Source organism: Leucoraja erinacea, unplaced genomic scaffold, assembly GCF_028641065.1.
Source record: "Leucoraja erinacea ecotype New England unplaced genomic scaffold, Leri_hhj_1 Leri_53S, whole genome shotgun sequence".
In the NCBI taxonomy this organism is placed as follows: Eukaryota; Metazoa; Chordata; class Chondrichthyes; order Rajiformes; family Rajidae; genus Leucoraja; species Leucoraja erinaceus.
In genome coordinates, this window is record NW_026576443.1 from 553,144 (window position 1) to 697,322 (window position 144,179).

General features: G+C 47.7%; 2 protein-coding genes across 3 annotated transcripts; both read right to left on the reverse strand.

The window, feature by feature from the left end:
* Nucleotides 1-16,313: 16,313 nt before the first annotated feature.
* Nucleotides 16,314-79,968, reverse strand: aup1 (AUP1 lipid droplet regulating VLDL assembly factor). Of its 2 annotated transcripts, XM_055630818.1 has the most exons (12): nt 79,783-79,968; nt 73,992-74,129; nt 57,698-57,848; nt 53,155-53,342; nt 47,949-48,021; nt 42,470-42,543; nt 39,873-39,939; nt 38,759-38,864; nt 33,115-33,273; nt 19,388-19,563; nt 17,767-17,858; nt 16,314-16,746 (listed from the first exon to the last, which is right to left on the reverse strand). In XM_055630818.1, the coding sequence occupies exons 1-12, from the start codon at nt 79,824-79,826 to the stop codon at nt 16,683-16,685; spliced, it is 1,332 nt and encodes a 443-aa protein (XP_055486793.1). In that variant the 5' UTR covers nt 79,827-79,968; the 3' UTR covers nt 16,314-16,682. The 2 variants fall into 2 exon arrangements, with proteins under 2 accessions (XP_055486793.1, XP_055486794.1); XM_055630819.1 differs by lacking the exon at nt 33,115-33,273.
* Nucleotides 79,969-85,248: 5,280 nt separating this feature from the next.
* mrps26 (mitochondrial ribosomal protein S26) lies at nt 85,249-93,134 on the reverse strand. The gene is made up of 4 exons (XM_055630817.1): nt 92,230-93,134; nt 89,014-89,160; nt 87,720-87,843; nt 85,249-85,427 (listed from the first exon to the last, which is right to left on the reverse strand). The coding sequence occupies exons 1-4, from the start codon at nt 92,430-92,432 to the stop codon at nt 85,296-85,298; spliced, it is 606 nt and encodes a 201-aa protein (XP_055486792.1). The 5' UTR covers nt 92,433-93,134; the 3' UTR covers nt 85,249-85,295.
* Between the last annotated feature and the right edge of the window lie 51,045 nt (nt 93,135-144,179).

Below are 144,179 nucleotides of genomic sequence, written 5' to 3' on the forward strand. Positions count from 1 at the left end.
AGCAAGCGTTGTCTGCCGAGGGCGCTCAGCATCGCCAAGGACTGCTCTCACCCCAACCATGGACTGTTTACCCTCCTACCATCCGGGAGGCACTACAGGTCTCTCCGTTGCCGAACCAGCAGGTCGAGGAACAGCTTCTTCCCGGCGACTGTCACTCTACTCAACAACGTACCTCGGTGACTGCCAATCACCACCCCCCCCTCCCGGACACTTATTATTATTTATTCAAATCATTTGCTATGTCGCTCTTCCAGGGAGATGCTAAATGCATTTCGTTGTCTCTGTACTGTACACTGCCAATGACAATTAAAATTGAATTGAATCTGAATCTGAATTCCTTCTCTCCAGAGATGCTGCCTGGCCCGCTGAGTTACTCCAGCTTTGTGTGTCTGTCTTCGGTTTAAACCAGCATCTGCAGTTCCTTCCTCCACTGTGACTTTTTTTGTACATACAGTACATATTTGTGCACAAGTATGCAAAGAGGGGCCACGTACAGAGTGCCGACAAAGTTATGAAAGCCCTCTTGCACTGCGAGTCAGTCCCCTCGGTGGAGCAGACGCGATCACAGCTGGCCGCGCGGGAGGGGTGTCTGAAGAAACTCTTTCACTCAATGCTACAAACCCTATTGGAGTTAATGGCTCTATCGAGCCAAACGAGGGAATCAAATCACAAGCTGGTAAGGAGAAGCGAGCAGAGCTAATCATTGTTGGCTGATTCAATTTGGCAGCGAAGAGGACCAGCTAATGGGTTGAGAATGATCTCAAGGAATACAGAGGACACAAAAAAAAGCCCAATTCATTTTCTGGTGGAGAGCGATTTTTCCGAGCACAGCTAATGGAGTGCAGTTTCATTAGAAGCCCCCGTCTCTTGTCCATTCATCAGACAATGGATGGAAACAGCTCACGTGAGGCAGACCAGTCGATCCTTAAGAATCAATTAGAGTCATAGAGTCTTACAGCCTGGAAACAGGCCCTTCGGCCCAACCTGCCCACCCTAACCCACAGGTCCTTCTGCAGTTGTACAGAGCCCTAGTGAGACCACACCGGGAGTATTGTGTGCAGTTTTGGTCCCCTAATTTGAGGAAGGACATTCTTGCTATTGAGGTAGGCTTACAAGGTTAATTCCCGGGATGGCGGGACTGTCACATCTGCTGAGAGAATGGAGCAGCTGGGCTTGTACACTCTGGAGTTTAGAAGGATGAGAGGGGATCTCATTGAAACATATAAGATTGTTAAGGGGTAGAGGCAGGAAACATGTTCCCGATGTTTAGGGGGAGTCCAGAACCAGGGGCCACAGTTTAAGAATAAGGAGTAAGCCATTTAGAACGGAGACGAGGAAACACTTTTTCTCACAGAGAGTGGTGAGTCTGTGGAATTCTCTGCCTCAGAGGGCGGTGGATGCAGGTTCTCTGGATACCTTCAAGAGAGAACTAGATAGGGCTCTTAAAGATAGCGGAATCAGGGGATATGGGGAGAAGGCAGGAATGGGGTACTGATTGGGGATGATCAGCCATGATCACATTGAATGGCGGTGCTGGCTCGAAGGGCTGAATGGCCTACTCCTGCACCTATTGTCTATTGACCAGTCGATCTTGAATTAGAGAATGAATTAGAGTCATTGTGTCTTACAGCATGGAAAACAGGCCCTTCGGCCCAACTTGCCCACACTGACCCACATAGAAACATAGAAACATAGAAATTAGGTGCAGGAGTAGGCCATTCGGCCCTTCGAGCCTGCACCGCCATTCAATATGATCATGGCTGATCATCCAACTCAGGTCCCATCTACACAGGGCGGCACGGTGGGCTCTAGTGGTAACGCTACTGCCACTCAGCGCCGGTGACCCGAGTTTGATCCCGACTACGGGTGCTGTCTGTGCGGAGTTTGTACGTTCTCCCCGTGACCTGCGCTGGTTTTCTCCCAGATCTTCGGTTTCCTCCGACACTCCAAAGACGTACAGGTTTGTAGGTTAATTGGCTTGGTATGAAATGTTAATTGCCCCTAGTGTGTGTAGGATGGTGTTAATATGCGGATTCCACACTGTATCTCAAAACTAAATGAATTAGAGTCATAGAGTGGAAACGGGCCCTTTGACCCAACTTGCCCACACCAGCCAACATGTCCCACCTGCCTACATGTGGTCCACATCACCCAGTACGCCCCCCTCGATGATGACTGACCATGGGTGATGCATCGTGGTCGGATGCAAGCCTGGGCGATCGATGTCATATGGAGGACAGACAGGCTGTTGCCCATGCAGCACGTCCCCCCCTCTCCACGTCGCTGATCGATCCAAAGGAACAGCAGGGCCGTTACAGTTTGGCACCAGCGCCATCGCAGGAGCTGCCAGAGCGAGGTTGTAGACAACGACAAACTGCCTTAGGGGCTCCGACTCCGGATTGTCTTGAGGTTTACTCCTGGAGCCTTTTCCATGACTGGATATTCAATTCAATTCAATTCAATTCAACTTTAATGTCATCGCACAAATACAAGTATCAGTACAACGAAATGCAGTTTTGCGTCAGTCCGTAGTAGTTGTACATAAAGAGAAAAAAAAAAAAAAAAAAAAAACAAGAAAAAAATAGAAAGAGAGAAGATACAGAATAATCAGGAAATACAGAATGATTAAACAAAGGGGGACGGAGGGACCAGAGAAATCTATCGTCGGGACTCCGTTCAGCAATGTGATTGTGTTGTTATAGAAGCTTTCCCTCATCCTGCTGGTACGTGACCTGAGGCTCCTGTACCGCCTCCCTGATGGGAGGAGGGCAAACAGTCCATGGTTGGGGTGTGAGGGGTCTTTGATGATCTTCCCAGCCCGTCTCAGACACCGTTTTCGGTGGAGGGCATCCATGGCAGGGAGCGGAGCACCGATGATGTGCTGCGCGGTTTTCACCACCCGTTGTAGTGCTTTCCTGTCCGCAGCAGTGCATGGATGGCCACAAGGCAGTGGAGGTTTTAAATCAGAGTTTCCCCTCTCCTAGACGGACTGCCTTCCCAGGCTGACGAGCCCCATCTGCCCGAGATATCACGCTAAACCAATCCTATCACTCTAAACCTGTCCTATCCATGTACCTGTCTAAATGTTTCTGAAACATTGTGATAGTCCCAGCCTCAACTACCTCCTCTGGCAGCTCGTTCCATGCACCCGCCAACCTTTGTGTGGAAAAAGTCACCCCTCGGGTTCCTATTAAATCTCCCCCCCCCCCCACACCTACCCCGCACTTCAAACCTTTGTCCTCTGTTTATAGAAACATAGAAAATAGGTGCAGGAGTAGGCCATTTGGCCCTTCGAGCCTGCACCGCCATTCAATAAGAACATGGCTGATCATCCAACTCAGTATCCTGTACCCGCCTTCTCTCCATACCCCCTGATCCCTTTAGCCACAAGGGCCACATCTAACTCCCTCTTAAATATAGCCAATGAACTGTGGCCTCAACTACCTTCTGTGGCAGAGAATTCCACAGATTCACCACTCTCTGTGTGAATTTTATTTTCTCATCTCGGTCCTAAAAGACTTCCCCCTTATCCTTAAACTGTGACCCCTAGTTCTGGACTTCCCCATCATCGGGAACAATCTTCCTGCATCTAGCCTGCCCAACCCCTTAAGAATTTTGTAAGTTTCTATACGATCCCCCCTCAATCTTCTAAATTCTAGCGAGTACAAGCCGAGTCTATCCAGTCTTTCTTCATATGAAAGTACTGCCATCCCTGGAATCAGTCTGGTGAATCTTCTCTGTGGCAAGAATGTCTTTCCTCAGATTAGGAGACCAAAACTGTGCACAATACTCCAGGTGTGGTCTCACCAATACCCTGTGCAACTGCAGTAGAACCTCCCTGCTCCTATACTCAAATCCTTTTGCTATGAATGCTAACATACCATTCGCTTTCTTCACTGCCTGCTGCACCTGCATGCCTACTTTCAACTGCATTGCCCGCCACCCCCCTATCAGTCTGAAGAAGTGTTTTGGCCCGAAACGTTGCCTATTTCCATCGCTCCATAGATGCTGCTGCACCCGCCGAGTTTCTCCAGCTTTTTTGCATGCCTACTTTCAATGACTGGTGTACCATGACACCCAGGTCTCGTTGAATCTCTCCTTTTCCTTTATCGGTTCCCCTACTCTGGGATAGTCTGTGCGTTTGCCAAATCTATTCCGCTCATGATTTTTTGCACATCTGTAAGATCACCCCTTTGTCCTCCTCCACTCAAAGGATTTGAGTCCCAGCCTGCTCAACCTCTCCCTGTTGCCCCGTACCATTAAGTCCTGCCATCCCTAATTCTTAAGGGGTTGGACAGGCTAGATGCAGGAAGATTGTTTCCGATGTTGGGGAAGTCCAGGACAAGGGGTCACAGCTTAAGGATAAGGGGGAAATCCTTTAAAACCCAGATGAGGAGACTTTTTTGATCACAGTTGAGATTGTGGTCCAAGAGAGGTCTCTGGAACTCTCTGCCACAGAGGGTAGAAGAGGCCACGTTCATTGGTCCATGCCTATTTCAAGAGGGTACCATGACAGAGGTCTGTGGCCCTCTGTGGCCAAGGGGATCCCCTACTCTGGGATGGAGTGAAGGCCAGGTATTCGGGATACTGAATTTTTTGATCATCCATAAGATCACCCCTTGGCGGTCCTCCACTCGAAGGATTTGAATGGCCCACTCCTGCTCCTAATTCTCTATGTTTCTATGTTTCATATGTCCTGGCAACATCCTCATACAAGCAACATAAACGACTGCTTGATCCTTTCTTAAACATTGTTAAGACCTACAGGCTTACAATTTCTGAATCCAGTCCGCATAAACCTACCTGATCTCCCGGTGGCGAAACCCCCTCACATTCCCACACTGACATTTCTGTTCTGGGCCTCCTCCACTGTCAGAGAGAGGCCCAGCAAAACTTGGAGGAACAACACCTCATAGAATCATAGATTAATACAGTGTGGAAACAGGCCCTTCGGCCCAACTCGCCCATACCGGCCAACAATGTCCCAGCTACACCAGTCCCACCTGTCTGCGCTTGGTCCATATCCCTCCAAACCTGTCCTATCCATGTACCTGTCCAACTGTTTCTTAAACGATGGGATAGTCTCAGCCTCAACTACCTCCTCTGGCAGCTCGTTCCATACACCCACCACCCTCTGTGTGGAAAAGTTACCTGTCGGATTCACTTGACCATGAACCTGTGTCCTCTGGTCCTCGATTCCCCTACTCTGGGCAAGAGACTCTGTGCATCTACCCGATCTATTCCTCTCATGATTTTATACACCTCTATAAGATCACCCCTCATCCTCCAGCGCTCCATGGAATAGAGACCCAGCCTACTCAACCTCTCCCTACAGCTCACACCCTCTAGTCCTGGCAACATATTTCACTTGTGCAGCTTACACCCCAGCGGTATGAACATTGACTTCTCCAGCTTCAAGTAACCCTTGCTTTCCCTCTCTCTCCATCCCCTCCCCCATTCTAGTTCTCATTGGACCCGGTTAAATATTACTGAGCGTATGCCTTATGGGCGTGTCCCACTTAGGTGATTTTTCAGCAGACTGCCGGTGACTGTCAAGTTGCCAGCACTCGCCTGAAAAACCGGCAACTGGAACGGCGACTGGACACGCACGCAAGCACACACACGCACGCACGCACACACGCACGCACACACGCGTGCACACACACACGCACACGCGCACGCACACACACGCACACGCACATGCGCACACACACGCACGCACACACACGCACACGCGCACACACACACTACAGGATTAGCGATTATCTCCATGGCGACCAACATGTTGAAAAATTTGCCGCGACCATGCTGAGGCCGCGACTCGTTCCCAGAATGCGGGAACTCCTCGCGACCATGAAGGAGACTCACCAGAGACCACCAGCGACCGTGTGGCGATCATGTGGCAAGCGCAGTCTCCCGCACGCGCCTAAAAAGTCGCCTAAATGGGACAGACCCATTAATGTCACCTTCCTCCCAGCTAACAATGAACCATTCTACATTCTACATTTCCTTGATCATCGGCCCCTTTGATCAGTTTTCACACCTTACCCTTTCATATCTCTGTGTCTCCCTCACCTCTGACCCACATTCTGAAGAAGAGTCTCAATTCGAAACGTCGCCCATTCCTTCTCTCCAGAGTTGCTGCCTGTCCTGCTGAGCTGCCCCCGTATTTTGTGTCTATCTTCGGTGTAATCTGCAGTTCTTTCCTGCATGTTCTATGTTCAAGAAGGAACTGCAGATGCTGGAAAATCAAAGGCAGACAAAAATGCTGGAGAAACTCAGCGGGCGCGGCAGCATCTGTGTTTTAGACAATAGACAATAGACAATAGGTGCAAGAGGAGGCCATTTGGCCCTTCGAGCCAGCACCGCCATTCACTGTAAGTGAATGAAACTGGAGACCCGACATTCCTGCACTGGAGACCCGACCTTTTCTCGTCGGGTTTCCGTTGTCGTTGGGGCCGCAACGAGGAGCGGCCTCCAACAGGAAGAAGCCGGGGACTCTGGTGCTACGACTCACCGTCGCCGTCGCGGGGCTGGCTGAGTCCGGAGCGGGTGGAGCGGTGGAGGAGCGCTGCTGCTGCTGCTGCTGCTGCTGCTGCTACCGGAGAGTCGGAGGCTCCAACGGCAGGTCTGTGGACGGCGGCACCGGGAGCCCGCGGGTCACTGGAGGGAGACCGCTTTTCAGGGCTCTCGCAACGGCGACTTCCCCCGCCCGAGTTGCGGGGTTGAAGAGCTCCTGGAGCGGGGCCTAACATCACTGCCCCGCGCGGCTTGGAATGGCCGCGGGACTCTGCGAGCGCACGCCGGGGGCTCTAACAGCAAGACCCGGTGTGTGACCTCGCACCACCCGGCGTGGCTTTAATGGCCGTGGGACAATCGCCATCGCCAGCCAGGGGCTTTGACTTTGACTCTGACATCGGGGGGGGGGAGAGTGCAGTGGAGAGATAAGTTTATTAGGCCTTCCATCACAGCGATGTGATGGATGTTTATGTAAATTATGTTGTGTCTTTGGTCTATGTGTTTGTAATGTATGGCTGCAGAAACGGCATTTCGTTTGGACCTCAAGGGGTCCAAATGACAATTAAATGTATCTTGTATCTTGTATCTTGTGATCATGGCTGATCATCCCCAATCAGTACCCCGTTCCTGCCTTCTCCCCATAATCCCCTGACTCCGCTATTTTTAAGAGCCCTATCTAGCTCTCTCTTGAAAGCATTCAGAGAACCGGCCTCCACCACCCTCTGAGGCAGAGAATTTCACAGACTCACCACTCTCTGTGAGAAAAAGTGTTTCCTCGTCTCCGTTCTAAATGGTTTACCCTTTATTCTTAAACTGTGTGGCCCCTGGTTCTGGACTCCCCCAACATCGGGAAGGGTTTTGGCCCAAAACGTTGCCTATTTCCTTCGCTCCATAGATGCTGCTGCACCCGCTGAGTTTCTCCAGCATTTTTGTGTACCTTCGATTTTGCAGCATCTGCAGTTCCTTTCCTAAACACATCGGGAACATGTTTCCTGCCTCTAGTGTGTCCAAGCCCTTAACAATCCCAAACAACGCCCAAGGTTTGGGCAACAAGCCCAAACAAAGATGCTATAGATGCTGCCGCACCCGCTGTTTCTCCAGCATTTTTGTCTACGCTATGTTCTATGGTTAGAATACTCTGTGCATTCAAAGGAAAATAAAAGCAGATAAACGTGGGAATATCACAATGGGAGCAGAAGAGACCAGAGCTGGCAATATAATTACAAACAGCGTCTCCCCCCTGGTTATTGGGCTCGAGTCATGCCACAGATGACAATTATCAGTGTCACAGGGCATAAAACACTCTCTCATGTTCAGCTTTTAATATAATCAACGTTTAGACCAATGCATTACCACTGCAGCTGAGCTATTGCAGATCAAATCTACACCAGCTACTGCAGACACTTTGCAATCTGCTACAGGCCTTTAGTTTATAGGCACAAAATACTGGAGTAACTCAGCGGGGCAGGCAGCATCACTGGATAGAAGGAATGGGTGAAAGGACTGCAGAAAGTAGTAAACACTGCCCAGTCCATCATCGGCTCTGACCTTCCTTCCATCGAGGGGATTTATCGCAGTCGCTGCCTCAAAAAGGCTGGCAGTATCATCAAGGACCCACACCATCCTGGCCACACACTCATCTCCCTGCTACCTTCAGGTAGAAGGTACAGGAGCCTGAAGACTGCAACGTCCAGGTTCAGGAATAGCTACTTCCCCACAGCCATCAGGCTATTAAACCTGGCTCGGACAAAACTCTGATCATTAATAACCCATTATCTGTTATTTGCACTTGATCAGTTTATTTATTCATGTGGGTATATATTTATACAATGGTATATGGACACACTGATCTGTTCTGTAGTCAATGCCTACTATGTTCTGTTGTGCTGAAGCAAAGCAAGAATTTCATTGTCCTATCAGGGACACGTGACAATAAACTCACTTGAACTTGAACGGGTGACGTCTCGGGTCGAGACCCTTCTTCAGACCGAGAGTCAGGGGAGAGGGAGACACAGAGATAAGGAAGGGTAAGGTGTGAAAACAAGAGATCAAAGGAGATTTTAAAAATCAGGAAAATGTAGAATGGGTCATTGTTTAGCATGGGGAAGTATAGAGATAAAATTCAATCGGGGGGGGCTGATTAATCAGGGGGTCGGAGAATTAGGAAAGGGGTGGGATGGAGAGAGAGGGAAAGCAAGGGCTACTTGAAGTTAGACAAATCAATATTCATACCACTGCCCAAGCAGAATATCAGGTGCTGTTCCTCCAATTTGCGCTGGGCCTCACTCTGACAGTGGAGGAGGCCCAGGACAGAAAGGTCAGTGTGGGAATGGGAGGGGGAGTTAAAGTGTTTAGCAACCGGCAGATCATAGAAGAGCTCCTCGCCGCAGTCTCCTGGGTATTCCGCAGCTCCGCTCTTGCTCCCCCTCCCCCCATTCATAACAGAGAATGAGTCCCCCTTGTCCTCACCTTCCACCCCATCAGCCGTCGCATACAACACATAATCCTCCGACATTTTCGCCACCTCCAACGGGATCCCACCACTGGCCACATCGTCCCATCTCCACCCCTTTCTGCTTTCCGCAGAGACCGTTCCCTCCGCAACTCCCTGGTCAACTCGTCCCTTCCCACCCAAACCACCCCCTCCCCAGGTACTTTCCCCCCGCAACCGCAGGAGATGCAACACCTGTCCCTATACCTCCCCCCCCCCCCCTTCGACTCCGTCCAAGGACCCCGACAGTCTTTCCAGGTGAGGTGGAGGTTCACTTGCACCTCCTCCAACCTCATCTACTGTATCCGTTGCACCAGGTGTAGACTCCTATATATCAGCAAGACCAAGCGCAGGCTCGGCGATCGTTTCGCTGAACACCTCTGCTCAGTCACCCTAAACCTACCTGATCTCCCGGTTGCTGAACACTTTAACTCCCCCTCCCATTCCCACACCGACCTCTCTGTCCTGGGCCTCCTCCACTGTCAGAGTGAGGCCCAGTACAAATTGGAGGAACAGCACCTCATATTTCGCTTGGGCAGCTTACACCCCAGTGGTATGAACATTGACTTCTCTAACTTCAAGTAGCCCTTGCTTTCCCTCTCTCTCCATCCCCTCCCCCTTCATAGTTCTCCAACCAGTATGACTACAGGACTATTAGGGTTACATAAGCAAATCCAGGGTAGCCCGAGAGTGGAGTTGCTGCCTTTCAGCGCCAGAGACCCGGGTTCGATCCCGACTATGGGTGCTGTCTGTACGGAGTTTGTACGTTCTCCCTGGGACCTGTGTGGGTCCTCCCACAGTCCAAAGACATACAGGTTTGTAGGTTAATTGGCTTTGGTAAAATTGTAAATGGCTCGAAGTGTGCAGCATAATGTTAGTGTGCGGGAGTGGTCACTCAAGGGCCAGTTTCGGCGCTGTATCTCTAAAACCTAAAGACCTGCTGGTGTATATATATGCCGTTGCAATAGCAATAGAAACATAGAAATTAGGTGCAGGAGTAGGCCATTCGGCCCTTCGAGCCTGCACCGCCATTCAATATGATCATGGCTGATCATCCAACTCAGTATCCCGTACCTGCCTTCTCTCCATACCCCCTGATCCCCTTAGCCACAAGGGCCACATCTAACTCCCTCTTAAATATAGCCAATGAACTGGCCTCAACTACTACCCTCTGTGGCAGAGAGTTCCAGAGATTCACCACTCTCTGTGAAAAAAGTTCTCCTCATCTCGGTTTTAAAGGATTTCCCCCTTATCCTTAAGCTGTGACCCCTTGTCCTGGACTTCCCCAACATCGGGAACAATCTTCCTGCATCTAGCCCGTCCAACCCCTTAAGAATTTTGTAAGTTTCTATAAGATCCCCCCTCAATCTCCTAAATTCTAGAGAGTATAAACCAAGTCTATCCAGTCTTTCTTCATAAGACAGTCCTGACATCCCAGGAATCAGTCTGGTGAACCGTCTCTGCACTCCCTCTATGGCAATAAAGAACCCTCATCCCAGTTACAAAGCATCTTGATGTTGTCTTAATCTCCAATTATTACAGATCCCCTCCCTTCCCTGATCGTCACTTCACTTTGTCTGTGTTCTCTTAAGGGCGACGTGGCTGGCTGTCGATCAAACATTGTAGAAGTGCAATTAAATACAGTGTGATCTAAGGAGTTGGTGGTGGACTTTAGGAGGAGGAACGCCCCTGTCCTCTGTCTCCATCAATGGTGTGGATGTGCAGTTTACCAGGGAGTACAAATACCTGGGAGCAGTGGCGGACTGGCCAGGGTGTCAGCTTGCCCGATGGCAAGTGGGCCCCTGATGAAGCGATGGCAAGTGGGCCCCTGTTAAATGATAGCATTGTAGTTGTGGGTGGGCCCCCTTTGTCTCCTGGCAACCAATATTTTTAGACCCAGTCCGCCACTTCCTGGGAGTGTAGCTGGACAGTAGACCGGACTGGTCCAGGAACGCTGAGGCCCTGTACAAGAAGGGACAGGGCCGCCTGTACTTTTTTGAGAAGGCTCCACTCCTTCAACTTCTGCAGTGAGATGCTGCAGATGTTCTACTAGTCGGTTGTAGGTAGCGCCATCGTCTTCGCTGCCGTGTGCCGGGGCAGCAGGGCGAAGGTCACGGACGCCAACAGCATCAACAAACTCATCAGGAAGGCCGGCTGCATCCTGGGGGCGGAGTTGGAGTTGGAGTTGGATTCACGGGAGGTTGGTCTTGGAGGGGAGGATGCTCCTCAAACTGCGGAGCATTCTGGACAATACAGCTCACCCCCTCCATGACACACTGGTCAACCTGAGGAGCACCTTCAGCAACAGACTGGTTCCACCAAGATGCAGCACAGAACGCCACAGGAGATCCTTCTTCCCTGTGGCTATCTAACTGTACAACTCCACCCCCCCCCCCCCCCCCCCCCCCCCCCCAATCTTTGCAAATCCCCAATCCAAGAGTGGTGAATCTCTGGAACTCTCTGCCACAGAGGGTAGTTGAGGCCAGTTCATTGGCTATATTTAAGAGGGATACTGAGTTGGGGATCAGGGGGTATGGAGAGAAGGCAGGTACGGGATACTGAGTTGGATGATCAGCCACGATCATATTGAATGGCGGTGCAGGCTCGAAGGGCCGAATGGCCTACTCCTGCACCTAATTTCTATGTTTCTATGTTTCTATGTTTCAACTCGTCATTCATGTTGAACTTCTTATGACTGTTGGCACGTCAATGGTATGAATGAAGTCCTATTGTATCTGCAGACATGGTAAATGGGGCTCGTCATTAAATACACCTCAACCGATACTTTCCCAGCAACACAATCAGTGTTTAGTGAACACAGGGAGGATAGAAAAGTCGCGACCTGAATAGGTCATCGTCTATCCATGTTCTGCGGAGATGCTGCCTGGCCAGCTGAGCTACTCCAGCACATTGTGTTGTACAGGGCTCTGGTGAGGCCACATCTGGAGTATTGTGTACAGTTTTGGTCTCCTAATTTGAGGAAGGACATCCTTGTGATTGAGGCAGTGCAGCGTAGGTTCACGAGATTGATCCCTGGGATGGCGGGACTGTCACATGAGGAAAGATTGAAAAGACTAGGCTTGTATTCACTGGAGTTTAGAAGGATGAGGGGAGATCTTAAAGAAACATATAAAATTATAAAAAGACTGGACAAGCTAGATGCAGGAAAAATGTTCCCAATGTTGGGCGAGTCCAGAACCAGGGGCCAAAGTCTTAGAATTAAAGGGGAGGTCATTTAACACTGAGGTGAGAAAAAACTTTTTCACCCAGAGTTGTGAATGTGTGGAATTCCCTGCCACAGAGGGCAGTGGAGGCCATGTCACTGGATGGATTTAAGAGAGAGTTAGATAGAGCTCTAGGGGCTAGTGGAGTCAAGGGATATGGGGAGAAGGCAGGCACGGGGTATTGATTGGGGACGATCAGCCATGATCGCAATGAATGGCGGTGCTGGCTCGAAGGGCCGAATGGCCTCCTCCTGCACTTATTTTCTATGTTTCTATGTGTCGATCTTTGATCATGTTGGCTTTGATTGTATTTTAATAAGTGGGAAATCCTTTAGGAGTGGTGAATCTCTGGAACTCTCTGCCACAGAAGGTAGTTGAGGCCAATTTACAATTTTACCAAGCCAATTCATCTACAAACCTGCACGTCTTTGGAGTGTGGGAGGAAACAGGAGATCAGGCTAGATGCAGGAAGATTGTTCCCGATGTTGGGGAAGTCCAGAACAAGGGGTCACAGTTTTAGGATCAGCGGGAAGTCTTTTAAGACCGAGATAGGAAAAGAATTTTTCACACAGAGAGTGGTGAATCTGTGGAATTCTCGGCCACAGAAGGTAGTTGAGGCCAGTTCATTGGCTATATTTAAGAGGGAGTTAGATGTGGCCCTTGTGGCTAAAGGGATCAGGGGGTATGGAGAGAAGGCAGGTACAGGATACTGAGTTGGATGATCAGCCATGATCATATTGAATGGCGGTGCAGGCTCGAAGGGCCGAATGGCCTACTCCTGCACCTATTTTCTATGTTTCTATGTTTCTATGTATTAACCGCCAATTCATACTATGACAAAAAAAATCTAAAGACAGAGTATGCAAGAATTTGTGCGCACTTCCACCACCAATTTTCCGGCAACTGGTGGTTAGGCCCCTTCTTTAATTCTAGGCCGGGTAAGGCAGCCGATGTCGGCCTCTTCGGGACTTCCGCAGCCGATGGAATTTGCCCCCTGCAGCCGGGGCTCTGGAACTCTGGCCTGGCCGGAGCCGGCAGACCCATTCCCATGGACAATAGGTGCAGGAGTAGGCCATTCGGCCCTTCGAGCCAGCACCGCCATTCAATGTGATCATCCACAATCAGTACCCCGTTCCTGCCTTCTCCCCATATCCCCTGACTCCGCTATCTTTAAGAGCCCTATCTAGCTCTCTCTTGAAAGCACCCAGAGAACCTGCCTCTACCGCCCTCTGAGGCAGAGAATTCCACAGATTCACCACTCTCTGTGAGAAAAAATGTTTCCTCGCCTCTGTTCTAAATGGCTTACCCTTTATCCTTAAACTGTGGCCCCTGGTTCTGGACTCCTCCAACATCGGGAACATGTTTCCTGCCTCTAGTGTGTCCAAACCCTTAATAATCTTATGTTTCAATAAGATGCCCTCTCATCCTTCTAAATTCCAGAGTGTACAAGCCCAGCTGCTCCATTCTCTCAGCATGTGAAAGTCCTGTCATCCCGGGAATTAGCCTTGTAAACCTACGCTGCACTCCCTCAATAGCAAGAATGTCCTTCCTCAAATTAGGGGACCAAAACTGCACACAATACTCCAGGTCTCACTAGGGCCCTATACAACTGCAGAAGGACCTCTTTGCTCCTATACTCAACTTCTCTTGTTATGAAAGCCAACATGCCATTTGCTTTCTTCACTGCCTGCTGTACCTGCATGCTTACTTTCAGTGACCAATGTACAAGGACCCCCAGATCCCGTTGTACTTCCCCTTTTCCCAACTGACACCATTCAGATAATAATCAGCCTTCCTGTTTTTGCCACCAAAGTGGATAACCTCATATTTATCCGACTTCCGAGGCCGACATTGCGGGCCGGTATCTCGGCCCCTCGGTGTTGGACTACTCTTGGAGGCCGTGATCTCTGTTGGTCCGGCAAAACGGATGATCCAGAAAGGCTCGGGAACCAAGGAACTGCCGGAAAATCGGCAGCGGACCTGTATTGCTGGGATGGGATGTAATGCTGAGGCTCTAAAAGGCGTTGGTCAGACCCCATTTGGAGTATCGTGAGCAATTTTGGACCCCGTATCTGAGGAAGGGTGTGCTGGTGTTGGGGAGGGTCCAGAGGAGTTACACGAGAATGATCCCAGGAATGAGTAGGTCAACCTATGATGATGCACTCGCTGGAGTTTAGAAGGATGAGGGGGCACCTCATTTGAAACTTACCGAATAGTGAAAGGCTCGGATAAAGTGGATGTGGAGATGAGTCCACTAGTGGGAGAGTCTAGGACTAGAGGACATAGTCTCAGAATAAAAGGACAGTCAGAGGGAGTTGAATCTATGGAATTCGTTGCCACAGAAGACTGTGGATTCCAAGTCAATGGATATTTATATGGAAGACTTACAAAATTCTTAAGGGGTTGGACAGGCTAGATGCAGGAAGATTTTTACCCGATGTTGGGGAAGTCCAGAACTAGGGGGTCACAGTTTAAGGATAAGAAGGAAGTCTTTTAGGACCAAGATGAGAAAAACATTTTTCACACAGAGAGTGGTGTATCTGTGGAATTCTCTACCACAGAAGGTAGTTGAGGCCAGTTCATTGGCTATATTTAAGAGGGAGTTAGATGTGGCCCTTGTGGCTAAAGGTATCAGGGGGTATGGAGAGAAGGCAGGGATGGGATAATGAGTTGGATGATCAGCCATGATCATATTGAATGGCGGTGCTGGCTCGAAGGGCCGAATGGCCTACTCCTGCACCTATTGTCTATGTTTCCAAGTCATTGGATATTTTTAATGCGGAGATTGACAGATTCCTGATCCGTGCGGGTGTCAGGGGTAATGGGGAGAAGGCAGGAGAATGGGGTTAGGAGGGACAGATAGATCAGCCATGATTGAATGGTGGAATAGACTTGAAGGGCCTAATTCTGCTCCTATCACATAAACATTACTGAAAATTAACACTAGAAGATCATAACAATTAACTCTAGAAGAATAAGAGGTAAGCCATTTAGAACCTTTTCACATAGAGTGGTGAGTCGGTGGAATTCTCTGCCTCAAGAGAATTCCAGACTCTGGACATCCGGTTCTCTGGATACTTTCAAGAGAGCTCGATAGGGTTCTTGAAGATAGCAGAGTCAAGGGATAAGGGGAGAAGGCAGGAACGGGGTACTGATTGGGGATGATCAGCCATGATCACAGTGAATGGCGGTGCTGGTTCCAAGGGTCGAATGGCCTACTCCTGCACCTATTGTCTATTGTCTTAGGGTGGTGGAGGCTGGTTCTCTGGATGTTTTCAAGAGAGAGTTAGATAGAGCTTTTAAAGTCAGCAGGGTCAAGGGATATGGGGAGAAGCCAGGAACGGGGTACTGATTGTGGATGAGCAGCCATGATAACATTGAATGGCGGTGCTGGCTCGAGGGGGCGAATGTCCTACTCCTGCACCTATCGTGTATTCTCATAAGATCATAAGAGGTAGGAGTAGAATTGAGCCATTCGGCCCATCAAGTCCCCTCCGCCAATCAACCATGGCTGATCATTTTAAGATACTGTTATTTGTTTTTAAATCTCTGAATGGGCTCGCCCCGCCTTACCTCTTTGAGCTGCTCCACCCATACGCTCCTGCCTGGTCCCTCAGGTCAGCTGGTCAGCTGCTCCTGGAGGTACCGAGGTCTAATCGGAAGCTCAGAGGGGATAGAGCCTTCTTTGTTGCTGCTCCGGCACTCTGGAACACCCTGCCGTTGCACATCAGACAGGCCCCCTCACTGTCCATCTTCAAATCCAGTGTTAAAACACATTTGTACTCCCTGGCTTTTGACCATGCCTGAGGCTTTGCTTCTGTTTTTATTGTTTTTAATGTTTCTTTATTTTACATGTCTTTTCCTACTATTTCTTTTGATTGTTATTATTGGCGTGTATTAACTTTTTTTGTCAGTGATTAGTGATGTACAGCACTTTGTTGCAACTATGATTGTTTTTAAAGTGCTCTATAAATTAAATTATTATTATTATTATTATTATTATTATCAATCCTGCCTTTTCCCCATAACCTCTGACAATCCGTATTAGTCAGCGTAGGAACTAAGAAATAGTCAGGAGATCAGTTGTAAGCTCTTTATAAAGACTCAAAAAATACAGGGACACCGCCATTTTCCCAGTAGTATCCAGTACAGGAACATGCATGATTGTCATGCAGAATGCTCTGCAGAACTCCTCCCTTCCTCTCCCACCCCGCTCCCCACCCCCCCTCACTAATTGATTATTGAAAAGACTGCCCATAAAACATCTTAAAAATCAGACCCATATTATCGAAGGGAAAGTTTTTCAAAAACAAAAAAAAAAAAAAAGAACAACAATCCCCCCAAAAAAAGGCAAAAGGGGGAAAAAAAAAAGAAAGAAAGAAAATGTTGATTGATGTGCCGTCTCTGTGGAGAGTAGCTGGGCCTGGTCTCAGGTTCCGCGGTGGGTGTCAATGCTCCTGGTCCAGGCTCTCTTTGCTCTCTGTTGGCAGACCGTGTTTATCGATGTATCGCCTGTGATGGACGGGGAGAAGATGGTCAGAGATTACACTAGCGTGCACTGGCTGGGACTGTCCCAACTGCCTTGTGATTGAGGCAGTGCAGCGTAGATTGATCCCTGGGATGGTGGAACTGTCATTGAAGACAGATTGAAGACTAGGCTTGTATTCACTAGAGTTTAGAAGGATGAGAGGAAGGGGGGCATCTTATGGAAACATATAAAATTATAAAAGGTACACAAAATTGCTGGAGAAACTCAGCGGGTGCAGCAGCATCTATGGAGTGAAGAAAATCTTATGGAAACATATAAAATTAAAGGTACACAAAATTGCTGGAGAAACTCAGCGGGTGCAGCAGCATCTATGGAGCGAAGAAAATAGGCGACGTCGCCTATTTTCTTCGCTCCATAGATGCTGCTGCACCCGCTGAGTTTCTCCAGCAATTTTGTGTATCTTCGATCTTCCAGCATCTGCAGTTCCTTCTTAAAATTATAAAAGGACTGGACAAGCTAGATGCAGGAAAAATGTTCCCAATGTTGGGCGAGTCCAGAACCAGGGGCCACAGTCTTAGAATAAATGGGAGGTCATTTAAGACTGAGGTGAGAAAACACCTTTCACCCAGAGTTGTGAATTTGTGGAATTCCCTGCCACCGAGGGCAGTGGAGGCCAAGTCACTAGATGGATTTAAGAGAGAGTTAGATAGAGCTCTAGGGGCTAGTGGAGTCAAGGGATATGGGGAGAAGGCAGGCACGGGTTATTGATAGGGGACGATCAGACATGATCACAATGAATGGCGGTGCTGGCTCGAAGGGCTGAATGGCCTCCTCCTGCACCTATGTCTCTATGTTTAAGAAACAGCAATGGGCCTGGTCCCATGTGCGACTTTTTTGGCGACTGCCGGCACCCGTCATAGGCCGTTGCAGGTCGGCGACCAGAAGCTTTTTCCGCAGGGCATCCAAGGTTAGTTTGCGAGATGTGCAGCTCACCTCCGCTATATGAGGTACAGCATTAAAATGAACCAGTATATGGTACTTACCTCTTTGCATAAGCATATAGGGCGTCTTTTCTATCTTGCAGGGAGAGATGTCGGTCAACTGGCGATTTCTCAAACGTCATTTTGGAAACGGTCTTTATAAGAGAACAAAAATTAGATTAAAAATGCCATTTGGCCTATCATGTATCTACTGCCCCGTGAAATTTGGCTCTGACTATAGTACCCAGAGATCTATCCATCACCAAATAAATTGTCTACAAAGATAGGCACAAAATGCTGGAGTAACCCAGCGGGTCAGGCAGCATCTCCGGAGAAAAGTAATAGGCGACGATTCGGGTTGAGACCCTTCTTTGGTGTGTGCCAGGGACAGGGGAAACTAGAGGTATGGGAAGGTACAGAACCTGCATGACTCAAGAAAGGTGGAGCCCACAATGGTCCATTGTTGGCTGGGGACGAGGGGATGACGAAGGAATACAAACAGTGGAATCAGCAAGAGAACTAGGATGGGGGAGGGATAGAGTGAGAGAGGGGGAATGTACGGGTTACTTGAAATTAGAGAAATCAACGTTCATGCCACTGGGGTGGAAGCTGCCTAAGCGAAATATGAGGTGGTGTTCCTCCAATTTACGCTGGGCCTCACTCTGACAGTGGAGGAGGCCCAGGACAGAAAGGCCAGTGTGGGAATGGGAGTTAAATGGGAGAATGTGCAGCGTAGGTTTACAAGGTTAATTCCCAGGATGCCGGGACTGTCATATGCTGAGAGAATGGAGCAGCTGGGCTTGTGCACTCTGGAGTTTAGAAGGATGAGAGGGTTGCAGGAAAAATGTTCCCAATGTTGGGCGAATCCAGAACCAGGGGCCACAGTCTTAGAATAAAGGGGAGCTCATTTAAGACTGAGGTGAGAACAAACTTTTTCACCCAGAGAGTTGCGAATTTGTGCAATTCCCTGCCACAGAGGGCAGTGGAGGCCAAGTCACTGGATGGATTTAAGAGAGTTAGATAGAGCTCTAGGGGCTAGTGGAGTCCATATAACCATATAACAATTACAGCACGGAAACAGGCCATCTCGGCCCTACAAGTCCATGCCGAACAAATTTTTTTCCCCTTAGTCCCACCTGCCTGCACTCGTACCATAACCCTCCATTCCCTTCTCATCCATATGCCTATCCAATTTATTTTTAAATGATACCAATGAACCTGCCTCCACCACTTCCACTGGGAGCTCATTCCACACCGCCACCACTCTCTGGGTAAAGAAGTTCCCCCTCATATTACCCCTAAACTTCTGTCCCTTAATTCTGAAGTCGTGTCCTCTTGTTTGAATCTTCCCTATTCTCAAAGGGAAAAGCTTGTCCACATCAACTCTGTCTATCCCTCTCATCATTTTAAAGACCTCTATCAGGTCCCCCCTTAACCTTCTGCGCTCCAGAGAATAAAGACCTAACTTATTCAACCTATCTCGGTAACTTAGTTGTTGAGTCAAGGGATATGGAGAGAAGGCAGGCACGGGTTATTGATAGGGGACGATCAGCCATGATCACAGTGAATGGTGGTGCTGGCTCGATGGGCCGAATAGCCTCCTCCTGCACCTATTTTCTATGTCTATGTCTATGATTCCTAACTCTGTGTAAAAATGGGACGGACACCGCCCCCTGGCGTTTACCTTGGGTGCGGGCGCGGCCTTTGGCACCTTCGGAGCGGCGGCGAGGTTGTGAGGCACGGCGTGAGGCGTGTTCGACAAGGAGCAGCTGGAAGGGCTGGCAGACACCTCCTCGGGAGAAAACTCTACTCGTCCCTCCAGCAGGTTGGTGATGGTGGTGTCCACGCACTTTGTACTCACTGAGGGATAGAGAGGTCAAGCAAAGTCAACGGACAGGGTCATGGATGGTGATACATAGAAACATAGAAAATAGGTGCAGGTGGAGGCCATTCTGCCCTTCGAGCCAGCACCGCCATTCATTGTGATCATGGCTGATCGTCCCCTATCAATAACCCGTGCCTGCCTTCTCCCCATATCCCTTGACTCCACTAGCCCCTAGAGCTCTATCTAACTCTCTCTTAAATCCATCCAGTGACTTGGCCTCCACTGCCCTCTGTGGCAGGGAATTCCATAAATTCACAACTCTCTGGGTGGAAAAGTTTTTTCTCACCTCAGTCTTAAATGGCCTCCCCTTTATTCTAAGACTAAGATTGGGAACATTTTTCCTGCATCTAGCTTGTCCAGTCCTTTTATAATTTTAAGAAGGAACTGCAGATGCTGGAAGATCGAAGGTACACAAAATTGCTGGAGAAACTCAAGGGGTGCAGCAGCATCTATGGAGTGAAGAAAATAGGCGACGTTCCTGCATCTAGATTGTCCAGTCCTTTTATAATTGTATATGTTTCTATAAGATGCCCCCTCATCCTTCTAAACTACAGTGAATACAAGCCTAGTCTTTTCAATCTTACCTCATATGACAGTCCCGCCATCCCAGGGATCAATCTCGTGAACCTACGCTGCACTGCCTCAATCACAAGGATGTCCTTCCTCAAATTAGGAGACCAACACTGTACTGAATGGCGGAGGAGACTTGATGGGCCGTATGGCCTAATTTTACTCCTATTCCTTATGGCATTAAGGGGATGGGCGGGGTAAGTTTCCTAGGGTGGTGAGTGCCTGGAACTCTCGAACGTTTACAGGTGTACAGTAGAGAGCATATAGACCGGTTGCATCATGGCCTGGTTCAGCAACAGGAACCGCCAGGAACAAAGATCGCAAAAAACTGGTGAACACTGCCCGGTCCATCATGGGTTCTGACTTCCCCACCGTCGAAGGGATCTACAGGAGTCATGCCTCAAAAAGGCAGCCAGCATCATCAGAGACCCACACCACCCCTGCCATCAGGAAGAAGATACAGGAACCTGAAAACTGTAATGTCCAGTTCAGGAACAGCTTCTTCCCCACAGCCATTAGGCTATTGAAATCTACAACCTCCAAATAAGCTCTGAACTCCATAGACGTGGGGACATTATTTTGACTTAACACTATTATTCCTTCGTTTATTTGTCTGTGTGTGTGTATATATATATATATATATATACACACACACACACACACACACACACACAAATACATACACATATATATATATGTCACGTGTACCGAGGTACAGCGTAGACAATACATGATTACAATTGATCCATTTACAGTATAGACACATGATAAGAGGATAATGTTTAGAAACATAGACAATAAGTGCAGGAGTAGGCCATTCGGCCCTTCGAGACTGCACCGCCATTCAATATGATCATGGCTGATCATCCAACTCAGTATCCTGTACCTCCCTTCTCTCCATACCCCCTGATCCCTTTAGCCACAAGGGCCACATCTAACTCCCTCTTAAATATAGCCAATGAACTGGCCTCAACTACCTTCTGCAGCAGAGAATTCCAGAGATTCACCACTCTCTGTGTGAAAAATGTTTTCCTCATCTCGGTCCTAAAAGATTTCCCCCTTATCCTTAAACTGTGTGACCCCTTGTTCTGGGCTTCCCCAACATCGGGAACAATCTTCCTGCATCTAGCCTGCACAACCCCTTAAGAATTTTGTAAGTTTCTATAAGATCCCCCCCAAACCTTCTAAATTCTAGCGAGTACAAACCGAGTCTATCCAGTCTTTCTTCATATGAAAGTCCTGACATCCCAGGAATCAGTCTGGTGAACCTTCTCTGTACTCCCTCTATGGCTAGAATGTCTTTCCTCAGATTAGGAGACCAAAACTGTACGCAATACTCCAGGTGTGGTCTCACCAAGACCCTGTACAACTGCAGTAGAACCTCCCTGCTCCTATACTCAAATCCTTTTGCTGTGAATGCTAACATACCATTTGCCTTCTTCACTGCCTGCTGCACCTGCATGCCTACTTTTAATGACTGGTGTACCATGACACCCAGGTCTCGTTGCATCTCCTCCTTTCCTAATCGGCCACCATTCAGATAATAATCTACTTTCCTGTTTTTGCCACCAAAGTGGATAACCTCACATTTATCCACATTATACTGCATCTGCTATGCATTTGCCCACTCACCCAGCCTATCCAAGTCACCTTGCAGCCTCCTAGCATCCTCCTCACAGCTAAGACTGCCCTCTAGCTTCGTGTCATCAGCAAACTTGGAGATGTTGCATTCAATTCCCTCGTCCAAATCATTAATATATATTGTAAATAGCTGGGGTCCCATAACTGAGCCTTGCGGTACCCCACTAGTCACTGCCTGCCATTGTGAAAAGGACCTGTTTACTCCTACTCTTTGCTTCCTGTCTGCCAACCAGTTCTCTATCCACATCAATACTGAACCCCCAATACCGTGTGCTCTAAGTTTGTATACTAATCTCTTATGTGGGACCTTGTCGAAAGCCTTCTGAAAGTCCAGATATAACACATCCACTGGTTCTCCCTTATCCACTCTACTAGTTACATCCTCGAAAAATTCTATAAGATTCGTCAGACATGATTTACCTTTCGTAAATCCATGCTGACTTTGTCCATTGATTTCACCACTTTCGAAATGTGCTGCTACCCCACCTGTAATAACTGATTCTAGCAGTTTCCCCACTACCGATGTTAGACTAACTGGTCTGTAATTCCCCGTTTTCTCTCTCCCTCCCTTTTTAAAAAAAGGTGTTACATTAGCTACCCTCCAATCCTCAGGAACTACTACAGAATCTAAAGAGTTTAGTACAAGGCAAAGCCAGGATAGCCCGAGGTAGATAGTAGTTCAGGACTGCTCTCTGGCTGTGGTAGGATGATTTGGTTGCCCGATAACAGCTGGGAAGATGATCACTGATGATCAGTCCGAAGAAGGGCCTCGACCCAAAACGTCACCCGTTCCTTCTCTGCAGAGATGCTGCCTGTCCCGCTGAGTTACTCCAGCATTTTGTGTCTACCTTCAATTTAAAACCAGCATCTGCAGTTCCTTCCTACATGATCAGCCATGATAGAAACATAGAAAATAGGTACAGGAGCAGGCCATTCAGCCCTTCATATTGAATGGCGGTGCAGGCTCGAAGTGCCGAATGGCCTACTCCTGCACCTAATTTCTATGTTTCTATGTTTACACTGGGAATGGAGGGATATGGGCAAAGTGCAGGCGAACAAGAGTTGGTCTTGGCATCATGCTTGGCCCGTACATTGTTGGCTGAAGGGCGTGTTCTTGTGTTGTTGGGTGTTGTCTGCTGTTCTTTGTAAAAATTCCCCATCAATGGTTTATCTTTAAAACGCCCGCCCAATTTCCAAATAAAAAGCAAGCAAGTTCATCCAGCACCTTTCACAAATATTCACCCTAACATGCCAAAGCACTGCACAACCTATGACATACTTGAAGTAAAGTCTCCGTGGCAATGAATCAACTATTTCAGACACAAGTCTCTACAAGCAATGGCACTTAATTCACTGAAAGGCTGGGCAGAACAGAGTTATACAGCACAGTAGCAGGCCCTTCGGCCCAGCATGTCCATGCCAACCAAGATGCCCCATCTACACTAGTCCTACCTGACTGAGGGGTACCGATCTGAAATGTTGCCTGCCCTTTCCCTCCACAGATGCTACCTGACCTGCTAATCAATCCTGACCTGCTCCTCCTCTCCAGCCAATCTAGCTCATGCATTCTGGTCTTGCCCCAAACTTGGTAACTACTGGGCAGTTTAAAACCATCAGTGAAGTCCTTGGGATGACAGTGGGACCTTGCCCGCTTGGTGCTGTATTTAGTGTAGCAGATAAAACCTTGGGTTTAAACACAACCCAGTCTGATATCATTACAGTTACATCACTTTTGGCCCAGAGGAGAATCTTGCTGGTCGTGAAATCTACCACTCCTCCATCTGCTGCTGCTGCTTGGCTGGAAGACGTGATGTTTTTTTTTTAAGGCTAGAAAAGATTAAATTCACATTGAGGGGGTCTGTGAAAAAGTTTTATTTGAATTGGGAACCCTTTTTATCATACTTTGAGGGTCTAAAGGAACTACCTGTTAACTAAGGGCACTTGACAGTAAGTGGGGTGCGGCCTTTATTCTGTTTTGTTACTTTATTATTGTTAAAATGTGCATTTGTATTTGTGTTATATTTGGATTGTGAAAACATTAGCTGCCAAGGCGCGTTTAGGGAGGGTGGGTTAGGGTTATTTTGTTATTATTATTTATAAAAAACAAAATGGAGGGAAATGTAATGCCATACGTCAGATGTACTGTAATTTTTTTTCCCTCCAATAAAAATAAATTAAATATAAAATCCAGCACTTTGTTTTCCCAGTTAACATCTCACATGAAAGGTAACTTTGCAACTTAGATAGTCACACAGTGTGGGAAATAAGCCCTTCGGCCCAACTTGCCCCATTTACTCTCGTCCCACCTGCCATATCCCTCTAATCCTGTCCCATCCAAGTGCTTGTCTAAATATCTCTTAAACACGATGATAAAGTCAATGGGTATTTTTAAAGTGCAGATTGACCGATTCTTGATTAGTACAGGTGTCTGGGTTTATGGGGAGAAGAGTGGGGTTGAGAGGAAAAGATAGATCAGCCATGATTAAATGGCGGAGTAAACATGATGGGCCAAATGACTCAATTCTGCCCCTAGAACTTACGATCGCCCTGCCTCAATTACCTCCTGCAGCAGCTCATTGCATATATCCACCACCCTTTTTGTAAAAAAGTTACCCCTCAGGTTCCTCTTAATTCTTCCCCCCCCCCCCACCTTAAATCACCTTACTAGATCAAGTCCATGATCTTCCAATCTACCTCACAAAATCTGGCACTTTTTAAAAAATCTGCACTTTCCATTATCGTAACAGGGCACTGATGGGCTTGTCCCACTTGGCAATCTTTTAGGCAACTGCCGGTGACTGTCATAGTCGCAGCAGGTCGCCGAAAAACCGGCGACAACCTCCGACAGCACCTACGTCAGGAGAAGTCAAGCTACGCTCATTGACATCAAAACCACTGTCGCCGAAGATTTTTCGACGCGTTGACGCTATGAATTTACCAGAAAGACACGACTGAGGAGGCCACTCCCGGCGACCACTGGTGAACATGTGGCGACAAACTAGTCGCCTGTAGTAGCCAAAAATATTCCCCAAGTGGGACAGGCCCAGAAGTGTACCTGCGATCAAGAGATAAAATGTCCTGCAGTACCATACTAAAGGAGAATGAGGGCGCTCTTCCCCAAGTCCTGGACGATACTGAGTCTCAACAATAATAGATCATTACAATTGAGTCTGAAGATGGGTGTCGACCTGAAACGTCGCTCGTTCCTTCTCTGCAGAGATGCTGCCTGTCCCACTGAGTATTTTGTGTCTAACTTTGGTTTAAACCAGCATCTGCAGTTCCTTCCTACACAATAATAGATGAAAAGCTGCTTATCTGCCCACTGATTGAACAATGCAGGCCTGTTCACTCTAGTTCCAAATGATCACACTTTGTCACCCGGTCCTTACACACAAGGGGCAATAAACAGTGGCCAATTAACTTAGAAACAGTCAGGTTTGGCAGGTATGTGGACAGGACAGGTTTGGAGGGATATGGACCAAACGCAGGCAAGTGTAGATGGGACATGGTTGGCCGGTGTGGGTAAGTTGGACCAAAGGGCCTGGTTCCACGCCGTATCACTCTATGAATGATCGAGTGGGACAAGTCCTTGATTATCTTTGTTGCTTTTCTGAGGTAGCGCCAAGTGTAGATGGAGTCAAAGGTGGGAAGTCTGGTCCATACGCCTATGATCCCAAGTCCAACCAGCTTAAGCGCAAAAGTCACAGTCAGAGGGAGAACGTGCAAACTCCACATGGACAGCACCCTAGTTCTCGTTTATTGTCAGGTGTACCGAGGTACAGTGAAAAGCTTTTTGTTGCGTGCTATCCAGTAGGCGGAAAGACAACACATGATTACAATCGAGCCGTCCACAGTGTAGATACATGATAAAGGGAATAACGTTTAGTGCAAGGTAAAGTCCAATTACAGATAGTCCGAGGACCTCCAATGAGGTAGGTGGGAGGTCAGAACCGCAGTCTAGTTGGCGATAGGATTCAGTTGAAGGTAGACAAAAAATGCCAGAGAAACTCAGTGGGTGAGGCAGCATCTATGGAGAGAAGGAGCTGGCGACGTTTCGGATCGAGACCTTCCCTATATTGATAGGATTCAGTTGTCTGATAACGGCTGCTTACCTCGTCCCCTTGATTCAAGGACCCAAGCAGTCGTTCCAGGTGCAACAGAGGTTCACCTGCACCTCCTCCAACCTCATCTATTGCATCCGCTGCTCTAGATGTCAGCTGATCTACATCGGTGAGACCAAGCGCAGGCTTGGCGATCATTTCGCCGAACACCTCCGCTCGGTTCACATTAACCAACCTGATCTCCCCGTGGCTCAGCACTTCAACTCCCCCTCCCATTCCGAATCCAACCTTTCTGTCCTGGGCCTCCCCCATGACCAGAGTGAGCACCACCAGAAACTGGAGGAGCAGCACCTCATATTCCGCTTGGGCAGTCTGCACCCTAGTGGCATAAACATTGACTTCTCCAGTTTCCTGTAGCCCTTGCTGTCTCCTCCCCTTCCCAGCTCTCCCTCAGCCCTCTGGCTCCTCCTCTTCCTTTCTCCTTCCTTCTTCCCGCCCCCCCCCCACCCCACCCCACGTCAGTCTGAAGAAGGATAAAGGGGAATCCTTTAAAACCGAGATGAGAGAACTTTTTTCACACAGGAGTGGTGAATCTTCGGCCCGAAACGGCTTGCCCAGATTCCCTTGTGGCTAAGGGGATCAGGGGGTATGGAGAGAAGGCAGGTACGGGATACTGAGTTGGATGATCAGCCATGATCATATTGAATGGCGGTGCAGGCTGCCGCACCCTCCTGCACCTAATTTCTATGTCCACCGGCCCGACGTTTTCCCTGTCCATAGATGCTGGGAAGAACCCGCTGACCTTTTTGTCTAACAGTGGGAAGAAACTGACCTGTGTGTGTGTGTGTGTGTTTTCACACTTCTATACCTTTTGCCTGATGGGGGGAGAGGGAGTGACCGGGGTGAGACTGGTCCTTGACTGTGCTGGTGCCCAAGGTTAGAATCAAGACGGAGTCTCTGGCGCCCGTGAGGCAGCTGCACTACCAGCTCCGCCGTTCTGCCTCCCACTGCAGTACTGCCATTTGTGTGAACCTGCTGCGTCTCTGCCATGCATTCCACCAACACTTGATTGAGAGCGGCCGCATGTCTCAGCAAACCGAACCTCATTCAATGCCTTCGAAATTCCAGCTCCCCATTAAATAAAATGGACTTGCTTTTTTTTTTTTTTAATTCCTCTCAGTCATTTAAAATCAGCCACTGGGCTAGAGAGTAAATGAAAATCAACTACATGAACCATTTTTAATTAGAAACTTCTGCATATATATTTGCACATGTTTGCTCCAAGGACAATGACCCATTTTTCTCAGGGTATTCAAGCAAATCCTCATAGTCATAACGTGTGGAAACAGGCCCTTCAGCCCAACTTTCCCACACCGACCAACATGTCCCATCTACACTAGTCCCACTTGACTGTGTTTGGCCCATATCCCTCTAAAAGCCCTGTCCCACGGTACGAGTTCATTCCAAGACTTCTCCCGAGTTTGCCCCGATTCGAACTCGGAGATTTACAGTAATGGCCGCTCGTCTCGACTCCCCCAACATCATATGCTGAGAGAATGGAGCGGCTGGGCTTGTATACTTTGGAGTTTAGAAGGATGAGAGGCTATCTTATGGAAACATATAAGATCATTAAGAGTTTGGACACGCTAGAGGCAGGAAACATGTTCCCGATGTTGGGGGAGTCCAGAACCAGGGGCCACAGTTCAAGAATAAGGGGTAAGCCATTTAGAACGGAGACGAGGTAACACTTTTTCACACACAGGGTTGTGAGTCTGTGGAATTCTCTGCCTCAGAGGGCGGTGGAGGCCGGTGCTCTGGATACTTTCAAGAGAGAGCTAGATAGGGCTCTTAAAGATAGTGGAGTCAGGGGATATGGTGAGAAGGCAGGAACGGGGTACTGATTGGGGATGATCAGCCATGATCACATTGAATGGCGGTGCTGGCTCAAAGGGCCGAATGGCCTACTCCTGCACCTGTTGTCTATTGTCTAATAAAACGCTCTTTTGACTCTGGCTTGACTCTAATGCGAGACTGTATCACTGTTGTCCACACCGTACACAGAGCAAGCTTGGTGCTAAAGTGCCCTCCAGTGGCAGACGCTGGCCATTAATTAAATAAATGTTCACTTTCAAAATGTAGGACTGGGGAAGGAATTGAAGGACAACTGTTGGCACTTATGGGGCAAAGAAGGTTTACGAGGATGTTGAGCTATGAGGGCCTGAGCTATAGGGAGAGGTTGAGCAGGATGGGACTCTATTCCTTGGAGTGCAGGAGGATGAGGGGTGATCTAGTCAATGGATATTTTTAAGGCAGAGATGGATACATTCTTGATTAGTATGAGTTTCAAAGGTTATGGGGAGAAGGCAGGAGAATGGGGTTATGATCTTATAGAGGTGTACGAAATCACGAGAGGAATAGATCAGGTCGAGAGGCACAGAGTCTCTTGCACAGAGTAGGGGAATCAAGAACCAGAAGACATAGATTTAAGGTGAGGTGGCCAAGATTCAAGAAGAACCTTGTCCCTCTTGTGAAGACAAGTTTAGGTCCCTTACAGATACAGACAGGTGAATTTATAATGAGAAACACCGAAATGGCAGAACAGTTAAACAAATACTTTGGTTCTATCTTCACTGAGGAAGACACAAACAATCTCCCAGAAATGCTAGGGGACCAAGGATCTTGAGGGAGGGAGGAACTGAAGGGAATCCACAATAGTCAGGAAACGGTGTTAGATAAACTGTTGGGACTGAAGGCAGATAAAATCCCCAGGGCCTGATGGACTGCATCCCAGAGTATTCAAGGTGGCCCTAGAAATTGTGGATCATTTTCCAAAGTTCTCTCGACTCTGGATTAGTTCCTGTGGACTGGAGGGTAGCCAATGTAACCCCAATTTTTAAGAAAGGAGGGGGAGCGAAAACAGGGAATTATAGACCAGTTAGCCTTACATTGGTAATGGAAAAGATGCTGGAGTCGATGGTAAAGATGTTATAGCAGCGCATTTGGAAAGCAGTGACAGGATCGATCAAAGTCAGTATGGATTTATGAAGGAGAAATCATGCTTGACTAATCTTCTGGAATTTTTTGAGGATGTAGCAAGTAGAATGGATAAGGGAGAGCCAGTGGATGTGGTGTATCTGGATTTTCAAAAAGCCTTTGACAAGGTCCCACACAAGAGCTTAATGTGAAAAATTAGAGCACATGGTATTGGGGGTAGAGTGCTGACATGGATAGAGAACTGATTGGCAGACAGGAAGCAAAGAGTAAGAATTAACGGGTCTTTTTCAGAATGGCAGGCAGTGACTAGTGGGGTGCCGCAAGGCTCGGTGCTGGGACCCCGGTTATTTACAATGTATATTAACGATTTAGACGAGGGAATTAAATGTGACATCTCCAAGTTTGCAGATGGCACAAAACTGGGTGGCAGAGTGAGCCGCGATGAGGATGCTATGAGGCTGCAGGGTGACTTGGATAGGCTGGGTGAGTGGGCACATGCATGGCAGATGCAGTTTAATGTGGATAAATGTGAAGCTATCCACTTTGGTGGCCGGAAGAGGAAGGCAGATTATTACCTGAATGGTGTCAGATTACGAAAAGGGGAGGTGCAATGGGACCTGGGTGTGCTTGTACATCAGTCACTGAAAGTAAGCATTCGGCTCGAAGGGCCGAATGGCCTCTTCCTGCGCCTATTTTCTATGTTTCTATGCACAGCAGGCTGTGAAGAAAGCTAATGGCATGTTGGCCTTCATTGCAAGAGGATTTGTGTTTAGGAGCAAGGAGGTCCTACTGCAGTTGTACAGGGCCCTGGTGAGACCACACCTGGAGTATTGTGTGCAATTTTGGTTACCTAATTTGAGGAAGGACATTATTGCTATTGAGGGAGTGCAGCGTAGGTTTACCAGGTTAATTCCTGGGATGGCGGGACTGACATATGATGAAAGAATGGGTCGACTGGGCTTGTATTCACTGGAATTTAGGAGGATGTGAGGGGATTTTATAGAAACATATAAAATTCTTAAAGGATTGGACAGGCTGGATGCAGGAAAAATGTTCCTGACGTTGGGGGGAGTCCAGAACCAGGGGTCACAGTTTAAGAATAAGGGGAAGGCTATTTAAGACTGAGATGAGGAAAAACTTCTTCACCCAGAGAGTTGTGAATCTGTGGAATTCTCTGCCACAGAAGGCAGCGGAGGCCAATTCACTGGAGTTAGATGTAGCTCTTAGGGCTAAAGGAATCAAAGGATATGGGGAAAAAGCAGGAACGGGGTTCTGATTTGAGATGATCAGCCATGATCATATTAAATGGCTGTGCTGGCTCAAAGGGTCTAATGGGGGGTAAATCTTTCGTACAAAAGAGGGTGGGTGTATGGAAAGAGCTGCCGGAGGAGGTAGATGAGGCAGATACTATTGTGACGTTTAAGAAACAATTAGACAGGCCCATGAATGGGCCAGGTTAAGAGAGACATGGGCCAAATGCAGGCAGGTGGGACTAGTGTAGATGGGCATATTGGTCGATGTGGGCAAGTTGGGCCGAAGGGCCTGTTTCCACGCTGCATTACTCTATGCCTTCTGTATGGTGCTATTTAGTCCTGCCTCTCCTGGCTTTCTCAACCCGACCCCCACAATCAGTGTGACAAGTCCCGACAAGTGTGTGGAATTCTCTGCCTACGAGGGAGGTGGAGGCCGGTTCTCTGGATGCTTTCAAGAGAGAGCTAGATAGAGCTCTTAAAGATAGCGGAGTCAGGGGATATGGGGAGAAGGCAGGAACGGGGTACTGATTGGGGACGATCAGCCATGATCACATTGAATGGCGGTGCTGGCTCGAAGGGCCAAATGGCCTACTCCTGCGTCTATTGTCTATTGTGGCAGCATCTATGGAGAGAAGGAACAGGTGGCATTTCGGGTCGAGACCCTTCTCTCCATAGATGCTGCCTCACCCGCTCAGTTTCTCCAGCATTTTTGTCTACCTTCGATTTTTCCAGCATCGGCAGTTTTTTTTTTTTTTTTAAACACAGAAACGGCGGTCCTCAGCTACAATCTACCTCATTGGAGACCCTCGGACTATCTTTAATCAGACTTCACTGGGCTTTATCTTGTACTAAATGTTAATATACCCCTTATCATGTATCCGTACACGTATCTTGCATTAAATGGTGTACCCCTTTATCCGTACATTTGGATAGAGTGTGGGGGAGAGAGAAAGAATGTTGGGAGGGGTGGGGGTGACGGGTGAAAGAGAGAAAGCTGGGAGTGGCAGGACAAAATCTGGCGTGCAATAAACAGGTGGACGGGAGGGGGGTTCTGACAGGCAGGTGTTTGGAACAAAGGGCAGAGATTAAAGCAGAAGGTGAGCACCCGGAGAAAACCCACGTGGTCACGGGGAGTACATAGAAAATAGACACAAAATTGCTGGAGAAACTCAGCGGGTGCAGCAGCATCTATGGAGCGAAGGAAATAGGCGACGTTTCGGGCCGAAACGTCGCCTATTTCCTTCGCTCCATAGATGCTGCTGCGCCCGCTGAGTTTCTCCAGCAATTTTGTGTACCTTCGATCTTCCAGCATCTGCAGTTCCTTCTTGAACACATAGAAAATAGATGCAGGAGTAGGCCATTCAGCACCTCGAGCCTGCACCGTCATTCAATATGATCATGGCTGATCTCCAACACAGTATCCTGAACCTGCCTTCTCCCCATACCCCCTGATCCCTTCAGCCACATCTAACTCCCTCTTAAATATAGCCAATGAACTGGCCTCAACTACCTTCTGTGGCAGAGAATTCCAGAGATTCACCACTCTCTGTGTGAAAAATGTTTTTCTCATCTCAGTCCTAAAAGACTTTCCCCTTATCCTTAAACGGTGACCCCTTGTTCTAGACTTCCCCAACATCGGGAACAATCTTCCTGCATCTAGCCTGTCCAACCCCTTAAGAATTTTGTAAGTTTCTATAAGATATAACCATATAAAACCATATAACAATTACAGCACGGAAACAGGCCATCTCGGCCCTACAAGTCCATGCCGAACAAATTTTTTTCCCCTTAGTCCCACCTGCCTGCACTCGTACCATAACCCTCCATTCCCTTCTCATCCATATGCCTATCCAATTTATTTTTAAATGATACCAATGAACCTGCCTCCACCACTTCCACTGGGAGCTCATTCCACACACCGCCACCACTCTCTGCGTAAAGAAGTTCCCCCTCATATTACCCCTAAACTTCTGTCCCTTAATTCTGAAGTCATGTCCTCTTGTTTGAATCTTCCCTATTCTCAAAGGGAAAAGCTTGACCACATCAACTCTGTCTATCCCTCTCATCATTTTAAAGACCTCTATCAGGTCCCCCCTTAACCTTCTGCGCTCCAGAGAATAAAGACCTAACTTATTCAACCTATCTCTGTAACTTAGTTGTTGAAACCCAGGCAACATTCTAGTAAATCTCCTCTGTACTCTCTCTATTTTGTTGACATCCTTCCGATAATTGCGCGATCAAAATTGTACACCATACTCCAGATTTGGTCTCACCAATGCCTTGTACAATTTTAACTTTACATCCCAGCTTCTATACTCAATGCTCTGATTTATAAAGGCTAGCATACCAAAAGCTTTCTTTACCACCCTATCTATATGAGATTCCACCTTCAAGGAACTATGCACGGTTATACCCAGATCCCTCTGTTCAACTGTATTCTTCAATTCCCTACCATTTACCATGTACGTCCTATTTTGATTTGTCCTGCCAAGGTGTAGCACCTCACATTTATAAGATCCCCCCTCAATCTTCTAAACTCTAGCGAGTACAAGCCGAGTCTATCCAGTCTTTCTTCATATGAAAGTCCTGCCATCCCAGGAATCAGTCTGGTGAACCTTCTCTGTACTCCCTCTATGGCAAGAATGTCATTCCTCAGATTTGGAGACCAGAACTGTACGCAATACTCCAGATGTGGTCTCACCAAGACCCTGTACAACTGCAGTAGAACCTCCCTGCTCCTATACTCAAATCCCTTTGCTATGAAAGCTAACATACCATTCGCTCAATGAACACACAAACTCTGGACACACGTCCCGGGTCTCTGGCGATGTAAAGGGAGAAACTCTACGGATGCGCCACCGTGCCGCCCATCTGTGGAGGGCGGCGTTTCAGATCGGGTCTCTTTCTCCCTGTCCCTGCCGCCCAAACGTGCCGCGGGGGGTGCGAGCAAGCGAAAATAAAACAGAAATAAGACGATGAGAGGGAAAGGAGCAAGATGAAGTCCTACCTAAGTCCATTTTAATGACATTGATTGGGATGTGAGGCAGCACCTCTTTGACTTGCTTGGCCATCCCCGCGATGCGAATGTCCTCGGCCGACAGACTGCTAATGCTCAGTCCCGGAAGGAAAGTCCGAGGTCGGGCTCCCGAGGGCCGACTGCTCGTTCCTGCAACAAAGCTTCCAATGTTAATTCACCTCCCAGTTACTTGTAGAGTCATGCAGCGTGGAAACAGGCCCTTCGGCCCAACTCGCCCACACCGGCCAACATGTCCCATCTACACTAGACCCACCTGCCTGCATTTGGCTAGAGTCGCTCTAAACCCGTCCCATCCATGTACCTGTCTAAATATTTCATTAGTACCTGCCTCAACCACCTCCAGCGGAAGCTTGTTCCCCCCAACCTACCATCCTTTGCGTGAAAAAATTCACAAGGTGCAGTAGAATTAGGCCATTCGGCCCATCGAGTATACTCTGCCATTCAATCATGGCTGATCTCTGCCTCCTCATCCCATTCTCCCCACAGCCCTTGACACCCATTCTGATCAAGAATTTGTCTATCTCTGCCTTAAAAATATCCACTGACTTGGCCGCCACTGCCCTCTGTGGCAATGAGTTCCACAGATTAACTACCCTCTGCCTAAAGTTCTTCCTCCTCACTGCCTTTCAAAAAGAGCGCCCATTAATTTTGAGGCTGTGACCTCTGGTCCTAGACTCTCCCGCCAGCAGAAACATCCTCTCCAAATCCAAGTTATCGTTCAGGTTCCTATTAAATCTTTTCCCCTCTCACCTTAAACCTATGTCCGCTGGATCCCGATTCCCCTACTCTGGGCAAGAGATTGTGCATCTACCCGATCTACTCCTCTCATGATTTTGCACACCTCTACAAGATCATCAATGGGTGATCGATGGTCAGTGTGGACTCAGGAGGGCCAAAGAGCCCGTTTGCATGCTGTACCTCTAAACTAAATTAAAATAATTAATCACTGACAAGCCCTCCACAGAGGGCAGTGGAGGCCAAGTCACTGGATGGATTGAAGAGAGAGTTAGATAGAGCTCTAGGGGCTAGTGGAGTCAAGGGATATGGGGAGAAGGCAGCCACGGGTTATTGATAGGGGACGATCAGCCATGATCACAATGAATGGCGGTGCTGGCTTAAAGGGCCGAATGGCCTCCTCCTGCACCTATTTTCTATGTTTCTAAGGCATTATCGGAAGTTAAAGCAAATAGAATGAAACGTAATTGGAATGAAACGTAATTTTATAAAATTATAAAAGGACTGGACAAGCTAGATGCAGGAAAAATGTTCCCAATGTTGGGCGAGTCCAGAATCAGGGGCCACAGTCCTAGAATAAAGGGGAGGCCATTTGAGACTGAGGTGAGAAAAAACTTTTTCACCCAAAGTTGTGAATTTGTGGAATTCCCTGCCACAGAGGGCAGTGGAGGCCAAGTCACTGGATGGATTTAAGAGAGTTAGATAGAGCTCTAGGGGCTAGTGGAGTCATGGGATATGGGGAGAAGGCAGGCACGGGTTTTTGATTGGGGACGATCAGCCATGATCGCAAGGAATGGCGGTGCTGGCTCGAGGGGACGAATGGCCTCCTCCTGCACCCATTTTATATGTTTCTATGTTTCTAGAATGAAAACGTAATCGCCTTGGCTGGGACATTGAACCAGTGGCTAGTGAGATTATATAAGGACATGAGAACAGAAATATTCACCTCATTTAAAAATGAATTTGTGAAACAGAGGAGGATGACAAATCTCCAAGTTTCCTGATGGCAGTGCAAACAGTGTAGATGGAAACGTTAAACACAAGAGACATCAATAGATCAAAGTGGGCTGATCTGAGGTATTTGGATTTCAGTCTCGGAAAATATGGGGACAATTACTTTGGACCAAAAATGGATAGAACAGCAATTTTAAACAGCAAAAGGGTAGAGGCAGTGAAAGCCCAGTGGGATTCAGGATCCACAAACATTAATCTTTAATATGTCAGCAGCTGGTACCTAAACTAATCACAAAAGAGCTAATGGAATGCTGATCTTTACAAGATCTAGAGGATTGGAATACATGGGGATGGAAACTATGTTACATCAATGCGAGGTTATTGCCAGGACTTGAAAGCAGAGAGTTGCTGCTTTACAGCGCCAGAGACCCGGGTTCCATCCCGACTATGGGCGCTGCCTGTACAGAGTTTGTACCTCTCCCCACGACTGTGTGGGTTTTCTCCGGGTGCTCCGGTTTCTTCCCACACTCAAAAGACACGCAGGTTTGTAGGTTAATTGACTCCGGTGAATTTGTAAATTGTCTCTAGTGTATGGGATAGTGCCAGTGTACGGGGTCATCGCTGGTCGGCGCAGACTTCGGCCCACCGAGTCCGCACCGAGCAGCGATCCCCGCACATTAACACACTAGGGACAAGTCAATCAACCTACAAACCTGCACGTCTTTGGAGTGTGGGAGGAAAGCGAAGATCTCAGAGAAAACCCACGCAGGTCACGGGGAGAACGTACAAACTCCGTACAGACAGCACCCACAGACCGGTTGTAACCCAGGTCTGTGGCGCTTTAAGCGCTGTAAGACAGCAACTCTACCGTCTGCGCCACTCTTTGACTTAGGGGTATGACGTGCTCTATTAAGCCTCTCAGATCAAATGACAGGAATGAAGTTTGAAACATCTCGACGCGCCATGGGTGGTATCAATTTAGAAATCTCTTCCCACAAACGGCAAGCGATGTTGGGCCAGCTGTTAATTTTACATCTGAGATTGATAGGCTGTTATTAACCCAGGGTATTAAGGGATTTGGGACAAAGGAATGTAAAAGGAGAAGTCACGGTGATCAGTCATGACCTCAATTAGTAGAGGAACGCACTCAAGGGGTGAAATGACCCAGTATTGTTGCTCCCATGTCCTCAAAATAATTAACCTTTATTTGGGCTTCTCCTGTTGAGTGCTGCATGTTGATAGAAGTTACATTCGTCCTTGGATTTAAATTCAATGCTGAACAATTAACTTTGCAATTTAATATGATGAACAATTTGAGGTTTCTTATTTAGTAGTCCCCTAGCAAGAAACATAGGAAATAGGTGCAGGAGTAGGCCATTCGGCCCTTCGAGCCTGCACCGCCATTCAATATGATCATGGCTGATCATCCAACTCAGTATCCTGTACCTGCCTTCTCTCCATACCCCCTGATCCCTTTAGCCACAAGGGCCACATCTAACTCCCTCTTAAATATAGCCAATGAAATGGCCTCAACTACCTTCTGTGGCAGAGAATTCCAGAAAAGCATTGAAACATATAAGATTATTAAGGGTTTGGACAGGCTAGGGGCAGGAAACATGTTCCCGATGTTGGGGGAGTCCAGAACCAGGGGCCACAGTTTAAGAATAAGGGATAAGCCATTTAGAACGGAGACGAGGAACTTTTTCTCACAAGAGAGTTGTGAGTCTGTGGAATCCTCTACCTCAGAGGGTGGTGGAGGCCAGTTCTCTGGATACTTTCAAGAGAGAGCTAGATAGGGCTCTTAAACATAGCGGAGTCAGGAGATATGGGGAGAATGCAGGAACGGGGTACCGATTGTGGATGATCAGCCATGGCGGTGCTGGCTCGAAGGGCTGAACGGCCTACTCCTGCACCTATTGTCTATCATGTTATACAAGGCTTTGGTGAAGCCACACGAAGAGCAGTGTTCAGTTTTGCTTGCCATGTTATAGGAAAGATGTTGTCATGCTGGAAAGGGCACAGAGATAATGTACGAGGATGTTGCCAGGGCCTGAGCTGTCTGGAGAGGTTGAGCAGGTTTTGGCCCTATTCCTTGGAGCGCAGCAGGATGAGGGGCAATCTTATAGAGGTGGACAAAATCATGATAGGAATAGATCAAGTAAAGGCACAATCTTTGGCGCAGAGTAGGAGATTAAAGTAGCCTCAAAAAGGCTGGCAGTATCATCAAGGACCCACACCATCCTGGCCACACACTCGGAGCCTGAAGACTGCAACGTCCAGGTTCAGGAATAGCTACTTCCCCACAGCCATCAGGCTATTAAACTTGGCTCGAACAAAACTCTGAACATTAATAGCCCATTATCTGTTATTTGCACTTTATCAGTTTATTTATTCATGTGTGTATATATTTATATAATGATATATGGACACACTGATCTGTTTTGTATTCATGCCTACTATGTTCTGTGTGCTGAAGCAAAGGAAGAATTTCATTGTCCTATCAGGGACACATGACAATAAACTCACTTGAACTTGATTCTAGAACCAGAAGACATAGGTTTAGAGATGGGGGAAAGATTTAATAGGAATCTGAGGGGTAACTTCTTTACACAAAGACTAGTGGGTGTATGGCACAGGAGGTCGTTGAGAAGAAATTCAAGAAGCATGGATAGGAGAGGTTCGGAAGTATGGGTTTAGAGGGATAGACAATAGGTGCAGGAGTAGGCCATTTGAGCCATTCCCTGTCATCATGGCTGATCATCCACATTCAGTACCCGGTTCCTGCCTTCTCACCATATCCCCCAGACTCCGCTATCTTTAAGAGCTCTATCTAACCCTCTCTTGAAAGCATCCAGAGAATCGGCCTCCACTGCCTTCTGCGGCAGAGAATTCCATATTCACAACTCTCTGGGTGAAAAAGAAAAATCTCCGTTCTAAAAGGCCAACCCTTTATGCTCAAAGGGGCCAAACACACGCTGGTGGGACGAATGAAGATGTTGGCCGTTGTGAGGCTCTCTGAAGCGATTACATTAATTCCATATCCCTCTGTGCCTTACCTAATGACATTGGATGGGGCAAGTTGGGACTAAGTTTCAAACTCTAACTAAACTAAAGGTCTGTAGCAGACTGCAAAGTGTCTGAGCTGGTGTACATTTGACCTGCAGTAGCTCAGCAGCTGCGGTAATGCTTTGGTCTAAACACCAATGATATTCAAGGCTGAACATGGGACATATGCATGACTATGACCAGGCATGATATTCACCTCCAGAAAAAAGTCGGAAGTATTGGCTGGGGTTCAGGAGGCTGGTTAGGCCCCTCCCATTAGGGGTTCAGGGGGCTCCTGTATTTTCAATAAACTGAAAGTGATTACCAAGCTTTCAGCTGGTAGTTTACAAAATAGTTTACAAAAAAAAAATTCTAACACATAACCAGTAAAATAACCCCCAAAAGATAAATATTTCAAGAAATAAACGACTTAATACAACTAAATCTTTACAAAAAATGTTACCTGAAATGTCTCTGCCTAACACTGTGTGCAAACAGCACAGAAAAAAGTGATGTTGGCTGCAGCCAACTTCTGCTTCAGTAAGGGAAGCTTACTGGAATGGCCGCAATGCCCCCTCGGAGGCTGCGTCTGATTAGACGCCGAGTGACCAGTGCATTACATGATTGGGTGCAACGCCCTTGGAGACAGCGGCTGATTGGACGGCAGGAGACCGATTTGTTGATTGGATGGGAATTTTAAGGGAAGCTGGTCGGTGATTGGACGCAACCCCTTAGAGTCAGCGGCTGATTGGCCGCAAAAATAATCAGGCACAAAAAAATTGAAAACCAGGAAAACAAATCGGGAATTCCGATTAAAATCGGAAGAATATCATGCCTGTGTGCGTTTGTGAGTACAAGGAAGCTGAGATAAGGCACTGACCCGAGCTGGTCTCTGGTGGGGCCACGTGCTTCATCCTTTTGAGGTATTCCAGTTTGTCAGACTTGGTGTGATGAGTCGAAACAATTCCGAGTTCCATCGCTAAATGCTGCAAGAAGATGAAAAATAAAAGATCAGACTCCTCTCCTTCCGCTCCACCATCCAGTGGACCACAATGCACACAAATATATATTGCCTTTAACATGCTAGGCAGCAGGGTGGCACAGCCATAGAGTTGCTGCCTCACAACGCCAGGGACCCAGGTTCAATCCTGTCTGTACGGAGTTTGTACGTTCTTTCCCCCGACCACGTGGCTTTTCTCCAAGATCTCCGGTTTCCTCTAAAGCTCCAGACGTGCAGGTTTGTAGGTTAATTGGCTTGGTAAGATTGCACCTTCTACCGCTGCACCACAGAGAGCATATTAACGTATGGCATCTCTGTGTGGTATCTCAGCTGCACGGAGGCGGAGAGGAGAGCTCTTCAGCGCGTCGTCCACAGAGCGCAGAGGATCATTGGGACACCGCTACCAGCCTTGGAGGGCATCTACCACACACGGTGCCTCAGGAAGGCCGTCAGCATCCACAAAGACTCCTCACACCCTTGTAACGGACTGTTCGAACTCCTACCCTCCGGCAGACGTTACAAGGCTTTCTATGCCCGCACCTCCAGACTCAGGAACAGCTTCATCCCCAGAGCTATCGCTGCTCTGAACCGGCCCTGCTGAGTGCCCCCCCCCCCCATGGACTGTCTCCCTCGGACGGTCACGTTGCACAGACACATCTGCACTTTAGTCTGTTTGAACTGTTTTGACTATTTTACTGTTGTAATGTTCTTTTTACAAACCATGTTCTCGGGGTATCTAAATCTAAATGTTATTAGTTATTTAAGTTATGACATCGGATGGAAGCTGCATACCAAATCTCGTTGCGCTTATGTGCGATGACAATAAAAGATATTATTATTATTTATTATTGTAAATCGTCCCTCATGTGCGTAGGGTAGTGCTAGTGTATGGCGGGGGGGGGGGGAAATCGCTGGTCGGCGTGGACTCAGTGGGCCCAAGGGCCTGCTTCCACGCTGTATCCTAAACTACACTCCCAATTCACAAGAAACTCACCTCTTGGACTCTGACCGCAAACTCTTCCTCCGATTCACCTTCCATTAGGGACATGCTGGGAAGCCACCTGCAAGGTACAGGAAAGACAGCTGTAATAGTTGTTCACGACAGTCACACTCGCAATCATATACACTTGTGCTTTCCCACCTAAAATAATTTAGCCGCCAATATTTCTACGGTGATCATTCCTGGAGTTCAGCGAAGTTAGTATGAGCGATTAGTATGGGCGTCAGGGGTTAGGGGGGAGAATGAGGTTGAGAGGGAAAGATAGATCAACCATGGTTGAACAGCAGAATAGACTTGATGGACCGAATGGCCTAATTCTGCTCCTATCGCGTATGAACTAATGAAGATTAGGTCACGATGGGATGCTACCTGCACAGAACAATATAATGCATTGAACTGCAAGTCAGGTGATAGGACAAGAATTAGGCCGTTTGGCCCATCGAGTCTACTCTGTCATTCAACCATGACTGATCTATCTCTCCCTCTCAACCCCATTCTCCTGCCTTCTCCCTATAACCCCTGACATCCTTGTTGATCAAGAATCTGTCAATCTCGGCGTTAAAAATTATCCATTAATTCGCCTCCACAATCTTCTGTGGCAATGAATTCCAGATTCACCACATTCCGATAGGTGGTATCTTTGGATAAATCAGCACTTTGGTAAAGGAATTATATATATTTTTTTAAACGGGAAATACTCAGGGAGTCGGGCAACAGCTGCGGAGAAAGAAACGGGGTTAACATTTCAGTCAAAGCCCCTTTGTTAGCAATTTCCCAATTCTGCTGGGGCGCTTGAACTGAAACTTTGTTCCTCTTTCCACAGATGCTGCCTGACCCACTGAGCGCTTCCAGCATTTTTTTTGTTTTCATTTCACACCGAGCATCTGCAGTTTAATCACCAATTGGTTGAGTTTTTAAAATAATTATCTGACAGATTCCACGGTTATTTTCTTCTGCGCAAACACAAGCTGGAAAGGGTGCATGGAAGATTGACGAGGATGCTGCCAGGCTATAGGGAGAGCTTGAGCAGGCTGGGACTCTTTGGAGCGCAGGAAGATAGAGGGTGATCTTACGGATGTATAAGATCGTGAGAGGAATAGATAGGGTAAATTCACAGAGTGCAATCATGAGAGGAATAGATCGGGTCGATGCTCTGGGTCTCTTTCCCAGAGTAGGGGGATTGAGAACCAGGGAACATGGTTGCAAGGTGAGGGGAGAAAGATTTAATAAGAATCCAAGGAGTATCCCAACGTTTAAGAAACATTGTGAGGTACACGGATAAGACCGGTTTAGAGGGATATGGGCCAATGCAGGCAGGACGAGGGTAAATGGGACATGTTGGTCGGTGTGGACAAGTTGGGCCGAAGGGCTTGTTTCCACGCTGTATCACTCTATGACTATTTCAGAGAGAAACAGACATCATCTGCCATGATAATGAGATGGTCTGCAGCTAACCCACCATTGCACGGAAAGGGAAACAGAGTGAAGGAAATATTAACAGCATTATGGAGTTCACAGAGTGATAAAGAACACAGGTAAAGGAAGTATATCAAATTAAAAGGCATAGATAAGAGTCAGAACCTATTCCCGCAGGGTGGGAATGTCCAACTCGAGAGGGAATAGCTATAAAGGTGAGGGGGGTGGGGGGAGAAGTGTTGGAGTAACTTAGTGTATCAGGCAGGATCCCTGGAGAACATGGATAGGTGATGTTTCGGGTTGGGACTCTTCTTCAGACCGATTCAACTGTATCAGTCTGTAGTAGGGTCCCAACATGAGGCATCACCTCTTCACGTCGAATCAGTCTGAAGGGCCCCAACTCAGAACGTCATCTATCTATATTGAACCAGTCTGAAGAAGGACCCCGACATAAAACGTCATCTATCTATATTGAACCAGTCTGAAGAAGGACCCCGACCAAAAACTTCACCTATCTATGTTGAATCAGTCTGAAGGGCCCAACCAAAACTTCGTTCTTGCTTTCTCCCTCCTTCCCCTCCCCTTCTCCCCTTCCTAGCTTTCCCACAGCCCACGGTCTCCGCCCCTTCCTTTCTTCTTCCCACCCCCCCCACCCCCAAATCAGTCTGAAGAAGGGTCTCGATCCGAAACGTCACCTATTCCTTCGCTCCGTAGATGCTGCCTCACCCGCTGAGTTTCTCCAGCATTTTTGTCTACCTATCTATGTGGAATCAGTCTGAAGAAGGGCCCCGACCCAGAGTGTGACTTATGTTCTGCAGGACTGCTACTGGACCCAGAGTTACTCCAGCACTTTGCGTCTTTTTTGTTTTGTAAAGCAGCACCTTGTTCCTTGTTTCTACAGGCAGATACACCGGATGGCTTCCCTCCCGCTGACGCTCGAAGCGATCACAATGCAATGACACAGGTCCAAGCGCATGTTTGCATATACACTGAACAAAGGTACATCGGCCGACTAAGCCCCGAGAAGCATCAAGTTAGCACAGGCACTGGCTGTAGTGCGAGCTGGGGATAGGGTGGGGACAGAGGAGGAGGAGGAGGGGGAGGAAGCTAAACACAAGCAGGTTCACTCAACCTTACCGATATGACCCCCAGTGATAGTTAGCGACAGTTACTACCTTACTTGGTATATGGTGAAGGGAATAAAAAACATCCACAGCAGCTCGGCAAGCCAAGAGGATTCGACGACACTCTGAGGGAGAAAGGGGGGAAAGATAAGTCTCACTAAATCTGTTCCCACAAGTAGTTAGAGGCAGGATCGGAACAAGTCTCTTGTTCACAAGATCGCTGACATCAGAATTTTATTCGGCAAGTATGTTTTGCAACATACGAGGAATTTCACTGGCCAGGTCAGTCATACAATTAAAAGCAACAGATCACTCAAAAACATACATTTTAACATGAACATCCACCACAGTGACTCCTACACATTCCTCACTGTGATGGAAGGTGAAATAAAGTTCAAGTCTCTTCCTTTTGTTCTTCCTCGGTCGTGGGCCTCGAGCCGTCCGTTGATGGGACGATCTTGACTCCCGTAGCCGGCGGCGTTCGGGCCCTCCGCGTCGAGGCGATCAAGCTCCCGCATTGGCGGGGTGGGGGGGTTGAGCTCCCCCGCGCCAGGCGATCGAACCTCATGTCGGGGCTGGTGAACCTTCCGCGACGTTGGAGCTCCCGACTCGGCCTCACCCGAGACTGCGACCCCTTGACGCAGATTCCGCGGTGGGAGCAATCCCAGGCAAGGGATCAGCTCCGATGTTAAGTCCGCGCCCCGCGGTGGGGCTCACGACCGTCCGAGGAGGCTTCCAGCCCCATCGATGGAAGGCCGCAGAGCCCGGAGAATGTGATCCAAAAATTGAGCTTCATCCGAAAATTATCCGAAGGTAAGAGATTCAAAAAAAAAAGTTTCCTCCGATCCTCTGCCCCCTCACTCCACATAAAACAAACTGAAGAACATCAAAACAAACTTTTAATACACTAAAAAATAACAGAAAGAAAGAAAATATGAGCAGGGCAGCAATCTCCCCGGCGCCCCTGGTGGAAATATGTCTATGTCCACATTTGTCTTTCCTGACCATATAACAATTACTATACGCCAATTACAGCACGGAAACAGGCCATCTCGGCCCTTCTAGTCTGTGCCGAACAATTACTCTCACCTAGTCCCATCTACCTGCACTCAGACCATTCCTTTCCCGTCCATATACCTATCCAATTTATTTTTTAATGATAAAATCGAACCTGCCTCCACCACTTCCACTGGAAGCTCATTCCACACAGCTACCACTCTCTGAGTAAAGATGTTCCCCCTCATGTTACCCCTAAACTTCTGTCCCTTAATTCTCAAATCATGTCCTTTTGTTTGAATCTTCCCTACTCTCAATGGGAAAAGCTTATCCACGTCAACTCTGTCTACCCCTCTCATCATTTTAAAGACCTCTATCAAGTCCCCCCCTTAACCTTCTGTGCTCCAAAGAATAAAGACCTATCTTGTTCAACCTTTCTCTGTAACTTGGGAGCTGAAACCCAGGCAACATTCTCCTTCCACTCCCAAACGGCGAAATCCAAAGATGCGAGACTGAATGTTTGGAGTTTGGAATATCTGAACGTATTTTTTTAAATCACTATCACTAATGTTGACTAATATCTCGCTGCGGTGTCAGACCGAGAGTCACAGTGTGGTAACAGGATCTTCGGCCCAACTTGCCCACGCCAACCAACATGTCCCATCATTAAAAAGAATAGAAATTAAAACAAGCTAAAATAGAATAACACAAGTATAAAATACAAGAATAAAAGTTACAGTGCAGTGTAAGAAATGAATAATTATTTAAAATAATTTAATTCAAGGCAGCGACAAACAGAGGAGTCTTCAGCCCTAATTTAAAAGATCTGAGAGCTGGAGCAGAATGTTCCATATATGTGGTGCATAAAAACTAAACGCTGCTTCTCCATGTTTAGTTCTGACTATGGGGACAGAAAGTAGACCTGTCAATAGACAATAGGTGCAGGAGTAGGCCACTCGGCCCTTCGAGCCAGCACCGCCATTCAATGTGATCATGGCTGATCATCCCCAATCAGTACCCCGTTCCTGCCTTCTCCCCATATCCCCCGACTCCGCTATTTTTAAGAGCCCTATCTAGCTCTCTCTTGAAAGCATCCAGAGAACCTGCCTCCACCGCCCTCTGAGGCAGAGAATTTCACAAACTCACCACTCTTTCCTCGTCTCCGTTCCAAATGGCTTACTCCTTATTCTTAAACTATGGCCCCTGTTTCAGGACTCCCCCAACATCGGGAACATTTTTCCTGCCTCTAGCGTGTCCAAGCACTTAACAATCTTATACGTTTCAATGAGATATCCTCTCATCCTTCTAAACTCCAGAGTGTACAAGCCCAGCCGCTCCATTCTCTCAGCATATGACAGTCCCGCCATCCCGGGAATTAACCTTGTAAACCTGGACGACTTCAGTATAACTGCAACATGACGGCCCAACCACTATACTTCGTGCCCCGTCTCTCGACATTTTATCCTCGTTTATTCCCATTTGAATGAAAGAAAGTTGCCATCTGATCACACACTGGGGGAAGATTCTTGACTCAGGTGAGAGGTGCAGCATGGAAAAACGCCCTGGGTCCACCAAGTCCCTGCTAACCATCGATCACCCGCTCACACTAGCTCTATGTTATCCCACTTCCTCATCCACTTCTTGATGTTTGAGGGAAACGGAGCACCCAGAGGAATCCCACGCTGTCACTGGAAGAACGTGTGAACTCCACACTGACAGCACCGATTGTCAGGATCGAACAACGCTGCTTGATGGGCCGAATGGTTTAATGGAACATTCTACTTGATGCCGAATGGCTTAATTCTACTCCCATCTCTTATGATAATAGACAATAGGTGCAGGAGTAGGTCATTCGGCCCTTCGAGCCAGCACCGCCATTCAATGTGATCATGGCTGATCATCCCCAATCAGTACCCCGTTCCTGCCTTCTCCCCATATCCCCTGACTTCACTAACTTCAAGAGCCCTATCTTGCTCTCTCTTGAAAGTTTCCAGAGAACTGGCCTCCACCGCCCTTTGAGGCAGAGAATTCCACAGACTCACAACTCTCTCTGTGAAAAAGTGTTTCTTCATCATCATTCTAAATGGCTTGCCCCTTATTCTTAAAATAAGATTCTTGATTCTGATCCACTATCTACACATGTGATCAGATGGCAACTTTCTTTCATTCAAATGGGAATAAATGAGGACAAAATGTTGAGAGACAGGGTCTCTGGAGCTGAGAGGCAGCAGCTCTGCCAGGTAAGCCACTGTGCCAAATCCTTTTTACAGCATTAGTTGAGTTTAGAGATACAGAGTGGAAAAGGGCCCTTCGGCCCACTGAGTTCATGCCGACCATCGATCACCAGTTCACACTAGTTTTATGTCATCCCACCTTCTCATCCACTCTCCACACACCAAGGACAATTTACAGAGGGCCCAATTAACCTGCAACATCTTATACAACTGCAACATGACCTCCCAACTTCTATACTCAATACTCTGACTGATGAAGGCCTAAGTGTCAAAAGCCTTTTTGACCACCTTATCTACCTGCGACTCAACCTTCAAGGAACCATGCACCTGTACTCCTAGATCCCTCTGCTCTACACCCAGAGGCCTACCATTCACTGTGTAGGTCCTGCCCTTGTTCGACGTCCCAAAATGCAACACCTCACACTTCTCTGTATTAAATTCCATCAACCATTCCTCCGCCCACCTGGCCAATCGATCCAGATCCTGCTGCAATCGTTCACAACCATCTTCACTATCTGCAAAACCACTCACTTTTGTATCATCAGCAAACTTGCTAATCTTGCCCTGTATGTTCTCATCCAAATCATTGATGTAGATGACAAACAGTAACGGGCCCAGCACCGAACCCTGAGGCACACCACTAGTCACAGGCCTCCAGTCCGAGAAGCAACCTTCCACCATCACCCTCTGCTTCCTTCCATGGAGCCAATTTGTTATCCATTCAGCTATCTCTCCTTGGGATCCCATGCGATCTAACCTTCCAGAGCAGCCTACCATGCGGAACCTTGTCGAACGCCTTACTGAAGTCCATGTACACAACATCTACAGCTCTACCCTTGACCATTTTGGTCACGTCTTCAAAAAAATGAATAAGATTTGTGTGATACGACTTCCCACGTCCTGACTATATCTAATGCCCCATCCAAATGCTTGTATAACCTATCCCTCAGAATACTCTCTAGTAACTTTCCAGTTACTCCAGCATTTTGTGTCTATCTTCGATGCATGCTTTGATAATGCCTTTAGGGATGAGGATAGGAGGAAGAAGCATGTTGTTCTCGAGGACAATAGTTTCTGGAGTGTAAAAGGCACGGAGGTGTAGCAGTTAGTGCTGCTGCCTCACAGCTCCAGGTGCCCAAGTACAGTTTGATCTCAAGTGCCCATGAGGTACTTCCGTGACCACATGCATTTCGACTTGGTGCGACGATTTCCTTTAACAAAGAGTCGTTGTTCGGTTAACTGACAACTATTAATTGATTACTCATAGTCATAGAGTGATACAATGTGGAAACAGGCCCTTCGGTCCAATTTGCTATACCTGCCAACATGTCCCAGCTACACTAGTCCCACCTGCCCGCGTTTGGTCCATATCCCTCCAGACTTGCCCTATCCATGTACCTGTCTAACTGTTTCTTAGATGTTGGGATAGTCCCAGCTTCAACTGCCTCCTCTGGCAGTTCGTTCCATACACCCACCACCCTTTGTGTGAAAAAGTTACCCCTCAGATTCCTATTAAATATTTTCCCCTTCACCTTGAACCTATGTCCTCTGGTTCTCGATTCCCTTACTCTGGGCAAGAGACTCTATGCATCTACCCGATTTATTCCTCTCATGATTTTATGCACTCCTTCATCTTCCCGCTCCTCCTTTTCCCCGCTCCCATCCGGCAGAAGGTACACATTGCGGACATTGCACTGTCTCAGGAACTGATGGCACTAGGCCTCTACTTGCTGGAGTTCAGATGAATGAGGGGGGGGGACCACATTGACTTCTATAAGATCACCCCTGTATGTTCTATGTTGGACCCCCTCGAAAACGAGATGACTGTCCATCTCAAGGGGTTATCCATGAATAAACTTGTTTCAAACTTGTTTCAAACCGGAGCATCCAGAGAAACCCCACGTGGTCACATAGAAAATAGGTGCAGGAGGAGGCCATTTGGCCCTTCGAGCCAGCACCGCCATTCATTGTGATCGTAGCTGATCATTCCCTATCAATCACCCGTGCCTGCCTTGTACCCATATCCCTTGATTCCACTAGCCCTTAGAGCTCTATCTAACTCTCTCTTAAATCCATCCAGTGACTTGGCCTCCACTGCCCTCTGTGGAGAATGTAAAAATTCCACACAGGCAGCACCCTTAGTCAGGATCGAACCCGGGTCCCTGGCGCTGTGAGGCAGCAACGCTACCGCTCCATGGGATGGGGGGGGGTGTGGAGGAATGAGCAATGACCGAGAAAAGGAAGGGAAGGGGTCTTACATGAATGAGAAAGCTCTCCATTAACACAAAGTATAAACTCACCACAGCTATGAAGGGCCTCTTCACGGTTAACACCACAGGTTGAATTGTGCTATTTATAGAAAAAGCCCAGGAGCTGGAATAGTAATAAGAACAAAGCACATCAAAATTATTGGTGCAGTCTCATGCAACGCACAATAGAGATCATTGTACTGAAAACCATCTGCTGCTTTTTATCCATGCCCATCCAAATTAGCGGCACAGTAATCTCAAACCTTGACACCATGGAGTGCCAGGATGCTAAAGGGATGTTGCCAGGACTTGAGGGACTGAGCTATGGGGAGAGATCGGGCAGACGACAACTTTATTCTTAAGAGCGCAGGAGGATGTATAAACACTGCTGGAATTTCTACATGGTGAAACAAAAAGGTATAAAATTGGCCTTTATTCAAATCTGACAATGTTGACTTTAACCACATGGGATTTTTTTTTCTATTCCAAATCTCAAATTGTGGAGCGCAGAGGCAAATAAATAAATAATGGGCCTTTGTCCCAAACATTATGGAGGGTGCTGCGGTTAGCTCTTCTGCTTGGCTCCCTTCTTGCACAAGGGGGCGATGTTTGTAGTTGTCAAATCTTCAGGAACCACTCCTAGTTATTCTTGAAATATCACAACTAATGCCTCCACAATTTCTGAGGCCACTTCCTTGAGAACCCTGGGGTGCAAGAATAATTTTTAATTCCTCTGCCATTTCTTCATTCCCCGTCACTGATGGCAAATCCCCTTGAGAACCAACTGCCCACTAGCACTAGAATAGGGAACAATTTTTTACCGAAGCCAATGCCTACAAACCTGTAACCTTTTGGTGGGTATCTTAGGCCCTTCGAGCCTCTATCCTCTTTGTTGCACGGTTACACCACAGGTTGAATTGTGCTATTTAATAGAAAAAGCCCAGGAGCGGGAATAGTAATAAGGGAACAACACAATCCGAGAAATTATTGGATATGCAGTCTACATGCAACGCACAATAGAGATCATTGTTACTGAGAAACTCATCTGCTGCTTTTTATCCATGCCCATCCAAATTAGCGGCACAGTAATCTCAAACCTTGACACCATGGAGTGCCAGGATGCTGGCCGGATATTGCCAGGACTTTGAGGGACTTGAGCTATGGGAGAGGTCGGGCAGACTGCAAATTTATTCTTACTGAGCGCAGGAGGCAATGTATATAACACTGCTGGAATTTCTACATGGTGAAACAAAAAGGTATAAAATTGGCCTTTATTCAAATCTGACAATGTTGACTTTAAAACCACATGGGATTTTTTTTTTTCTATCTCAATTCTCAAATTGTGGAGGCAGAGGCAAATAAACACTGGGGGCGATGTTTGTAGTTGTCACAATCTCAGCCAACCACTCCTATTTATTCTTGAAATATCACAACTAAATGCCTCCACAATTTCTGGAGGCCACTTGTTGCTCCTTGAGAACCCTGGGGTGCAAGAATAATTTTTAATTCCTCTGCCATTTCTTCATTCCCCGTTATCAAATCTCCTGCATCAATCTCCAGCGGCCCAACGTCCACTCTAGCCTCTTTGTTGCTCCTTACATATCTGTAGAAACTCTTGCAATCCTCTTTTATATTACTGGCTAGCTTACATTCGTACTTCACCTTTTCTCTCCGTGTTGTCATAAAGTCATAAGTGATAGGAGAGTGGGAGGAGGTCCAGCACTTAGCAGCATGGTGCGCTGACAACAACCTGGCCCTTAACTCCAAGAAGACCAAGGAGCTCATTGTAGACTTCAGGAAGTCCAGAGGCGGCACGCACACCCCCATCCACATTAACGGGACGGAGGTGGAACGTGTTTCTATCTTCAGGTTCCTGGGAGTCAACATCTCCGATGACCTCTCTTGGACCCACAATACCTCTACTCTGATCAAGAAGGCTCATCAGCGTCTCTTCTTCCTGAGGAGACTGAAGAAGGTCCATCTGTCTCCTCAGATCCTGGTGAACTTCTACCGCTGCACCGTCGAGAGCATCCTTACCAACTGCATCACAGTATGGTATGGCAACTGCTCTGTCTCCGACCGGAAGGCACTGCAGAGGGTGGTGAAAATTGCCCAACGCATCACCGGTTCCACGCTCCCCTCCATTGAGTCTGTCCAAAGCACGCGCTGTCTGCGGAGGGCGCTCATTCGCCTCCCCTGCTCTCAAGAATACCTTTAACCCTCCTCCCTCGGAGGCCGCTTCTCTTGCAATCCTCATTTTCGAGGAAACCTTCTTTCATTTTGCTAGCTTCTTGTTTGCTCCTCATGTACACTCTTGCAATCCTCTTTTATATTATTGGCTAGCTTACATTCGTACTTCATCTTTTCTCTCCGCGTTGTCATAAAGTCATAAGTGATAGGAGAGTTAGGCCATTCGGCCCATTAAGTCGACTCCATCATTCAATCATGGCTGATCTATCTCTCCCACCTAACCCCATTCTCCTGCCTTCTCCTCATTACCCGACACCCGTACTAATCAAGAATCCATCTATCTCTGCCTAAAAAATATCCACCGACTTGGCCTCCACAGCCTTCTGTGGCAAAGAATTCCACAGATTCACCACGCTCTGACTAAAGAAATGTTTCCTCATCTCCTTCCTGAAAGAATGTCCTTTAATTCTGAGGCTGTCCCCTCCAGTCCTAGACTCCCACTAGTGGAAACATCCTCTCCACATCCACTCTATCCATGCCTTTTACAATTCGGTACATTTCAATGAGCCCCCCCCCCCCCCCCACCCCCCCCATTCTTCTAAACTTCAGCGAGTACAGGCCCTGTGCCGACAAACGCTCATCATACGTTAGCCTACTCATTCCTGGGACCATTCTTGAAATCCTCCATCTCCAGACCCAGCACATCCTTCCTCAGATATGGTGCCCAAAATGGCTCACAATATTCCAAATGCGGCCTGACCAGCACCTTATAGAGCCTCAGCATTATATCAGTTCCCTCTTGAAATAAATGCCAGCATTGAGTTTGCTTTCTTTACTACTGATTCGACTTGCAGATTAACTATGATCCAAATATTGATAAGGACAATCTGGCTCAGAAATGGCTGATGCTGGCACAAGTCTCTCCTCAAGCCGGGTAGTTTAGCCTGGGGCACTACCTGATCGGGTGCCACTCGTAAAACCTAAAGTGCGGTTTGGACTTCGAAAATGACACCAAACCTTCAGTAGACTATTTCTGTACACATTGCTAGTCGGGGATTGTGCTTAAGTATGGCAATACTCTACTGGACGATATGTAAGAAACAAATTTCACTGTGCCTTTGCACGTTTAGTTTAGTTTCGAGACACAGCGTGGAAACAGCCCTTTCGGCCCACCGACCATCAATTCCCGCACATTAATAACCTCTCCGTTGCCATCGAGAAGAAGGTACAGGAGATTGAAATCTTGAACATCCAGGTTCAGGAACAGCTTCTTCCCCAAGCTCTGAACATAACAGTCTGTTATTACTATTGCACTTTATCTGTTTATTTATTGTGCATATATATATATATATATATACTTTATCTGTTTATTTATTGTGTATATATATATGTATATGTATATATATGGTCTATGGTCTATAGACGCACTGAACTCTTATCTCCTGTTCGGCAACTTGAGCGCCCTGGAGAGGAAAAGACTACAAAAAGTAGTAAACGCTGCCCAGTCCATCATCGGCTCTGACCTTCCTTCCATCGAGGGGATCTATCGCAGTCGCTGCCTCAAAAAGGCTGGCAGTATCATCAAGGACCCACACATCCTGGCCGCACACTCATCTCCCTGCTACCTTCAGGTAGAAGGTACAGGAGCCTGAAGACCTCAACGACTAGGTTTAGGAATAGCTACCATCAGGCTATTAAACTTGGCTTGGACAAAGCTCTGAACATTAATAGCCAATTATCTGTTATTTGCACTTTATCAGTATATTTATTCATGTGTGTATTTACGCATATAATGGTATATGGACATACTGATCTGTGTTGTAGTCAATGCCTACTATGTTCTGTTGTGCTGAAGCAAAGCAAGAATTTCATTGTCCTATAAAGGACACATGACAATAAACTCTCTTGCCTTGTCTTGTATAATGTGGATAAATGTGAGGTTATCCATTTTGGTGGCAAAAACGGGAAAGCAGGCTATTATCTAAATGGTGGCCGATTGGGAAAGGGGGAGATGCAGCGAGACCTGGGTGTCATGGTACACCAGTCATTGAAGGTAGGCATGCAGGTGCAGCAGGCAGTAAAGAAAACGAATGGTATGTTGGCTTTCATAGCAAAAGGATTTGAGTACAGGAGCAGGGAGGTTCTACTGCAGTTGTACAGGGTCTTGGTGAGACCACACCTGGAGTATTGCGTACAGTTTTGGTCTCCAAATCTGAGGAAGGACATTATTGCCATAGAGGGAGTGCAGAGAAGGTTCACCAGACTGATTCCTGGGATGTCAGGACTGTCTTATGAAGAAAGACTGGATAGACTTGGTTTATACTCTCTAGAATTTAGGAGTTTGAGAGGGGATCTTATAGAAACTTACAAAATTCTTAAGGGGTTGGACAGGCTAGATGCAGGAAGATTGTTCCCGATGTTGGGGAAGTCCAGAACACGGGGTCACAGCTTAAGGATAAGGGGGAAATCCTTTAAAACCGAGATGAGGAACTTTTTTCACACAGAGAGTGGTGAATCTCTGGAACTCTCTGCCACAGAGGGTAGTCGAGGCCATTTCATTAGCTATATTTAAGAGGGAGTTAGATGTGGCCCTTGTGGCTAAAGGGGATCAGAGGGTATGGAGAGAAGGTAGGTACGGGATATTGAGTTGGATGATCAGCCATGATCATATTGAATGGCGGTGCAGGCTCGGAGGGCCGAATGGCCTACTCCTGCACCTAATTTCTATGTTTCTATGTTTACAGATTCTGTTGTGCTGCAGCAAGCAAGAATTTCATTGTGCTATCTGGGACACATGATAATAAAACTCTCTTGACTCTTGACTTGACTTAATACTACGCTACACATACCAGGGACAATTTTACAGTAACACCAAGCCAATTAACCTACAAATCTATATGACCTTGGAGTGTGGAGGGAAACCGAAGATTTCGGAGAAAACCCACGCAGGTCACCAACTGCGTACTGACAGCGCCCGTAGTCAGGTCTCTGGCGCTGTGAGGCAGTCGCACTCCCGCTACAACATTAAAAAAAAAAAAACACTGGACCATTAATGTAGGAATCGTACCTGAATTTCAGGAGCCCAACCTTTCCATTGGTCATTTCATCCTCTGGGAACAGGAGCAGTGTGCGCTCTCCCTCCAGGGAGTTGTAACCCCGCAGAGTCTCTGCCAAACGCGTGCGGCTTTCTATCCAGCCCAGCTCCATGTAGCCGCGAGCCCAACTCACAAAGCCAGCCCGACCCTCCAGCAGGGGCTAAACACACGGGCAAGAGAGAAACAAGCGATTACACAAAGAACTAGCAAACAGAGTCAGAGAACACAGAATCAGGCACCTCAACCCAAAACATCGCCAATTCCCTCTCTCCAGAGATGCTGCATGACCCGCTAAGTCATCCAGCATTTTATGTCTATCTTCGGTATAAACCGGCACTTGCAGTTCCTTCCCGCACATCAGGCATTTTGCTTGCTGCTTGGATTAGACAATAGACAATAGACGGTAGGTGCAGGAGTAGGCCATTCGCCCTTCGAGCCAACACCGCCATTCAATGTGACCACGGCTGATCATCCCCAATCAGTACCCCGTTCCTGCCTTCTCCCCATATCCCCTGACTCCGCTATCTTCAAGAGCCCTATCTTGCTCTCTCTTGAAAGCATCCAGAGAACCTGCCTCCACTGCCCTCTGAGGCAAATAATCCCACAGACTCACACCACTCTGTGAGGAAAAAGTGTTTCCTCGTCTCCGTTCTAAATGGCTTACTCCTTATTCTTAAACTGTGGCCCCAGGTTCTGGATTCCCCCAACATCGGGAACATGTTTCCTGCCTCTAGCGTGTCCAAGCCCTTAACAATCTTATATGTTTCAATGAGATCCCCTCTCAGAGGAATTAGAGGGTTTCAGCTGCAGGGAGAGGCTGGACAGGCTTGGATTGTTTTCTCCAGAACTTCAGAGGTTGAGGGGAGACGATAGAAGTATATAAAATTATGAGAGGCATAGTTAGGGTAGACAGTCAAAACCTTTTTTCCCCAGGGTGGAAATGGCCAGCACCGGAGGGCCTAGCGATAACGTGAGAGGGGGGAAAGTTTAATGGAGATGTGGGGTTTTTTTGGGGTTTTTTTCAGTGAGTGGTGAGGGCCTGGAACACATTGCCAGGAGTGGTTTAGTTTTGTTTTGTGTCGATATACAGCACAGGCCATCAGGGATGAAGGCTGCTTTACCGATTCTAGTAAGTAAGTAAGTTTATTGGCCAAGTATTCACATACAAGGAATTTGCCTTGGTGCTCCGCCCACAAGTAACAACATGACATACAGTGACAGTTACGAATGTCTCAGAAAACACTAAACATTCGTAATAATAAAACATTAATGATAAAACACCATTGATCAAGCATGTGAACCAACAAAATACCAGATCAAAGGGAGGCTACAGATTTTTGGCTGTCGAGTAGAGCAACTACTCGTGGATAAAATCTGTTTTTTATGTCTGGCTGTGGCAGCTTTGACAGTCCGGAGTCGCCTTCCAGAGGGAAGTGATTCAAAGAGTTTGTGGCCAAGGGTGAGAGGGGTCAGAGATGATCTTGCCCGCTTGCTTCCTGGCCCTTGCAGTGTACAGTTCATCAATGGAGGGAAGGTTGCAGCCAATAACCTTCTCTGCTGATCGGACGTTTCTCTGCAGCCTCCAGGTGACGTGCTTGGTGGCTGAGCCAAACCAGACCATGATGGAGAAGGTGAGGACAGACTCTACGATGGCCGTGTAGAATTGGACCTTGGATAACCTTGGATATTATGGATCGTGACAAACCACTTTCTCTGATTCAAGAGTAAAGCAACAGAGGTCCTGGCCCGTGTTTGAAGAAGGGCAAACCAACCACTAATTGGCAGAAACAATATTTTAGTGATAGCTGGGCCAGTGTTTATAATAGCTGCCCTCAGGAGCTGACGGAAGCAGTTAGTATTGATCCATCGCAAGGGAGGTTAGATAAATATCTGTCAGAAATTAATGCAGTGTGATACAGCAGAAACATTTAGACGCATGATGTTGCAAATAGGGCCTGTAGAGTTTAATTTAGTTTAGTTAAGTTTAGTTTAATTTAATTAATTTTTGTATAGTTTAGTTTAGTTTAGAGATATGCCCTTCTGCCCACCGAGTCCACGCCAACCAGCTATCCCCGCACGCAAACACTATCCTACACACACTCTGGACAATTTTACAATATTTACCAAGCCAAACCTGTGCGTCGTTTGAGTTGAGTTTAGTTTAGAGAGTCAGCGCAGAATCAGGCCCTTCGGCCCACCGGGTCCATGCCGACCAACGATCCCCACACACTAACACTATCCTACACACACTAGGGACAATTTTACAATTTTCACCAAGCCAATTAGCCTACAAACCTATATGTCTTTGGAATTGAGTTTGGTTTAGAGATACAGCGCGGAAACGGGGCTTTCGGCCCACAGAGTCAGCGCAGATCAGCAATCCCCGTACACTAACACTATCCTACACGCAAGGACAATTTAATTTTTTACCAAGCCAATTAGCCTACAAACCTGTACATCTTTGGAGTGTGGGAGGAAACCGGAGTTCCCAGAGAACATCTACATAGGTCATATAAACTTAGAAAATAGGTGCAGGAGTAGGCAATTCTGCCCTTCGAACCTGCACCGCCATTCAATATGATCATGGCTGATCATCCAACTGAGTATCCCATACCTGCCTTCTCTCCATACCCCCTGATCCCTTTAGCTACAAGGGCCACATCTAACTCCCTCTTAAATATAGCCAATGAACTGGCCTCAACTGCCCTCTTGTGGCAGAGAATTCCATAGATTCACCACTCTCTGTGTGAAATTTTTTTCCCTCATCTTGGTCCTAAAAGACTTCCCCCTTATCCTTAAAGGGGTGATCCTTAAAAGGTCACGGGGAAAATGCACAAACTCCGTACAGGCAGTGCCCATAATCAAAATTGAACTGGGTCTCTGGTGCTGTGAGGCAGCAACTCTACCGCTGTGCCACTGTGCCGACCCAGGGGGTGGAGGGGGGGGGGAGATAAGAGAGTGGGGTTTAAGTGCAGAGGAATAGAGGGATATGAATCCTGTACCGGCAGACGAGATCAGTTTAACTATGCATCACACACATTGCGGGCCAAGGGGCCCAGTCCTGTGTTCTACTGTTTTATGTCAAACTCAAGTCCTTTCCAAGAGAGGGAGGGGTGGGGGGAGGTAAAATGACCGGTGAAAGATAGTGAGAAGACCAGTAACGTTGTGGATTTTAATACATTCCCTGCTCCTTGGGATTCTCAAAAGCAAACCGGAGATCACGGTAACAAGACGACAATTGATTAAACAAATACGCCTTTGTAGGTTCACTGGATTGCAGTGCCTGGCATTTGATGTACAGAGCACTGACAAATGCAAGCAAACGTTCAATCGCATTCAAAGATAGACACAAAGTGCTGGAGTGCCTCAGCGGGTCAGGCAGCATCGCTGGAGAAAATGGATTGGTGACGTTTCTATCTACGGTCACCTATGGAAAGTCTGAAGGGTCCCACCTGAAATGTCACCTACCCAAAGAGACGCAAAAAAGCTGGAGTAACTCGGCGGGTCAGGCAACATCTCCGGAGAAAAGGAATAGGTGACGTTTCTGGTCGAGACTCACAGTCTGAAGAAGGGTCTCGACCTGAAATGTCACCTATTCCCTTTCTCCAGAGATGCTGCCTGTCCGCCTGAGTTACTCCTCCATCTTCTGTCTATCCAGTGTAAACTAGCATCTGCAGTTCCTTTCTACACATCATCTCACATCGGTGAGGCCACATTGAGAGTGTTGTATTCAGTTCTGGGCAGCGTACTATCGAAAATATGTTGTCAAGCTGGAAAGAGCACAGAGAAGATTGACAAGGATGTTGCCAGTGCCAGAGGGTCTGAGCTACAGGAAGAGGTTGAATAGGCTGGGACTCTATTTCTTGGAGCGCAAGAGGATGAGGGGTGATCTTATTGAGGTGTATAAAATCATGAGAAGAATAGATCAGGTAGACGCAGAGAGTCTCTTGCCCAGAGTAGGGGAATCGAGGACCAGAGGACATAGGTTTCAGGTGATGGGGAAAAGATTTCATAGGAATCTGAGGGGTAACTATTTCACACAAAGGGTGGTGGGTGTATGGGACAAGCTGCCAGAGGAGGTAGTTGAGGCAGGGAGTTTAAGAAACAGTTATGACAGGACAGGTTTGGTGGGATATGGAGCAAACGCAGGCAGGTGGAACAAGTGTAGCTGGGACATGTTGGTCAGTGTGGGCAAGTCATCAGGAATAGGAGTATTTGCATTTCGTTGTCTCTGTACCGTACACTGACAATGACAATTAAAATTGAATCTTGAATCTGAGTAGAATTAGGCCATTCGGCCCATCATGTCTACTCTGCCATTCAATCATGGCTGATCTTTCTCTCCCTCCTAACTCCATTCTTCTGCCTTCTCCCCAAAAGCTGCAACACAAGTTGGGCCGAAGGGCCTGTTTCCACACTCTATGACCTATCCATGTTCTCCAGGGATGCTGCCTGAGCCGCTGAGTTACTCCTGCACTCTGTGCGGCAACCTGCTTCACTGCTGCTCCAACTTACCGTGTGACACGGTGCGAGGAAACTCAGCACATTGTGGTCAAACTGGGTGATGTGGTTGGCCATGCAGGTCTTGACGTTTTTATCTCGCTGCTTGGGGTCACTTTGAGAGACAATCATGCCCAACACCGAGCACATTGCTCGCACGATAACCCTGGAACGGAACACAAGAGAGGAAGAAGCAATAAACACCAATTTGAATATGAAAAAAAATGCAGACTCTTTTACAATCTTTCTTCATGAGGAGAATTAGGCCATTCAGTCCGTCAAGTCGACTGCTATTCAATCATGGCTGATCTATCTTTCCCTCTCAACCCCATTCCCCTGCCTCCTCCAAAGATTGTTAACGTTTGGACACGCTAGAGGCAGGAACATGTTCCCGATGTTGGGGGAGTCCAGAACCAGGGGCCACAGTTTAAGAATAAGGGGTAAGCCATTTAGAATGGAGACGAGGAAACACTTTTTCTCACAGAGAGTTGTGAGTCTGTGGAATTCTCTGCCTCAGAGGGCGATGGAGGCAGGTTCTCTGGATGCTTTCAAGAGAGAGCTGGATAGGGCTCTTAAAGATATCGGAGTCAGGGGATATGGGGAGAAGGCAGGAACGGGGTACTGATTGGGGATGATCGGCCATGATCACATTGAATGACGGTGCTGGCTTGAAGGGCCAAATGGCCTACTCCTGCACCTATTGTCTATTGTCTCCCCATAACCCCTGACAGCTGAACTAATCAACAATCCCTGCCTGACAAAATATATCCATTGACTTGGCCTCCACGACCTTCTGTGACAATGTATTTCACACATTCACCACCCTCCGACTAAAGAAATTCTTCTCCATCCAAAGGTACTTGTGGCGGCACCCGGCGGTTGAGCCACTTGCTACGCAAACCCTCGGCAGGCGGAGAGGGGGGGTAGGGTCACGTGACTGGGCAATGGTGGGGAGGAGTTGTCACGGGGTGTAGGGGTGTGCCTTAGTATATAACGAACCCCGGGTCAAACCTCTCTCTCTCTTTGTGTGAGTGTCCTGCCACCTCAGCAAGATCTCAGCTCGAGCCCACGAGGCAACAGCCTCGCAGCAGCAACAATTACTTTTGTGTTAGGACTAAAAACGTGCATGTATACCTAAACTATAACAACACCCCCCCCCCCCCCCACAACCCACCCCCCCCCCCCCACACACACAACCCCCCCCCCCCCCCCCCCCCACACACACCACCCTCCCTCCACACAACCACCACTCAAACCCCTTCAGCCCACATACACAATTCCTCTCCCACCCAACACCCTCACCCCCCCGTGGTGCAGTCAGGATCAAACCCGGGTCTCTAGCGCTGTAAGGTAGCAACTCTACCTCTGTCATATGAGGAAAGATTGAAAAGACTAGGCTTGCATTCACTGGAGTTTAGAAGGATGAGGGGGAGGGGGGAATCTTACTGGAACATATAAAATTATAAAAGGACTGGACAAGCTAGATGCAGGAAAAATGGTCCCAATGTGGGGCGAGTCCAGAACCAGGGGCCACAGTGTTAGCATAAAGGGGAGGTCATTTAAGACTGAGGTGAGAAAAAACTTTTTCACCCAGAGAGTTGTGAATTTATGGAATACCCTGCCACAGAGGGCAGTGGAGGCCAAGTCACTGGATGGATTTAAGAGAGAGTTAGATAGAGCTCTAGGGGCTAGTGGAGTCAGGGGATATGGGGAGAAGGCAGGCACGGGTTATTGATAGGGGACGGTCAGCCATGATCACAATGAATGGCTGTACTGGCTTGAAGGGCTGAATGGCCTCCTCCTGCACCTATTGTCTATGTTTCTATGTTGCCACCAGTCGCCCAAGTGCCACCACTGGTTGGGAATTAGGTTTGTGCGACGGACTGGGCTACATCTGCAGAAAAGGCTTCACATAACTTAGAAGGATGATTGCCCTGACCTTGCCAAGTATAAACCAACCAGCATGTGTGGGTAACAATGTAAAACACTGTGCCAGTGTGTTGTTTCGTTTGGGGCAAGGACAATATGGGAGTGTCTAGGACCAGAGGTCATAGCCTCAAAATAAAAGGACACACCTTTAGAAAGATCAAGAGGAATTTTTTTAGTCAGAGGGTGGGCAATCAGTGGAATTCATTGCCACAGATGGATGTGGAGGCCAAGTCAATGGATATTTTGGTTCCAGATTAGCAAGGGTGTCAAAGTAATTTGAAGAAGGGTCTCAACCCGAAACAATAGATAATAGACACAGGAGTAGGCCATTTGGCCCTTCGAGCCAGCACCGCCATTCAATGTGACCATGGCTGATCATCCACAATCAGTACCCCGTTCCTGCCTTCTCCCCATATCCCCTGAATCCGCTACTTTTAAGAGCCCTATCTGGCTCTCTCTAGAAAGCATCCAGAGAACCTGCCACCACCACCCTCTGAGGCAGAGAATTCCACAGACTCACCACTCTCTGTGAGAAAAAGTGTTTCCTCGCCTCCATTCTAAATGGCTTACTCCTTATTCTTAAACGGTGGCCCCTGGTTCTGGACTCCCCCAACATCGGGAACATGTTTCCTGCCTCTAGTGTGTCCAAGCCCTTAACAATCTTATATGTTTCAATGAGATGCCCTCTCATCCTTCTAAACTCCAGAGTGTACAAGCCCAGCTGCTCCATTCTCTCAGCATATGACAGTCCTGCCATCCCGGGAATTAACCGTGTAAACTTACACTGCACTCCCTCAATAGCAAGAATGTCCTTAGCATGAAATAGCAAGAAACATCACCTGTTCCTTCTCTCCAGAGGTGCTGTCTACCCGCTGAGTTACTCCAGCCTTTTGTGTCAATGGGGTTGAGAGGGAAAAATAGATCAGCCATGATTGAATGGCGGAGTGGACGGGACGGGCCAAACGGCCTAATTCTGCTCCTAGACCTTATGAATATGAAAAACACCAAGGCCGAGGGGAGAAAAAATTGACTTCTACTTTTGTCAAGCGATTTAAAAATACACAAACCCCCAAAATAAACTGATAATAGTTAAAAAGAAATGAAACGATACCAACACCCATCTGGCAGACTCAAAGCAATTATCTTTATGCAAATTGTGGCCAAAAGCATTCAGGCTCTCTATTACAAATTCCGTTTGATGTTCATGTTGCCACCATTCCTTTTCCATATCTAGCAGCATAACTCACGATCCCAGAATGTTTTTTGGGGTGGCTTCTCAGAGCAGTGGAACAAGGAACCAGAGAGAAGACTATTTTAGATCTGGTATTAAGTAATAACACAGGATTACCGAATGATCTCATGGCAATGGATCACCAAAGAGAGGAAGGACACAACATGCTGGAGTAACTCAGCGGGTTTAGTGTAGTTTATTTTAGTGTTATGTGTACAGGTGCACTTATGTTGCGGAAAGACAATACATGATTACAATCGAGCCATTCCGCAATGCACAGATACATGATACTGGGAATAACGTGAATAATGTGTAGGAAGGAACTGTAGATGCTGGTTTAAATCGAAGATAAATATCAGTCTGAAGAAGGGTTTCGGCCCAAAAACTTGCCTATTTCCTTCGCTCCATAGATGCTGCTGCACCCGCTGAGTTTCTCCAGCATTTTTGCCTACCTTCACTGTGATCATGGCTGATCATCAACGATCAGTACCCCATTCCTGCCTTCTCCCCATGTCCCTTGGGTTTACGGCCCCGACCACGGGTGAACAAGGAGGACTGGCTGAACTTTGTTGCCTTCCACCACAGTGACAAATGCTTTGGTGGATGTTTGTGTTAAATGTTATTGTGTATTGTGTGTTCTTTTTAAGTGTATCGCTGCTGGCAAATTCATTTCACTGCACCTTCGGGTGCATGTGATGAATAAAATTGTCTTTGACTCCGCTATCTTTACGCGCTCTATCTAACCCTCTCTTGAAAGCATTCAAGAGATGCTGCCTGCCCCGCTGAGTTACTCCAACATTTTGTGTCTATCTTTGAAAGAAAGAGAAGGCCAGAATAAAACAGGGCCGGCAGTACATGGCCTCAGTCCATAATGGCCCGTTGTTTGCTGGGGTAGATGTGATAACGACAGGGATAGGAGGATGCAAGGTAGACCTAGTGGAACGACTAGGGTGGGGGAGGGGATGGGGAAAGGCAGGCAAGAGTTACTTGAAATTAAAGAACTGTTTCTGGCCCTGTTTTGTTTTGGCCTTCTGGATCTGGATGTAGTACGCTGAAAAGCTCTAGGTAGAGCATCACTCAGCACTATATCTTTAACTCCTTTATCTTTCGGACTGAAGTAGGGTTCCAATCCAAAACGTCACCAATTCCATTTCTCCAGAGATGCTGCCTGATCTGCTGAGTTAAGCCCCTGTCCCACTTACGTGTCCTTGGCATGCTAATTACACGACCTCGTGGTCGCGTTGAGGCGTGACGGTCCCGTGATGGTTGGGCGCGATTACATGCGTCCGCACAGCCGCCTGGAGCGCGTGACGTCATTTGAAGATGGACACAAAATGCTGGAGTAACTCAGCGGGACCGACAGCATCTCTGGAGAGGAGGAATGGGTGACGTTTCGTGTCGAGACTCTTCTTCAGTCTGAAAGAAGGGTCTTGACCCGAAACGTCACCCATTGCTTCTCTCCAGAGATGCTGCCGGTCCCGCTGGGTTACTCCTGCATTTTGTGTCTATCTTTAATTATCTTGGCCCCGCTCTGGGAGTAGAAGTGGGGGCGGATCCGGACCGCAAAGGCCGTGAGCCCCAGGCCGATTTCGGCAATCGTTTGCCTGCTTCTGCTGCTGTTGAAGGTGAGACGTTGCGTCCCGCCAGGGTCTTGGGCCTGTCCCACTTTGGCCGTCAGTTACGCGACAGGCTGGTGGCGCGCGAAGATTTTGTTCGCAAGAAAAATTTCGGAGCCCCGCGCGATCTCGCGCACAACTAGATACCCCTCCGCTCTTCTCAGTGGAATAGGCCCCGCACGGCCATAAGATGCCCGTGCACCTCAACGCGACCACGAGGTCGTGTAATTTGCGTGCCAAGGACACGCAAGTGGGACTGGCCCTTTACTTCAACATTTTTGGTCTATCTTCACTCCAGCTTCTGCAGTTCCTTGTGTTTAGAACTGCAGATGCTGGTTTAAATCGAAGGTAGACACAAAATGCTGGAGCAACTCAGCGGGACAGACAGCATCTTCAGAAAGAAGGAATGGGTGACGTTTCAGGTCTGAAGAAGGGCCCATTGCCAGAATAAGGCCATGGGCAAGCTGGAGGAAACATAGAAAAAAAGGTGCAGCAGTAAGCCATTCGGCCCTTCGAGCTAGCACCAACATTCAAGATGATCATGGCTGATCATCTAAAATCAGTACCCCATATGTGCTTTTTCCCCTATATCCTTTGATTCCTGTAGCCCTAAGTGCTAAATCTAACTCTTTCTTGAAAATATCCAGTGAATTGGCCTCCACTGTCTGTCTACTGTGGCAGAGAATTCCACAGATTGACAACTCTCTGGGGAAAAAAATATTTCCTCATCTCAGTCCTAAATGGTCTACCCCTTATTCTTAAACTGTGACCCCCTAGTTCTGGACTCTCCCAACATCGGGAACATTTTTCCTGCATCTAGCCTGTCCAATCCCTTAAGAATTTTATATGTTTCTATAAGATCACATCTCATTCTTCTAAATTCCAGTGAGTCAAGTCCAGTCGACCATTCTTTCATCATATGTCAGTTCCGCCATCCCGGGAATTAACCTGGCAAAACTGCTCTGCACTCCCTCGATACCAATGGCCCATTCTTTGGAAAGTGAACCAAAATGTCACACACGTGACCGGACGTGATCACAGATTGATGCATTAAAAAATTCTTGTAAGAGATTAATCTTATTCATTATTATTTTCCTACCTACAGAACTATATTGCATGTCTGCCTCACACGTGATTAAGAATGGGTCAATAATGTCCTTCCTCAAATTAAGAGACTAAAATTGCACACAATACTCCAGATGCGGTCTCACCAGGGCCCTGTACAACAGCAGCAGTAGCGTTCTTCACTGCCTGTTGTACCTACGTGCTTACTTTCAATGACTGATGTACAAGCACACCCAAATCTCATTTCAGATAATAATCTGCCTTCCTGTTCGTGCCTCCAAAGTGGATAACCTCACATTCATTCTGCATCTGCCATACATCTGCCCACTCACCCCACCTTTCCAAGTCACCCTGCAGCCTCATAGCATCTTCCTCTCAGTTCACACTGCCACGCAGCTTTGTGTCATCTGCAAACGGGGATGTTACATTTAATTCCTTGTCTAAATCGTAAATATATATTGCAAATAACTGGGGTCCCAGCACCAAGCCTTGCGGCACCCCACTAGTCACTGCCTGCCATTCTGAAAAGGATCCGTTAATTCCCACTCTTTACTCCCTGTCTGCCTGTTAGCACACTAATCTCTTGAGTGGGACCTTGTCAAAGGCTTTTTGAAAGTCCAGATACACCACATCCACTGACTCTCCCTTATCCATTCTACAGCCCAGAGTAGGGGAATCGAGGACCAGAGGACATAGGTTCAAGGTGAAGTGGAAAAGATTTAATATGAATCCGAGGGGTATCTTTTTCACACAAAAGGTGGTGGGTGTATGGAACAAGCTGCCAAAGGAGGTAGTTGAGGCTGGGACTATCCCATTGTTTAAGAAACAGTTAGACAGGTACATGGATAGGACAGGTTGAGAGGGATATGGACCAAGTGCAGGCAAGTGGGACTAATGTAGCTGGGACATTGTTGGCAAGTTGGGCCGAAGGGCCTGTTTCCACACTGTATCACTCTATGACTTGTTACATCCTCAAAAAATTCCAGAAGATTACTCACGCATAATTTCCCCTTCATAAATCCATGCTGAATTTGACCGATCCTGTCACTGCTTTCCAAATGCGTTGCTACAACATCTTTAACAATCAACTCAAGAATCTTCCCCACTACCGATGCAAGGCTAACTGGTCTATAATTCCCTGTTTTCTCTCTCCCTCCTTTCTTAAAAAGTGGAGTTACACTGGCTACCCTCCAATCCACAGGTACTGATCCACATCCTGTTCCGCTTGGGTAGATAACCCAACAGTAGGAACATTAAACGTCCTAATTTTAAGTATCACTCCCTCCCCAACCCTGGTGTGCACCAATTTCTTCCCTTCATCCCCTCTGCTTTCACCTATATCCCTCTCCCTTGCATTACATTTCGTTCCTCCTCTTCTTCTATGACACTCTTCTCTTCTTCACTTCCGACATTTGTCCACCTATAGTCTTACATCGGGGAAACAGGCCCTTCGGCCCAACTTGCCCATGCCGACCAACAAATCCCTTCCACACTATACACACCTGCCTGCATTTAGCCCATATCCTTCTAAACCTGCCCTATCCATGTATTTGTCTACATGTCTATTAAACGTTGCGATAGTACCTGGCTCAACTACCTCCCCCGGCAGCTCGTACCAGGCACCCACCACTCTTTGAGAGAAAAAGTTACCTCTCGGGTTCCTATTAAATCTTTCCCCCTCGCCTTAACAAATTATCTGCAAACCATGGCAATTTGCAAATCAGAACACCCTCACCTCTTTTCCAGGTTTCCTTCCACCAGGTATGAGCCGTATGAAGATGGGTTCCAATCCAAAATGTCGTCTGACCTGCTGTATATAAACTACATTCGCCCCCCCGCAGGAATTATACATCAGGAGGTGCAAATCCAGAGCCAACAAGGATCATGGGGGACCCCTTCCACCCCAGCAACAGACTGTTCCAGCTACTACGGTCAGGCAAACGCCTCCGTTGCCATGCTGTGAGAACGGAGAGGATGAGAAAGAGTCTCTTCCCAGAGGCCATTCGGACTGTAAACTCCTATCTCACCAGGGACTAACTTTACTGAACCAATTCCTGTTGTGTGGTGTCTTTTTAAATTGCTGTTTCTTCTTTTTTTCTTCTCCCACAAATATGTAATTACTGATTCTGTTCCATTCTGTTTTGTCGGTTTTTTGCACAAAGTCCGCGAGCATTGCCGCTTTTCATTTCACTGCACATCTCGTATGTGTACGTGACGAATAAAATGGGCTTGACTTGTTACTGCAACATGTTGTTTTGCATTCAGAAACTCCATTGGTTTGGTATCCTGCTCACCAGGTCATGTCTGCCATCCCCTCCAAGCTTTTTACACCGATCAGGCACCCATTTCACATCTTTTTACATTGACCAAACTCCCTTGAGGTTCACTGAGAAGTACTAATAGTATGCCAAAATGCTGGAGAAACTCAGTGGGTGCAGCAGCATCTATGGAGCGAAGGAAATAGGCAACGTTTCGGGCCGAAACCCTTCAGGGTTTCTGCCCGAAACGTTGCCTATTTCCTCCGCTCCATAGATTTCCTTTGCTCCATAGATGCTGCTATCACCCGCTGAGTTTCTCCAGCATTTTTGTGTACCTTCGATTTTCCAGCATCTGCAGTTCCTTCTTAAATACTAATAGTTTGCAGCATCTAAATTAAAAAAAAAAATTAAACAGATTGGGGTATTTATCTCAATATTATCCTCGGGCCGTAAAACTTGCTAATCCAGATCCAAAGTGTTGAAGGTACTGGGTTATGAGAGTTTAGTTTTTGTTTGTTAGCCTGAAGGGTCTCAACCTCACATAAATGTGAGGTTATCCATTATAAATGTGAGGTTATCCATTTTGGTGGCAAAAACGGGAAAGCAGACTATTATCTAAATGGTGGCCGATTGGGAAAGGGGGAGATGCAGCGAGACCTGGGTGTCATGGTACACCAGTCATTGAAGGTAGGCATGCAGGTGCAGCAGGCAGTAAAGAAAGCGAATGGTATGTTGGCTTTCATAGCAAGAGGATTTGAGTATAGGAGCAGGGAGGTTCTACTGCAGTTGTACAGGGTCTTGGTGAGACCACACCTGGAGTATTGCGTGCAGTTTTGGTCTCCAAATCTGAGGAAGGACATTATCGCCATAGAGGGAGTGCAGAGAAGGTTCACCAGACTGATTCCTGGGATGTCAGGACTGTCGTATGAAGAAAGACTGGATAGACTTGGTTTATACTCTCTAGAATTTAGGAGATTGAGAGGGGATCTTATAGAAACTTACAAAATTCTTAAGGGGTTGGACAGGCTAGATGCAGGAAGATTGTTCCCGATGTTGGGGAAGTCCAGGACAAGGGGTCACAGCTTAAGGATAAGGGGGAAATCCTTTAAAACCGAGATGAGGAGAACTTTTTTCACACAGAGAGTGGTGAATCTCTGGAACTCTCTGTCACAGAGGGTAGTTGAGGTCAGTTCATTGGCTATATTTAAGAGGGAGTTAGATGTGGCCCTTGTGGCTAAGGGGATCAGGGGGTATGGAGAGAAGGCAGGTACGGGATACTGAGTGAGATGATCAGCCATGATCATATTGAATGGCGGTGCAGGCTCGAAGGGCCGAATGGCCTACTCCTGCACCTAATTTCTATGTTTCTATGTAACCCGAAACGTCTCCAGAGATGCAGCCTCACCCACCGAGTTACTCCAGCATTTTGAGTCTACCTTCGATTTAAACCAGCTTCTGCAGTTCTTTCTTACCAATTCTCATGTGTACCAAGGTACAGTTAAAAACAATGTTACATTTGGCACGCTATCCAATCTGATTAACTGTACCATACATAAATATAATCAAGTCAAACTCAAGTATAATAGTTGCGGCTCAGGTCCCTATTAAACCTTTCATCTCACCCCAAACCTGATCCAGTAGAGTGAAATCTGGGACTCGATGCAACACAAGGTATACTGGTATTGAAGCTGTTAGGAAGGCTAATAGAATGCTGACCTCTATTACAAGGGTATAGAGTACATAAGTAGTAAAGTAGATTAAGGGGGTGACGTGTGAAGGAACAGTTGAGCAGGTCAGATGGATACACAGTGCAATATGGCAAAACGACGGGTGGTTCTATTGAAACAAGGTTTAAAAATATGCATTGACATGGCTTTGGCAAGAGTTTGGTGAATCACTGGATTTTCTCCACTCTGGAGGGAGGTGGAGGATAAATCATCGGTTGTATGTTAATTAAATGGTAACAGACAATAGGTGCAGTAGGTCATTCGGCCCTTCGAGCCAGCACCGCCATTCACTGTGATCATGGTTGATTATCCACTCAGTGCCACGTTCCTGCTTTCTCCCCAGACTCCGCAATGTTTAAGAGCTCTATCCAACTCTCTCTTGAAAGCATCCAGATAATTGGTCTCCACTGCCTTGAGGCAGAGAATTCCACAGATTCACAACCCTCCGAGTGAAAACGCTTTTCCTCATCTCAGTTCTAAATGGCTTAACTCTTATTCTTAAACTGTGGCCCCTGGTTCTGGACTCCCCCAAGATCGGGAACATGTTTCCTGCGTCTAGCGTGTCCAAACCTTTAATAATCTTATGTTTCAATAAGATTCCCTCTCATCCTTCCAAATTCCAGAGTTTACAAGCCCAGCCGCTCCATTCTATCAACATATGACAGTCCAGCCACCCTGAGAATTACCCTTGTGAACCTACACTGCACTGGAATCTAGATGCGCTGGGATGCATCCTCAGTGATGTGACCTGGGGTCATTCGGTGTTTCGGGTCTCACATACTCGCCCAGGTGACCCAGCCGGGGTTGATCAAGCCCCGACTTGCGTCCCAGCAGCAACCGCCCACGGATCAGCCATCTTAATTCAAAGCCACCTAGTGGATTTCTCTGCGGCCTCGCTTGCGGATTGAATGTCCCCCTTCTTTGCCAGCCCCGTAATGCCCAACTGGTTGAAGAATTTGCAGAGTGAGCATCCTACAAAGCCTCTACAGCCCATCTCTATGGGTTCATAAGGTGTCTTCCAGCCTCTGTCCAGGCACATATCCACCAGTTCCGGGTATTTTGCGCGTTTCCTCTCGTTAGCCAATACGCTCTTCCCAGGTCACTGCCAGCTCCAGAATAATCAGCTGTTTTGTCACTTCGGAGGTGATGATGTCTGGCCGGAGTGATGTTGCTGTGGAAATCTCAGCTGTTTGCCCAGATCGACGTAAACTATTTTAATTCAGACTGTCTTGCACTAAACGTTATACCCTTTATCCTGTATCTGTACACCGTGGACAAGCTCGATTGTAATCGTGTGTAAAGCTTTTGCTGACTGGATAGCATGTAACAAAAACAGCTTTTCACTGTACCTTTGTACACGTGGCAATAATGAACTGAACTACAAGCCGAAGCCTGCAGCAGATCAACAATGATCTGTACTTTCTGTCTGAAGGGCCCCGACCCAAAACGTCACCCATCCTTTTTCTCAGGGGTGATGCCCAACCCGCTGAGTTACTTCAACACTTTGTGTCTATCTTCAACAATGATGATACAGAATAAAGTCAGGATACATAGAAACATAGAAAATAGGTGCAGGAGTGAGCCATTCGGCCCTTTGAGCCTGCACCCCCATTCATGGCTGATCATCCGACTCAGTATCCTGTACCTGCCTTCTCTCCATACCCCCTGATCCCTTTAGCCACAAGGGCCACATCTAACTCCCTCTTAAATATAGCCAATGAACTGGCCTCAACTCCCTTCTGTGGCAGAGAATTCCAGATTCACCACTCTCTGTGTGAAAAATGGTTTTCTCATCTCGGTCCTAAAAGATTTCCCCCTTATCCTTAAACTGTGACCCCTTGTTCTGGACTTCCCCAACATCCGGATACAATAGACAATAGGTGCAGGAGCAGGCCATTTGGCCCTTCGAGCCAGCACCGCCATTCAATGGGATCATGGCTGATCATCCCAAATCAGTACCCCGTTCCTGCCTTCTCTCCATAATCTCCTGATTCCGCTATTTTTAAGAGCCCTATCTAGCTCTCTCTTGAAAGCATCCAGATAACCTGCCTCCACCACCCTCTGAGGCAGAGAATTCCAGACTCATCACTCTCTGTGAGAAAAACTGTTTCCTCGTCTCCGTTCTAAATGGCTTATTCCTTATTCTTAATTGGCATACTGGGGGCCGTTCAGGAAGGATGTCTTGATGGGGTTTGTACATTCTCCCTGTGACCGCGTGGGTTTTCTCCGGGTGCTCCGGTTTTCTCCCACATTCCAAAGACGTGCAGGTTAATCGGCTTCAGTTAAAATGGTCCCAGTGTGTAGGATTGAACTAGTGTACGGGTGATCGCTGGTCGGCGTGGAGTTAAAATGGGCCTGTTTCCAGGCCCAGTATCTCAGTGTGTAGGATTGAACTGCAGTGTACTGGCAATAGTCATAATCAGAGAATGATTAGCTGGTCGGCGTGGAATTCTCGGGAAACAGGCCATAGGCCCTACAAGATGGGCCTGTTTTTTTCCCCAGGCAGTATCCCTCCATTCCCTTCTCATCCATATGAAGTCACATTTATTTTTAAATGATACCAATGAACCTGCCTCCACTCGGACACATTCCAACCGTGCAGTTGGCCTGCTGCACCTTTCCAGCAATCGTCATGTCATAATCAGGGAAAAGCGTAATCATTGTCCATCCCTCTCATCAGCTGCACTCCAGAATTGAGACCTAACTTACAAGTAACTTAGTTGTTACCTAGTAAATCTCCTCTGTACTCTCTCGTCAGACTTCAACATTTAACAGAAGAACTGATTAGGAAGTTGCATTTGGCTGCGGCTCGAAGGGCTTAAAACCTACTCCTGCACCTAATTTCTATGTTTCTAATGGGAATGTCTAGGACCAGAGGCCATAGCTTTAGTAAAATGTTTCTATGACATCCTTCCTATAATTTAACAGAAGAAATTAGGAAGTTGCATTCATCAAAAATGCACAACGAGCAACAGAAATATGGTCAGAGTTGCACCGTGGCGCAATGGTAGAGTTGCTGCCTCAGAGCGCCGGAGATGTGGTGGGAGATTGCAACCTTCACATGGTCCGCCCTGTTTCAACCCAAATCAACCTGGCGTGCACATCAAATAGAACATGTTGTCGTACAACTTTAGGCTGTGCACGCCATACGCAAGAAGAAGAAGCGCCGAAGACCCAGGTTCAATCTTGACCACGGGTGCTGTCTGTACGGAGTTTGTACGTTCTCCCCGTGACCGCGAGGGTTTTCTCCAGGTTTGGTTTCCACCCACACTTCAAAGACGTGCAGGTTTGTAGGTCATTTGGCTTTGTATACATGTAAATTGTCCCTAGAGTGTGTAGGATAGTGTTAATGTGTGGGGATCGCTGGGCCAGAGAGCCGGTTTCCCTGCTGCATCTCTAAAACTAAACTAAACCAGCAGTAAATATTGATGACAGTGACTGAGCAATAAATGTAGGTGCAGGGCGACCTAACTCTTCTCGAGCTTCCTTAATTCCATCTGAGAAGGCAGATGATTAAAACGGCACATCGAGAAGGATAGCTACAAAGCACACAAACAGATGGCACTGGAAAATATGGCACAAAGTTTCACAGACAACCGGGAGAGCTTCTGTCTCACAGCTCCAGTGACCCGGGTTCAATCCCAACCTCTGGTGCTGTCTGTGAGGAGTTTGCACATTCACCCTGTGACAGCGTGGGTTTCCTCCTGGTGCTCCGGTCACCAAATTGCCCCAAATGTGCAGTGAATGCATAAAACAGTGGAATAATATAGAACGGGTGATCGATGGTCATTGTGGATTGAAAGGGCCTGTTTCCATGCTGTATCTCTAAAAACAAAACTAAAAAAAAGTTAAATCCACTCCAGAAGTCCAGTCAAAGACTACACATGATTACAATCAAGCCGTCCACAGTGTATGGATAAAGGATAACGGTGTGGGTCTATGCATAATTGCCGCTGTAAATTGCCCATAATGTACGGGGAGTGAACAAAAACGTTTCAATGTTGTATCTTTAAACTAAACACGGCTTCAATACTTCAACACTGCTCCTGTACTCAGCGAATAGAAGTTTTGGGCTGCTCACAGAACGAAGACGCCTGTTTAACGTGTACTTGATGTTACACTCCAAGAAGCACACAGTCCTTCACAAATCAATCAACTAATTCCAATGATAAGGGAACCAAGACGATTGGAGCTGATAGATCTGTTGCAGCCTTCATCCGCCTTCACAGCCGTTGAGTTCAAGATAACTTTGTCCGCCTGGTCCGCCGTTGAGGTCTTGCGGGTTGGATCGTTCTTAGTGTGGACTCTCATCCTCGACCTTACCGCCATGGGTGGCCCTACCAGAAGCTGGTGCTTCCGACAGCATCGCTCTCGAAGTCATGGAGATACGCAAGCCTCTTCACCACGACAAGGTAAACAATCCAAAGAGGCTTATCGAATAGTGAAATGCCAGGATAGACTGGATAGAAACATAGAAAATAGGTGCAGGTGTAGGCCATTCGGCCCTTCGAGCCTGCACCGCCATTCAATATGATCATGGCTGATCATCCAACTCAGTATCCTGTACCTGCCTTCTCTCCATACCCCCTGATCCATTTAGCCACAAGGGCCACATCTAACTCCCTCTTAAATATAGCCAATGAACTGGCCTCAACCACTTTCTGTGGCAGAGAATTCCAGATTCACCACTCAGTGTGAAAAAAAAAATTCTCATCTCGGTCCTAAAATAAATCCCCCTTATCCTTAAACTGTGACCCCTTGTTCTGGACTTCCCCAACATCGGGAACAATCTTCCTGCATCTAGCCTGTCCAACCCCTTAAGAATTTTGTACGTTTCTATAAGATCCCCCCTCAATCTTCTAAATTCTAGCGAGTACAAGCCGAGACTATCCAGTCTTTCTTCATATGAAAGTCCTGCCATCCCAGGAATCATTCTGGTGAATCTTCTCTGTACTCCCTCTATGGCAAGAATGTCTATGGCAAGGATGTGGAAAGGATATTTCCATTAATCGTGGTGAGACCACACCTGGAGTATTGCGTACAGTTTTGGTCTCCAAATCTGAGGAAGTACATTATTGCCATAGAGGGAGTGCAGAGAAGGTTCACCAGACTGATTCCTGGGATGTCAGGACTGTCTTATGAAGAAAGACTGGATAGACTTGGTTTGTACTCGCTAGAATTTAGGAGATTGAGAGGGGATCTTATAGAAACTTACAAAATTCTTAAGGGTTTGGACAGGCTAGATGCAGGAAGATTGTTCCCGATGTTGGAGAGGTCCAGGACAAGGGGTCACAGCTTAAGGATAAGGGGGAAATCCTTTAAAACCGAGATGAGAAAAACTTTTTCACACAGAGAGTGGTGAATCTCTGGAACTCTCTGCCACAGAGGGTAGTTGAGGCCAGTTCATTGGCTATTTTTAAGAGGGAGTTAGATGTGGCCCTTGTGGCTAAAGGGATCAGAGGGTATGGAGAGAAGGCAGGTACGGGATACCGAGTTGGATGATCAGCCATGATCATATTGAATGGCGGTGCAGGCTCAAAGGGCCGAATGGCCTACTCCTGCACCTAATTTCTATGTTTCTAATGGGAATGTCTAGGACCAGAGGCCATAGCTTTAGAAAAAAAGGATGTACATTTAGAAAGTTGAGGAGTAATTTCTTTAGAGCAAGGGTTCCCAGCGCGAGGTAAATTTACAGCCAGGGGCTAGATTTGTTGATTCTGGATTTGTACATATTTTTTCTCATTGACTGACTGTGTTTGGTTCTGATATACCGGTATCTGTTCATCATTAGTTGTTCACAAATAAGTGAAATAACATTATTATGTGCTATTAAAGTTGCCTGGGGTAAACAGGACGAAAAAAGTTGGGAACCCCTGCTTTAGCATGTGGTGAATCGATGGAATTCGTCGCCGCAGACGGCTGTGGAGGCCAAGTTAATGCTTATTTTTAATGGGGAGATGGCAGGATAGATCCGCCATGATTGAATGGTGGAGTAGACTTGATGGGCCAAATGGCCTAATTTTGCTCCTATAACTTATGAAGCAGATGTTGATTAAATTAAGTACTGTGGTCGAGGTCAACAAAGTTCTCGTTAAGACTGCTAGCACTTTGGGAGCTTGCGATTGGTCATACTGCTAGCAAAATGTTCTGTATATGTGGGCAAAACACATCTCTCAGGGCCCTTGAGGTGGAGGCATTGTATTGAATTGTTGCAACCATTAAACAATCATGCTATTAAAGACGAAGTGCAAGAACTTCTCATGTGGGCCTCTGGCTGACATGATTCCTACTGCTCAGCCTGAAGAAGGGTCGCGACCTGAAATGCCACCCATTATTGTTCTCCACAGATGCTGCCTGGTCCGTGAAGTTACTCCAGCATTTTGTGTTCACCCAGAGAATCATTTAGCAGACAACCATCAAGCAAAAATCACCACTGCCTCCAAATATTCTTCAGCCAGAATGAAATAAAATATATATAATTACCTTCGGATAAAGTTGTCAGGGAGGGCACTGCTGACTAAAAACACGTGAATCCCAATAAATATCCTGATGAGCATTAAGCAGATGCCGAATGGAGCATATAACAACAGGAGGGTCAGGATTAAACCATCCGTAGGTAACCTGCAAATTGAAAAGAAACAGATGGCTATGAAGTTTCTGCAAGCTTTGCAAGGAACATAGAACAGTACAGTATAGGGACTGACTGACCCTTCAGCTCAATGTGTCTTTGCCGACCATGTACATCTGTACAACTGTACATCTACCTGCAGGCGGTCTACAAACCGTAATTCACTGCATATCTAAGTGTCTCAGAGATGATGCCCAACCTGCTGAGTTGCTTAGTTTAGATTAGAGATACAGCGTGGAACCCACCGAGTCCGTGCCGACCAGCGACCCGGACCTGGTATCCTACACACCAGGGTGTGGATTGTCACCTTTTCGTGGTGGAGAAGCTTGTGTGGTCCTGAGATCCTGAGAGCGATGCCGTCTGGAGCTATAGAAACATAGAAAATAGGTGCAGGAAGGGGCCATTCGGCCCTTCGAGCCAGCACCGCCATTCATTGTGATCATGGCTGATCGTCCCCTATCAATAACCCGTGCCTGCCTTCTCCCCATATCCCTTGACTCCACTAGCCCCTAGAGCTCTATCAAACACTCTCTTAAATCCATCCAGTGACTTGGCCTCCACTGCCCTTTGTGGCAGGGAATTCCATAAATTCACAACTCTCTGGGTGAAAACATTTTTTTCTCACCTCTTAAATGACCTCCCCTTTATTCTAAGACTGTGGCCCCTGGTTCTGGACTCGCCCAACATTGGGAACATTTTTCCTGCATCAAGCTTGTCCAGTCCTTTTATAATTTTATATGTTTCTATAAGATCCCCCTCATTCTTCTAAACTCCAGTGAATACAAGCCTAGTCTTTTCAATCTTTCCTCATATGACAGTCCCGCCATCCCAGGGATCAATCTCGTGAACCTACGCTGCACTGCCTCAATCACAAGGATGTCCTTCCTCAAATTAGGAGACCAAAACTGTACACAATCCTCCAGATGTGGTCTCACCAGAGCCCTATACAACTGTTCCTGGCGGTAAGGTCGAGGGGGAGGACTCTGACAAAGAGCAATCCAACCAAGATCTCAACGGTGGAACAGGCGGAGGACGATGGCTGTCTTTAGTGGAGCGTCACAACGGCTGGGAAGGCGGATGAAGGCTGCAGCAGAAAAGGGTCTCCGGTCGTCTTGGACTCCATGCCACTGGATCCTGACCCAGATCTGTCAAGGACTGTGGGGTGGTTGTCTGTGCACCAGTCTGCCCACGTTAAACAAAGTCACGCACTGGCGTCCTCCATATAGGGAATAGCACCCTGGAGACACCCATGGTCAGCCATGACCGATGGTGGCCCAAGAACACACCAGGGACAATTTACAATCTTTACTGAAGCCAATGAACCTCCAAACCTGTACGTCTTTGGAGTGCGGGGGCAAACCAGAGTTTCTGGGTAAAACCCCAAAACTCCGTACAGACAGCACCCGCAGTCAGGATCAAACTCAGCTCTCAGGCAGCAACTCAACCGCTGGGTCACTGTGCCGCCCTAACCACACGAGCTTCCACCGCCACCACCCATGGAAGTAATTCTTGATCAATACTGGTGTCAGGGGTTATGGGAAAAGGAATGGTGGTGAGAGCGAAAGATAGGTCAGCCATGATTGAATGGCAGAGTAGACACGATGGGCTTGAATGGCCCAATTCTGCTCCTATAACTTATGAACTGATGAGCATCTGTAGTTCCTTGTTTCTACATTTTGGACTACCTACCTTATCTATGTTTCTGATAGATCTGTAAAGACCATGAGGTTGCTCCTCAGCCTTTGACAGTGCAGACAAAACAATCCAAGTTTGTCCAATCTCTCTTCAAAGCTCTCCCCATCCCAAGCCAGATTGTGGTAAACTACCTCTCCAAATTCCACGTGCCCATTCCTGTAATCCAGCCACCGGAACTGCAACAATGCTCCAACTGTGGCCTAACCCAAGTTTCATACAGTGGCCATTATGACTTTCTGAAGATAGACACAACATGCTGGAGTAACTCAGCGAGACAGGCAGCATCTCTGAAGAGAAGGAATGGGTGACGTTTTGGGTCAAGACATTTCTTCAATCTGAACACCCCAGCATTTTGTATCTATCTTCAGTTTAAACCAGTTCCTTCCTACATTTGACTTTCCGACCTATATACCTACTGGGACCAATGAAGCAAGCATGGCTCATGTCTTCATCACCACCCCTTCTTAGTTTAGAGCCACGGCATGGGAAAGATCCCTTCAGCCCACAGCAACCTGTTCACACCACTTCTATGTTTTCTCACTTTCGCATCCACTCCCAACACATTTTGGCAACCTACATTTCTTTGGGATGTGGGAGAAAGGCCATGTGGTCAAAGGGAGAACATGCAAACTCCTCACATCTAGCACCCGAGATCAGGATAGAACCCGGGTCTCTGGCGCTGTGAGCAAATAGCTCTTAGAAGTCGCTTGAAGGGTTCAGACATGAAACATCACCTATTCCTTTGCTCCAGCGATGCTGCCTGACCTGCCGCTTACATTGCGAGTCGTTAACAGACGTCCCCGAGCTCCGACGTACCCGCTACGTTCATTCTCCGTGCTTACCACGAGTTTGATTTTGTTTTAAACACGGGAGAGCTCTTGGAATGAACTCGTACCGTGGGACAGGGCCATCACTCCAGCACTTTGTCTCTTAGCTATATTAGGTGATCCTCTACTTACTTTGACATTTTTAAGTAGCATTGGACTTTCCCTCAAGATCAATCTGCCATTTTTTTTGCCAATATTTCCAACTCGTCTAAACCCTGTTTGACAACCATCCTTGCTATCCGCAACTCATCCAATTTTAGCATTTCTTGCTAACTTACTGACCAGCCCACCTACATTCTCTTCCAATATATATCAAAACTACAGCGCCAATCCTTGTAGAACACCTCTGGGCACAGACTTCCAGTGAGCAATCACCGCAACCCTGTTTTCTATGGGCAAGCATATTTTGAATCAACTTCCTTATAGCCCTGTCCCACGGTACAAGTTCATTCCAAGAGCTCTCCCTTTCAAAAATCAAACTCGTGGTAAGCAGAGTATGAACATGGCGGGTATGTCGGAGCTCGGGGACGTCTCTTAGCAGCTCGTAACGCCAACGGCAGGTACTCGGGAAGACTCGCTAACAGCAGGTAAGCACGGGAAGACTCGTGAAGATTTTTCAACATGTTGAAAAATGTCCACGAGAGCCCCGAGTACCGACGAGTGGCCATTACCGCAAATCTCCGAGTTCGAATCAGGGCAAACTCGGGAGAACTCTTGGAATGAACTCGTACCGTTGGACAGGGCCATTAGAACGCTTAGGACATTTTGGCATGTCCCCAACAACTCTCATATTCATGTACCTGACCAAGTGTCTTTTAAAAGTTGTTATAGTACCTGCTTCAACTCCTTCCTCTGGAAGCTCATTCCATATACCCAACATAAGTTCATAGGTTCTCGGAGCAGAATTAGGCCATTTGCCGCATCAAGTCTACTCATGGCTGATCACTCTTTCCTTCTCAACCCCATTCTCACCACCCTCTGTGTGGAAAAAATTGCCCCTCAGGTTCCGAGTAAATCTTTCTCCTCCCACCAAGTAAATCATTTCCCTCTGGTTTTTGATTCACCTGCCCCAGGGTGGTGAAGGCTGTGCATCTGTGCACTGGCTTTTCCCCAGTCATTTTCTGATCTAGTCATTCCCAGCCTCTCTTTTTGAGGCCAGAATCTTCCTCTTGATTTCACCTCACCCCAGATTAGATCACTCCCCACCACCCCCACCGTTAGTCTTTGCCTTGATATCAAGCCTCACTCTCCCTCCACCCATTTTGTTTCTACCCCGGGACCACCCGCTAACCACTGCTCCACCATCCCAGCAGCCACCCAACAACCTCCCAATTTCCATCCCCAAAATCCCCACTCCTTCCCAACACCCAAAACCCTTCTCCCACCACTACTCATAGAAACATAGAAAATAGATGCAGGAGGCCATTTGGCCCTTTGAACCGCCATTCATTGCGATCATGGCAGATCGTCCCCAATCAATAACCCGTGCCTGCCTTCTTCCCATATCCCTTCACTCCACCAGCCCCTAGAGTATCTAACTCTCTCTTAAATCCATCCAGTGATTTGGCCTCCACTGCCCTCTGTGGCAGGGAATTCCATAAATTCACAACTCCCTGGGTGAAAATGATCCTTCTCATCTCAGTCTTAAATGACCTCCCCTTTATTCTAAGACTGTGGCCCCTGGTTCTGGACTCGCCCAACATTGGGAACATTTTTCCTGCATCTAGCTTGTCCAGTCCTTTTATAATTTTACAATTATAACTCCTCCCTACTACCCCACTCATAAGGTCAAAAGTGTCCTCAGTGCATGTAGGATGGTGTTTGTGCATGGGGATTGCTGGTCAGCGCAGACTTGGTGGGCCGAAGGCCTGTTTCTGCGCTGTATCTCTTATGGTCATAAAGAATAGGAACAGAAATAGGAGCAGTACATAAGGTCATAAGGAATTGGAGCTGAATTATTCCATTCGGCCCATCAAGTCATACAATCATGGCAGATCTATCTCTCCCTCCTAACCCCATTCTCCTGTCTTCTCCCCATAACCTCCGACACATTCCCCCTCTCCCTGTCCTCTCCCCACCCTCAATTGATGATTTATTTCTCATTTGCTTTGCTGGAAACTTCAACTGCCAGTTTCATGCGACAATCAACTACTCCGACCCTCCACTCTGCACCGTCTGCCCGCACCCTCATCCCTCCATTCCCCGCATCCTCACTCCCTTCCTGGGCCAATCTAACCCCCTCCATCTCCCTTCCACCACAGGATTGTCTCTCTCCCATCAACCCCCTTCCATCCCTGTCCTTCCTATCTTTCCCCTCCTCCCCCCAACCCTCACTTCCCTACTTCCACCACTGCCATCGGCTCTCATCACACTACCCCTTTCCATGCCCATCTCCCCCCTCACCTCTCTCCCTACCACCCCTCGCCTTCCCATTTCAGTCACCACCCTTTCCTCACCTCCTCACTCACCTTCCCCCTCCTCACTCAACTTCAAGCCCCTTGTGGCAAGGGATCAGGGGATATGGAGAGAAGGCAGGTACGGGATACTGAGTTGGATGATCAGCCATGATCATATTGAATGGCGGTGCAGGCTCGAAGGGCCGAATGGCCTACTCCTGCACCTAATTTCTATGTTTCTAAATTTCTATGTTTCCCCCCGTCCTCTTCCTCTCACCCCGACTCCCCTCAACCCCTCACTCTCCTCCCCTCCTCTCATCCTCCTCCTCTTCCTTTCATCCTCCTCTCAACCACACACTCACCTCCCCCCTCCTCGTTTCACACACCCCCTCCCCCACCTCCTCTCTCACTCCCCCCCCCCCTTCTCACCTCCCCAGGGCCAGTCACAAGGTATAGGAGTAGAATTAGACCGTTCGGCCCATCGAGTCAGGGCTCGAATGGCCTCCTCCTGCACCTATTCCCCATTGAGCACTCCGCCATTCGATCAGCCCGCCTCCCAACCCGCCTCCCAACCTCTTGTGTGTGTGTGTGTGTGTGTCCCCGACACCCACCTTCTTCCCTGTGGCCATCAAACTGTACAACTCCCTCCCCTCTGTGCTGTGGTGTGGTGTGGTGGGCTAGACTGACTGAGACCGACTCTCCTCTCTTCTCCCCCCGGACACACTCACCTTCTGAAGTCGAAGAGATTCTCCACCCGCGACGCCGCCTCCATGGCCCGGCCCGGCCCCGCTCCCCGGTCACAGCGACAGTGACGGCGACGGTGACGGCGACGGGCGGCTCACCCTCACTCCCACCCCCCGCGCTCACAGGCCGCTCTCTATTCTCCCCTCCCCTCTCTACCCGACCCCCAGGCAGCGGCTCCTCAAACTCCACTCTCCCCCCACGCTGGGCCCGGGCCCGCACCCACAGGCCGCCGCCGCCGCCTCACCTCACCACTACTACAGCAGCAGCTGCAGCTACTTCCTTCCTTCCTGCCTGCCCACACCCCGCGCCCGCCTCACAGACGTGTCTGTGTCTGTGTCTGTGTCTGTGTCTGTGTCCGTCTCGCTCCGCTCCGCCCCCCCCCCTCACAGCCCGCAGTTCCCTCTCACTCTCCCCGCCGCCATGTTATTCTCTCCCCCCTCCCCGGGCCACAACGGCATTACGCCGCCAGTGCGCAGGCGCCGCGCTCGGCCTGCCGGGACCTGTAGTCCCCCAGTGTTCGCTCCCCATTGGTTGCAGCTCAACTACAACTACAACTCCCTGCATGCTGGGCGGCGACGCCTGCGCACTACTTCCCGCCGTACGGGCGCCGCGCTCAGCCTGCCGGGAGTTGTAGTCCCACTCTCTTTGCCAACTCCTCGCACCCTAGCGGTTGGGAGGCGTAAATGGACCACAACTCCCGGCATGCTGTGCGGCCACGCATGCGCACCCCCCCCCCCCCCGCTGGCTGGCCGACCGAGGGAGTACGCATGCGCGCTTCTCCAGCTTGCATGAATGGGGTAGCTCAAACTCAAGTACAATAGGGGGCAGATGATGGCAGTGGTGTGATGCTCCACCTAAAGCTTCTCAGTGTATTATACTACACCCAGATCCACACAGAGAGTGCAAAATATAGTTCTCAGCACTGCACATCTCTTATGTGTATGTGACAAATAAACTTGACTTGACTGTAGTGCAAGTTCCATAGACAAAGTCCAATGCCCACAATGGAGTAGAGGTTCACAGAAAAGCTGGAGAAACTCAGCGGGTGCAGCAGCATCTATGGAGCGAAAGAGGGAACTGCAGATGCTGGAGAATCGTAGGTTACACAGAAAAGCTGGAGAAACTCAGCGGGTGCAGCAGCATTCACTCATTCACTCGTGTATCAGATGAAGTTCTGAAATCATAGAGACATAGACAATAGGTGCAGGAGTAGGCCATTCGGCCCTTCGAGCCTGCACCACCATTTAATATGATCATGGCTGATCATCCAACTCAGTATCATGTACCTGCCTTCTCTCCATATCCCCTGATCCCCTTAGCCACAAGGGCCACATCTAACTCCCTCTTAAATATATTAGGCTGTGGGCCGAGCATCAAAAATGTGTCTAGAAATAGGATTTCGTGACCCAAGTCACCAAACTACATGAATTTTTCACATATTGTGTAAAAAAATATATATAAATCATCCCTGAAACTCGATATGAAGAAGACTTGCACATTTTTTTATTAAATTAGAGAAAAACCGGAAAAATGTCAGGAATGTTTTAGTCCAATCAAAGCACATTTACCATTGAGTTGTCTGCCAGTTGGCCAATCACGCGCTTTGTTTCAGGCTAGCACACAACATGGCTGAGGGAGCATCACAGATGCCTGTTTTACTGGAGATTCCGATTTGTTGTTCTGTGGAATAAATGTGGTGGAAACTTGCAGCAGGTTAATCGTATTTAGTGGAAAAAGCATTAAAAAGGCCGAAGAAAGTGCTGCGAAGTGGATTAAAGTGCAAGAAAGCCTTCAAATAGGTATGTTACAAAACCTACCTGAATCGCCATTGGGAATCTGCCCACAGCCAGGTCCGCGATCTTGGCGCTGTTTGGAGGGGGCGGGTTTAAAACGCGATTTTTACTAGGCTGTACTAATCGCAGATGTTCAGCCTAGTAAATCATTAACGAAAAATCGCTGCAAGACCCGGTCGCAAAAGGTATTATTAGTTTTATAGGCCTCGATAATATAGTTATAATAGTTTAAAATTACTCTCTGATTCCGCAACATCTCGCAGCCCCAGGGTTTTCTAAAGCAAACAATTAAAGGTATGTACCTTATTTTTACATTAAATGGGGCATATATATAACCCTATATATCAAGTTATCTATAGCGAGTAGTTCATTTTGGGCTTTTTATATCCCGAAGTATTTTTCTCGGCATTTGAGGGCACTAATCCAGCGCGCTGTCAACGTTCTAAACCTGCGTGTTCCACATGAACCCACTAGAAAGCCGATTTAAATGGGCATTTATTTACAGCAATTGAACACTAAATTCCTTCCATTTGGCCTATAAATTAATGTAAATTAGATATAAAAATCATGTTATATTGTGAATTATTTGTGAATAATCTTTGGACACTTAGGCTATTTAAAAATGTTAATCTTTCCTTAAGAAATGGGCCTTTGATTATCCAAGATCACAGCTTTTTTGTAATGTCCATTGAAAATCAATAGGGAACAAGATGCTAATTTCCGAGTATGAAAATGGCCATAACTTTTTTAATACTTGAGATATGAAAGTGAATTTGGTGTCAAATTAAACTTATTGTTATGCTTTATCTGATGGGATAAATTGCAGACTTGATTTTTAAAATCTCAAAATTTTGTAACATTGCTACTTCAAAGTCGCTGCTGATGTGCTGGAACACAAAGAAGGCCCCCATGAATCAACTCTAACTGAAAGGTAAGACTAAAGTCTGAATTTATGAAAATCTATCTGTATGGACTTTAATTAATTTAATATAATGTGAATAAATTCATTCATGCTATAGGATCTTTGGCCTCAACTACCTTCTGTGGCAGAGAATTCCAGAGATTCACCACTCTCAAATGTTTTGCCACAGTGGCCAGTGACAGTGGCACAGTAGTACTGTTGTTGCCTTACAGCAAAATGCAGCGCCAGAGATCCCGACTACGGGCTTTGTCTGTACGACCTCTGGTCCTAGACTATCCCACCAGTGGAAACATCCTCTCCACATCCACTCTATCCAGGCCTTTCGCTATTCAATAGACAATAGGTGCAGGAGTAGGCCATTCGAGCCAGCACCGCCATTCAATGTGATCATGGCTGATCATCTCCAATCATATCCCCTGACTCTGTTATTATTGGCTATATTCGGTAAATTTCACTGAGGTTACCACTCATCCTTCTAAACTCCAGCGAGGCCCAGTGTCGTCAAATGCTCATCTTATGTAAATTCAATGATTCTTGCGATCCTTCTCTGGCCCAAAATGACTCGCAATCAGCCATGATCACAGTGAATGGCGGGCTGGCTCGAAAGGCCGAATGACCTGCCCTGCATCTATTGTCTAGTGTAACACTCCAAATGTGGTCTGACCAGTGCCTTCTAAAGCCTCAACTTCACATCCCTGATTTTGTATTCTAGTCCTCTTGAAATAAATGCTAGCATTGCATTAGCCATCTTTACTCCAGATTCAGTGGCAAATCAAATTCCTTGTATGTTTTTATATACTTGCTATTAGATTAATTACAATACAATACAAAATGTCCTACCCCTTATTTTTAAACTGCGACCCCTGGTTCTGAACTCCCCCAACATTGGGAACATTTTTCCTGCTTCTAGCCTGTTCAATCCCTTAATAATGTTAAAGAATCAATCTGAAGAAGGGTTTCGGCCCGAAACGTCGCCTATTTTCTTCGCTCCATAGATGCTGCTGCACCCGCTGAGTTTCTCCAGCAATTTTGTGTACCTTAATAATGTTATATGTTTCTATAAGATATCCTCTCATCCTTCTAAATTCCAGTGAATATAAGCCCAGTCGATACATTCTTTCATCGTATGTCAGTCCCGCAATCCCGGGAATTAACCTAACACTGCACTCCCTCAATAGCAAGAATGTCCTTCCTCAAACGAGGAGACCAAAACTACACACAATACTGCAGGTGAGGTTTCACCAGGGCCCTGTACAACTGCAGTAGGACCTCATTGCTCCCAAAACTCAAATCCTCTTGCTATGAAGGCCAACAATGCCATTGGCTTTCTTCACTGCCTGCTGTACCTGCATGCTGTCTTTCAACGACTGAATATACAAGGACACCCAAAGGTAGACAAAAAATCTGGAGAAACTCAGCAGGTGAGGCAGCATCTATGGAGCGAAGGAATAGGCGACGTTTCGGGTCGAGAGCCTTCTTCAAATGTCTCGACCCGAAACGTTGCCTATTCCTTCTCTCCAGGGATGCTGCCTCACCCGCTGAGTTACTCCAGCATTGTATGTCTACCTTCGATTTAAACCAGCATCAGCAGCTCTTTCCTACACCGCTCCAACATGCTGTATATAAAAAATATCACAGATATATTTATTGATACAATACAGCTTCAGGATACCATTATAGTTCCTCTTTTGATACATTGTGATTATGTGATTATTGAATACGATCTGAAGAAGGGTCTCGACCCGAAACGTCACCTATTCCTTCGCTCCATAGATGCTGCCTCACCCGCTGAGTTTCTCCAGCACTTTTGTCAACCTGTGATTATTGAAGTCTATTTAATGCGATGAAGCAACCTAGGCATTTGTCTGTAGTGTCTTTATTGATAGAATGTAGCTCAATGCATATTAAAAAAGTTTATTTATTACCACAGTGTGTCTCAGCCTGTGTTACATTGTGCAGTACAGAGAATGGACACCTGGTTGATGTTGGTACCGAAATCTATTGACCTCATTTCAAAAGGGAATCGTTAGTTTACAGCAGGGGTGGGCAACCTTGTTCTGAATAGGGGCCGGGACGCATGTCTGTGAGCGGATGGCGGGCCACATCTATCACATGTACACATGGATCCCGTCCCGGATGGCAGGCGTCAAATCACGTGTTCACAGAAGGTGATCGGCCGTGCCAGCAGCTTTGCGCAGGATGCGTTGCAGCCAGAGCTCGGCTGGAGCTTGGCGTTCAGCGGCGCACCGGATGATTTCGGGTTAGGGGCCGCATTCGGCCCGGGGGCCGTAGGTTGCCGACCCCTGCTTTACAGCTCGGCTGGTCGTTGGTTTAGTTTACAGCACGGAAACAGGCCCTTCGGCCCACAGAGTCCACATTGACCAGAGATCACCGCACTCTAACACTATACGACACACACAAATATAAATTTATTTTATGGTTTTTAACCAAGACAATTCACTGATAAACCTGTACGTCTGGAGTGCGGGAGGAAACCGGAGCATGCGAAGAAAACCCACGCAGGTAGAACGTAAAACTCCGTACAGGCATCACCCCGTAGTCAGGATCGAACCCGGGTCCCTGGCGCTGTGAGGCAGCAACTGTACCGCTGCACCAACGAGCCAACCTCTCACCCCCCCCCCCCCTCACTCCCCTCTGCTCCTCCTCTCCCCTTCCACTCCCATCTACTCGCCCCCTCCATTCCCCCCCCCCTCCTCTCCCCCCCACCTCCGCTCCTCCCTCTCGGTTCCAAGCAATCCAGGGGGTCAGAAACGGGTCGGCCCTACTGCTGCACGGTTTGTTTTGCCACTCTGCCCTCCTTGTCCAGGGCAAAGTTATAACTCTGCGGACTGTCCAGAGCCTCCTCGATTCGCTGCTCCAGGTTCTCCAGTGTGATGAAGCTCTTCACTTCCTCCTGTGAATTGAAAGAGACCGTCAAACAAACCAACCTCCCTCCCATCGACTCCATCAAGGACCAGTCGCACCCCGGCCACTCCCTCTTCACCCCTCTCCCATCAGGGAGACTGAGGTGAGAATAAAAAACTTTTTCACCCAGAGAGTTGTTAATTCGTGGAATTCCCTGCCCCAGATGGCAGTGGAGGCCAAATCACTGGATGGATTTAAGAGAGAGTTAGATAGAGCTCTAGGGGCTAGTAGAATCAAGGGATATGGGTAGAAGGCAGGCACGGGTTATTGATAGGGGACGATCAGCCATGATCACAATGAATGGTGGTGCTGGCTCGAAGGGCCTCCTCCTGCACCTATTTTCTATGTTTCAGGCAAAGGTACAGAAGTGTGAAGACGCACACTTCCAGATTCAGGGACAGTTTCTTCCCAGCTGTTATTAGGCAACTGAACCATCCTACCACAACCAGAGAGCGATACTGAACTACTATCTACCTCATTGGAGGCTCACTGCCTATCTATGATCGGACTTTATCTTGCACTAAATGTTATTCCTTTATCATGTATCCATACACTGTGGACGGCTCGATTGTAATCATGTATAGTCTTTCCGCTGACTGGATAGCACGCAACAAAAGCTTTTCACCTCGCTACACGTGACTATAAACTAAAACTGATCTTCTCCCCTCTCGCATCAGGCAAGAAGTGCAGAAGTGTGAAAACGCACACCTCCAGATTCAGGGACAGCTGTTATCAGGCAACTGAACTGTCCTCTCATTAACTAGCGACGGCTTGGACAGAGTGGATGTGGCGAGGATGTTTCCACTAGTGGGAGAGTTTAGGACTAGAGGTCACAACTTCAGAATTAAAGGACGTACTGTTAGGAAGGAAATTCCTTTAGTCAGAGGGTGGTGAATCTGTGGAATTATTTGCCACAGACGGCTGTGGAGGCCGCAAGTCAATGGATATTTTTAAGGCAGAGATAGATAGATTCTTGATTAGTACGGGTGTCAGGGGTTATTGGGAGAAGGCAGGAGAATGGGGTTAGGAGGGAGAGATAGATCAGCCATGATTGAATGGCGCAGTAGATTTGATGGGCCGAATGGCTCAGCATATGGCAGTAAAGCACCACTGAACCAGCACTGCCCTGCCCCGATGCACTTCTCAAAATGACAGACAGGTGTCACTGTGGACAAGAAAATGTTGTCATTGCCCACAAAAAGTGCAGGAAGGAACTGCAGGTGCTGGTTTACACTGAAGACAGACACAAAATGCTGGAGTAACTCAGTGGGTCAGGCAGCATCTCTGGAGAGAAGGAACGGGTGACGTTCAGACCGAAGAAGGGTCTCGACCCGAAACATCACCCATTCCTTCTCTCCAGAGAAGCTGCCTGTCCCGCTGAGTTACTCCACCATTTTGTGTCTTACAATTTTTTCCTACACTTTAGTCTTTCATCTTTGGAGATACAGCATGGAAACAGGTCAATCGGCCCACCGATCTAGCACTACCCTGCACACACTGGGGACAATATACAATTTTAACCAAAGTCAATTCAGCACCTCATATTCCGTTTGGGGAGTCTGCATCCTGGGGGCATGAACATCGAATTCTCCCAATTTTGTTAGTCCTTGCTGTCTCCTCCCCTTCCTCAGTCCCCCTGCTGTCTCCTCCCATCCCCCGGCCTTCGGGCTCCTCCTCCTTTTCCTTTCTTGTCCCCGCCCACCCCCGCCCCCGATCAGTCTGAAGAAGGGTTTCGGCCAGAAACGTTGTCTATTTCCTTCGCTCCATAGATGCTGCTGCACCCGCTGAGTTTCTCCAGCTTTTTTGTGTAACCTTCAATTAACCTACAAACCTGTTGGTCTTTGAGGTGTGGGAGGAAACCCACACAACCTTAAGATTGTTAAGGATTTGGACACACTAGAGGCAGGAAACATGTTCCCGATGTTGGGGGAGTCCAGAACCAGGGGCCACACAGTTTAAGAATAAAGGGTAAGCCATTTAGAACGGAGATGAGGGAACACTTTTTCTCACAGAGAGTGGTGAGTCTGTGGAATTCTCTGCCTCAGAGGGCGGTGGAGGCAGGTTCTCTGGATGCTTTCAAGAGAGACCTAGATAGGGCTCTTAAAGATAGCGGAGTCAGGGGATATGGGGAGAAGGCAGGAACGGGGTACTGATTGGGGATGATCAGCCATGATCACATTGAATGGCGGTCGGTGCTGGCTCGACGAGGCAAATGGCCTACTCCTGCACCCATTGTCTATTTCCTGAAACAAAGGGCCATGTTACCGAGCGCAGTGCCCACCTGCAGTTGGAGAACCTCCCTCTCCTTCTCGCTGAGGAATTCGGCCCGTTTATTTTCCCTGCTAGCAGCGGCCTGGAGCCTCCGCTCCGCCTCCACCTCAGCCTCCTGCCGGAGCCGATCATCCCTGTTAAAAACACAAAGAAACTTAAAAATCACCAGCTTGAAAAAAAACCGAGGTGACAGTGAAAAGCTTCTGTTGCGTGCTAACCGGCCAGCGGAAAGACAATACGTGATTACAATCGAGCCGTCCGCAGTGGACACAGCTTACAACCCAATGGAAGATAAGACACATAAATGCTGGAGTAACTCAGCGGGACAGGCAGCATCTCTGGAGGGAAGGAATGGGTGACGTTTCGGGTCGAGACCCTTCTTCAGACCCTTCTCGACCGTTCGGCCCACTGAGTATATCGTAACATTTATGATATTGTATCATATCTTATACTGTATCATATTGTTTCATTTTATATTAAATCATATATTGTGTCATTTTCATATCATATTGTATCAGATCGTACCATATCGTAGATAGAGTGATACAATGTGGAAACAGGCCCTTCGGCTCCAACTTGCCCACACCGGCCAACCTACACTAGTCCCACTTGCCTGCGCTTGGTCCATATCCCTACAAACATGTCCCGATCCATGTACCTGTCTGACTGTTTCTTAAACAATGGGATAGCCCCAGCCACAACTATCTATTCTGGCAGCTTGTTCCATACACCCACCACCCTCTGTGTGAAAAAAGTCACCCCTCAGATTCCTATTAAATCTTTTCCCCTTCACCTTAAACCTATGTCCTCTGGTCCTCGATTCCCCTACTCTGGGCGAGAGACTCTGTGCATCTACCCGATCTATTCCTCTCATCATTTTGTAATATCATATCGTATCATAATCGCATCGTAGGTAGACGAAAATGCTGGAGAAACTCAGCGGGTGAGGCAGCATCCATGGAGCGAAGGAAATAGGTGATGTTTCGGGTCGAGATGTTTCGGTTCTATGTTTCTATGAGACCCTTCTCCAGTCTGAAGGAAGGTCTCGACCCGAAACGTCGCCTATTCCATCGCTCCACAGATGCTGCCTCACCCGCTGAGTTTCTCCAGCATTTTTGTCCACCTTCGATTTTTCCAGCATCTGCAGTTCTTTCTTAAACATAATATAACCATATAACAATTACAGCACGGCAACAGGCCATCTCGGCCCTACAAGTCCGTGCCGAACACTTAGTGACGACACTTATTAATCGTATCGTATATCATATCATATCGCTATGGTAGAGGGGTCGCTGCTGACTCACCGCAGCCCCTGCAGCCGCTGGTTCTCCTGCTGGTTGAACTCCATCAGCCTCCGATGCTCCTCGGCCTCTGTCCTGGCACGCTCCTCCGCCAGCGAGCCCACCTCCTCTTCATAACGCTTCCGCAACAAGGCCTCCTTGAACTCACCCCTGCGTAATGAGAGGGAAAAGCAACGGCATGTCAAGCAGCAACTCCAGGGACGGAGTGCGGCGTAGGCTCACCAGGTTAATTCCCGGGATGGAGGGACAAGCATATGTTGATACAATGGAGCGGCTGGGCTTGTACATTCTGGAGTTTAGAAGGATAAGAGGGTATCTTATTGAAATATGTAATATATAAGATAATTAAGGGATTGGACATGCTAGAGGCAGGAAACATGTTCCCGATGTTGGGGGGGTCCAGAACCAGGGGCCACAGTTTAAGAATAAGGGGTAAGCCATTTAGAATGGAGACGAGGGGAAACACTTTTTCTCACAGAGAGTTCAGATTCAGATCAGATTCAATTTTAATTGTCATTGTCAGTGTACAGTACAGAGACAACGAAATGCATTTAGCATCTCCCTTGAAGAGCGACATAGCAAACAATTTGAATAAATAATAATAAGTGTCCGGGTGGGGGGGTGGTGATTGGCAGTCACCGAGGTACGTTGTTGAGTTGTGAGTCTGTGGAATTCTTTGCCTCAGAGGGCGGTGGAGGCAGGTTCTCTGGATGCTTTCAAGAGAAGAGTTAAAAAGAGCTCTTAAAGATAGCAGAGTCGGGGGATATGGGGAGAAGGCAGGAACGGGTACTGATTGGGGATGATCAGCCATGATCCCAGTGAATGGCGGTGCTGGCTCGAAGGGCTGAATGGCCTACTCCTGCACCTATTGTCTATTGATGGGAGTTCATGAGTTTAGTTTATTGTCACGTATACTGAGGTACAGTCAAAAATATTTTGCGCACTAACCAGTCAGTGGAAAAACAATACACAATTACAGTCGACTCATCAACAAGAGGTACTTATGTTCTTAGGTTTACACCAAAGATAGACACAAAAAGCTGGAGTTTCACTTCTTTGGAAGAAGGGTCTCGACCTGAAACTACACCCCTTCCTTCTCTCCAGAGATGCTGCCTGTCCCACTGAGTTACTCCAGCATTTTGTGTCTACCTTCGATTTAAACCAGCATCTGCAGTTCCTTCCAGTACATAACTACGCCATCAAGTCGAAGCCATTCGATCATGGCTGATCTATCTTTCCCTGCTAACCCCATTCTCCTGCCTTCTCCCCATAACCCTTGATACCTGTACTAATCAAGAATCCATATATCTCTTGCCTTAAAAAATATCCACTGACTTGGCCTCCACAGCCTTCTGTGGCAAAGAATTACACAGATTCACCACCCTCTGACTGAAGAAATTCCTCCTCATCTCCTTCCTGAACGAACATCCTTTAATTCTGAGGTTGTGACCTCGGTTCCTAGACTCTCCCGCTAGTGGAAACATCCTCTCCACATCCACTCTGTCCAAGCCTTTCACTATTCTTGCGGTGAAAAGCTTGGAAGTTTAGTTTAGACAATAGGTGCAGGAGTAGTCCATTGGGCCCTTCGAGCCAGCACCGCCATTCAATGTGATCATGGCTGATCATCCACAATTAGTACCCCCCGTTCCTGCCTTCTCCCCATATCCCCTGACTCTGCTATTTTTAAGACCCAGACCTAACTACCTACTACAGATGCACCACATCCCTCCCAGGATCCTTCTCCCTAACCCCGTGACCGACCTTCTGAATATTACAGATGTACCCCCAACACGTTACAGATGTGCCCCAACCCTTCCTCCCATTACAGATGTGTTCCGACTCTTTTCCCTACTACAGATGTGCCCCAGATCTCTCTCCCTATTAGATGTACCCAACCCCCCTGCCCTTACTACAAATGTACCTATGATCCTGTTCCCCTGACCCCTCTCCCTTACAGATGTTCCCCTGACCCCTCTCCTGTTACAGATGTTACCCTGACCCCTCTCTCCATTAGATGTTCCTGGACCCCTCTCCTGTTACAGATGTTCCCGACCCCTCTTTCCATTAGATGTTCCCTTGACACCTCTCTCCATTACAGATGTGCCCCTCACCCCCCTCTCCATTACAGATGTTCCCCCGACCCCTCTCCTGTTGCAGATGTTTCCCTGACCCCCCGTTACAGATGTTCCTCTGTCCTGTCCTCTCCATTACAGATGTTCCCCAGATCCCCCTCTCCTGTTACAGATGTTGCCGTGACCGTCTCCATTACAGATGTTGCCCTGACCCTTCTCAATTGCAGATGTTCCCTGACCTCTCTCCCCACTACAGAAACATGGGGAACATCTGTAACAGGGGGTAGGGTCGGGGTACATCTGTAGCAGGGTAGGTAGGTGGGCCAGGATCGTATCTGAGCAGGGTCAGTGGGACATCTGTATTAGGGACAGGGGTTGGGGACAATTTTGTAGCAGGGAGAGGGGGACGGGGAGAGGGGCGGGAGACGCGGAGGGTGGGGGGGTGGGGAGAGGAGGGGGGGGGGAGGGGGAGAGGAGTGGGGGGGGTGGCGAAAGGGGTGAGGGAGAGACGGGGAGGGAGCAGGGGGGGACAGAGAGGGGAGGTGGGTGGGGGGACAGGGAGGGGGGGGGAGGTGGTGGGACAGGGAGAGGGGAGGTGGGGGGGGACAGGGAGAGGGGAGGTGGGGGGGGGAACAGGGAGAGGGGAGGTGGGGGGGACAGGGAGAGGGGGGAGGGGGGGGGGGGAGGACAGGGAGAGGGGGGAGGTGGGGGGGACAGGGAGAGGGGGGAGGGTGGGGGGGGACGGGGAGAGGGGGGGAGGTGGGGGGGGGGGGGTGAGGGGAGAGGGGGAGGTGGGGGGACGGGGAGAGGGGAGGTGGGGGGGACAGGGAGAGGGGAGGTGGGGGGGGGGGGGGGAGGGGAAGAGGGGAGGTGGGGGGGGGGGGGGGAGGGAGAGGGGGAGGTGGGGGGGACAGGGAGAGGGAGGTGGGGGGGGAGAGGGAGAGGGGAGGGGGGGAGACAGGGAGATGAGTGGGGTGGCGGGGAGGGGGGGGAGAGGGGAGGTGGGAGTGACGGGTCAGGGGGGGGTGGGGGAAGGGTGGAAGGTGGGGGGAGCTGGAGGACAGGGGAGGGGGGAGTTGGAGGACAGGGAGGGGGAGCTGGAGGACAGGGAGGGGAGATGGGGGTGACGGTGGTGGCCTGCTCTCACCGCAGTGCAGCGACCACAGCAACGTATTGCCTGTAGCGATCCTGCACCACCAGCAGCTCGGCCGGGTCGACGGGCGTGGGCACTCGCAGTCGCTCCGCCTTGGAGCGGGCCGGCGGGTCGGTGCGGCACTTGCGGCCGCGACACGGAACCAGGCGGGCGGGCAGCGCAGCGGGCAGTAGCCGGCGGCAACAGCGAGCCCACATACCGGGGGGGGGAGAGAGGTTAGATGCAGGGGGAGAGATCTCACATGGGCGCCGCCATGAACGGAAACACCCGCTGTATCCACTCAAGGTTAAAGGTCTCAATGCATGTTGCAATGCACTAATCAAAATCAAAATCAACCCCAAAAATAACCCCCATCAAACCGTACAATCTGCCTGAAGCGCTTAAAAATACCGGGCGGCTGCATTTAACGTTTTGCATTTTTTTTAAATCCAATTTTATTTCGGTTCTGCCGGGTTTTTTTTAACCAGTTAACGACTTGCGTTTCGCATGCGCCTGTATCAAAGTAGCAAGCAACATGCTGGAGTGACCATTCCATAACCATGAACACACCAACCTCTCCCAATCTTTTACAAACGGCCCGAAACGCTTAAAAAGAGCGGACAGCTGCATTTAAGCTTTTGCATTTTTAAAAATCCAGTTTTATTTTCGCTCTGGCGAGTTTTTCTTTAGTTTAATGTTGAAGACTTGCATTCAGCAGGCGCCTGTATCAAACAAGCAGAAAGCAAGAAATGCTGGAGGAACCATTGCCATTAACCGTAAAGACACACACCAGACCATAAACACCGGCTGTATCCACTCAAGGTTAAAGGTCTCAATGCATATCCAAAAGGGAAAAAAAATAACCCCAGAACTAGCCTTCCCCCAACATCTGCAAACCACTTGAAACGCTTAAAAAGGCTGAGCAGCTGTATTTTAAGATTTTGCATTATTAAAAACCCGCTTTTATATTGGCTCTGGCGAGTTTTTTTTAATTTAAAGGTGCTTGTATTAATAGTCATAGTCTTAAGGGCCTGTCCCACGTTCACGACTTAAGTGATGACTGGAATTCTCTGCCTCAGAGGGCGGTGGAGGCAGGTTCTCTGGATGCTCTCAAGAGAGAGCTGGATAGGGCTCTTAAAAATAGCGGAGTCAGGGGATATGGGGAGGAGGCAGGAACGGGGTACTGATTGGGGATGATCAGCCGTGATCACATTGAATGGTGGTGCTGGCTCGAAGGGCCAAATGGCCTACTCCTGCACCTATTGTCTATTGTCTATAAATTCAAAACCTCTGCCGAGTTTAAAGGACCTAAATAAAAAACCAAGACCATGGTAATCTATAAACTCCTACATCCTTCTACGACTATGTTCACGAACTCCTGCGAGTATGTCTACCAATTCCCACGCCTATTTCGATGCCCTCCTTACGAGTAAAAAGTTGCAATTTCTTTCATCCCGACCATTTTTTTTTTACTCGTGGACATTCTTTTTATCGGGCTGGAAAAAAACATCCCGACCCACCTGATGCCACGAGTACCTGCGGCTGGCATAACGAGCCGCTACGATATATCTACGAACTCCTACGGGCTTGTTAAGAACATTCTGCGAGTTTGAATCAAGGGGAAAACTCGGGAGAATTCGTGAATTACTCGTGAAAGTGGGACAGGCCCTTTACAGTATAGAAACACAGCCCCTTCAAGAGTCAAGAGTGTCTTATTGTTATGTGTCCCAGAAGAACAATGAAATTCTTACTTGCTGCAGCACAACAGAATAGGTGAACATAATACACTGTAAACAAGATGATAAACGGTGTGAGATTCAAAAATCACAAATGCTCTTGAGACAAATTCAGACAAAGAAGTGTTTTTATTAATTTCATATTCTGCAGAATAGGTGCCTCTCCTCTGATGTCCTCTAGAGGCACAAAGAAAATGGAGATGCTTTCTATCTTTATACGTTTCTTCACTGTGGTCACTACCTCAGGTCTCCCCATCGAGTTTCGTCCAATCATAACATAAAGCCCACGTTCCCACGAGAAAGTCCAGGAATGTCTCGGACCATCTCCTGACGTCAAAGACTCCCAAGGCCTTCTGCTGAAGTTGTTATCTGTTTGCTACTTTTTATCTAGAATTTCTCTCTGTTCTGTATATTGTTACTTTATTCTACCAGCAGTCTGGCTTCTGCTGATAAGCTCATTTATTTCTAAGTTATATTTTTCAGAGTTCTAGTATAATTCAACCATCCCTATAAACCCTTTTCTCACAACGGGAACAGGTTCAGTGTGTATATTCACATACACGTACACACGCATATATACTATCTTCGTTTTTCTTAGATCCTCATGGAGCACTAGTATGGGTGTTGTGGGCAGAAGGGACTGGTTTCCACTTCAAGCAGGGTGCGCTGCCACCAAATTCGAGTGCAGTTTCCTACCATTTCAAGCAGGGTGCAAGGCCACCAAATTCAAATGCAGTTTCATACCGTTTCAAGCAGGGTGCAAGGCCACTAAAGACAGAGAGTCGTGACCTCTCCCTCCCCCTTCTTGCAAAGACTGAGCTATGCCGACACTTCCAGGTTTTATAGTCCCTCCCACCAGAAGGGGCGTGGCCTTCTTGGCATGATTGACAGGATAGAGAATCTCAACATTTTTTAAACAGGAACAACTCTTATTTTTCATCGATGGGAAAAATCCTCGGCACCTGATGAGCGAAGGGGGAATCTGAGTAAGATGGCCTAAAATCACAGCCGTACGTGGAAGCGTATTTCCTAAAATCAATATACACCGCAAACAGGAAGTGATCAAGATTAGACTTTTAATTATATAGACGGCAAGGCAACTATTGCATTTTCAAACCAACTTTTCAATTAGGCAAGGCATTCTCAAACCAACTTTTCAATTAGGCAAAGAAACTTTAGCATTCTCAAACCTACTTTTCAACTAGGCAAGGCAACTTTAGCATTCTCAATCCATCTTTTCAATTAGGCAAGGCAACTTAGGCATTCTCAAACCAACTTTTCAATTAGGCAAGGCAACTTAGGCATTCTCAAACCAACTTTTCAATTAGGTAAGGCAACTTTTGCATTCTCAAACCAACTTCAATTATACACATCCAGATGAAGGGATTCAAAGTAACATTAGCAAATTTGGAGATGACACCAAGCTGGGCGGCAGTGTGAACTGTGAGGAGGATGCTATGAGAATGCAGGGTGACTTGGACAGGTTGGGGGAGTGGGCAGATGACATGGTAGATTAAGTTTAATGTGGATAAATGTGAGGTTATCCACTTTGGTAGCAAAGACAGGAAGGCAGTATTACTATCTAAATGGCGTCAAGTTGGGAAAAGGGGAAGTACAACGGGTTCTGGGGGTCCTTGTACATAGTCTATGAAAGTAAGCATGCAGGTACAGCAAGCAGGCAGTGAAGAAAGTGAATGGCATGTTGGCCTTTATAACAAGAGGAATCGAATGTAAGAGCAAAGAGGTCCTTCTGCAGTTGTACAGAGCCCTAATGAGACCACACCTGGAGTATTGTGTGCAGTTTTGGTTCCCTAATTTGAGGAAGGACATTCTTGCTATTGAGGGAGTACAGCGTAGGTTTACAAGGTTAACCCCCGGGATGGTGGGACTGTCATATGCTGAGAGAATGAAGCAGCTGGGCTTGTACACTCTGGAGTTTAGAAGGATGAGAGGAAATCTCATTGAAACATATAAGATTGTTAAGGGCTTGGACATGCTAGAGGCAGGAAACATGTTCACGATGTTGGGGGAGTCCAGAACCAGGGGCCACAGTTTAAGAATAAGGAGTAAGCCATTTAGAACGGAGACAAGGAAACACATTTTCTCACAGAGAGTGGTGAGTCTGTGGAATTCTCTGCTTCAAAGGGCGGGTGGAGGTAGGTTCTCTGGATGCTTTCAAGAGAGAGCTAGATAGGGCTCTTAAAAATAGCGGAGTCAGGGGATATGGGGGAGGAGGCAGGAACGGGGTACTGATTGTGGATGATCAGCCATGATCACATTGAATGGCGGTGCTGGCTCTTAGGGCCGAATGGCCTACTCCGACACCTATTGTCTGAACTAAACTAATTCCATGAATCCGCTATCTCGAGATGAGAAGAACTTTTTTCACACAGAGAGTGGTGAATCTCTGGAACTCTCTGCCACAGAGGGTAGTTGAGGCCAGTTCATTGGCTATATTTAAGAAGGAGTTTAGATGTGGCCCTTGTGGCTAAGGGGATCAGGGGGTATGGAGAGAAGGCAGGTACGGGATACTGAGTTGGATGATCAGCCATGATCATATTGAATGGCGGTGCAGGCTCGAAGGGCCGAATGGCCTACTCCTGCACCTAATTTCTATGTTTCTATGTTTTAAGAGCTCTATCTAACTTTCTCTTCAATGAGGTCCTCCCCTCATTCTTCTAAACTCCAGCGAGTACAGGCTCAGTGCCGTCGAAACGCTCATCGTATGTTAACCCACTCATTCCCGGGATCATTCTTGTAAACCTCCTCTGGACCAAAGGTCTTAGAGCGCTCTAAGATCTTTGCTCTGGACCCTCTCCAACGCCAGCACATCCTTCCACAGAAATGGTTTCCAAAACTGCTGACGGGACTCACCAACCACTTTGTCCTGCCCTATCAATCTTTCTTTTCTAGTTTTCTCGTCCCCTACTACAATGTCTGAGGAAGGGTCCCGACCCTAAAATCATCCTCGGATACGGGGCGCAAGACGGCTCACGATACTCCACATGCAGTCGGTCCACTGCCTTGTAAAGCCCTTGCACTCTTTTAAATCTGCGCTTGGAATCGGAATACTTAATTGTCACCGGTGACAAGGCACAGTGAGATTCTTTGCTTGTATACGTACCCGAGGTATACAAATAGCGGCCACCTACGGTGTTGACACCCGTCTTACCTCTCGCCCCGCCTTACCTCTCTGAGCTGCTCCACCCATACGCTCCTGCCACAGCTGATCAGCTGCTCCTTGAGGTACCAAGGTCTAAGCGGAAGCTCAGAGGGGATAGAGCCTTTTCTGTTGCTGCTCCGGCACTCTGGAACACCTTGCCGTTGCACATCAGACAGGCCCCCTCACTGTCCATCTTCAAATCCACCCTAAAAACTCATTTTTATTCTCTGGCTTTCGACACTGGCTGAAACATTGCTCCTGTTTTTAGTGCTTTTAATGTCTTTTAATTTTTACTGTTTTATAGTCCTTTGTTTTACGGTTTTTAATGGTTTGTAATAACTTCTTGTCCATGAGTTCTCATGTGCAGCACTTTGTGGCAACTGCAGTTGTTTAAAGTGCTTTATAAATAAAGTTATTATTATTATTGACAAAATCACAAAGTACCCCCGCCGGATCCCCCTTTGATCTCCCCTCTCCCCCCTCACAGCGGTCCCCCCAACGTCAGGTCCCCATTGTTCCTCACCCCCTCCCTCACGGCGTTTCCCCCCCACACTCTCATCTACCGCCAAGCGTGGGTCGACCCGTGATGGGTCCACCATCGCCTAGGCCTCACCGCTGCTCACCGCCGCTAGGCCTCACCGCCGCTAGGCCTCACCGCCGCTAGGCCTCACTGCCGCTGCCAAGGCTTCACCACCGGCGAGGCTTCACCGCCACCGCCGAAGCCCCACCCACTCCACACCTCTCTCTCTCTCTTCTTCAGGGAAGACTTTGATGGGCCTGTCCCACTTAGGTGGAGTGGTGCGCAGGTAACAACTTGTCACTAAACACCTCCAAGACCAAGGAGCTGATTATTGACTTCAGGAGGTCCCATAATGGAGAATACGCCCCAATCTCCATCTACGGGGAATGTGTGGAGAGAGTGTCCAGCTTTAAGTTTCTGGGCACTCACATTTCAAAGGACCTCACATGGTCCACCAACACCGCTGCGCTGGTCAAGAAGGCACAGCAACGACTGTTCTTCCTGAGGACATTAAAAAAGACTGGTCTGCCCCAACAGTTGCTGACAACCTTCTACCGCTGCACCACAGAGAGCATATTAACGTATGGCATTTCTGTGTGGTATCTCAGCTGCACGGAGGCGGAGAGGAGAGCTCTTCAGCGCGTCGTCCACAGAGCGCAGAGGATCATTGGGACACAGCTACCAGCCTTGGAGGGCATCTACCACACACGGTGCCTCAGGAAGGCCGTCAGCATCCATAAAGACTCATCACACCCTTGTAACGGACTGTTCGAACTACTTCCCTCCGGCAGACGTTACAAGGCTTTCTACGCCCGAACCTCCAGACTCAGGAACAGCTTCATTCCCAGAGTTATAGCGGCTCTGAACCGGCCTTATTGAGTGCCCCCCACCCCCCATGGACTGTCTCCCTCGGATGGTCACGTCGCACATCGACCCGGCACAGACACATTTGCACTTTAGACTGTTTTACTGTTTTATTGTTCTTTTTATAAATCATGTTTCTCGGGTATCTAAATCTAAATTTTATTAGTTGTTTAAGTTATGACACCGGATAGAAGCTGCATACCAAATCTCATTGCACTTATGTGCAATGCCAATAAAATATATTATTATTATATTATCTTTAGGCGATTGCCAGGGACCAGTTTTAATGGGATTCACCTATGACACCTGTCGATAACACTATGACACCAAATATTGTCGCCAATGTCGCCCCAAAATTTTCAACATTTAGTAAATTTTGTGGCAGTCGCCTGTAGTCGCCAAAAAAAATACGTTCCCGATGTTGGGGGAGTCCAGAACCAGGGGCCACAGTTTAAGAATAAGGAGTAATCCATTTAGAACGGAGACGAGGAAACACTTTTTCACACAGAGAGTGGTGAGTCTGTGGAATTCTCTGCCTCAGAGTGTGGTGGAGGCAGATTCTCTGGATGCTTTCAAGAGAGAGCTAGATAGGGCTCTTAAAGATAGCGGAGTCAGGGGATATGGGGAGAAGGCAGGAACGGGGTACTGATTGGGGATGATCAGCCATGATCACATTGAATGGCGATGCTGGCTCGAAGGACCGAATGGCCTCCTCCTGCACCTATTGTCTATTGTCTATTGACAGGTTTAGATGGATATGGACCAAACGCGGGCAGGTGGGTCTAGTGTAGATGGGACATGTTGGCCATTGTGGGCAAGATGGGCCGAAGGGCCTGTTTCCACACTGTAAGACTCTATGACTCTTTGAGTTTAACTGAAGACAAGAGATTGACCTGGTTAGAAAATTGCTTTTCAACAGAGTTAATGGGCGGGTCCTCAGATTGGGAGCAAGTAACTAGGGGGCTCTCCCAGGGACCGGAGCCTCAATTATTCTGTGCATTCATTAACAGCCCAACAAGGCACGGTAGAAGCCACTAATCCAAGTTTGCCAGTGACACAAATATAGACAGCAATGTCAGCCGTGCAGATGGAGGTCATCGATTTTGGACTTAAGAGGACGAAAGTGCTCGCTAAATTGTAAAATGTGAGAAATAATGAGTCCTCGAATCATTCTGCATGATTTAATTTAGTTTAGTTTAGAGATACAGCGCGGAAACAAGCCCTCCAGTTCACCGAATACTGATTGGGGATGATCAGCCATGATCGCAATGGCCTCCTCCTGCACCTATTGTCTATTGTCTATCGAGTCCATGCTGACTAGCGATCCCCGTACATTGACACTATCCTGCACACATTAGGGGCGACTTACATTTTTACTTGAAGTCTATTCACCTACAAACCTGTACATCTTTGGAGTGTGGGAGGAAACCGGAGCACCCGGAGAAAACCCACGCAGGTCACGGGGAGAACGCACTACTCTCTGCAGAGCCTTCTTGTCCTTGGCAGAGCAATTCCCAAACCAGATGGTAATGTTCCCGGACAAGATGCTTTCCACCGCCGCTGCGTAGAAGCACTGGAGGATCCTCGGAGACACTCTGAATTTCCTCAATTGCCTGAGGTGGTAAAGGCGCTGCCTTGCCTTACTCACCAGTGCTGAGGCGTGTGATGCCCATGTCATATCCTCAGAGATGTGGATTGGCTTCCATTGAAAACATCCAGTGAAGTGGCCTCCATGGAAAACATCCAGTGAATTGGCCTCCATTAAAGCATCTAGTGAATTGGCTTCCATTGAAAACATCCAGTGAATTGGCCTCCATTAAAACATCCAGTGATTTGGCCTCCATTAAAACATCCAGTGAATTGGCTTCCATTGAAAACATCCAGTGAATTGGCTTCCATTGAAAACATCCAGTGAATTGGCATCCATTGAAAACATCCAGTGAATTGGCCTCCATTAAAGCATCTAGTGAATTGGCTTCCATTGAAAACATCCAGTGAATTGGCCTCCATTAAAACATCCAGTGATTTGGCCTCCATTAAAACATCCAGTGATTTGGCCTCCATTAAACAATTATACAATTATTGTACAGCTTCATTTTTAACCTTATAACCTATATCAAAAAAAAGGGAAACCAAGGAAAGAAGAAAAAGAAGAATGAAGAGATAAAGCACTAAAGAGCAGGAAAAATTAAGAAATTGATCAGGTTTTTCCGCAAGACAAGCCTAATGTTTTCCAAGTGTAGTGTCTCGGACATATCTGTAATCCACATCTTCACTGTGGGGACTGTTGTCTGTTTTCAAAATTTAATTTACACTCTTTTTTAATCAATCGATTTTTACTTCATTAAAATAAAATAATTTGAAACTTACTTTTGTATCTTGTGTTGTGAGTATTGTGTTTACAAACTTGTAGTGCGGCTGCAGGTAAGAATTTCATTGTTCCGCTTTCAGTACATATGACAAAGAAACATTCTTGACCCTTGCTCACGCCGAGCAACTTGGTTTCCCGGGTAACATCTATTTGCGAGCATTTGGCTCATACCCCACTAAAATCTTCCTTTCTATATGTCTGTTCAGATGCTTTTTAAACATCATAATTGTATTAGTTTCTGCAGTTTCCTTTGGCAGCACATTCTAGATAGCCTCTTGCAGGCCAATTCACTGGATGTTTACAATGCAGGCCAATTTACTGGATGTTTTCCATGGAGGCCAATTCACTGGATGTTTTCAATGGAGGCAAATTCAATTCACTGGATGTTTTCAATGGAAGCCAATTCACTGGATGTTTTAATGGAGGCCCATTCACTGGATGTTTTAATGGAGGCCAATTCACTGGATGTTTTCAATGGAAGCCAATTCACTAGATGTTTTAATGGAGGCCAATTCACTGGATGTTTTCAATGGATGCCAATTCACTGGATGTTTTCCATGGAAGCCAATTCACTGGATGTTTTCCATGGAGGCCAATTCACTGGATGTTTTCAATGGAAGCCAATTCACTGGACATTTTAATGGATGCCAATTCACTGGATGTTTTAATGGATGCCAATTCACTGGATGTTTTAATGGATGACAATTCACTGGGTGTTTTAATGGAGGCCAATTCACTGGATGTTTTAATGGATGCCAATTCACTGAATGTTTTCAATGGAGGCAAATTCAATTCACTGGATGCTTTCATATGAAGCCAATTCACTGGATGTTTTCAATGGATGAAAATTCACTGGATGTTTTCAATGGATGCCAATTCACTGGATGTTTTCAATGGATGCCAATTCACTGGATGTTTTCAATGGAGGCCAATTCACTGGATGTTTTCAATGGATGCCAATTCATTGGATGTTGTCCATGGAGGCCAATTCACTGGATTTCAAAAGAGAGGTAGATTTAGCTCTTTGGGCTAATGAAATTAAGGGATATGGGGAGAAAGCAGGGAGGGGATACTGATTTTGGATGATCAGCCATGATCATATTGAATGGCGGTGCTAGCTTGAAGGGCCGATTTGGCCTACACCTGGCACCTATTTTTAATGTTTTTATGTTTCTCCCCACTCCCATCGGGCTGAAGATAGTGGCATAGCAGGCAGTGTGGCGCAGCGGTAGAGTTGCTGCCTCACAGTGCCACAAGGTCGGTTTGATCCTGACTACGGGTGCTGTCTGTGCGGAGTTTGAACGTTCTCCCTGTGACCGCGTGGGTTTTCTCCGGGTGCTCCCGTTTCCTCCCACACTCCAAACACATGTAGGTTTGGAAGTTAATTGGCTTGTATACATTGTTCCTAGTCTGCAGGATAGAACTAATGTACAGGATGACCGCTGGTTGCCACTGACTTGATGGGCCGAAGGGCCTGTTTCCGCGCTATATCTCTAAACTAATCTAAACTAAACTAAACAAGATAAGAAGTTTGTAAGTGTAGAATGAAAATGCAGTTGCTGGTTTACACCGAAGATAGACACAAAATGCTGGATTAACTCAGTGGGACAGGCAGCAGCTCTGGAGAGAAGGAATAGGTGACGTTTCGGGTCGAGACACTTCTTCAGACTGGTTAGGGATAAGGGAAACGAGAGATATAGATGATGTTGCAGAGAGATAAAGAACAATGAATGAAAGATATGCAAAAAAGTATCGATGATAAAGTAAACAGGCCATTGTTAATTGTTTGTCAGGTGAAAATGAGAAGCTGGTGCAACTTGGGTGGGGGAGGGACAGAGAGAGAGGGAATGCCGGGGCTACCTGAAGTGAGAGAAATCAAATTCATACCACTGGGCTGCAAGCTGCCCAAGCGAAATATGAGATGCTGTTCCACAAATTTGCGTTTTTACCTCTGACAATGGAAGAGAGAAAGCAACCGGGAGATCAGGTTGATTCACGCAGGCTGAGCGAAGGTGTTCAGCGAAACGATCGCCCAGTCTGCGTTTGGTCTCGCCGATGATTCAGAGTCAATAGGTGCAGGAGTAGGCCATTCGGCCCTTCGAGCCAGCACTGCCATTCAATGTGATCATGGCTGATCATCCCCAATCAGTACCCCTTTCCTGCCTTCTCCCCCATATCCCCTGACTCCACTATCTTTAAGAGCCCTATCTAGCTCTCTCTTGAAAGTATCCAGAGAACCTGCCTCCACCGTCCTCTGAGGCAGAGAATTCCTCAGACTCACAACTCTCTGTGTGAAAAAGATAACACTTGTGAAAAAGACAAAAAGACAAAGAAAAAGGACAGTTAGAGAAGTCTGAAGAAGGGTTTCGGCCCGAAACGTTGCCTATTTCCTTCGCTCCATAGATGCTGCTGCACCCGCTGAGTTTCTCCAGCTTTTTTGTGTAACCAAAGAAAAAGGACGTTGGTCGGTGTGTGCAAGTTAGGCCGAAGAGCCTGGTTTGATGCTGTATCACTCCATGACTCTATGACTCTAGTGTAGATGGGGCATGTTGGCCGGTGTGGACAAGTTGGGCCGAAGGGCCTATTTTTATGCTGTATCACTCACTCCATGACTAAGACTCTAGTGTAGATGGGGCATGTTGGCCGGTGTGGACAAGTTGGGCCGAAGGGCCTGTTTCCACGCCTTATGCCTCTGTGACTCTATGGGAGGAGGTGCTGGCCTTCGAAGACTGGGGAGCAGAGAGGGAAGGAGGGAGGAAAGGCTGTGTTTGAGGCATTGGTGGCTCTGGCTTTGAAGTCTAACTGGCCCTGGCAGACTAGGAAAATCAACCATCTCCGCCTCCCATCACCCGTTGCCGCGGGCAACCGACACAGGACTTCAGAAGTTAAGCCAGGCTGCTCGATGATCTCAATCCTCAAGAGCGTGTGACACATTCTCTTTTGTTTTGAAGCATTACAGATCCTTTGTGAAATTTCTTAGCAAAGAGGTTAAGATTCTTGCCGATTACTAAAAAAAAACAAAAAAAAACATAGAAAAGCATCTTGGTGTGAACATCACAGCTTGGTGCAGCGGTAGAGTTGCTGTCTCACAGCGCCAGAGACCTGGGTTTGACCCTGAATGTACAGGCACTGTCCAAATCATTGATGTATATTGTAAATAGCTGCGGTCCCACTAGTCACTGCCTGCCATTCTGAAAGGGACCCGTTAATCCCTAATCTTTGTTTCCTGTCTGCCAACCACTTCTCTATCCATGTCAGCACTCTACCCCCAATACCATGAGCTCTAAATTTGCCCACTAATCTCCTATGTGGGACCTTATCAAATAACCATATAACATAAAACCATATAACAATTACAGCACGGAAACATAGAAACATAGAAATTAGGTGCAGGAGTAGGCCATTCGGCCCTTCGAGCCTGCACCGCCATTCAATATGATCATGGCTGATCATCCAACTCAGTATCCTGTTCCTGCCTTCTCTCCATACCCTCTGATCCCCTTAGCCACAAGGACCACATCTAACTCCCTCTTAAATATAGCCAATGAACTGGCCTCGACTACCCTCTCCGGCATAGAGTTCCAGAGATTCACCACTCTCTGTGTGAAAAAAGTTCTTCTCATCTCGGTTTTAAAGGATTTCCCCCTTATCCTTAAGCTGTGACCCCTTGTCCTGGACTTCCCCAACATCGGGAGCAATCTTCCTGCATCTAGCCTGTCCAACCCCTTAAGAATTTTGTAAGTTTCTACAAGATCCCCTCTCAATCTCCTAAATTCTAGAGAGTATTAACCAAGTCTATCCAGTTTTTCTTCATAAGACAGTCCTGACATCGCAGGAATCAGTCTGGTGAACCTTCTCTGCATCCCTCTATGGCAATAATGTCCTTCCTCAGATTTGGAGACCAAAAATGGCCATCTCGGCCCTACAAGTCCGTGCCGAACAACTTTTTTCCCTTAGTCCCACCTGCCTGCACTCATACCATAACCCTCCATTCCCTTCTCATCCATATGCCTATCCAATTTATTTTAAATTATACCAACGAACCTGCCTCCACCACTTCCACTGGAAGCTCATTCTACCACTCTTATGCCTTATCTAAATCGCTTCATCTAAACCTTCATCTAAATCATCATCAGAATCCGAATGCTTTATTGTCATTGCATCTGTCACATACAACGAGATTACTGTGTCTCTCCATTTAAAAGAACTTCAAACATTCACATACTCGTACTGTTTACACTCCCTCCCTCCCCAAACCCACCCATGGATTCACATTTACATAAATTAACACTGTCTCCCACCCCCCCCTCCTTCCCCATAACCCGCTCCTGAGACAGAAGGTACACAAAAATGCTGGAGAAACTCAGCGGGTGCAGCAGCATCTATGGAGCAAAGGAAATAGGCGACGTTCTGGCCCAAAACGTCGCCTATTTCCTTCGCTCCATAGATGCTGCTGCACCCGCTGAGTTTCTCCAGCTTTTTGGTGTACCTTCGATCTTCCAGCATTTGCAGTTCCTTCTTGAACGCTCCCGAGACAGAGTTCAGTTCCAAGATTGCTGATGGGTAAAAGCTGTCCTTGAGTCTGGCAGCGCGTGACTTTAGCGACCTGTGCCTTTTTCCTGAGGGCAGCAGTGTGAAAAGGTGGTGACAAGGATGTGTAGTGTCTTTCACGATATTACAGGTCCTGCTGCGGCATCTGGAGTGGTAAATGTCCTCCAGAGGGGGGGCAAGGGAAGTTCAATGATACCCTGGGCAGTTTTTATCACCCTCTGGAGAGCTGCTCTGTCAGCTGCTCAACTCTTCTTGTTATAGAAACATAGAAACATAGAAATTAGGTGCAGGAGTAGGCCATTCGGCCCTTCGAGCCTGATCCCCTTAGCCACAAGGGCCACATCTAACTCCCTCTTAAATATAGCCAATGAACTGGCCTCAACTACCCTCTGTGGCAGAGAGTTCCAGAGATTCACCACTCTCTGCGTGAAAAAAGTTCTTCTCATCTCGGTTTTAAAGGATTTCCCCTTTATCCTTAAGCTGTGACCCCTTGTCCTGGACTTCCCTAACATCGGGAACAATCTTCCTGCATCTAGCCTGTCCAACCCCTTAAGGATTTGGTAAGTTTCTATAAGATCCCCTCTCAATCTTCTAAATTCTAGAGAGTATAAACCCAAGTCTATCCAGTCTTTCTTCATAAGACAGTCCTGACATCCCAGGAATCAGTCTGGTGAACCGTCTCTGCACTCCCTCTATGGCAACAAATGTCCTTCCTCAGATTTGGAGACCAAAACTGTACGCAATACTCCAGATGTGGTCTCACCAAGACCCTGTACAACTGCAGTAGAACCTCTCTGCTCCTATACTCAAATCCTTTTGCAATGAAAGCTAACATACCATTCGCTTTCTTTACTGCCTGCTGCACCTGCATGCCTACCTTCAATGACTGGTGTACCATGACACCCAGGTCTCGCTGCATCTCCCCCTTTCCCAATCGGCCACCATTTAGATAATTTAGATAATGAAGTCCAAGTTAGGCCGAAGGGCCTGTTTCAGCACCGTAAGACTCTATGACTCTGTGAGAAGTTTGCCCAGTGCTGTACGTATTCGCTGAAACCTGTACAGCCAGGACCAAGAGTGTTAATCAATGTGCCGAGGTGGTATTAATGTGGCTTCTGCCGCTTTGGGTTTAGAAGATTGAAGGTTGGTCTAATTGAAGTGTTTAAAATGCTAAGATTTGCTCTGGCGGATGGAAAACTAATTTCCCTGGTGCGTGTATCAAGAACGAGATGACACACTCTATAAAGTAGAGCAGGGCCACGGAGGAGCTGAGTTGCGGTCACCTCCCCAACTCCCTCGCAGACAGACACAAGATACCTGAGTAGCTCCCGACCCGAAACTCCTTCTCTCCAGAGATCCCGCCTGCCCCACTGAGTTACTCCAGCATGTCGCGTCTATCTTTGGCGTAAACCAGCATAGAAACATAGAAACATAGACAATAGGTACAGGAGGAGGCCATTCGGCCCTTCGAGCCTGCACCGCCATTCAATATGATCATGGCTGATCATCCAATTCAGTATCCCATCCCTGCCTTCTCTCCATACCCCCTGATCCCTTTAGCCACAAGGGCCACATCTAACTCCCTCTTAAATATAACCAATGAACTGTAGCCTCAACCACTTTCTGTGGCAGAGAGTTCCACAGATTCACCACTCTGTGTGTTTTTCTCATCTCGGTCCTAAAGGATTTCCCCCTTATCCTTAAACTGTGACTCCTTGTCCTGGACTTCCCCAACATCGGGAACAATCTTCCTGCATCTAGCCTGTCCAACCCCTTAAGAATTTTGTAAGTTTCTATAAGATGCCCCCTCAATCTTCTAAATTCTAGCGAGTACAAGCCGAGTCTATTCAGTCTTTCCTCATATGAAAGTCCTTTCCGGTAGGCGGCGCGACTCTGGTCAGCAGCGGCCTCTGCAGCCTGTCCGCGTTTTTATTATTTTTTGTCTGTGTTTTTATGTAGTTTTTGTTATTTTTTTGTTGGGGGTGTGTGTGTGGGGGGGGGGTGGGGTGGGGTGGGAGGGGGGGGGGAAACTTTTGAATCTCTCCCTGCACTGGAGACCCGACCTTTTCTCGTCGGGTCTCAGCTGTCGTTGGGGCCGCAACGAGGAGCGGCCTCCAACAGGAAGAAGCCGGTGACTCTGGTGCCGACTCACCTCACCGTCGCGGAGCTGGCCGAGACCGGAGCGGGTGGAGCGGTGGAGGAGCGTTGCCGCTGCCGCTGCTGCTGCTGCTGCTGCTGCTGCTGCTGCTGCTGCCGCTGCTGCTGCTGATGAGTCGGAGGCTGCTGCTGCGGGTCTGCGGACGGCGGCACCGGGAGCCCGCGGATCCCTGGAGGGAGACCGCTTTTCGGGGCTCCTGCAACGGCGACTTCTCCCGCCCGAGTTGCGGGGTCGAAGAGCTCCTGGAGCGGGGCTTAGCACCACTGCCCCGCGCGGCTTGGAATGCGGGACTTTGCGAGCGCACGCCGGGGGCTCTAACACCAAGACCCGGTGTGCGACCTCGCACCACCCAGCGTGGCTTTAATGGCCGCGGGACAATCGCCATCGCCAGCCGGGGGCTTTGACTTTGACTCTGACATCGGGGGGGAGAGAGTGCAGTGGAGAGATAAGTTTATTTGGCCTTCCATCACAGCAATGTGATGGATGTTTATGTAAAATGTAATTATGTTGTGTCTGGGGTCTATTTGTGTGTAATGTATGGCTGCAGAAACGGCATTTCATTTGGACCTCCAGGGGTCCAAATGACAATTAAATATACTCTTGACATCCCAGGAATCAGTCTGGTGAACCTTCTCTATGGCAATAATGTCTTTCCTCAGATTTGGAGACCAAAACTGTACGCAATACTCCAGGTGTGGTCTCACCAAGACCCTGTACAACTGCAGTAGAACCTCACTGCTCCCATACTCAAATCCTTTTGCTATGATTGCTAACATACCATTCACTTTCTTCACTGCCTGCTGCACCTGCATGCCTACTTTCAATGACTGGTGTACCATGACACCCAGGTCTCACTGCATCAAATAGTAGAAGGAGGAATTTGCAAGCAGTCAGCCTGGCTTTAAAGAGAGAGGGCAAACAGGATCTACAGTGTCAGACAAATTGAGGTATTGCTTCTTGTCCTTTTGGCTTCAATCAAGTGAAGTTTCTGTTCTTATAAGAACCAAAACCTCACTTCATCCAAACCAAATGGCCAAGAAGTGACACTTTGATTTGTCTGACCACTCTGGATCCTGTTTGCCCTCTCTCATTAAAGCCAGGCTGACTGCTTGCAAAATCCTCTTGCTACTGACTTTTTCACACCATGCCATTAGTAAGGTGAGAGTTCGGTGCCTCGTTGACCGATATTGGTCTTTCCCCCTCTTTAGTGAAATCTTGTCAGAGATATGTAAAATTGTTGGTATTTCACCAATCAGATGAGAGAGGGTTGTTGTTGCCTTCCTGGTTTGTTGACATCACTGGGTTGTTGTTGTTGATGGGTTTAATCAAGGAGTTCTCAATGGATCTACCTCAAGAATGACATGTGCACCAACCACACTTCCAGAGAGGTACCGTTCCCCCCACCCCACCTACTGCCCAATGTTGGCCATCGGTCGTTCCTCAGGACATCACTGTCCGGGAGTTTTACTCGAGTCAAAGGAGCGGATGGAGCCAGTCAGCTCCTCTATGGTCAGTGGTTGGTCCAGACTCTCTCGCTTGCTGTCCTCCAAGACCTCCGTGATAGAGGACAGGAAGTTCTGGGAGGCGGTGCTGTCTGTGGCCTTTCTGTCATACAAATCCGTGTAAAAGGATTTACAGATAGAAACATAGAAATTAGGTGCAGGAGTAGGCCATTCGGCCCTTCGAGCCTGCACCGCCATTCAATATGATCATGGCTGATCATCCAACTCAGTATCCCGTACCTGCCTTCTCTCCATACCCTTTGATCCCCTTAGCCACAAGGGCCACATCTAACTCCCTCTTAAATATAGCCAATGAACTGGCCTCGACTACCCTCTGTGGCAGAGAGTTCCAGAGATTCACCACCCTCTGTGTGAAAAAAGTTCTTCTCATCTCGGTTTTAAAGGATTTCCCCTTTATCCTTAAGCTGTGACCCCTTGTCCTGGACTTCCCCAACATCGGGAGCAATCTTCCTGCATCTAGCCTGTCCAACCCCTTAAGAATTTTGTAAGTTTCTATAAGATCCCCTCTCAATCTCCTAAATTCTAGAGAGTATAAACCAAGTCTATCCAGTCTTTCTTCATAAGACAGTCCTGACATCCCAGGAATCAGTCTGGTGAACCTTCTCTGTACTCACTCTATGGCTTTAATGTCCTTCCTCAGATTTGGAGACCAAAACTGTAAGCAATACTCCAGGTGTGGTCTCACCAAGACCCTGTACAACTGCAGTAGAACCTCCCTGCTCATATACTCAAATCCTTTTGCTATGAAAGCTAACATACCATTCGCTTTCTTCACTGCCTGCTGCACCTGCATGCCTACTTTCAATGACTGGTGTACCATGACACCCAGGTCTCACTGCATCAAGTAGTAGAAGGAGGAATTTGCAAGCAGTCAGCCTGGCTTTAAAGAGATAGGGCAAACAGGATCTACAGTGTCAAACAAATTGAGGTATTGCTTCTTGGCCTTTTGGCTTCAATCAAGTGAAGTTTCTGTTCTTATAAGAACCAAAACCTCACTTCATCTAAACCAAAAGGCCAAGAAGTGACACTTTGACTTGTCTGACCACTCTGGATCCTGTTTGCCCTCTCTCATTAAAGCCAGGCTGACTGCTTGCAAAATCCTCTTGCTACTGACTTTTTCACACCATACCATTAGTAAGGTGAGAGTTCGGTGCCTCGTTGACCGATATTGGTCTTTCCCCCTGTTTAAGAGGGAACTGCAGATGCTGGAGAATCGAAGGTTACACAGAAAAGCTGGAGAAACTCAGCGGGTGCAGCAGCATCTATGGAGCGAAGGAAATAGGCAACGTTTCGAGCCGAAACCCTTCTTCAGACTGATCGGGGGTGGGGGTGGGTGGGGACAAGAAAGGGAAAAGGAGGAGTAGCCAGAAGGCTGGAGGGTGGGAGGAGACAGCAGGGGAGCTGAGGAAGGGGAGGAGACAGCAAGGACTAACAGAATTGGGAGAATTCGATGTTCATGCCCCCGGGGTGGAGACTCCCCAAACGGAATATGAGGTGCTGTTCCTCCAATTTCCGGTGCTGCTCGCTGTGGCCATGGAGGAGACCCAGGACAGAGAGGTCGGAGGCGGAGTGGGAGGGGGAGTTGAAGTGCTGAGCCACCGGGAGGTCAGCTTGGTTATTGCGGACCGAGCGTCCGCTGCTCTAGATGTAACCAGATCTATATCGGTGAGACCAAGCGGAGGTTGGGCGATCGTTTCGCCGAACACCTCCGCTCGGTCCGCAATAACCAAGCTGACCTCCCGGTGGCTCAGCACTTCAACTCCCCCTCCCCACTCCGCCTCCGACCTCTCTGTCCTGGGTCTCCTCCATGGCCAGAGCGAGCAGCACCGGAAATTGGAGGAACAGCACCTCATATTCCGTTTGGGGAGTCTGCACCCCGGGGGCATGAACATCGAATTCTCCCAATTTTGTTAGTCCTTGCTGTCTCCTCCCCTTCCTCAGCCCCCCTGCTGTCTCCTCCCATCCCCCAGCCTTCTGGCTACTCCTCCTTTTCCCTTTCTTGTCCCCACCCACCCCCGCCCCCGATCAGTCTGAAGAAGGGTTTCGGCCCGAAACGTTGCCTATTTCCTTCGCTCCATAGATGCTGCTGCACCCGCTGAGTTTCTCCAGCTTTTTTGTGTAACCTTCAGTTCTCAATGGATCTACATCAACAATGACTGGTGCACCAACCACACTGCAGTAAAGAGCTACTGTTCCCCAAACCTGGAATACCTACTGCTTAAATGTTGGCCATTTTACCTGCCTCAGGAGTTTACTGTGGTTATCATCATGGCCATATACATCCCACCACAGGCTAATGGTAACCTAGCACTAGCACAGCTGAACTCGGCCATCAGCAAGCAGCAGGATGCTCACCCCGACGGGGCCTTCATTGTTGCAGGGGACTTTAATCAGGTCGACCTACGAGCCGCACTCCGCAAATTCCACCAGCATGTGCAGTGCCCTACCAGGGGCTCAAACACGCTGGATAAAGTGTACACCAATATCAAGGGCGCTTACAGAGCTTACCCCTGCCCATCCCTGGGGCAATCCGATCACCTCTCACTGTTTCTACTGCCTGCATACAAACCCCTCATCCGCAAGACCAAACCTGCAATATGGCCCGAGGACGCCACTCTACAACTCCAGGACTGCTTTGATCGCACCGACTGGGACCTGTTTGGACAACAGGCTACCAGTGGTACAGAGGTAGACTTGGAGGAGTACACATCCACAGTGCTCTCCTACATCAACTGCTGTGTGGAGACTGTCACAGTGGACAAGCAAATAAAGATGTTCCCAAACCAGAAACCCTGGATGAACAAGGAGGTTCAGGATCTGCTAAGGGCACGCAACAATGCCTTTAAATCCAGGGACACTTCTGCCTACAGTGCGGCCAGGTCGAACCTGAACAAAGGCATAAACAAGGCCAAAGGCATCCACAGGCAAAGGGTGGAAGATCACTTCAATACCGCGGACACCAGAAGCATGTGGCAGGGTGTCAGGGACATCACTGACTACAAGAGCAGCCCCGCCTGCCCCCATGGTGCTATCACACTGGCCAACGAACTAAACACGCTTCGAAACTGGCAACACCACCAGGAGTTGAATAACCCCGGCCATGGCGGAAGGACAGGCCTTAACACTGAGCACTCAGGAGGTACAGTGCGCTCTGCGTAGGATCAATCCACGCAAAGCTGCAGGCCCGGATGGAGTCCAAGGAAGGGTACTAAAGGACTGTGCTGTACAGCTGGCGGAGGTATTCACGAGAATCTTCAATCTGTCTCTATCTCTGGCAACGGTCCCAAGTGCCTGAAAACAGCCACCATAGTGCCGGTGCCGAAAAAGTCTAAAGTCACCAACCTGAACGACTACCGCCCGGTTGCCCTAACTCCAATCCCAATGAAGTGCTTCGAAAGGCTGGTCCTCTCCCACATCAAATCCAGCATCCCTGCCTCACTGGACTCTCATCAATTTGCATACAGGGCAAATAGATCAACAGAGGATGCCATCTCTCTGGCTCTTCACACTGTCCTGACTCACCTGGACAGACAAGGCACGTACGTGAGGATGCTCTTCATAGACTATAGCTCTTCATTCTATACGGTCATCCCCACCAAGCTCACCACCAAACTCCACCATGCTATGCCTCAGCTCGCCGATATGCGATTGGATCGTGAACTTTCTGACGGAGCGACCGCAGGCAGTGAGACTGGGCCCGCACCTGTCCTCCACTATCACCCTGAGCACCGGTACACCACAGGGCTGTGTACTAAGCCCCATGCTCTACTCCCTCTTCACTCACGACTGTTCCTACATTCGACACCAACACCATCGTGAAGTTTGCAGACGACACAACAGTGATTGGGCTGATCACCAACGGTGATGAAACAAAATACAGAGTGGAGGTGCAGAACCTGGCGGACTGGTGCACACGTAACAACTTGTCACTAAACACCTCCAAGACCAAGGAGCTGATTATTGACTTCAGGAGGTCCCATAATGGAGAATACGCCCCAATCTCCATCTACGGGGGACAGTGTGGAGAGAGTGTCCAGCTTTAAGTTTCTGGGCACTCACATTTCAGAGGACCTCACATGGTCCACCAACACCGCTGCGCTGGTCAAGAAGGCACAGCAACAACTGTTCTTCCTGGGGACATTAAAAAGGCTGGTCTGTCCCAACAGCTGCTGACAACCTTCTACTGCTGCACCACAGAGAGCATATTAACGTATGGCATCTCTGTGTGGTATCTCAACTGCACGGAGGCGGAGAGGAGAGCTCTTCAGCGCGTCGTCCACAGAGCGCAGAGGATCATTGGGACACAGCTACCAGCCTTGGAGGGCATCTACCACACACGGTGCCTCAGGAAGGCCGTCAGCGACATAAAGACTCCTCACACCCTTGTAACGGACTGTTGGAACTACCTCCCTCCGGCAGACGTTACAAGGCCTTCTACGCCCATTTCAGACTCAGAAATAGCTTTAATCCCAGAGCTATAGCGGCTCTGAACCGGCCCTGCTGAGTGCCCCCCACCCTCCCTGGACTGTCTCCCTCGGATGGTCATGACACACAGATTATTTATTTATTTTACCCTTCTTTTACATTGGTTGGAAGCTGCATACTATATCACGTTGCACTGACGTGCAATGACAATAAAATATATTATTATTATTATTATTATTATTATTATTATTATTATTATTATTATTATTATGGAAGATGGACAACAAATGCTGGAGTAAAAATAAAGTGTGGGGGTTGGAGTCAACAACGTGGACGTGCATCCGTGCAGCTAATGGGAGTGGAGGAAAGGTCACGTTTAAACTAACAGGGCAGGGGGGTGGGAACTAATGCACGGAGGAAGAGGGACATAAAAGAAGGCAGAAGCAAAAGGTAGAATGGAGATAAGAAAAACTAACCTGAAAGCTTTGTGCCTTAATGCGGGGAGCATTTGACATAAGATGGATGAAATGAATGCGCAATTAGGAGTTAAATGATATGAAAATTGGAATTACGGACATATGGCTCCCGGGTGACCAAGGCTGGAAGCAAAACAAGAGTCAAGAGTGTTTAATTGTCAAACAAGATTAAGTGGGACCCGTTGGGTCCCATGTTCACATGGGAGGGCTGGTCCCCCAACGCAATATTCCACCTCTCCACCAATTCCAATATTGGTGCCATTGGGGGTGGGGCTTTCTGGAGCGCTAGTATGGGTGTTGTGGGCTGAAGGGGCTGGTTTCCAGAGAGGTAATATGGACATTGAGGGCCGATTGGATTATTGGGCTGGCAGCTCAATCACTCAGGCCTGGTGGGCTGGCAGCTCAGTCACTCAGGCCTGGTGGGCTGGCAGCTCAGAAACTGCCATAAATTCTGCCCAAAACAGGTGAGAGACTGTGAGAGAGAAGGGGGAGAGGGTGGAGAATCAATTTTAGACATTTTTCATCTTTTTCTGCAGATCACAGCAATGAAGGAGGAAAGCCTATCCTGGCCTGGGTCTCACAGAGAGCCAATGAAGGGAAGGAGAAAAATGCTGGGGTGAGGTTTAATACTTGCAGGGGGAATACTTACTGACGGGCCGAGGGGACTCCTAGGCTAGTACAGGCCTGTTGGGCCGAAGGGGCTCTTTAAAATAACAGTGTAGTGAAATCTCAGTGAAAGGCACTTTTTCTGGACTTTTACTGGCCTGGCACAGGCCTTTTGGGCCAAAATGCTCCTCCTGGGTTAATATGGGCATTTTGGGCAAAAGGGACTGGTTTCTCGGCTAATGGAAGCCTTGTGGGCTGAAATTAGTGGTTTTAGGCAGGCCAAACAACTAATTTCATTTAATTTCCATTTCATTTCAAGCACAGGGCAGGCCAAGCACCCGATTGCATTTTCATTTAGTTTCCATTGCCATTGCAGTTTCAAGCACAGGGCAGGTCAAAGAGCTGATTGCATTTTCATCTCACTTCCATTGCCATTGTAGTTGCTAGCACAGGGCAGGCCAAACCAAAGAGCTGATTGCATTTTCATTTCATTTCCATAGCCATTGCAGTTTCAAGCACAGGGCAGGCCAAGCCAAACAGCTCATTGCATTTTCACTTCATTTCCGTTGCCATTGCAGTTACAAGCACAGGGCAGGCCATACAACTCATTTCATTTTCATTAAGGGCTAACAAATCATTTATTACAAGTACATTGCAGACTCGCAGTTCAGTTGATTCAACGGCCTAGAATGAGAATCGTGGCCTCTCCCTCGCGATCTTGTAGAGTGACTGAGTCATGTTCAAGCATCCGGGGATTTATGGTCCTGCCCTTAGACTGGGTATTGTGTAATGAGGAAGGATTAGTTAGTCATCTTTTTGTGCAAAGCCCCTTGGGCAATAGTGACCATAATATGATGGAATTATAACCATATAACAACCATATAACAATTACAGCACGGAAACAGGCCATCTCGGCCCTTCTAGTCCGTGCCCAACACTTACTCTCACCTAGTCCCATCTACCTACACTCAGACCATAACCCTCCATTCCTTTCCCGTCCATATACCTATCCAATTTATTTTTAAATGATAAAATCGAACCTGCCTCCACCACTTCCACTGGAAGCGCATTCCACACCGCTACCACTCTCTGAGTAAAGAGGTTCCCCCTCATGTTACCCCTAAACTTTTGTCCCTTAATTCACAAATCATGTCCTCTTGTGTGAATCTGCATTAGGATGTAGAGTGACACGGTTAATTCAGAGACTAGGGTCCTGAACTTCAAGAAAGGAGACTTTGAAGGTATGAGATGGGAATTGGCTGGGATAGACGGGCAAATTATACTTACACATGGTTGACAGTGGAGATGCAATGGCGAAAATTTAAAGACCGCATGGATGAACTCCAGAAATTGTTCATCCCCGTCTGGCGAAAAAATAAAACTGAGAAGGCGAGGGAAATCAAGGATGCTGCTAAATCCAAGGAAGAGGCATATAAATGCCAGAAGAAGCGGCAAACCAGAGGACTGGGAGAAATTTAGAACTCAACAGAGGAGGACAAAAGGGGTAATTAAGAATGGAAAAATGAGTATGAAAGAAAACTTGCGGGGAATATAAAAACTGACTGTAAAAGTTTAGTTAGGTATGTAAAAAGGAAAAGATTAGTGAAGAAAAAATGTAAGTCCCTATGATCAGAGACAGGTGGATTTATAATGGGGAAACAAGGAAATACAGTTAAACGAGTACTTTGGTTCTATCTTCACTAAGGAAGACACAAACAATCTCCCAGAAATACTAGGGGACTGAGATTCAGTGGCAGGTAGGAAATGAAGGGAATCCACATTAGTCAGGAAATGGTGTTAGGTAAACTATTGGAACAGAAGGCAGATAAAACCCAGGGACTGATGGTCTGCATCCCAGAGTATTCAAGGATGTTGACCTAGAAACCGTGGATGCATTGGTGATCTAGTTGGCAGATAGGAAGCAAAGAGTAAGAATTATCGGATCCTTTTCAGAATGGCAGGCAGTGACTAGTGGGGTGCCGTAAGGCTCGGTGCTGGGACCCCAGTTCTTTACAATATATATATTATGATGTAGACGAGGGAATTAAATATAACATCTCTAAGTTTGTGGATGACACAAAGCTGGGCGGCAATGTGAGCTGCGACGAAGATGCTATGAGGCTGCATGGTGACTTGGATCGGTTGGATGAGGTTATCCCCTTTGGTGGCAAGAACAGGAAGGCAGATTATTATATGAATGGTGTCGAGTGCACTGTCGGGTCAGAGCACCGCATCTGGTCCCGCCTCACCCGTCCCGACGTGGTGCAGCCCATGGAGTGCAGCAGCAGCAGCAGCAGCGCCTCGCCCATGACCCCGTTGGTCGGCCAGTTGTCCGAACTTCGGAACTTCGCTTACCGCCGACACCACCACCACCACCCCTCCATCTCTTGGCTGATCATCGGTTTATGAGTCGGATGGGGCGCACAACGTCGCGCGGGCCCGGGCCACAACGCCTCAGCTGACCCGCCGGCTGGGCTTTGTGTGCAGTCCAACACCCGGGCCAACTCGTCATTCACCCAGCCACGGCCATGCGTGTCAACAAATTGCCGTCGGGAATTTGTCCCTTATTTGCGAGTGGGAACGTTGGCAACCCTAGGTATGAGGCCCAAAGTTGCTCACAATATTCCAATAAGCGGCCTGATACTATCTAAATGGCGTCAAGTTGGGAAAAGGGGAAGTACAACGGGATCTGGGGGGTCCTTGCACATCAGTCTATGAAAGTAAGCATACAGGTACAGCTGGCAGTGAAGAAAGCGAATGGCATGTTGGCTTTTAGACATAGAAACATAGAAATTAGGTGCAGGAGTAGGCCATTCGGCCCTTCGAGCCTGCACCGCCATTCAATATGATCATGGCTGATCATCCAACTCAGTATCCCGTACCTGCCTTCTCTCCATACCCCCTGATCCCATTAGCCAGAAGGGCCACATCTAACTCCCTCTTAAATATAGCCAATGAACTGGCCTCAACTACCCTCTGTGGCAGAGAGTTCCAGAGATTCACCACTCTGTGTGTGAAAAAAGTTCTTCTCATCGCGGTTTTAAAGGATTTCCCCCTTATCCTTAAGCTGTGACCCCTTGTCCTGGACTTCCCCAACATCGGGAACAATCTTCCTGCATCTAGCCTGTCCAACCCCTTAAGAATTTTGTAAGTTTCTATAAGATCCCCTCTCAATCTCCTAAATTCTAGAGAGTATAAACCAAGTCTATCCAGTCTTTCTTCATAACACAGTCCTGACATCCCAGGAATCAGTCTGGTGAACCTTCTCTGCACTCCCTCTATGGCAATAATGTCCTTCCTCAGATTTGGAGACCAAATCTGTACGCAATACTCCAGGTGTGGTCTCACCAAGACCCTGTACAACTGCAGTATAACAAGAGGAATCTAATATAGGAGCAAAGAGGCCCTTCTGCAGTTGTACAGAGCGCTAGTGAGACCACACCTGGAGTATTGTGTGCAGGTTTGGTCCCCTAATTTGAGGAAGGACATTCTTGCAATTGAGGGAGTGCAGCGTAGGTTTACAAGATTCTCTGGTGCTTTCAAGAGAGAACTAGATAGGGCTCGTAAAAATAGCGGCATCAGGGGATATGGGGAGAAGGCAGGAACTGGGTACTGATTGGGGATGATAAGCCATGATTACATTGAATGGCGGTGCTGGCTCGAAGGGACGAATGGCCTACTCCTGCACCTATTGTCTATTGTCTCAGTTGTACAGAGCCCTAGTGAGACCACACCTGGAGTATTGTTTGCAGTTTTGGTCCCCTAATTTGAGGAAGGACATTCTTGCTATTGAGGGAGTGCAGCGTAGGTTTACAAGGTTAATTCCCAGGATGGCGGGACGACTGTCATATGCTGAGAGAATGGAGCAGCTGGGCTTGTACACTCTGGAGTTTAGAAGGATGAGAGGGAATCTCTTTGAAACATATAAGATTGTAAAGGATTTGGACATGCTAGAGGCAGGAAACATATACACGATGTTGGGGGAGTCCAGAACCAGGGGCCACAGTTTAAGAATAAGGAGTAAGCCATTTAGAACGGAGACGAGGAAACACTTTTTCTCACAGAGAGTGGTGAGTCTGTGGAATTCTCTGCCTGCGGAGGCAGGTTCTCTGGATGCTTTCAAGAGAGAGCTGGATAGGGCTCTTAAAAATAGCAGAGTCAGGGGATATGGGGAGAAGGCAGGAACGGGGTACTGATTGGGGATGATAAGCCATGATCACATTGAATGGCTTGAAGGGCCTACTCCTGCACCTATTGTCTATTGTCTATTGTCTATTGATCACGTGTGGATCTTGGTGCAAGAATTAGCGAGGGGGAAGGGAATTGTCGGCAGAAGCAGCCATCTTAAAGCAGCACCAACCAAACTTAACGTCAGATTAAATAAAGGAGGACAATGTTGCCCGGCAACACAGTGCGACGATGGCTTTGAATGATGCAGTGAGAGAATGGAAGAGAGTGCTTTGACACACAACAAAAAAGACATTGGCATAATACTAATTCACAGGCTAAAACACTGCAAAACCCAAGGAAGGTTCAGGTTTAGTTTAGGGAGAAACTGCAGATGCTAGTTTACACCGAAGATAGGTACAAAAAGCTGGAGTAACTCGGTGGGTCTGGCAGCACCTCGAGAATAATGGAACGGGTGACGTTTCGGGTTGCGACCCTTCTTCAGACTGAGAGTCGGGGAAAAGGGAGACGAGAGATACAGATGGTGATCACGTTTCCCCTGACTCTCAGTCTGAAGGGGTACTCAACCCGAAACGTCTCGTGGGAAACGTGGGAAAGGGGGAGATGCAGCGAGACCTGGGTGTCATGGTAGACCAGTCATTGAAGGTAGGCATGCAGGTGCAGCAGGCAGTGAAGAAAGCGAATGGTATGTTAGCTTTAATTGCAAAAGGATTTGAGTATAGGAGCAGGGAGGTTCTACTGCAGTTGTACAGGGTCTTGGTGAGACCACACCTGGAGTATTGCGTACAGTTTTGGTCTCCAAATCTGAGGAAGGACATTATTGCCATAGAGGGAGTGCAGAGAAGGTTCACCAGACTGATTCCTGGGATGTCAGGACTGTCTTATGATGAAAGACTGGATAGACTCGGTTTGTACTCTCTAGAATTTAGGAGATTGAGGGGGGATCTTATAGAAACTTACAAAATTCTTAAGGGGTTGGACAGGCTAGATGCAGGAAGATTGTTCCCGATGTCGGGGAAGTCCAGGACAAGGGGTCACAGCTTAAGGATAAGGGGGAAATCCTTTAAAACGGAGATGAAGAACTTTTTTCACACAGAGAGTGGTGAATCTCTGGAACTCTCTGCCACAGAGGGTAGTTGAGGCCAGTTCATTGGCTATATTTAAGAGGGAGTTAGATGTGGCCCTTGTGGCTAAGGGGATCAGGGGGTATGGAGAGAAGGCAGGTACGGGATACTTAGTTGGATGATCAGCCATGATCATATTGAATGGCGGTGCATGCTCGAAGGGCCGAATGGCCTACTCCTGCACCTAATTTCTATGTTTCTATGTTTCTATGTTTCACCCATTCCTTCTCTCCAGAGATGCTGAGTTACTCCAGCTTTTTGTGCTTATCTTAGGTTTAGTTTAGTTTCGTATACAGGGTCCACAGGTTTACAGTTGTACAGGGTCTTGGTGAGACCACACCTGGAGTATTGCGTCCAGTTTTGGTCTCCTAATCTGAGGAAAGACATTCTTGCCATAGAAGGTTCACCAGACTGATTCCTGGGATGTCAGGACTTTCATATGAAGAAAGACTGGATAGACTCGGCTTGTACTCGCTAGAATTTAGAAAATTGAGGGGGGAATTTATAGAAACTTACAAAATTCTTAAGGGGTTGGACATGCTAAATGCAGGAAGATTGTTCCCGATGTTGGGGGAGTCCAGAACAAGGGGTCACAGTTTAAGGATAAGGGGGAAATCTTTTAGGACCGAGATGAGAAAAACATTTTTCACACAGAGAAACATAGAAACATAGAAATTAGGTGCAGGAGTACATTGCAGACTCACAGTTCAGTTGATTCAACGGCCTAGAATGAGAATCGTGGCCTCTCCCTCGCGATCTTGTAGAATGACTGAGTCATGTTCAAGCATCCGGGGATTTATAGTCCTGCCCCTAGACTGGGTATTGTGCAATGAGGAAGGATTAGTTAGTCGTAATTAGTCTTAAGGAAGATTAATTAGCGGTGCAGTCATCATCAAACAAAAAAACCCAAAACACCCAATTAACACATTTTCACACAAAACATCCATCACAGTGAATCCCCAAACACCTCCTCACTGTGATGGAAGGCAAAGTCTTATCTCTTCCCCGTTCTCTGTGCCCATTCCTCTCCCGCAGTCAAGCAGCCTAACTGCTGCATCGAGCCGATCGAGACTCCCGATGTTAGATGTTAGAGGCGGGCGATGGTAAGTCCCGCGGTTGTTTAAGCCGTGCCGGGCGATGTTAGGCCCCGCTCTGGGTCGATTCTAACCCCCTTGACTCGGGCGGGCGAAGTTTGCCGTTGCGGGAGCTCCGAAAAGCGGTCTCCCACCAGGGACCTGCGAACTCCGGATGTTCCCGTCCACAGACCTGCAGCCGGAGCCTCCGAGCTCCGAAGTCGGGTCGCAGCCGCCTGCCACCACAGTGCTCCGCTCTGCGAAGTCGGCCAGCTCCGCGATGGTGAGTCGGAAGGCTCTGCGATTGGAGCCCCATATAAAAACAATACCAAGACATCCACTTAACAGGACAGAAGGAAAAAAAAGACAGACGGACAGCAGAGGCCGCTGCCGCCAGGCGCCACCATCCTCTCCTGAAAAGCTTCTGTTGCATGCTGACCAGTCAGCGGAAAGACAATGCATGATTACAATTGATCCATTTACAGTGTATAGGTTTAAGATAAGGGGATAATGTTTAGTGCACGGTAAAGCCAGCAAAGTTAGATCAAAGACAGCAAGAGATAATGAGGTAGATGGGAGGCCTGGACAATTATCTAGTTGTTGGTAGGATGGTTCAGTTGCCTGATAACAGCTGGGAAGAAACGGAATCCCTGAATCTGGAGGTGTGTGCATTTTCACACTCCTGTACCTGTTGCTTGATGGGAGAGGGGAGAAGTGGGAGTGGCCGTGGTGTGACTGGTCCTTGATTATGCTGCTGGTCCAACACAATCTCTCAACGGATCCGCCATGGAAAGCATTTTATCGGGATGCATCACAGCACGGTTTGGGAACAGCTCCCTCCAAGACCCGCAAGACATTGTGGAGAATTGTGGACGCAGCCCAGACCATCACACAAACCGATCTCCCTTCCATTGACTCCGTCTACACCTCACGCTGCCTCGGCAAGGCCAGCAGCATCATCAAGGACCAGTCTCACCCCGGCCACTCCCTCTTCTCCCCTCTCCCATCGGGCAAAATGTATAGAAGTGTGAAAACGCACACACCTCCAGATTCAGTGAGAGTTTCTTCCCAGCTGTTATCAGGCAACTGAACCATCCTACAACAACCTGAGGGCAGTCCTGAACTACTGTCTACCTCATTGGCGACCCTCAGACTATCTTTGATTAGTCTTGGGTAGACAAAAGTGCTGGAGAAACTCAGCGGGTGCGGCAGCATCTATGGAGCGCATGAAATAGGCAACGTTTCGGGCCGAAACCCTTCTTCAGATTGATGTAGGGTGGGGTGGGGGGTGCGCGGAGAAGAAAGGAGAAAGGAAGAGGAGAAGCCGATGGCTGAGGGAGAGCTGAGAAGGGGTGGAGACAGCAAGGGCTGCCGGAAATTGGAGAAGTCAATGTTCATGCCGCTAGGGTGCAGACTGCCCAAGCGGAATATGAGGTGCTGCTCCTCCAATTTCCGGTGGTGCTCACTCTGGCCATGGAGGAGGCCCAGGACAGAAAGGTCGGATTGGGAATGGGAGGGGGAGTTGAAGTGCTGAGCCACCGGGAGATCAGGTTGGTTATTGCGAACCGAGCGGAGGTGTTGGGCGAAGCGATCGCCAAGCCTGTGCTTGGTCTCATCGATATAGATCTGCTGACATCTAGAGCAGCGGATGAAATAGATGAGGTTGGAGGAGGTGCAGGTGAACCTCTGTCGCACCTGGAACGACTGCTTGGGTCCTTGAATGGAGTCGAGGGCGGAGGTAAAGGGACAAGTGTTGTCTTTACTGGACTTTATCTTGCGCTTGACTTCATTCATGTTATTCCCTTTACCATGCAACGGTACGCCGCAACTGACTCGATTGTAATCATGTATTGTCTTTCTGCTGACAGGTTAGAACAAAACACTTTTCGCAAACTAAACTAAACTATATGGCGGGTGAATAAATGAGCCACACGGGGTGAAAACGACGAACTTGATTGCTTGGGTAAAGAGAGCTAGATAGGGCTCTTCAAGATAGCGGAGTCAGGGGATATGTGGAGAAGGCAGGAACGGGGTACTGATTGGAGATGATCAGCCATGATCACATTGAATGGCGGTGCTGGCTCGAAGGGCCTAATGGCCAACTCCTGCACCTGTTGTCTATTGTCTATTATCTATAAACAATTGGGTGTGGCAGCATCTATGGAGTGAAGGACTAGGTGGCGTTTCGGGTCGAGACCCTTCTTCAGTCTGAGGGAGTGCAGTGTAGGTTCACAAGGTTAATTCCCGGGATGGCGGGACTGTCATATGCTGCGAGAATGGAGCGGCTGGGCTTGTACACTCTGGAGTTCAGAAGGATGAGAGGGGATCTCATCGAAACATATAAGATTATTAAGGGTTTACAACACGCTAGAGGCAGGAAACATGTTCCCGATGTTAGGGGAGTCCAGAACCAGGGGCTGCAGTTTAATAATAAGGGGGAGGCCATTTAGAACGGAGACGAGGAAACACTTTTTCACACAGAGAGTGGTGAGTCGGTGGAATTCTCTGCCTCAGAGGGCGGTGGAGGCCGGGTCTCTGGACCCTTTCAAGAGAGAGCTAGATAGGGCTCTTAAAGATAGCGGAGTCAGGGGATTTGGGGAGAAGGCAGGACGGGGTACTGATTGGGGATGATCAGCCATGATCACATTGAATGGCGGTGCTGGCTCGAAGGGTCAAATGGCCTACTCCTGCACCTATTGTCTAATGTCTATTGTCTATTGTCTATTGTCTATTTCGTTCTCTCCATGGATGCTACCTCACCCACTGAGTTTCTCCAGCATTTTTGTCTTCCTTCGATTTTTCCTGCATCTGCAGTTCCCCCTTAAACTAAACAATTGAGCCTGCTTCCATGCTGTATGACTACATTTGATGACTCTAAGTGCAGCTGAGAAAAGCGAGCCAGTTTTCATTACATTTATGACTGATCAAGAGTTAATCTCAGTTGATCATTAATGTTCCAGCCCGGCGATACTTTGCTGTGATCTTCATGAAGCAATTTAAAGCCTCGAGTTCATCACTGACACATTTAACCATCACTATGGGATTGTTTCTCCTCCCACGTCAATATCCATCCTCTGCAATGCTCCCATTCACCATGATTAGATTGGAGGCTAACCAAGGTCCTCATCTTAATATGTCATCCTGATATATATTCGGAACATGTGAGGAATTAACTCCTTTCTCTAATCAGGGCAGCAGCGGATGGTGGCGCAGCAGGTAGTGTTGCTGCCTCACAGGCCTAGGTTCGACCCTGACTACGGGTGCTGTCTGTGTGGAGTTTGTCCGTTCTCCCTGTGACTTCCCGGTGCTCAGGTTTTCTTTAAAGTCAACAGACAATAGACAATAGACAATAGGTGCAGGAGTAGGCCATTCGGCCCATCGAGCCAGCACCGCCATTCAATGTGATCATGGCTGATCATCCCCAATCAGTACCCCGTTCCTGCCTTCTCCCCATATCCACTGACTCCGCTATTTTTAAGAGTCCTATCTAGCTCTCTCTTGAAAGCATCCAGAGAACCGGCCTCCACCGCCCTCTGAGGCAGAGAATTCCACAGACTCAACACTCTCTGTGTGAAGAAGTGTTTTCTCATCTCCGTTCTAAATGGTTTACTCCTTATTCTTAAACTGTGGCCCCTGGTTCTGGACTCCCCCAACATCGGGAACATGTTACCTGCCTCTAGTGTCCCCAAGCCCTTAACAATCTTATATGTTTCAATGAGATACCCTCTCATCCTTCTAAACTCCAGAGTATACAAGCCCAGCTGCTCCATTCTCTCAGCATATGACAGTCCCGCCATCCCGGGAATTAACCCTGCAAACCTACGCTGCACTCCCTCAATAGCAAGAATGTCCTTCCTCAAATTAGGGGACCAAAACTGCACATTACTCCAGGTGTAGTTGCACTAGGGCTCTGTACAACTGCAAAGGACTCTTTGCTCCTATACTCAACTCCTCTTGTTATGAAGTCATACAGGTTTGTAGGTTAATTGGCTTTGGTAAATTGTTCCTAGTGTGTAGGATAGTGTTAGTGTTTGGGTGATCGGTGACTCAGTGCCGAAGGGCCTGTTCTGCGCTGTATCTTTAAAGTCTAAAGTCCAAAAGATCACCCCCACATCCTCCAGCGCTCCAAGGAATAAAGTGCTTGCCTGCTTAACCTCTCCCTGTAGCACATGGATAGGATAGGCTTAGAGGGGTATGGGCCAAATGCAGGCAGGTGGGAGTATTAGAAACATAGAGACATAGAAAATAGGTGCAGGACTAGGCCATTCGGCCCTTCGAGCCTGCATCACCATTCAATATGATCATGGCTGATCATCCAACTCAGTATCCCGTACCTGCCTTCTCTCCATACCCCCTGATCCCTTTAGCCACAAGGGCCACATCTAACTCCCTCTTAAATATAGCCAATGAACTGGCCTCAACTACCTTCTGTAGCAGAGAGTTCCAGAGATTCACCACTCTCTGTGTGAAAAAATGTTTTCCTCATCTCGGTCCTAAAAGATTTCCCCCTTATCCTTAAACTGTGACCTCTTGTCCTGGACTTCCCCAACATCGGGAACAATCTTCCTGCATCTAGCCTGTCCAACCCCTTAAGAATTTTGTACGTTTCTATAAGATCCCCCCTCAATCTTCTAAATTCTAGCGAGTACAAGCCGAGTCTATCCAGTCTTTCTTCCTATGAAAGTCCTGACATCCCAGGAATCAGTCTGGTGAACGTTCTGGTTCTGGTGGAAGATGGGACACATTGTTGGCCAGTGTGGGCAAGTTGGGCCGAAGGGCCTGTTCCCATGCTGTATCACTATATGACTCAGGAAAGGTTAGAGGGATGTGAGCCAAACACGATGACATCTGAAGAAGGGTCTCGACCAGAAACGATCCTATGGGTAGACAAGTTCTTGAGTTGAACGGGTGTCAAGGGTTATGGGCAGAAGGCAGGAAAATGGGATTAGGTGGCAGAGATCAGCCATGATTGAATGGCGGAGTAGACTCGATGGGCCGAATGGCCTAATTCTACTGCTATAGTTTGTGAGCTTGGGTAAACGTCGCCTATTCCTTTTCTCCACAGATGCTGCCTGACCCGCTGAGTTCCTGCAGTTCTTTGGTGTCTATCTCCAGTGAAATTGGACTGGTTTAGACAGGTCACCAGCGGGCTTGTTTCCGCGCTGCATCACTCTATGACTCTGTCATCAGCCCACGGCAGGGTGGCGCAGCAGTAGAGCTGCTGCCTTGCAGCCCCGGAGACTCGCGTTCTATTCCGACTACGAATGCTGTCTGTACGGAGTTTGCACGTTCTCCCCTTGAGACCTGCACAGATCTTCCTCCCACACTCAGTTCTGGGCACCATGTTGTAGGAAAGACATTGTCAAGCTTGAAAGGGTTCAGAAAAGATTTACGGGGATGTTGCCAGGACTAGAGGGTGTAACCTATAGGGAGAGGTTGAGTAGGCTGGGTCTGTATTCCATGGAGCGCAGGAGGATGAGGGGTGATCTTATAGAAATACACAAAATCATGAGCGGAATAGATCGGGTAGATGCACAATCTTTTAGCCGGAGTAGGGGAATATAGAAGTTGGGATGTAATGTTAAAATTGTACAAGGCATTGGTGAGGCCAATTCTGGAGTATGGTGTACAATTTTGGTCGCCTAATTATAGGAAGGACGTCAACAAAATAGAGAGAGTACAGAGGAGATTTACTAGAATGTTGCCTGGGTTTCAGCAACTAAGTTACAGAGAAAGGTTGAACAAGTTAGGGCTTTATTCTTTGGAGAGCAGAAGGTTAAGGGGGGACGATAGAGGTCTTTAAAATGATGAGAGGGATATCCGATTCAGATTCAATTTTAATTGTCATTGTCAGTGTACAGTACAGAGACAACGAAATGCAAATGATAGACAGAGTTGACGTGGATAAGCTTTTCCCACTGAGAGTAGGGAAGATTCAAACAAGGGGACATGACTCGAGAATTAAGGGACAGAAGTTTAGGGGTAACATGAGGGGGAACTTCTTTACTCAGATGGTGGTGGCTGTGTGGAATGAGCTTCCAGTGAAGGTGGTGGAGGCAGGTTCGTTTTTATCTTTTAAAAATAAATTGGATAGTTATATGGACAGGAAAGGAATGGAGGGTTATGGTCTGAGCGCAGGTATATGGGACTAGGGGAGAATACGTGTTCGGCACGGACTATAAGGGTCGAGATGGCCTGTTTCCGTGCTGTAATTGTTATATGGTTATATGGTTATATGGTTAATCGAGGACCAGAGGACATAGGTTCAAGGTGAAGGGGAAAAGATTTAATAGGAATCTGAGGGGTAACGTTTTCACACAGAGGGTGGTGGGTGTATGGAACAAGCTGCCAGAGGAGGTAGTTAAGGCAGGGACTATCCCATTGTTTAAGAAACAGTTGGACAGGTACATGGATAGGACAGGTTTGGAGGGATATGGACCAAGCGCAGGCAGATGTAACTAGTGTAGCTGGGACATTGTTGGCCGGTGTTGGTGAGTTGGGCCAAAGGACCTATTTCCACACTGTATCACTCAATGACCCTATGAATCCAAAGACGTACAGGGTTGTAGGTTAATTGGCTTGGTATAAGTGTAAATTGTCGCTAGTGTGGGGTGGGGAGATTGCAACCTTCACGTGGTCCGCCCTGTTTCGACAAATGCAATCGACCTGGCGTGCACAATCAAGTAAGATCAAATAGAACAAGTTGTCCCACAACTTTAGACTGTGCACGCCACACGCAAGAAGAAGAAGAAGTCCCTAGTGTGTGTCGGATAGTGTTATAACCATATAACCATATAACAATTACAGCACGGAAACAGGCCATCTCGGCCCTACAAGTCCATGCCGAACAAATTTTTTTCCCCTTAGTCCCACCTGCCTGCACTCGTACCATAACCCTCCATTCCCTTCTCATCCATATGCCTATCCAATTTATTTTTAAATGATACCAATGAACCTGCCTCCACCACTTCCACTGGAAACTCATTCCACACCGCTACCACTCTCTGAGTAAAGAAGTTCCCCCTCATATTACCCCTAAACTTCTGTCCCTTAATTCTGAAGTCATGTCCTCTTGTTTGAATCTTCCTTATTCTCAAAGGGAAAAGCTTGTCCACATCAACTCTGTCTATCCCTCTCATCATTTTAAAGACCTCTATCAAGTCCCCCCTTAACCTTCTGCGCTCCAGAGAATAAAGACCTAACTTATTCAACCTATCTCTGTAACTTAGTTGTTGAAACCCAGGCAACATTCTAGTAAATCTCCTCTGTACTGTTAATGTGCGGGGATCGCTGGTCTGCGCGGACGCGGTGGGCCGAAGGGCCTGTTTCCATGCTGTATCTTTAAAAAAAAAATAAAAATAAATAAAAAAATCAGCCAATGCATTAAAACTATCGCCAAGGGGGTAGGGAGTCTGGGAGAAAGCAAGGCAAGGAGCAGAAATAAAAATATATGAGCTGCTTAGGCATTATGGTACGGAGGATGCACATATTTCAAGCATCATCTGATTCCTCTAGGCTGTGTATAGAAAAACAAACAAGCACAAAAATAGACAGAGTCCTGGCTCACAGACCTTTCGTTGCAGAAAGAAACATAGAAACATAGAAACATAGAAATTAGGTGCAGGAGTAGGCCATTCGGCCCTTCGAGCCTGCACCGCCATTCAATATGATCATGGCTGATCATCCAACTCAGGGAGGTTCTACTGCAGTTGTACAGGGTCTTGGTGAGACCACACCTGGAGTATTGCGTACAGTTTTGGTCCCCTAATCTGAGGAAGGACATCTGAGGAGTACAGAGAAGGTTCAACAGACTGATTATTGGGATGTCCGGACTTTCATATGAACAAAGACTGGATAGACTCGGCTTGTACTCGCTAGAATTTAGAAAATTGAGGGGGGATCTTATAGAAACGTACAAAAGTCTTAAGGGGTTGGACAGGCTAGATGCAGGAAGATTGTTCCCGATGTTGGGGAAGTCCAGAACAAGGGGTCACAGTTTAAGGATAGAAACATAGAAACATAGAAATTAGGTGCAAGAGTAGGCCATTCGGCCCTTCGAGCCTGCACCGCCATTCAATATGATCATGGCTGATCATCCAACTCAGTATCCCGTACCTGCCTTCTCTCCATACCCCCTGATCCCCTTAGCCACAAGGGCCACATCTAACTCCCTCTTAAATATAGCCAATGAACTGTGGCCTCAACTACCCTCTGCGGCAGAGAGTTCCAGAGATTCACCACTCTCTGTGTGAAAAAAGTTCTTCTCATCTCGGTTTTAAAGGATTTCCCCCTTATCCTTAAGCTGTGACCATTTAGCCGACTGGGTCCAGAGACCTGTTTCTGATTCCATGCACCGATTAATCCCTTACATTTATTTGTTCTCACTGAACACAGGAAATGAGGCTCTATAAAGGCGCTGGTCAGGACGCATTTGGAGTACTGTGAGCAAGCATGTCTGAGGAAGGATGTGCTGGCTCTGGAGAGGGTCCAGGGATGATTCCAGGAATGAGTGGGTGAGCATATGATGAGCATTTGTCGGCACTGGGCCTGTACTCGCTGGAGTTTAGAAATGTTGAAGGGGGGGGCCTCGTTGAAACTTATCAGAATAATGAAAGGCATAGATAGAGTGGATGTGGAGAGGATGTTTCCACTGGTGGGAGAGTCCAGGACAAGAGGTCACAGCTTCAGAATTCAAGGGCGCTCTCTTAGAAAGGAGGTGAGGAGGAACTTCTTTAGTCAGAGGGTGGTGAATCTGTGGAACTCAGGGCTGTGGAGGCCAAGTTGGTGGATATTTTGAAGGCAGAGATCAACAAGTTCTTGATTAGAGCGGGTGTCGAGGGTCATGGGGAGAAGGCAGGAGAATGGGATTAGGAGGCAGAGAACAGCCATGATTGAATGGCGGAGTAGACTCAATGGGCCTAACGGCCTGATTTTATTCTATAATGTGAACATAAGTTCATAAGATGGAATTTAATACAGAGAAATGTGAGGGGTTTATGGAATTTATGGAATTCCCTGCCACAGAGGGCAGTGGAGGCCAAGTCACTGGGTGGATTTAAGAGAGAGTTAGATAGAGCTCTCGGGGCAAGAATGTCTTTCCTCAGATTAGGAGACCAAAACTGTACGCAATACTCCAGGTGCGGTCTCACCAAGACCCTGTACAACTGCAGTAGAACCTCCCTGCTCTTATTACTCAAATCCTTTTGCTATGAATGCTAACATACCATTTGCTTTCTTCACTGCCTGCTGCACCTGCATGCCTACTTTCAATGACTGGTGTACCATGACACCCAGGTCTCGTTGCATCTCCCCTTTTCCTAACCGGCCACCATTCAGATAATAGTCTACTTTCCTGTTTTTGCCACCAAAGTGGATAACCTCACATTTATCCACATTATACTGCATCTGCCAAACATTTGCCCACTCACCCAACCTATCCAAGTCACCTTGCAGCCTCCTAGCATCCTCCTCACAGCTAACACTGCCCCCCAGCTTCGTGTCATCCGCAAACTTGGAGATGTTGCATTCAATTCCCTCATCCATTAACATATAACATATATTGTAAATAGCTGGGGTCCCAGCTATCTTCAGTTGAAACCAGCATCTGTAGTTCCTTCCTACACAATACACTAAATGTGGCCTCAGCAACGTCTTATACAACTGCAACATGACCTCCCATCTTCTACACTCAAGACTGATGAAGGCCAATGTGGCAAATTAACTTTTGCCCACCCTATCTACCTTTTCCAATGTTGGGGGAGTCCAGAACCAGGGGCCACAGTTTAAGAATAAGGAGTAAGCCATTTAGATCGGAGATGAGAAAACATTTTTTCACACAGAGAGTTGTGATGGCAGGACTTTCATATGAAGAAAGACTGGATAAACTCGGCTTGTACTCGCTAGAATTTAGAAGATTGAGGGGGGATCTTATAGAAACTTACAAAATTCTTAAGGGGTTGGACAGGCTAGATGCAGGAAGATTGTTCCCGATGTTGGGGAAGTCCAGAACAAGGGGTCACAGTTTAAGGGTAAGAGGGAAGTCTTTTAGGACCGAGATGAGAAAATCATTTTTTACACAGAGTGTGGTGAATCTGTGGAATTCTCCACCGCAGAAGGTAGTTGAGGCCATTGGCTATATTTAAGAGGGAGTTAGATGTGGGTAAAGGGATCAGGGGGTATGGAGAGAAGGCAGGTATGGGATACTGAGTTGGATGATCAGCCAAGATCATATTGAATGGCGGTGCAGGCTCGAAGGGCCGAATGCCCTACTGCTGCACCTATTTTCTATGTTTCTATGTTTCTATGTTTCTATGTTTCTATGTTTCTATGTTTCTATGTGAGTCTGTGGAATTCTCTGCCTCAGAGGGCGGTGGAGGCAGGTTCTCTGGGTGCTTTCATGAGAGAGCTAGATAGGGCTTTTAAAGATAGTGGAGTCAGGGGATATGGGGAGAAGGCAGGAACGGGGTACTGATTGGGGATGATCAGCCATGATCACATTGAGTGGCGGTGCTGGCTCGAAGGACCGAATGGCCTACTCCTGCACCTATTGTCTATTGTCTATTGACACCGCCTTCAAGGACCACTGGGCAGGTTGCTGGTTCTGCAGCCTAGCCTGCTGTTTATGATGAGAACAGCCAAGCATGTAATATGGTGCAGAAACACATGTAGGTCAGGGTCTAGTTCCGATGATAGAGTTAGTTCCCCTGTAGGCCTTCGGTGAAGATCAGGGATTAGCGGAGATTAGATTTGGAACATAACCTGCATGATTAAATTGAAACTTTGATGATTTGATTTTCCTAATATCAGATTTGTTGAATTTAAAATTCATAGCATAGACCCCAATCTCAAATCCCTGTCCACCTGGCTAATTCAGTCACAGGCTAGGAGGTGGGACATTCTGACCCTTAAGCCAATTTTGCCCAAAGAAGGCATAACGTGCTGGAGTAACTCAGTTGGTCAGGCAGCATCTCTGAAGAACATGGATGGGTGACATTTCGGGTCGGGACCATAATAAGACTAGGGGACCTACTTGTACACTCTGGGGTTTAGACGGATGAGAGGGTATCTTATTGAAACATCTAAGATTATTAAGGGTTCGGACACGCTAGAGGCAGGAAACATGTTCCCGATGTTGGGGGAGTCCAGAACCAGGGGCCACACAGTTTAAGAATAAGGAGTAAGCCATTTAGAACTGAGACGAGGAAACACTTTTTCTCACAGAGCGTTGTGAGTCTGTGGAATTCTCTGCCTCAGAGGGCAGTGGAGGCAGGTTCTCTGGATGCTTTTAAGAGAGAGATTGATAGGGCTCTTAAAAATAGCGGAGTCAGGGGTTATGTGGAGAAGGCAGGAACGGGGTACTGATTGTGGATAATCTGCCATGATCACATTGAATGGCGGTGCTGGCTAGAAGGGCCGAATGGCCTACTCCTGCACCTATCGTCTATTGTCTATTGTCTACTAGGGATTATGGGGAGAGGGCAGGGGAATGGGGTTGAGATGGAAAGATAGATCAGCCATGTTTGAATGGCTGAGTAGACTTGATGGGTCGATTAGACTAATTCTGCTCCTATCACTAAAGACTTTATTCTCAGGAGCTCAGGAGGCTGAGGGATAATCTTTTCAGTTCTGTTTAGTTTATTGTCACGTGTACTGAGGTACAATGGAAAGCTTTTGTTGCGTGCTATCCAGTCAGCTGAGAGACAACACATGAATACAATCGAGCCATTTACAGTGTACAGATACATGATAAGGGAATAACTTTTAGTGCAAGGTAAAGCCAGCAAAGTCTGATCAAGGGTAGTCTGAGTGTATACGGAGGAACTGCGGATGCTGGAAAAATCGAAGGTAGACAAAAATGCTGGAGAAACTCAGCGGGTGAGGCAGCATCTATGGAGCGAAGAAAATAGGCGACGTTTCTGGTCGAGTCTGAAGAAGGGTCTCGGCCCGAAACGTCACCTATCCCTTTGCTCCAAGGATAGTCTGAGGGTCTCCAATGAGGTAGATAATAGTTTAGCACTGCTCTCTGGTTGTGGTAAGATGGTTCAGTTGCCTGATAACAGCTGGGAAGAATATTACCGAGGTGCGTAATATCATGAGGGGAATACAAAGAGAGAATGCGCAGCCTTTTTCTCAGTGTTGGGGAGTATAACTAGAGAGTATTAGAATTTGTTGAGGACATGCCGAACCTCCTAAGCCTTCTTTCACCCAGAGAGTTGAGAATTTGTGGAATTCCCTGCCACAGAGGGCAGTGGAGGCCAAGTCACTGGATGGATTTAAGAGAGAGTTAGATAGAGCTCTAGGGGCTAGTGGAGTCAAGGGATATGGGGAGAAGGCAGGCACGGGTTATTGATAGGGGATGATCAGCCATGATCCCAATGAATGGTGGTGCTGGCTCGAAGGGCCGAATGGCCTCCTCCTGCACCTATTGTCTACGTTTCTATGTTTCTAAAGGGCAGAAAGATGGCACCCAAATCACTGCCTTTAAACCCTCTGGCTAAGGGCCGCCTCTGGACTGAACCACTCCCGTGCCGAGGGGTTCGACAGTATGATGGCACGACCCTTGGGAGCCGCCGCACTGTCCCACTTACGCAACCTTTACAGGGACCTCTCACGACCATAGGAGAAGTCTCATGACCATACAGCCTATGGTCGTAAGAGGTCTCCAAAGAGTCGTAGCGTCTTTCTGGTCACCATGTTGAAAATTTTGGCAACCTATAACGTGTTCCGGCAGTTGCCTATAAAGGTCACGTAAATCCTGACTACGGGCGCTGTCTGTGTGGAGTTTGTACATTATCCCTGTGACCTGCGTGGGTTTTCTCCAGGATAGAAACATAGACAATAGGTGCGGGAGTAGGCCATTCGGCCCTTCGAGCCTGCACCGCCATTCAATATGATCATGGCTGATCATCCAACTCCGTATCCACCTCAGTGGGTCGAAGGGAATGGAGGGTTATGGTATGAGTGCAGGCAGGTGGGACTAAGGGGGAAAAAAAATTTGTTCGGCACGGACTTGTAGGGCCGAGATGGCCTGTTTCCGTGCTGTAATTGTTATATGGTTATATGGTTATATGGTATCCTGTTCCTGCCTTCTCTCCATACCCCCTGATCCCTTTAGCCACAAGGGCCACATCTAACTCCCTCTTAAATATAGCCAATGAACTGTGGCCTCAACTACCTTCTGTGGCAGAGAATTCCACAGATTCACCGCTCTCTGTGTGAAATTTTTTTTTCTCATCTCGGTCCTAAAAGATTTCCCCCGATCGTGAAACTGTGACCCCTTGTTCTGGACTTCCGCAACATCGGGAACAATCTTCCTGCATCTAGCCTGATCTCCTGTTTCCTCCCACACTTCAAAGACATGCAGGTTTGTAGATGAATTGGCTTGGTAAAATGGTAAATTGTCCCTAGGATAGTGTGTTTGTGTGGGGATTGCTGGTTGGCGTGGACTCAGTGGGTCGAAGGGCCCCGTTTCCGCATTGTACCTCTCAACTAAACGAAACTAAAATTGAAGATTGCAGCCATCTCTACTTTGGCGTTGTCAATGCCCACCGGGGTATGTGTGTCGCTTCACTTCCTGAAATCTTGAGATAGTTTGTTTAAGAAGGAACTGCAGATGCTGGAAAATGGAAGGTACACAAAAAAGCCGGAGAAACTCAGCGGGTGCGGCAGCATCTATGGAGCAAAGGAAATAGGCGACGTTCCGGGCCAAAATGTTGGTACTTCAGTCTGAGGAAGGGTTTCAGCCCAAAACGTCGCCTATTTCCCTCGCCCCATAGATGCTGCCGCACCCACTGAGTTTCTCCAGCATTTTTGTGTACCGTCTTGGGATAGTAGTGTGGTCTCATTTGCTTATATCAAACTTTTATTATACTTTTATATAATTAAATTCTCCAGCTCCCTTGGGAGAGTTTCAACCCAAGTCTCTTGGTCATTACTCCAGTAACATTACTCATTACTCCATTACTCCTGTGCAATCTCAGTCCTAATTACTGGGTACAAATTCAGAAAAGGAGGCCGTTTGGCCCATTGGGTCCATACTGGCATGCGGGTAGAGGAACTCCTTCAGTCCCTTCACCTCTCTTTATTTGCCCTGGAGCTATTGCTGCCGTCTTGTCACTAGAGGCTGCTTGTACAAGGCATGGAAGCCCAGTGGCAAAGCAGTACAGTTGTAGCCTCACAGCGCCAGAGGCACAGGTTCAATCCCAGCTAGGGGTGCTATCTGTATGGAGTTTGTACCTTCTCCCTGTGACCTGCGTGGGTTTCTCCGGGTGCTCCGGCTTTGCAGGTTAATTGGCATCAGTAAAAACTGTAAATCGTCCCTAGGGGGGTGTCGGGTGTTAATGTGCGGGGATCACTGGTCAGCACGGACTGGATGGGCCGAAGCACCTGTTTCTGTAATGCGAAACTAAGCAAAACCTATAGACAACAGACAATAGACAATAGACAATAGGTGCAGGAGTAGGCCATTCGGCCCTTCGAGCCAGCATCGCCATTCAATGTGATCATGGCTGATCATCCCCAATCAGTACCCCGTTCCTGCCTTCTCCCCATATCCCCTGACTCCGCTATCTTTAAGAGCCCTAACTAGCTCTCTCTTGAAAGCATCCAGAGAACCGGCCTCCACCGCCCTCTGAGGCAGAGAATTCCACAGACTCACCACTCTCTGTGAGAAAAAGTGTTTCCTCGTCTGTGGCCCCTGGTTCTGGACCCCCCCCCCCCCCCCCCCCCCGGGAACATGTTTCCTGCCTCTAGCGTGTCCAAGCCCTTAACAATCTTATATGTTTCAATGAGATGCCCTCTCATCCTTCTAAACTCCAGAGTGTACAAGCCCAGCTGCTATAGAGGTCAATTAACCTACTGGCTGACACAGGTTTGGTTGTGGGACGAAAATAGACCACCTGGAGGAAACCCCAGGCAGTCACAGGGAGAACGTGCAAACTCCTCACAGACAGCACCCAAGGTCAGGATTGACCCCGGGTTGCTGGCACCGAGATGCACCAATATAAATTGATGCCTCTATAAATTTATGGTTACTTATGGTCTTTCCCCTTGCTGCTGTAAGGGGTTTCACCTCAAACTACCACTGGAGACATTTCTTCAGTCAGAGGGTGGTGAATCTGCGGAATTCTTTGCCTCAGGCGGCTGTGGAGGCCAAGTCAATGGATATTTTTAAGGCCGAGATTGACAGATTTTTGATTAGTACGGGTGTCAGGGGTCATGGGGAGAAGGCAGGAGAATGGGGTTAGGAGGGAGATATAGATCAGCCATGATTGAATGGCGGAGTAGACTTGATGGGCCGAATGGCTGAACTTTGCTAGATGCAGGAACATTTTTCCCAATGTTGGGCGCGTCCAGAAGCAGGGGGCCGTAGTCTTGGAATAAAGGGGAGGCCATTTAAGTCTGAGGTGAGAAAAAAACGTTTTGTGAATTTGTGGAATTCCCTGCCACAGAGGGCAGTGGAGGCCAAGTCACTGGATGGATTTAAGAGAGAGTTAGATAGAGCTCTAGGGGCTAGTGGAATCAAGGGATATGGAGAGAAGGCAGGCACGGGTTATTGATAGGGGACGATCAGCAATGATCACAATGAATGGCGGTGCTGGCTCGAAAAGGCCAAATGGCCTCCTCTTGCACCTATTTTCTATGTTTCTACGTTTCTATGATCCGATCTATTCCTCTCATAATTTTGTACATTTCAGTTTTAAGTTTAGTTAATTGTCACGTGTACCGAGGTACAGTGAAAAGATTTGTTGCATGCTATCCAGTCAGCGGAAAGACAATACACGATTACAGTCGAACCATTTACATTGTGTAAGTACAGCAGGGAGATTCTACTGCAGTTGTACAGGGTCTTGGTGAGACCACACCTGGAGTATTGCGTACAGTTTTGGTCTCCTAATCTGAGGAAGGACATTCTTGCCATAGAGGGAGTACAGAGAAGGTTCAACAGACTGATTATTGGGATGTCCGGACTTTCATATGAAGAAAGACTGGATAGACTCTGCTTGTACTCGCTAGAATTTAGAAGATTGAGGGGGGATCTTATAGAAACGTACAAAATTCTTAAGGGGTTGGACAGGCTAGATGCAGGAAGATTGTTCCCGATGTTGGGGAAGTCCAGAACAAGGGGTCACAGTTTAAGGATAAGGGGGAAATCTTTTTGGACCGAGATGAGGAAAACTTTTTTCACACAGAGAGTGGTGAATCTGTGGAATTCTCTGCCACTGAATGTAGTTGAGGCCAGTTCATTGGCTATATTTAAGAGGGAGTTAGATGTGGCCCTTGTGGCTAAAGGGATCAGGGGGTATGGAGAGAAGGCAGGTACAGGATACTGAGTTGGATGATCAGCCATGATCATATTGAATGGCGGTGCAGGCTCGAAGGGTCGAATGGCCTACTCCTGCACCTATTTTCTATGTTTCTAAGTTTTTACATGATCAGCTGGCTGTGGAGGCCAAGTCTATGGATATTTTTAAGGTAGAGATAGACAGATTCTTGTTAAGTCTGGGTGTCAGAGGTGATAGGGAGAAGGCAGGATAATGGGGTTTGGAGGGAGAGGTAGATCAGCCATGATTGAATGGCGGAGTAGACTTGATGGGCCGTGTGGCCTAATTCTGCTCCTATCACTTATGACCTTATGAACTTGCATTAGAATTGTGCAAAGCACAATGCCACAGCACCAGCGGCATAGGGGGCTTTGGAAAGGGCGAAGAGGAGGCTTACCAGAATGATGCTGAGGAAGGACATTATAGCCATAGAGGGAGTGCAGAGAAGGTTCACCAGACTGATTCCTGGGATGTCAGGACTGTCTTATGAAGAAAGACTGGATAGACTTGGTTTATACTCTCTAGAATTTAGAAGATTGAGAGGGGATCTTATAGAAACTTACAAAATTCTTAAGGGGTTGGACAGGCTAGATGCAGGAAGATTGTTCCCGATGTTAGGGAAGTCCAGGACAAGGGGTCACAGCTTAAGGATAAGGGGGAAATCCTTTAAAACCGAGATGAGAAGAACTTTTTTCACACAGAGAGTGGTGAATCTCTGGAACTCTCTGCCACAGAGGGTAGTTGAGGCCAGTTCATTGGCTATATTTAAGAGGGAGTTAGATGTGGCCCTTGTGGCTAAGGGGATCAGGGGGTATGGAGAGAAGGCAGGTACGGGATACTGAGTTGGATGATCAGCCATGATCATATTGAATGGCGGTGCAGGCTCGAAGGGCCGAATGGCCTACTCCTGCACCTATTTTCTACGTTTCTATGTTTCTATGCCTGGATTAGGAGGTACTATCTACAGGGAGAGGTTTCGTTTAGTTTAGTTTAGATATATCATGCACAACCAGGCTCTTCGGCCTACCACGCCGACCAGCGATCCCTGCACACTAACACCGCCCTACACACACTAGGGACAATTTACACTTATACCAAGCCATTTCGCCTACAAACCTGCCAGTCTTTGGAGTGTGAGAGGAAACTGAAGATCTTGGAGAAAACCCGCGCAGGTCACGGGGAGAATGGACAAACTCTGTACGGGCAGCGCTCCCGTAGTCGGGATCGAACCCGGGTCTCTGTCGCTGTGAGGCAGCAACTCTACCGCTGCGCCACCGTGCCTAAGCCTACCTGATCTCCCGGCTGCTCAACACTCTAACTCTCCCTCCCATTCCCACACTGACTTTTCTGTCCTGGCCTCCTGCATTGTCCGAGCACCTCAGCACCTCATATTTTGCCTGGGCAGCTTGCACCCCAGCGGCATGAACATTGACTTGTGTAAGAAGGAACTGCAGATGCTGGTTTAAATTGAAGGTAGACACAAAATGCTGGAGTCACTCAGTGGGACAGGCAGCCTCTCTGGAGAGACGGGATGGGTGACTTTTCGGGTCGAGACCCTTCTTCAGACCTTTCTTCAGAAGTTAGAGAACATTGACTTCTCTAACTTCAAATAGCCCTTGCTTTCCCTTTCTCTCCATCCCCTCCCCCTGCCTAGTACTCCCACCAGTCTTACTGTCTCTGACTACATTCTATCTCGGTAGACAATAGACAATAGGTGCAGGAGTAGGCCATTCGGCCCTTCGAGCCAGCACCGCCATTCAAAGTGATCATGGCTGATCACCCCCAATCAGTACCCCGTTCCTGCCTTCTCCCCATATCCCCTGACTCCACTATCTTTAAGAGCCCTATCTAGCTCTCTCTTGAAAGCATCCAGAGAACCGGCCTCCACCGCCCCCTGAGGCAGAGAATTCCACAGACTCACTACTCTCTGTGAGAAAAAGTGTTTCCTCGTCTCCGTTCTAATTGGCTTACTCCTTATTCTTAAAATGGGCGGTACAACCCACTCCCCTGACATCAGTCGGAAGAAGGGTCTCGACCCGAAACGTCACCCATTCCTTCTCTCCAGAGATGCTGCCTGTCCCGCTGAGTGACTCCAGCATTTTGTGTCTATTTTTGGTTTAAACCAGCATCTGCAGTTCCTTCCTGCTCAAAATGACTCATGCGTTCCCTCGGGGAAGAGCGGTCTTGAGTCACCTTGTCACAAGATATGGTCGGGGGAGTTTGGCTCCGCTCTGCTACCAGAGGCTGGCGTGGGACAGCAGGTAACACGGGCACCAGCGCACTCCCACAGCACAGCATTGTCTCTCCCTGCTTGTAAGCTAGGCACACGCTGCCTGTCTCTGAGCCCCAGGCACCCTGCACACGAGCAATCTAGCACTGCTGCTGTCAGCTCCTCCAACACAACCCAGTTTAACCATTGTGTGGGACATTGTGTGGCACGGTGGTGCAGCACTAGAATTAGAAACATAGGAACATAGAAAATAGGTGCAGGAATAGGCCATTCGGCCCTTCGAGCCTGCACCGCCATTCAATATGATCACGGCTGATCATCCAACTCAGTATCCTGTACCTGCCTTCTCTCCATATCCCCTGATCCCTTTAGCCACATCTAACTCCCTCTTAAATATAGCCAATGGCCTCAACTACCTTCTGCGGCGGAGAATTCCACAGATTCACCACACTCTGTGAAAAAAATGATTTTCTCATGTCGGTCCTAAAAGACTTCCCTCTTATCCTCAAACATACCCCCTGATCCCTTTAGCCACAAGGGCCACATCTAACTCCCTCTTAAATATAGCCAATGAACCAGCCTCAACTACCTTCTGTGGCAGAGAGTTCCAGGGTTTCACCACTCTCTGGTTGGGAAGTGGTGTTGGGTAAATTGAATGGATTAAAGGCCGATAAATCCCCAGGGCCAGATAGGCTGCATCCCAGAGTACTTAAGGAAGTAGCTCCAGAAATAGTGAATGCATTAGTAATAATCTTTCAAAACTCTTTAGATTCTGGAGTAGTTCCTGAGGATTGGCGGGTAGAAAACGTAACCCCACTTTTTAAGAAGGGAGGGAGAGAGAAAACGGGGAATTACAGACCAGTTAGTCTACATCGGTAGTGGGGAAACTGCAATAGAGTCAGTTATTAAAGATGGGATAGCAGCACATTTGGAAAGTGGTGAAATCATTGGACAAAGTCAGCATAGATTTACGAAAGGTAAATCATGTCTGACGAATCTCATAGAATTTTTCGAGGATGTAACTAGTAGCGTGGATAGGGGAGAACCAGTGGATGTGGTGTATCTGGACTTCCAGACGGCTTTCGACAAGGTCCCACATAAGAGATTAGTATACAAACTTAAAGCACAAGGCATGGGGGGTTCAGTATTGATGTGGATAGAGAACTGGCTGGCAAACAGGAAGCAAAGAGTAGGAGTAAACGGGTCCTTTTCACAATGGCAGGCAGTGACTAGTGGGGTACCGCAAGGCTCTGTGCTGGGACCCCAGCTATTTACAATATATATTAATGATCTGGATGAGGGAATTGAAGGCTATATCTCGAAGTTTGCGGATGACACTAAGCTGGGGGGCAGTGTTAGCTGTGAGGAGGATGCTAGGAGACTGCAAGGTGACTTGGATAGGCTGGGTGAGTGGACAAATGTTTGGCAGATGCAGTATAATGTGGATAAATGTGACGTTATCCACTTTGGTGGCAAAAACAGGAAAGCAGACTATTATCTGAATGGTGGCCGATTAGGAAAAGGGGAGATGCAGCGAGACCTGGGTGTCATGGTACACCAGTCATTGAAAGTAGGCATGCAGGTGCAGCAGGCAGTGAAGAAAGCGAATGGTATGTTAGCTTTCATAGCAAAAGGATTTGAGTATAGGAGCAGGGAGGTTCTACTGCAGTTGTACAGGGTCTTGGTGAGACCACACCTGGAGTATTGTGTACAGTTTTGGTCTCCAAATCTGAGGAAGGGCATTATTGCCATAGAGGGAGTACAGAGAATCACCAGACTGATTCCTGGGATGTCAGGACTGTCTTATGAAGAAAGACTGGATAGACTTGGTTTATACTCTCTAGAATTTAGGAGATTGAAAGGGGATCTTATAGAAACTTACAAAATTCTTAAGGGGTTGGACAGGCTAGATTCAGGAAGATTGTTGTGACCCCTTGTTCTGGACTTCCCCAACATCGGGAACAATCTTCCTGCATCTAGCCTGTCCAACCCCTTAAGAATTTTGTAAGTTTCTATAAGATCCCCCGTCAATCTTCTAAATTCTAGCGAATACAAGCCAAGTCTATCCAGTCTTTCTTCATATGAAAGTCCTGACATCCCAGGAATCAGTCTGGTGAACCTTCTCTGTACTCCCTCTATGGCAATAATATCTTTCCTCAGATTAGGAGACCAAAACTGTACGCAATACTCCAGGTGTGGTCTCACCAAGACCCTGTACAACCGCAGTAGAACCTCCCTACTCCAATACTCAAATCCTTTTGCTATGAATGCTAACATACACATTCTAACAGCCTCACAGCACCAGAGAGCCCGGTTCGACCCCGACCACGGGTGCTGCCCGTGTGGAGTTTGCACGTTCTCCCCGTGACCTGCGTGGGTTTTCTCCGGGTGCTCCGGTTTCCTCCCACACTCCAAAGACGTGCGGGTCTGTAGGTTAATTGGTTTCGGTAAAGATTTTAAATGGTTCCTAGTGTGTGTAGGATAGTGTTAGTGTGCGGGGATCGCTGGTCGGCACAGTCCCGATGGGCTGAAGGGCCTGGTTCCGAGCTGCATCCCTGAACTAAACTAAAATTAAAATGTCATAAGGAAAAAGAATAGAATTAGTCTACGCCATTCAATCATGGCTGATCTATCTCTCCCTCCCAACCTCATTCTCCTGCCTTCTCCCCATAATCCCTGACACCCGTAATAAGCCAGTATATATCTATTCCTGCCTTAAAAATATCCATCGACTTGGCCTCCACAGCCTTCTGTGGCAAATAATTCCACAGATTCCTTATATCCCATTCTCCAGCCTTCTCCCCACAACCTCTGACACTTTATTTTAGTTTAGTTTAGTTCAGAAACACAGCGTGGAAACAGGCCCTTCAGCCCATCAATTCCGTGCCGTCCAGTGTTCAAACGTGTCACCTATCCCCCAGCTGTTATCAGGAAACTGAACCATCCTACCAACAACTAGAGAGCAGTCCTGAACTACTATCTACCTCATTGGTGACCCTCAGACTATCTGTGATAGGGTTTTACTGGATATATAACCATATAACCATATAACAATTACAGCACGGCAACAGGCCATCTCGGCCCTACAAGTCCATGCCGAACAAATTTTTTTTTTTTTCCCCTTAGTCCCACCTGCTTGCACTCATACCATAACCCTCCATTCCCTTCTCATCCATATGCCTATCCAATTTATTTTTAAATGATACCAATGAACCTGCCACCACCACTTCCACTGGGAGCTCATTCCACACCGCTACCACTCTCTGCGTAAAGAAGTTCCCCCTCATATTACCCCTAAACTTCTGTCCCTTAATTCTGAAGTCATGTCCTCTTGTTTGAATCTTCCCTATTCTCAAAGGGAAAAGCTTGTCCACATCAACTCTGTCTATCCCTCTCATCATTTTAAAGACCTCTATCAGGTCCCCCCTTAACCTTCTGCGCTCCAGAGAATAAAGACCTAACTTATTCAACCTATCTCTGTAACTTAGTTGTTGAAACCCAGGCAACATTCTGCACGAAACATTATTCACGTTATTCCCTTTATCCTGTATCTGTACACTGTGGACGGCTCGATTGTAATCATGTATTGTCTTTTCGTTGACTGGTTAGCATGCAACAAAAGCTTTTCACTGGATCTCGATGAACTAAACTCGACTCACCTCTGATGCAGGCGCTGTCTGTACGGAGTTTGTCCGTTCTCCCCGTGACCGTCGTGGGTTTTCTCCAAGTTCTCCGGTTTCCTCCCACACTCCAAAGACATACAGGTTTGTAGGTTAATTGGCTTCTGTAAAATTTGTAAAATTATCCCTGGTGTGTGTAGGATAGCGTTACTCCACGGGGATTGCTGATCGGTGCGGACTCGGTGAGCAGAAGGCCATGTCTCCGCGCTGTCCAGTTTGTCAAGGAGGACTCTCTCCAACTTCTACAGGTGCACAGTGGAGAGCATGCTGACCGGTTGCATCGTGGCTTGGTTCGGCAACTTGAGCGTCCAGGAGCGGAAAAGACTGCAGAAAGTAGTAAACACTGCCCAGTCCATCATCGTCTCTGACCTTCCTTCCATCGAGGGGATCTATCGCAGTCGTTGCCTCAAAAAGGCTGGCAGTATCATCAAAGACCCACACCATCCTGGCCACACACTCATCTCCCTGCAACCTTCAGGTAGAAGGTACAGGAGCCTGAAGACTGCAACGTCCAGGTTCAGGAATAGCTGCTTCCCCACAGCCATCAGGCTATTAAACTCGGCTCGGACAAAACTCTAAACATTAATAGCCCATTATCTGTTATTTGCACTTTATCTGTTTATTTATTCATGTGTGTATATATTTATATCATGGTATAATGACACACTGATCTGTTTTGTAGTAAATGCCTACTATGTTCTGTTGTGCTGAAGCAAAGGAAGAATTTCATTGTCCTATCAGGGACACATGACTCTTGAACTTGAACTTATTAGGTCATAAGGGCATAAGTGATAGGAGCAGAATTAGGCCATTTGGCCCATCATGTCTACTCCACCATACAATCATGGCTGATCCATCTCTCCCTCCTAACCCCATTCTCCTGCCTTCTCCCCATTACCCCTGACACGTGTACTCATCAAGAATCTGTCAATCTCTTTTTAAAAAATATCCACTG

Bases quoted from the DNA above. Each gene is read 5' to 3' on its own strand.
- aup1 (XM_055630818.1), bottom strand. From the start codon at position 79,826: ATGGAGGCGGCGTCGCGGGTGGAGAATCTCTTCGACTTCAGAAG. The intron at 48,022-53,154 runs GTACGATTCCTA...TTACTATTCCAG, and splicing joins GTTGGGCTCCTGAAATTCAG to CTCCTGGGCTTTTTCTATAA. The intron at 42,544-47,948 runs GTGAGTTTATAC...TTTCTCCCTCAG, and splicing joins AGAGGCCCTTCATAGCTGTG to AGTGTCGTCGAATCCTCTTG.
- mrps26 (XM_055630817.1), bottom strand. From the start codon at position 92,432: ATGTGGGCTCGCTGTTGCCGCCGGCTACTGCCCGCTGCGCTGCCCGCC. The intron at 87,844-89,013 runs GTGAGTCAGCAG...TGTTTTTAACAG, and splicing joins CAGCGGCTGCAGGGGCTGCG to GGATGATCGGCTCCGGCAGG. The intron at 85,428-87,719 runs GTGGGCACTGCG...TTCAATTCACAG, and splicing joins GGGAGGTTCTCCAACTGCAG to GAGGAAGTGAAGAGCTTCAT.